The sequence below is a fragment of the Homalodisca vitripennis genome, chromosome 5, assembly GCF_021130785.1.
Source record: "Homalodisca vitripennis isolate AUS2020 chromosome 5, UT_GWSS_2.1, whole genome shotgun sequence".
In the NCBI taxonomy this organism is placed as follows: Eukaryota; Metazoa; Arthropoda; class Insecta; order Hemiptera; family Cicadellidae; genus Homalodisca; species Homalodisca vitripennis.
Window position 1 is genome coordinate 167,259,981 of NC_060211.1, and position 144,179 is coordinate 167,404,159.

General features: G+C 33.3%; 2 protein-coding genes and 2 pseudogenes across 7 annotated transcripts; 2 read left to right on the top strand and 2 right to left on the bottom strand.

The window, feature by feature from the left end:
- Positions 1 to 427: 427 nt before the first annotated feature.
- On the bottom strand, positions 428 to 22,906 carry LOC124363955. Its single transcript, XM_046819224.1, has 4 exons — positions 22,759 to 22,906; positions 3,325 to 3,388; positions 1,327 to 1,389; positions 428 to 756 (listed from the first exon to the last, which is right to left on the bottom strand). Exons 2-4 carry the CDS (start codon positions 3,385 to 3,387, stop codon positions 502 to 504), a joined length of 381 nt encoding a protein of 126 aa, XP_046675180.1. The 5' UTR covers position 3,388; positions 22,759 to 22,906; the 3' UTR covers positions 428 to 501.
- An 11,222-nt stretch (positions 22,907 to 34,128) lies between these two features.
- LOC124363115 (proton channel OtopLc-like) lies at positions 34,129 to 79,997 on the bottom strand. Of its 6 annotated transcripts, none has more exons than XM_046818244.1 (16): positions 79,909 to 79,997; positions 67,649 to 67,923; positions 65,966 to 66,080; positions 62,916 to 63,194; positions 61,818 to 61,928; positions 55,127 to 55,310; positions 52,999 to 53,159; positions 51,250 to 51,454; positions 48,911 to 49,213; positions 45,869 to 46,100; positions 45,212 to 45,286; positions 42,928 to 43,209; positions 41,718 to 41,898; positions 41,431 to 41,604; positions 40,190 to 40,335; positions 34,129 to 37,552 (listed from the first exon to the last, which is right to left on the bottom strand). In XM_046818244.1, exons 2-15 carry the CDS (start codon positions 67,834 to 67,836, stop codon positions 40,201 to 40,203), a joined length of 2,625 nt encoding a protein of 874 aa, XP_046674200.1. In that variant the 5' UTR covers positions 67,837 to 67,923; positions 79,909 to 79,997; the 3' UTR covers positions 34,129 to 37,552; positions 40,190 to 40,200. The 6 variants fall into 6 exon arrangements, with proteins under 6 accessions (XP_046674200.1, XP_046674199.1, XP_046674205.1 ...); XM_046818243.1 differs by having other exon boundaries at positions 79,839 to 79,953; XM_046818249.1 differs by lacking the exon at positions 48,911 to 49,213 and having other exon boundaries at positions 79,839 to 79,953.
- A 9,391-nt stretch (positions 79,998 to 89,388) lies between these two features.
- On the top strand, positions 89,389 to 120,791 carry LOC124363116 (annotated as a pseudogene).
- An 8,746-nt stretch (positions 120,792 to 129,537) lies between these two features.
- Positions 129,538 to 140,635, top strand: LOC124363117 (annotated as a pseudogene).
- The last annotated feature ends 3,544 nt before the right edge of the window (positions 140,636 to 144,179 follow it).

Genomic DNA, 144,179 nt, shown 5'->3' on the forward strand with positions numbered 1-144,179 from the left:
AAATTTATAGAAATAAATATAATTGCTTTTTTGAAATTTTGTGAAATACACTCCACATTCTAATTAGTTATAGTCATTATCCATCGTAGACTATCTTTATTTGTATAAATTTAAAGTTTAAGGAACTCATATGGAGATATGATTTTTTTATTAACACATTGTGTATTGTTATGTATAATATTTAAACTACACTTCTCATGGGCTAACACCTGAAATTAGACAACTTTTTTTACGGATTTTATTATTTACAATACATTTTGTGTGCATTGGTGTGGTCTCACCGGTCATCTCCTAATGTCATTTTACTGTCCCCAGAGAGCTTTGATTTAAGAGGGATTTACATTTTTATAAATCTAACTTCGGTTGGCAATACAAATAAACCTTGCTTTAAACCTTTTTCACATACGAAGTTTAAAAAATGACGTAGTTGTGTTTAATAAAAACATATTTTATTGATAACAAACAATAACTACATTAAAGAGAAAAATAATTTTCTGTATGTCAAACGATCTTGCCATTCCTGAAGAGCTTGTTGCTGGCAAGGTAGCGCTGTTGGTTGGGGAGGCGGTTGAAGTTGGCGGTGGAAACACGGTTGGTAGCTTGTGGTTGTGGCACTCTAGGTCGCTGAGGTGGGGAGAGAGAGAATCTTTGTGGCTGAAAGGACAAATTCTGCTGTATCCGCTGCCTCACTGACATGATGATAGGTCTGCTCGTTTTTACCAGCGTACCCACTGCTGACAGAGTCTGAATAGGCACCTGTAAAAACGAAAGTCAAGATCAGGATGGATGAGAGATCCATTGACAGAATGAAGTTCAGTGTGAGGGCTGAAGAAGCAGTAAACCAAGTGAATCCAGAAGAAAGAGCTTCATTGAACCAAATATTTCCTCATTAATGAGACGTTCGAGATCTGGTGCTTCAGGGATCTCATAATTATCTAAACTATGTGGTCCATTCTGGAAGCTCTTATAAAGCTATGTGGAACCTCTGAAAGCTATTATATGTTATCATATAATATAATATTATATGTTCAATAAGTTGATTTTAACAGCAAAATGAATTATAAAATAGTGTTACATTTCCTTATAGAAGAATAATAACTAGATTATGAAATGTCAGATAATGTTTTACAGGATTGCGTGTGTTTTTTTGCATCGAGATTGAGACGTATCGTTCAAAAATGTCGCTCTATAACATTTTCTACTCTCGGCTTCCTCCACGAACAAATGTAATCTCGTCCCGCAATAGGTAACTTTCGAGACTAGTATGAAATATACTATTACACAATTGTATTGTTTTCGTTTTGTATGGTTAAAGTGGTTAAATACCTGGAATACAGCATCAATCAGGGCATCTCCTGGGTTCTGCCTCTTCACTCTCGTTGTCCTCTCCTAAACATCAACCAAAACACGTCAGTATCAGCTTGGACTATCAAAAGTGCCAATAAAAACTATAATTTGCTTAGCAAAATTATATATTTTAACTTTAGCAGTAAACATTGTGTTTATTATTATTAATTTGAAGTTCTTGATTGGAACTGTACATTGAATTATTTCATTCTTTGACTCTCCAAAAAAAGACCTTACAACCATATTATGGAGATTGATATTTCGATGCGCAGACTTTGTTGGGTAGAGCTAGTTCTGTTCGGTGCTACACATATATGGCGCTACTGCACTTTTTGTTTACTAAACCTTTTGTTTAAACTTTTAATCCATTTTAATCCTACAATAATTAGGCTACTATATTAATTTGTGTAAAATACTTTTAAAATGTTGATTATTTTTTATTATTGTCTGAGTTAACATAATTCAACGTGTTTTTATAATTTTCGGTAATATGTTGATAACCGCTGTTTCCTTAGTTTGTCGCTAGATAGCGCGCAACCACAACGATTCAAGCGGCAACATATTTTAGTATTTGATGCAATATCTCCTCATAGACTGATACATAATCAACGCTTTGGGTTAGGCTCAACAGTATTTCGAATTCAGATTCGTGATCCGTCCCCTGGGGTGACTCTAACTACCCATGTAGCATTGAGTATTTCGGCAGTAACATAGAAGTAGAGGAAGTTGGAAACTAAACCTACGTGACAACCGCTAGAACGCGCGTGCTACATTGGATCACATTTTGTGTCGTAGTACCCATGTGCCTTGTAAGGAAATCAATCGTTAAAGACAAAATATGTACTGATCCGCATACAAAATGGCATAACAGGAACAGGAAGAACGTGATGTTCACGTTGTAGCTAATAGTTACGAAGTAGAAACACTAAACGTAACTCACAGTTACTCGCGAAGTAAAATAATCCCTTCCCCAGGAGGGTTCACTTCTTGCTGGTTTATACCTTCCAGATCGAATCCACGCTGACTGGGTACAGCAATAACCTATGTGGCCCTTAAATTTGGGCAACCTTATGGATGTCCACGAGTGGCACGTCCCTAGCCGCAAATGTTGAGATTCTGGGGCTCGAGGGTAATTCAATAGGCTAGTCTACTGCGGGAGATGACTGTTGGAGTAGGTTGGGTTCGTTCCCTAAGAGACAAAGGTTCTTGCCAAACTAAAAGTAAGACATAAGGGTGTGCCACCCCCTGCCTGCTTTGACTGAAGAAGCTGGTTCTGAACTGGCCTCCCCTTCTTCCAAGGGACAAGACTTGAGATTAGTGCCCTAAATATTTCCTCATGGATCTCGACTGAATGTGGCCCCTACCCCAAACCTTACCTATCCAGAATACCCTGTCACACCGGAAACAGAGTAAAGGTCCTTATAGGACTAGGTGCAATTTCCTAAGCTTCTAAGAGAACAACAAAAAAGAAAGTAATCCCTGCGTCTTGATAGGTACTCACAACATCATGTTTCCTTGCATCCTTTAAACGAAAAGTTGAGATAATATATTTAAAACTCTGATAAAATTGATTTCACATCCATCCAAACGTTAGAAATCTCGTTTCCGATTGGTCATTTTCATTTATGAACCAGATCTTTAATTACAGCTTCATCTATTAGAAAAAGCCGTCTAACCAATAGATCCTGCTCTGTAACGGTATTCCATCACTAACGTATCCTGTTTGGGAAAAAGCAAAGGGCCAATATCTGTTCCTTGGAGAACACCGTATCTCAGTTCTGCATTTCATATCAAAAATCTTGCTCTGTCAGCGTTAGTGACAACAATATAGGTCCACTATATTCTAAGTAAAATACAAATAAGTGTTTCACTGTAAATTAGTTGAAAACCGTTCAAAAACTACAATAATTTGATGTTTTGAGCCTATAAGATTAAATTTCACGGCACTTTTATTCTATAGAAGATGGTCTTACTTACGTTAGAAGCACTGCAATAGCAAGCGATCGACAGCATACAGAATGTCAGGATATACGACTTCATCCTGAAAACACATGAAAATATAAACTAGAATAATAGTTCTTATAGCTTAGAAACGTTGACATCATTGTGGTGAATTTCCTAACTTTACCCGCAGCTTTGTATTCATTTCTCGCAATATACCAGACCACACTTTTTAAATGCTACCCGCAGCAAACCACAGCGTGCAGCCAATGATGGCCTTTAGAAGATATTAACATTTTCAGAACCACTTCTTAAGCCGGAGAGTACGTGAATATTAGTTTAGTCGATGGAAGTTCAGTAGTTCGTATAACTTTGAACGCAAAGTGGTGTAATATTTAGTTCTGAGAGCATGAATGCGTTTGTGTTTAAGTGACCTTTGTTTGGTAACATGCAGAATTTAGTTTAGGTAACTAAGTTATGAGATTGCAATAACGAAGCAAAGTTACACAATATTGAAGGCACATATTATATTACACCTCGTAACGATAAGAACAATATACAAAAATATTAAATCTCCTCACTACAATGAATTTAAACACCTTAAATCACTGTAAGAATCTGAGCCGAAGATGTTACTCGGAGTATATCGCAAGTATAAACAGCAACATACCTCATAACATCAAATAGTTTTGGAGCTTTATGTTAATCATTTTGGTCTGAAGTGTTCTTTCAAATCCACCGACTCTTATCACCTCAACAACAAATCAAAATCATCTCACGAGGGGATTTGCAATCTATTCGCTGACAGTTTTCCTTCAGTCTTCACTGATAATGCCGGCCCCCCTCCTGATTATGAGTTTGACAGAACTTTTAACTTATCTGACTGAATGCTCCCGGAAGCTAATGTCAGGAAGAAACTTAAATCCCTTGACCCTTAAAAAACACTGGACCTAACAAAATTCCCCCACTTGTTCTTAAACACTCCAGCAACTTGCTTGCACCTGACTTAACTGTCCCGTTCAATGGTCTTTTAAGCATTGGTGTTTTCTCTCAAAGTCTCAAAGCCAGCTTTCTAGTTCCCAAAGTCTACGGCTTTGCCGACGTCAGTAACTATAGACCTATAGTTATCCAACCTGAGCCGGGCAAGGTATTTGAATCTTTAGTCCTCAACAGAATCAGCTTCAGCTGCAGGAGCCTTCTGAGAAACGAACAGCACAGAGTTTCACGTGGAAGATCGTCTACGACTAATCTTGTTATTTACGACAACTTCATTCGCTCTTCCGTTTGTGCTGGTTACTAGGTTGACAACATTTATTTAGAATTCGACAAAGCTTTCGATACTGTAAGTCATGCTCACCTAATCGCGAAACTGCAAGCCTTCGAGCAGTCTCCTGCAGTGGTTCCAGGTAAATCTTGTTGATCGTATGCTCATGGTGAAATGTTCCGGTGCTCTTTCTCGGCAGTTCCATGCTTCATCGAGAGTCCCTCAAGGATCTCATCTTGGTTCATTTCTGTTTTGCATCTTCTTAAATTACATCATTGACCGAATCATTCCTGTTAAATGTCTACTGTTTGCCGTTGATATTAAAATCTACACCTCTGTCACTTCCATCGAAGACTGTCGTGGACTTCAGACCTGCTTGGAGAGGATCAGTGAATGGCGTGCTCGTAACTGCGTGAAGCTGAATCCCAAGATATGCCAAATACTCACCTTCGCCGTTCCTCAGAATTTATTACCTACAACTACGTACTCAACGGATCTGCGCTAGAGAGGGTTGAGTCGGGGTGATCTGGGAGTGATCCTGACAAGAAAACTCAACTTTGATGATCACGTAAGTTCAATCGTGTCAAGGGCTTCTCGGATGCTGGGATTCATCATGAGAACTTCAAGGAGAGGGTTGAGCATCGAAACCATGAAAACTGTGTTCATGTCTTTAGTGGGATCTGTACTGGAGTTCGGAAGTGTCGTGTGGTCCCCCTACCAACTTGGCCAGATCCAAAGACTCCAGAAGATTCAAGACAGGTCCGTGCGTGTTATAGGAGCGAAGATGGGCTACGACTATCTGAATGTGCCGTTCCGACGTGTGGAGGAATCTCTTGGCCTGTGTCCCCTCATGGTGAGAAGGCAGCTGCACGACTTGACTTTTCTTCGGAAGATTCTCATTGGTGAACTGGGTTCTCTTGATCTGCTTGGGCTGTTCAACTTAGAGTTCCTGGCCGAACCCGGTCCACCGACCTCTTCTGCCGTCCCTTGTGCTCTACCAAGTACGGCATGAACAGCAACATCCCACGTCTTTACAGCTCGCCAACATGGTCTCAGAGGACTACGACTTCTTCCATGATAGCAGCCGTCGTCTGAAGTCTTTTACTTTCCTTGTAGCACCATTCCAAGTGTGATTAGGAACGATGGAGGACCTGTGTGAGAGTTGCATGAGTGTGTTTCAGATTACAGTTATGTTATATAATTATCAGTAAGTTATGTTCTATGTGTTCTTTTTTTGCTTTTTTTGTAATGTATATACAGATAATTTGTTATGTTGTATTTGTTATTTAATATTTAATAATTGTTCGTTTGTTTATTTCATTGATTGTTTTACTATATTGTTAATCCTTTTAATTTATCGCAATGTTATTATATTATATATTGTTATTATTGTAGTATATTATGATGTATATAAAAACTGCACGTGCAAAGTTACTGCTACTTTTAAGAATATCTTGTATATTATTATTGTTATTATATTGTTTATTGTTATTGTTAGCGTATAGTATCAACACTTATATATAAATACTGACATTATGTTAACTCATGTATTATTGGCGTATTGCCGCCTGTAATAATGAAATAGATGTTTTTTTAATTCGATGCTCATACTATCTATGGATTACCATGTTTATGTAATAACAAATGTCCACTGCACTACTATTAATCAATACAGTGTAAAAGTATTTAACAAGTAACCTTTGATAAAAACCTCGCAATAATATTGTTAGTTTGGTAGAGTTTGAGAATAACCTAAAACGATATTTAGAAAATAAAAGATTATAAAAATATTATAATACGATATTTAGTAAATAGCAAAATGATAAAAATATAATACAAATCAAACCACTCAAAAAATCTTGCAAACGTTTTAGAAAAAGGCAAGGAGTAAAGAGAAACATAGTTTTGAAAAAAAAAAAAATAAAATTACTAAAAACTGATACCACATTTTTTGCATTAAGCCACAGGTTCCAAGTTTTAAGAAACATATTATAGAAAATGAATCCTAAAGCAATCCGCTATATCGACATTATTACCTACTACCACTTTTTTCAAAATTGACTGCATGTTTCACAGAAAAATTAAATTGTCTTACAGTTTAGTACATTAGCTTATGTGATAAAATAGCCTATGAGATAAATAAATATTGATAATTGTACCATAGAGATAGTTATAGCGAACGTTTATTGCCTTATTAGTCTCTGACAAGGTACTGATTATCATTATATTACATGCTTATGTATGTAAGAAGTGGTACACTCCATAAAAGTATGTATCATAAATACGTTATTTAATCTGCTATGCTACCGATGTAATTAAATGGCAGCAAATAACACATAAATAAATTATATTATATTAAGCTTTTTATACCTAACGGTGATCTACCCGAAGGTTCTAAAATTGCATGCCATTTTTTATCACATCATTAATTTTTAGTTTAGTTCAATTTAGTGTGCTATGGGTTTTGAATAAATTTTATTTTCTGCAATTAATAATAATATTTCTTAGTTAGTTCCTTGTTTTCGTTAATAAAATGTTTATATTTTTTTGAAGTTTTCGTTTTCTTAGTATAAGAAGTTTAGAAGATTGCACCTAGTTCTATAAGGACGTTTGCACTGCTTCTGGAGTGCCAGGATATTCTGGATGAGTGCGGTTGGGAGTAGGGGCCGCCTCCTGTCGAGATTCATGAGGAAAAGTTTAGGGCACTAATCTCAAGTCATGTCCCCTAGGAAGACGGAGAAACCAGTTCTGAACCATCCTCTCCAGTCAAAGCAGCCAGGGGGTGGCACACCCTTGTCTAGGCTGGCAAGAACCTTTGACTCTTAGAGAACCCCACCAACTCCAACAGTCATCTCCCGCAGTAGACTAGACCTATCAAATTACCCTTGCATCCCAGAATCTCGACATTGCGGTTAGTGGTGTGCCGCTCCTGGACATCCAAAAATGTTGCCTAGATTTAAGTGATACACCGGTATAAACCAGCCAGAAATGACCCCTCCTTGAGGTTTTTGAAGTTGGTTTAATATTTTCAATCATGGACTGTCACCTGATGTTTAGTAACACAAGTTAGTAAATATTGTTACTTAAGGAAAACACGACAATTTTACGTGGATCATTCATTCAATCAGTCAATGAACCTTGATCTATTCTGTATTGTTGCTTACTCCATAGTAAACAATATCACTTGTAGACCGTCACCTAAAACCCTGACACAGCGTGTAAATCTTCCCGTGCTATATTCGAGGAATTGCAATCCCTGCACTATCATGTGCTGCTGTTACATAACATATTCCACATGTATTCAAAATTATGTAGCATTGTAAAAAGAAATCAAAGGCAGGTAAATTCCCCTTGACATTACTGTTTTATGTTATACTACTCCTATAGCTGTAGGAAGGTTGTCTGGAATGAAAGTCGTTTTAGGTTTGTAAATTATTATACAACGGTTGTTTTCTTAATAAAATAATAGTATTACTATCCTTTGTTTGAAGTTTGTTTTTGACGATGAAAGGATTGTGAAGGCAACAGGATTTTTTCTGTACATTTTCCATCGTTCAGTGATACAAACAATCAGTAACATTAAGATTCATACTTCGTACTTGTATGGAGACTACCACTTCTTACATACATAAAAACGTAAAATAATGATATTCACTATCTTGTCAGGGACTAATAAGGCAATAAACGTTCTTAGTAACTATCTTTTTATGAAATAATTATCAATATTTATTTATCGCATGCGCTATTTTTATGGTATGATGCACTGAACTGCGAGAAAATTTCATTTTTCTGTGGAAAATAACGCATTTAATTTTTAAGGACTGGCAATAGGTAATAATAACGATATAAAGCATTAACTTAGATTTCATTTTCCATAGTATGTTTCTTAAAACACTAAGATCAGGTGTTACTGATCTTTTGATCACTGGGCGAAGGCGAATGTGCGGAAACATCCTGTTTTCGTCTGTATTAATATAATTGTTGCATGCTATAAGCTATTATTTCAGATACACTAAAGAAAAAATATTATTATTTTTAAATTGGCAAGATAAACAAGAGTTTCAAAAACTTTTAACAAAGATTTAAATTGATGAACTAAGTTCAAGTATTAAACTTGAAGAATGCAGTTTTTAATCAATTAGTCTCTTAAAAGTAAAACCTTTTGGCTGAATAAATAACAATATAGAGCAGCCACCTTCGATTTGGCCACAGTAAAAACATTGTTCACAAAACTTGTAACACGTTAAAGATAAAATTTTTAAACAGTTTGAAACCAGTAAAAAATGCACAATAACTAAGAATTTGACCGTTTAATATGGTGAAGTAATTTAAGCATTAGAGAATCTCGTATCCATAACAGAAATTGTTGACTTTGGATCCTCATCGTGCAGATGTGGATGAAAATGATAAATAGAAATCCCAATGAAATAATACGAAAGATTATGCATTGACATATGGCTCTCTATACAATAGTGATTTTTCCAAACCTATTTGGCTACAATTAATGCCGCAACAAACGTTGGTAAACTAAAAGTGAAAACAAAACACTTAGAACAAATCCATTGATCTTACAGGTCGTATCGTTCATGAATGAGGCTGCGATAGTAATGACGATGGTCTACATTTGTAATACAAATACCTTAGACTGCATTATCGGTAACAATGACACACAGACTATCTGGCGCTTTGCGTTTATAGCAATCGAGTATCTAATAACCGAGAATAAACAGTCAGTGCGTGGAAAACGGATTCACTACAAGGTTGTTTTTCGTAAGAAATGTGTAGTAACTAAACTGTCCTTGCTGTGGTACTCTGGGCGTTGTTGTAACGACTTCGGCCAAGCAGGATAGTTCATAGGAACGTGTCAATGATATAAGAATATATATAGATTATAAGGGTTAACATTCTGAGTAAACCATTTATATATTAACCCATCGAAGGTTGTGATAATGATGTCCGAGTGAGAGTTAGAGAGCTAATATAACGTTGGAGTGTTATTATTGTATCAGGTAAAGAATTATCAAGAGCCCTCTGTCTTATCTTGAGGATTTCTTAGAAGGGACATCTGAACCACTATCAATAGCCAGCTGACTGCAATAATAGGATTTCTCAGTAATCTACATCCAAAGTGTAACCAAGCTCGTTGTTGCTTACTTCGGTTATCTGAATTTAACAAAACTGGCCATCAGATACAAAAATTGACAAAGGCAAAGACTACCAACAAAATGATACCAAACTACCATATAAAAATTTTCTGCAACCGGAAAATGTTCCTTATTTAAAGTTTTGAAATACGCTGAAAATGATATAAAAAGTAACAACACAATAAAACAACAACTAGGAAACAACACATCATTTGTAGGTCAGGGCTTAAAAAAAATACCAATACACTTGAAGATGTCGTGCAATTTTTACGGAAATCCTTCAATTCTTAGAGGATAAAATTAAAACTACAACAGAAAAGGGAATAGAGTTTTTCCTTTGTTGCTGAACATAAAGACTAGAATTCCACAGAAGTAATAGAACACTCAACACATGTTTGGCCCACGTACCAGAAATTGCTCTGCAGGAACCCCACAAATAGAAAAAAGGTCACAAAAAGAAGAAAAATCATCTGTAACTCCCTTTATAAAATCACTTCATTTGACTATAAATATCAATATAAGTTTTGTAAACAACAGTGCTGACAAATTAATGTCAATTCTAGGGAGTAGCTAGCTCTTGGTTAGATTATCTTGGCAAACGTCTGCTTAGATGCATCCACGACGGGATGGAACGGCTGGTCGAGGGTTAGCAGATTGCCCGTCGAGTTCGCAACAAATCGATGGGCCCATGCCCGTATCTTGGCTCTATCTAACTCTAGCCGACTATTGCTTCACATGGGGCATATCGCATTTTTGCAAATACTTTGACTACACTCTAGAAGATTTCTTAACAATAACATAAATAACCAACTAAAATATCCATAACGTTTTCAAAATGTAGTTTTTATGAAGCGATTTTGTTTTTATCAACCGTGTTTACTGTATTTTTGTGGCTGAGCGTTAGCAAAGCTTATCACTCAGTGGGCTGGTTAAATTTGTCTTGTCTGACTGTCTCTCCTCCGCAGGGTATCCCGAGAACGATTTAACTTGAAATTATCCATAAACCTTCACATATTTATAGGCTAATTTGAATTATTTTACTAGTACTCATATAGGATTTGGCTGAGCGTTAGCAAAGCTTATCACTCAGTGGGCTGGTTAAATTTGTCTTGTCTGACTGTCTCTCCTCCGCAGGGTATCCCGAGAACGATTTAACTTGAAATTATCCATAAACCTTCACATATTTATAGGCTAATTTGAATTATTTTACTAGTACTCGTATAGGATTTGGCTGAGCGTTAGCAAAGCTTATCACTCAGTGGGCTGGTTAAATTTGTCTTGTCTGACTGTCTCTCCTCAGCAGGGTATCCCGAGAACGATTTAACTTGAAATTATCCATAAACCTTCACATATTTATAGGCTAATTTGAATTATTTTACTAGTACTCATATAGGATTTGGCTGAGCGTTAGCGAAGCTTATCACTCAGTGGGCTGGTTAAATTTGTCTTGTCTGACTGTCTCTCCTCCGCAGGGTATCCCGAGAACGATTTAACTTGAAATTATCCATAAACCTTCACATATTTATAGGCTAATTTGAATTATTTTACTAGTACTCGTATAGGATTTGGCTGAGCGTTAGCAAAGCTTATCACTCAGTGGGCTGGTTAAATTTGTCTTGTCTGACTGTCTCTCCTCCACAGGGTATCCCGAGAACGATTTAACTTGAAATTATCCATAAACCTTCACATATTTATAGGCTAATTTGAATTATTTTACTAGTACTCGTATATTGTACCGTCGCTTATTTGGCTGAGCGTTACCATCAGTGGGCTGGTTTTCACTCAGTGGGCTGGTTAAATTTGTCTTGTCTGACTGTCTCTCCTCCGCAGGGTCTCCCGAGAACGATTTAACTTGAAATTATCCATAAACCTTCACATATTTATAGGCTAATTTGAATTATTTTACTAGTACTCATATAGGATTTGGCTGAATGTTAGCGAAGCCCCTCACCCAGGGACGTATCTCGAAAACAAATTAGCTATAGGCTAAATTCAGCACATTTTGCTATAATTCAGTGGGCTCACAAAATTCCTCTTTTTCCAAAGAGTACAATATATCGAGAAGTGATTGAGCTATAAAATTCAAATTTGACATTGAACTCCATTCCTTCATAAGCAAGATCAAGTGCCGATAAGGATGAATGTACGACAATGGGATTGTCCCTCATTCCGTCCTTAGTGAAGTCTATAATACGACACTTGTCTGGCAGTATTGTACGTTTATGACAGTATTGTTGTTTTAAGATTGATCAATAAATACATAAATGTTGATAGTAAATATCGTACCGACTAAACCGAGGCCATTGAGGTGAAAGTGTAGGTAGTTTGGTGCTCTTTGTAATACTCCAAGGTAATAATTCGCTAGAATCTGTGTAAAGAACATTTTTAAATGCCAATATAAGAGTGGGAACATTCAGTTTACGTGTTTTCTACCTTGAGGTCACTTCCTTTATTCGGTATGTTATTACGAGTATCCGAGTATAGGCAGTTACAGAGTAATTTATTCTTTACAACCAAATTCAAAGTGTTTTGTCCGTCAACTGGGTTATATAATACTGTCTTTAGAAAGTAATGCTCTCTGTGATCACTTTACTCAATGCTTTGCCTGACTTGATTATTGTAAAAAGTTAAGATGGTGCAATCTTGGTTTTTTTGTTTGTTTCTTTTGTGTAAACACTGTTAAATCACAGTTATACACAACTACCTACAGGATACAGGTAGTTCAGGTTTAATAACTAGTGTTGTGTTTAGCTTTTTATTAAGTGCATGTTTTAGAGTTAGTGGAAGTTGACACACAACATGGTGGTTGTGATTCCTGAATTAGGCGTGTCACAACGCTCTGGTATTATTTGTTTATTTTAACCTATTTTTAATTACGTTTTAGGTTAGTTATTTTCCTGAAGAAGAGGTCAGATTGCAGATCTCGAAATATAGTGTTACTGATTTTTTGTATCACTGAACGATGGCAAATGTCCGGAAAAAGCTTGTTTCCTTCACAATCCTTCCATCGTCAAAAACAAACTTCAAACGGAAGAGTAATTATTGGTATTTGGGAGCACTTTTTGAGCTGTTATTAGGCCCACAAGGAAATAGCTTAAGATGAGGATATGTTTAAAGTATGTGGACTATTATATGAAAGATGACCGAAAGTGACATGTGTTTCATTTATGACAATTCAATTTCTTTAAGTAATATTTTATTAAAACATGTAGCCTTCTTAAATGCCTTTTATTAAAAAGGTTTTAATCTCTAAAATCATAATTAATATACACACTGCATAGGAATCATATTATTATCTTCAGCCTTTTTTAAAGAGTTGTTACAAAATTACTAAAAAATCTCTTTTTCAAATGCCAAAAATCCTTGTAAAATATTTTAAACAATTTTACACTACCTTGTGGAACGCCTAACGATAATATGAATATCAACCTTTAAGGTACTAAAAACGTATTTTTAGACACTTGTGAACTGTTCATTGCATTCTTCAGGGGATAAAAATAAACATAAACCATAAACACTAGTTTCATTTATAAAATTTTGTAGTTTTGGCACAAGTAGACTGAGACTATCAATATAAAAATATGATCTCATTGTAAAAAAACTTTATGGCATAATTTTGTTTTGGTGCGTATTTTGTGAATTTAATTTTTTTGAAACAAAACGCATGGTCGTATAAAAATGGGCAAATTCGTGTTACAAAGCGCCTTTATAGGCGGCCATCTTCATTATAGTTGCATAAGAACACTTAAAACAATCTCGCCCTTTTATTGTTGGTCGTATGGTTATGAAGGATGACTCGCTTGTTTTAGACATACTTACTTCGCGTCTAAATCCTTTTTTAGAAAATTTTATATTGGTTAAAAAAAATACAATAATATTAAACAATTTTATATTTATTGCACGAGTATTCAACAAGTAGACACGAAAGGAAAGATGTTTGTGTGTTTACTGACTACCCAAATCTGAAAAAAGGGCACCCTATTTCAACGTCCAAAAATAAGGACTAAAAAGCGTTTGAGGTTTAATATTGTTCTTAAGGGAAGAGAGGGTTAAAAGTTAAGGTCGTTTCAAGGTTATTTGTTTACACTTAATTGGTTAATTTTCGCGTCGTCAATACTGACTGCTCCCGGAGTCCATTTAATGCGAAATTTTAAGCTGCGTAAAACGTGAAAAAACTCATATGGCCGAAGCATAAGGTTACCTAGGCTTTTCGGTTGGCGAGGCGTTACACAAATCTTCCTGGGGGTTTCCCGCCCAACGGCGTATAATTAAATAAGTAATCACCGTTATATTCGACTTTCTCCACGAGCCAACTTAACCGGGTGAACCAGTCAATGACGCAGATATCGCATGTAATGATGCCATTGATAGGTCAATAATGTGTTGTTTGCGAACTGACGTAGCCTACGCCACATACGCACTAGAAACCGCTGACATCAACAAGTGTGATTATAGACTGTCGGAATAATGACCGGCTGTGTCGAGTACATGGCAGTTTAACACTTTTTGTGCTTGGGTCAAAATTAACATAAATTACACTGTAAGCACGGGACTAGCACTACCAGAAGCATTGATTATGCATCAGTCTGTAACAGATATTGCATCTAGTGCTAAAATCCGTTGCCACTTGGAACGTTGCGGTTGTGCACGATCTAGCGGCAAATTAATGAAACAGCGATTATACATATATTACACACAAATATTAAACGCATGTTATATTGTACAAACTCTGACAGTCATAAAAATTATGTATTTTAAATTTTAGATTTAATTCATAAAAATGAGATGGTTAGTATAAAATTAAAATTGATTCAAAACTCTGTATTTACTATAGTCATCTACGCTGTAAATAACATAACTAGCTTTACTGAACAAAATGTCTGCTTCACAATCCTCGTATGAGTGCAAGGTCTATTACCTGAAAAGTTGAAGTTTGTTAATTGATTGCATGTTAGAGCTTTTTTACGAAAGCAGCTGATATTGTCGAAAGTATTCGTAACACATATTATGCTACTTACAAATCATAAACAATTATGGCAGGATTAGCTTCACATAACGTAGCTATGTTAGGAAGGGTTGATTCAATAATTGAAGTTTGAGTTTAGCTCCAGATCAGTGATGATGAGCCAGCTTATGGTAGCTGAACTGGAGCTAAACTCACAACTCATTTGAATGTAGCTCCTCCCTCCCTACTGTAGCTACGTTGTGTAGAAAACTCGGTTGCTCCACCGTGCTTAGAGATCGTGTCTATCACACACTCGATTATGTACCTGATGAGACAATGAGACTACCACTTCACCTGTTTATAGGTGTCTCTGATGTCAAAAAGATGTAAATGTTTCGTTTTGAGCTTCTTCGTCGTCGACTTTCTTTGGATCTCTTCAGACGAACATGACTCTAGATTCCAGGAGTCAAGTCTGAGACAACGTCAGATACCTGACGATGCAATAAAAGGAAAGTGAACTGGAGCTAAACTCAAAATTCAAAGGATTAGCTTGTTTATTGTTTGTGTTACGAAGTGATGGCTCTTTTAATTGATGTTTGATAACAACTTAACAACAAATTGTGCACCTGATGTGACAATGACCCCTTCATTCCTTCACTTCCTTTTGCAGTCTAGGTGTCTCTGATGTCGAAACGTTGCAAAGAATTCGTTTTGAGCTTCGTCTTTAATCTCTGAGTCGTCTGTGACAGGGACAGACTTCAGACGCTGCACGAGGCGGAAGATGAAATAGAACTAAACTCAACATTCGCATTGAATCTACCCTTCCCACCATAGCTGTGTTATGTGAAGAAAAGTGGGTTACTCCGCCGTGCTTTGAGAACGTGTCTAAGTGCATCAAATTGTGTACCCGATGAGACAATGAGAAAACCTCTTCATCTAGATTGCACATAATTTTGTAGTCTAGGTGTCTCTGATGTAGAATCGATGGAAAGAGTCCGTTTTGAGCTTCTTCGTCACCAATTCTTCTGGATGTCTTCATACTGACGTGGACTCCAGATTCGCTTTGTTTTATTAGTCTACTGGAGATTACCTGTGTTATCCATAATCTCTGGCATGATTGCGTGTTCTGTCTTGGGATCTAGTCTGTGCATGCTCTCGCATGCTGTCTTTATACAGGGTGATTCATGAAGTTCTCCCCCACATTCTACAGCACATTGTACTAGTAAAAATAATGAAAAAATGTTATATAAACATAGGTCCGAAAACGCTTCGTTAGCGAGTTACAGCTAGCGAAAGATTTTGCCTGAATTCCTGGGTAAATAGTAAAATAAAGCCATACTGAACTTTTGGAAAGGTTAATTAAGTAAGAAATATCGTGGATTCTTATGTATTTTTACCTGATAAAGCTAATAAAATAGGTTTCAGAAACTGTACCTGTAGTAGTTTTTGAGGGGTTCAGGTTAAATGCAAAAAATTGGGGCACGAAACAATGTTTTTTTAAGTTTGATGTACAATAACTTTGTTAAATTGGTAATAAATACATAAAATCAACAGACATTAATTGTAGAGAATTTAATTCTGAGAAAATTGATATAATCAAAGTCTAAAAATAAAACAGAAATAAGTAACAAAAAAATCGATTTTATTCAGTATAATACATTACTAGTTTTAAGCAAAATTAATCAGGTTGGGCCAACCGTACGCACCTTTTTATAATAGATGTTCGAAAATGAGGCCATCATTATCAATACATTTTGCAGCACGTTTGTGTATTACTTTTGTTGCGTTTTCTTAATTTTTCAGGACTTCCCTGTATCTGCACAGCCGAATCCATAATACGGGCAATTAATTCATCACGAGAATTCACTTTTGTCTTGTATACAATGTCTTTCATCCATCCCCAGATGCAATAATCCAATGGAGATAGATCTGGTGATCTTGGTGGCCAAGGGTGAGGCCCTCCACGACCCAAATCCAGTGTCCAGGAAATTGATGATTTAAGTAAGCAGAAACGGCACGTGAAAAGTGGGAGGTGCTCCGTCATGCTGGAAGTACAAATTTTGTCTGAGATGTAAAAGGAACATTCTCTAACAGCTGCGGCAACTCTTCTTGAAGGAAATGCAAATAGAACTCAGCATTTAGGCGTCCAGGTAATATGAAAGGTCCAATCAGCCGATTTGTGCAAAAGGCCACACCAGACATTGACGCTAAATCGGTGTTGAAAGTTCTGTTCCACTACCTCATGTGGATTTTCTTTCTTCTGCCCATGAGTGTTCATTGTGCAAGTTATTGACACCATCCCGAGTGAATTGTGCCTCATCTCGTAAACAAAATACGCTTGTAGAGTTGATTATTTAATATTCAAAAAGTTGCAAAACTCCAAGCGAAGCGGACCATCCCCTAGCTGTAGATGTTGAAACCGTTTGTTTATGAAACGGATAAAATTTTGTTTCGATTAAGTGACCTCCACACCGTTGACTGCGAAACTCCTATCCGCCTACAAATACGTCGTGTACTTACACCTGGACTGCGCGATGAACAGCATTAATAACAATATCATCATCAAGTTGGACAGCTCGTTCATAATTGGTTCTAGTACTTGGTAGTGATCCTGTTTCTCGAAGAGTACGAAAAGTTCCTGAAATTGTTTTGGTATCTGGAATCCTCCTATTAGGGTAACGTAGTTCATATTCTTCTACAGCAGCCTCTAGCATTACCATTACAGTAACCCAAAATAAAAAACCATATCAGCGTATTCCTGTGATGTAAATAAGTAAGGCATTTTTTCGCTGAATAAACAATCGAATTATAACTCACAGAAAAATTGCATTTAATAACACGATCCACAGAACCCGATCTCCTGCTGTAGCTTGCAAAACACCACTAATACACAGTTCTAACGTAACAGTACAGAATACCATTGTTGATCAGCTGTTATTCGTGCGTTACCAACTTAGAAATTAATAAAACAAAAAAACTGCATTTCGATGATTAGTAAACAGTAATGGGAAAAATGTTTGCTTCATTTATTTTCGAACATTTGATGTAATTTTTATAAAAAAAATACAACGTAATAAAACATGATATTTTTATTTACAAACAAATGTATTTAACAGTTAATCTTGTTTTCTCAATTTATCTCATCATTAAGGAACAAACATTTTGTTTTTGTTTTATTTTAACTAAATACTGTACGGTATTTCTTTACAGCTAGTAATGTATTATACTGAATAAAATCGATTTTTTTGGTACTTATTTCTGTTTTATTTAGACTTTGATTATATCAATTTTCTCAGAATTAAATTCTCTACAATTAATGTCTGTTGATTTTATGTATTTATTACCAATTTAACAAAGTTATTGTACATCAAACTTAAAAAAACATTGTTTCGTGCCCCAATTTTTTGCATTTAACCCTGAATCCCTCAAAAACTACTACAGGTACAGTTTCTGAAACCTATTTTATTAGCTTTATCAGGTAAAAATACATAAGAATCCACGATATTTCTTACTTAATTAACCTTTCCAAAAGTTTCAGTATGGCTTTATTTTACTATTTTACCCAGGAATTCAGGCAAAATCTTTCGCTAAGCTGTAACTCGCTAACGAAGCGTTTTCGGACCTAATGTTTATATAACATTTTTTCATTATTTTTTACTAGTACAATGTGCTGTAGAAGTGGGGGGAGAACTTCATGAATCACCCTGTATTTATAGTAAATGTTATATAGTAACGTTATCTTTTATAACTGCATTACAGTACTGACCACGCACTGCATACTTGATATTTTGCTGAAATGTACAGCTAAAAGTATATTTTTACTACATTTTTAATTTTTTTATATGGAAATTTTCTTACTCTATGCTCAACAGGGGTTGTAGAAAAGATTGAAATAAGAAGTATTTTTATTATCAAGTTAACTTTATGCTTTCAAGATTATAAATGTAAATAAAATGAAAATAGTGGTTAAATTTCATTAAACATATGGTTGTGGTGTTATAAAACAATGTTTACACAAACAGTTAACTATATTTAACATGCTCTTTCAATCTATACTATTTTATAAACATATTTCTATACTAACAGTTACTCGCAGCTTCGCTCGCAGTTTTGTAGGTTTTACACCTGTATGAGCAGTTCTGGTTCGAGTGAATTATATTTCCGACGCCCATGTTGAGTTTGCCTTCTTGCCACGACCAAGAAAATATGTTAACAAATGTAAATTATATTTATGGTCTTTGTAATTTACTCTGGTGTTAATATTTTTGTTCCATAGTTGATTTTGCCTTTTTACTGATCAACAACATATATATGTCCAAATCCAGCTCTGAGAAGGCTATTTCTGTCAAAAGACCATAAAGATAGTATTAATAATAGTCTTTAAATGTATATTACAGGTTAAACTAATTTGTCTTTTATATCTGCACTGCTAGCAGTTACCCGCTACTTTACACGCAATTTAATAAGCGTTGCACGTGTATTACCACTGCTGGTTCGAGTGAATTATATTTCCGACTCCATTGTTGAGTTTGCCTTGTTGCCACGATCAAGAAAATGCGCCAAATGTGTATATTTAAAGCCATTGTATAATTTACTTCGTTCTTAGTATTTTTTTTTTTTTTTTTTTTTTTTTTTGTTCTATAGTTGATTTTGAAGTGCTTCCCTATTAAGAAAATATCGATAAGAGAATCCTACTTCTGTCAAAATACAACTAAGATGGGTTTTATAACAGTCTTTAAATGTATATTAAAAGTCATATAAAACTTTCTCTGTTATATCTTATATCTAATATTTGAAAAAAAAAACGAAACTTAAAAGTACATTAGCAATGACACCATTTTCATGTTTATTTCTTTATAAACTTAAAAATATTTATAATATTGTAGAACATTTAGAGCTGGAATTGGTACATCAGTTTAAAAGCACAGTATTACGAATGTTAGTTAGCATAGATCTGGCCGACTACTTCAAAGGCAGTCTTCGTAGTCAACTCCTGACCATCTTATGTTTTAAAACATTTTATAAGGTAGATATTAGTACTTACCTAATCGCTGAAATCTAAAAACGGCGTGAAAACTAATGGTTACTCTTTACAGAATTTACACACTATAAAATAAATGTAAACAAATTGAGTATAAAGGTTAAATTAATTAATCATATGGTTGTTCTGTCACAAAACAATGCTTACACAGAACAGCTGATCACATTTACAGGCTCTTTCAACTAATATTACACAACACTTTAGAGACCAAGATGGAATTTTCGGTACTTTAAAGAGCAGTGGGGCGTAGCCCGGAGGAATTTTCGAAATAATAGGCCTATATTAAATTTATACCAAGGACCGTAAGAATGTCTATCAAAACTTTAAGTAAAATCAGTTGAATAGTGTACGCGTGAAAGAAAAAAAGAAAACAAAGACTCTTTCAAATCTTATAAATAAAAATGAATCGCCAAATGTGTTGGTAAGCGCTAATCTCGAGAACGGCTGGACCAGTTCGGTTAATTCTTTTTGTAAAATGTCCATTGAAATCCGAGGAAGGTTTTTATGAAGAAAAAGTTAAGAATAGTTTGGAATTCAGGAAAAATTGTAGTTTTTACGTTTCATAATTCAAATTACACTGGCACTAAACAGCTGTTGACAGCTATAGTTCGACAAACTTTCTGAAACATATGTTTACATTTAAATTGCATCAATAATAAGTAAACCGTGATTGATCGGTAGTGTAATGCAGATAGTAAATAAAACATTAATATATAAATTTTACTCCAGATTGCGCCAGTGACGAATTAAAATCACCTAATGCATTAAATACTGTTATAAAACAAGTTACTTAATGAACAAAGTTATGAATGTTTTCACATAAGTTACTTTAAACTGGTGGGATTTCTTGACATTATGATATTACATTTTAACAATGGCTTATGGAAAAACAGAGAAATGAATACTAACATGCCTCAACGATTAATTCTTTCCCTGGCTACAATCCAAAAAAACAAGTGTAACGCAAAACTTTAATAAGGATTATTTTGGAATGTTGCACAACCTTAATAAGGATTTTTCTCTTATACCGAAAGTACATAAGAAGTAAGTAGGACTTCCCTCTAGGTCGTAATAGGCTTTTCATTCCTACTTTCTTTTTCATCAGGACAAGGCAAACTCAACTATGTCAACACGATTTTGGCCAAAATAGATTTCCGAGAACTAGATAATCGACCGTATATAGTGTTTTGATCGAGGCAATGTGGCAAGCTAAACTGTGACATAGTAGGTAAGTGAATTTAAACGGTCTTAGGTAGGCACTTTTTAACCGAAGTAGGCATCTCGGTCCTACGTAAGTATGTATATTTTTTCTTCGTTAGAACAACAAGGCAAACTCTACCATTGTACTGGAAATATCGTAGACCTGAAATATATGACAAGGACTGGAAATATACGCTTTTTGACCGAAGTAAGTTTCCGAGACCGGTGTAATCCGAGATTTGTGTTTTCCTGATCGGGATGACATATTATTAATTAGAACCAGAAATGCTCCTACACGTGCCAAAAATGATATAATAATTAAGTTAAACTCTGATACTATTTACCATGAACTTAAATAATGTCTACCTGATGTATGCCTTCTTACGTTTTAAAATTTTTATAGGACTCCCTTCATATTACGTCATAATTGCTTTTACTAAGTAATATAAGGACTTCGGTTCTAAAGATTGCGTGCGTAGCCGCGGGTAACAGTTAGTGTATAATATTATTATGATTTATTTTATTTATTCGTTAATGTTTCAATATTTTAATAGTTATTCTCCTATTCAGAGCGGAGACGAATCCGACATATTAAAGAGAATTATAATCGGTACAGCCATTCTTGAGTTACAAATAGTGTAACTAACCCGTTTTGTTTTAGGTATACAGTCTTCATCCAAGATTTACAAAACGTGTTAAAGCAATTAGTACTCCAAGGAAGACTTTTGCATTTGGAATGTCTTATTATAAAATCAGGCTTTGTTGATCTGTTCGTTTTTATATTTAATTATGTTAGGTATAAAAAGAATCATTCAGATTTACATTTAATGTAAAAAAGTTTGAATAACTATTTATATTTCAATGTTCGAATATAAAGTTATTAGGAATGCCAGAAACTGTAACTGCAAACATGGCTCGATATTAAAATAAAAGCCTGCCTATGTATACGTTTCAAACTCGGAAATTTCAAATTTCCAACTAAACGTCCAGTGAATCGTTTATGGTCAAAATTGTATCACTGACATGCAGAATTTCAAATTGATATTTATTATCTTGATACACAGTTCATATTATAGTATGTAGAAAAGTATTAATGTAATTAATGTATTATATCTTTATTTAGATCAATTTAATAGTTTCAAAAAACAGTTAAAGCAAGGTAGGTAGTATACCACAAATATTTACACTAACGAATCTGTTGTAAGATCCATTTGAAAGTATTCCTTAAATTTTTAACAAGCTTACTAAAGAATGTTGTAAAACATGTGAACTAAATTGCGTTAGTTCCAATCCTTTTTAAATTTACAGTACAAAAATATTACATTTTCGACATTAATGAACTAGTAATTATATTCAAACATCAATAGTCTTGAAAAAAGAGCTTTGATTTAATCATTTAGATCGACACAAAATGCATTGATTCTAAATGTATCATTAATCTAAACAATGTTGTACTGAACAAACATGTTGAAAATTATTAATTTAATGAAAACTACCAGCACTGCAGACTATAGGTTTTATTCCTCATTCTATTCTCACCATCGGAATCGGAATAGTAGAGAGCTCCCTATAGCTCAGTATGTACAACACCCATAAACGATAATCTTATGCAATTTAAAATTACTGTTGTTATATTTGGAAAATATACACTTTTTCGAATTTCGTGTCTCAGATAAGAGAAGATATCTTATGTTATCTTTTGATATTGTTAAAAATAACCTTTTTTTACAATTAATACTTAAATCATTTTTAAAATAAACACACGATTGGCTTACAAATATGTCTCCATAACGTAATGTAACAGTAAATTCTTTGAGTTACAATATAAAACAGAATATAAGTAGTAGAGTAGTGTAACATCGGCAGCGGTACATACCTCGTTGTAGTAAGGCTGTTACGGCGGCGCTGCTCTCAGCTGATTTGCGTGGTAGAGAGTAAAAGCTGCGCTGTACCAGGTGTTTTGCAACACATATAACTACAGCAGGTGGGACCGAGGTGGGATATCCCAATAACCCCGGTGTGGGAGTCACCCAGGCGCCGGTCTACAGAGTTTGTGTTGTGTGCTATAGTTTGCATTTGTGGACTGAAATAACATTGTTTATATACGCCTTCATCATAAAGGCAAAGTTAGGACTTAAACATTGTTTTTTGCTGTGACGCTTGAATTATAATAACGCTGATGACACAGTTTTGGAACATCTGCGCATCACCTGAAGTTAACGTCTTCCCTACACGATAGGTCCAATTTACTATGGGATATAAGTGGCAGTTATCCAAAAGTTGCGTACTAAAAATTTACAGAAAATGTAGTTTCACAACATTGTGGACTGTAATTTAAATCTGGAAAATGACACTGCATAATATAAAAAAGTGCAAAATCCTAACGATTTCCTTTTGTCAGCCTTGTAGCAGAAGAGAATTCCTGGAAGACCTGCTGTTTTTGTCTCTTAACTTAAAAGAAAAATGTCATGTGGGTGAAGAATGATGTGCCCTAACTGTCCTGCGAGACCAGTGATGTAGCGAGAGGGGGCTACATGGGGTCTACAACCTCAACTCTATCAGATCTCATACGAGGGGAGGACCCCAAAGTACAATCTGGTATCTAGATTCCTGGCAATGCTCCTCGCCCACAGATTATTCCTATATTCTTGCTATATTTTAATATAGGTATACGATATTCCAAACTACTCTTTTATAGATTTTGAACAAAAAATTTCATCTCACTCAATCTCTTTGAAATTACTATTTCCATTCTAGCTTCTTTTTAGCATATGCTAAAAGTTTCATCTATACCAGACGAATAAGATAGAAACTGATAAAAATGAAAATTCAAGTTGCCTTTGCTGGGTCTTTCAACTGTTTGACAATTTCCCTCTCTTTAATTAATTCCAATTTTGTTCGCTCTGTCACTATGAAAGCCTATATCATCGTTGGTCAAATACAGATTTAAGCATTATTTAGGTATGTTATTTACATTTATAAAGGAAAGTGTGACGTTTCAGACAAAGTGACTCTTCTATGATCATTTTTATTTTAAGATTCATACCTCTTCATCACGTCACAAATTCTTTTTCTATCATTAGGCTACCTCATTGATGTGATCTATTTTCTTAACGCCTTGATAATACTTATACTAACAAGCATTCAACTGAAGCATACAATTACACTGTCCATATTCTTGATTTATGGCTGTATTATTCCTTCAAATCCAGATATCCTGCAAATGAAGAGATCCTTCAAATGTGCAGGTATTACAAAACCATTGTCCGCCCTCTTTAAGCCCCACATAATCGGTGTTGGACACCTTATAGATTAGTATATCACAATATTTTGATAAATCATATTCCAAATATGATATTAACTAATCCACACGAAGACCAGTCGGCCAACACGTTTGGCTGAACGATTTCGCGGGACAATAATACATGCGTATGAATAGTCTATTACATTATTGACCCATTGACCCAATGCTTAGTAATGCTGTTTCTGTTTAATTGCTACTACACTCTGGCGGTGAACTAAGGAACTATCACGAAAGCATACGTTGAAGTTTTACCTGGACAATAGAAACAAAATGTTATTGTTTTCTGGTTTTTGCTGATGCGTTTTTGAAGTTGCTACTGGAAAATTGATTTTTGTTCTCTGTTTTGATTGTGGTTTAGTGGATATGGCCGGAATTAATTGTATTAATTATAATAGACATTTTATCAACTTTAGGTGTGCGTTGTTAGGGGTTAGCATTCAACAGTCAAGAACGTAGCAGGAAAGATTGTGGGGGGGGGAGGTCCAGACAACTGATATTTTCCCGTAGTGGACAGAGAGTAAGGCCCCATTTTGTTCCTTAAAAAGTTCTTGACCCGTTTCTTTGTTGAGAACGATCTTTCAGCAGTACAGGTCAGTGATACTGGATTATTTAAATAATAATAATCGTTTACTAAAAAGTAATTGTAAGATTTAAAAATTGGGGGGGGGGGGGGTTCCGGACCCTGGATTCCCCTTGCTGGCTACGTCCTTGTCAACAGTGTACCTTTTCTGGCGATCAGGATGCGGGCTCAATTTATCAATCTTGACCTGACGTGACACATCAGAAAATTCTGGCTGCAGTTAGATAACGAAGGATGCCGCTTAAAGTTGATCATGGTGGGCGAGAAACACACAAAATTTGCGCTGACTGTGCAGCAGTTCTGTACAGTTTACGCGGCAAATAAACGCGCAGTAACCTATAACAACGCCATTGAAAACTCGGCACTTAAGGGATAAAATTGTTTTCCTTTGTTCGATCAAATATCTTGAACAGATTCCAAAAAGATAATTAAAAGACGCTTATCCTCCCTAATACAGTGGTGACGATGACGTGGTGTCATTAATGACATCGTCATTAGTGTGGGCGGTCCAAGTGTGGGCCAGCGAAAGTTAGGTTATGTTGACAGTAGATGATGGCAGGGCAGTGTTGCAAGGGTGTAGGCAGATCGCGGGGTCAACCAGATGCTGCAGGCCCTTATTATTGCCTTGTAGAGGATTCACTGTTGCCAACTGGGTCGACAACCTCTACAGAACCAGTTCTCGACGCACCGAACTGGACCTGAGTTACGTAATTTATCTCGGTTCCTTTCCTTTGATCGGATTCCTTAAATCAATAACAAGAGCTGCTGATTCCTCCTTAGTGACGTATATCTTTCATTTCACTGATTTCGTAGAAGTCTGGAAGTAAAGGACCGATTTGTATTCCATAAGCGTAGTTATAAGTATTGCACACAATAATTTTTCGTGGTACCAATATATGAATGGTAGAGTCGTCAGCCACACTAGTTTGGGAAGATATCAAGTGTTAATAATATTAAAATTATATATAATTTTTACATATCAAATTCACTTGATTTTATACACGTCAATTTCAGACACGTAAATGAAAATAAAAACAGCCAAGAACGTAGTCAGGAAAAAAGTTTTTTTCTTGGAGAGGGAGGGTCCAGACAACTGATATCCCGTATTGGACAGAGTGTAAGGCCTCATTTTGTTACTTCAAAACTTCTTGACCAGTTTCTTTGTTAAGACCGATCTTTCAGTAGTAATACTGAATTATTTAAATAATAATAATCATTTAATAAAAAGTAATTGAACATTTGGGGGAGCGGACCCCTGGACCCCCTCGATGGATGCGTCTTTGAAAACAGCGTCAGCTAAAGAAATAAGTGTGACTATTTGGCTAAAAATAGCTATTTTCAATCTCTTTATAATGTCAGTTAATGCTGATATATAAGCATCATTTAGGTATTTGATAGTTGTGTTCATTATAAATATGACAATTTTATCATTTCAAATCTCCTTTTCTGCACCCTCCATTTATATATTTGAAACTAAAGCGGAATCTATGCGTGACATAATTTTTATTCTTGACCGGGGGTTCAAAAAGATCCGGCATTGGTCACGTTATGGATCTCTTTGAATTTTAGTCGTGTAATTTTGTAAGTTATAATTAAAAATTTAATTTTTAATACCGGTTTAATTGAACGAGTTTTGTAAATTTACCGCGGCTGACTCCTGCTCGTTGAAACGCGTAAACTACAGAATGCAGAGGGCGGTGAAAGCGACATCGTGGGCAGCCCTTGACTGCAGGAGGAAGCTGTATTGATTGATGATTTTTTCTCCGTTGCTGGGCCAATAATTGGTCAAGATCAAAACTGTAGTAATTAATACACAAAGAAATTACGGTTCTTTACAAACAGTTTTAGTACTTAATAAATACACTCGTTTTAGTAGAACATGAAGGGTTGGTAGGTAATAAAAGATAGCAAAAAGGTGGGGAACACTTGCCAGTGTTTTGTCTACCCGGGGTCTTGGCGGCCCTGAGCAACGCCTAGCTCGAACCCGTGGGGGTTCACAGCACCTAATCTAATAGCACCTAATCTCACAGTACCTAAAATTTAACCGTCTAATAGCACCGATTCTCATAGCACCTAATATTATAGTACCTAATCTCACAGCACCTAAGGAAATGCCCGAAATAGCCTAACCATGGCTAGCGCATTTACACGAGCCACCCTTCACTGACCACTCTGCATGAGAGCAAGAAGTACAGTCCGCACCAAACGTAGAGACAAAAAGTTGCTTTTTCAAGTGAAGTGCATTGCTTTTTTTGTTCAGTGGCACTTCTATTGCGGAGAGTGACCCACGAATGGAGTAACCCATTTGTGAAAAGTGGAGGACAGTGTTGAAGACTGCCAACCTTCCCGCTCCAGAATTCTCGCTCCCTGGTTCGGTCTGTACAAGGAACACTGGGCGTGTGTGTCACGAAATAGGCAACAAACTCGCCGCCTAACATAACATTCTGATAAACTCAAGCCTGTAATCAATGCAATACATTTTCCCTTTTCTATGGCCGAACCCAATTTCTCACTATATCGCAGTCAACTAATTAATCGCTTGTTACAAGTAACGTCAGAAACTGAATAGCAAGAAGGCCTTTGTTTGCAAGGATTAAGCATTCAGCTTTTGACTCTCTACACAATCAAAGATTTAACCGATACCAATATTCAAGTGAAATACTTTAATAATTTGATAACATAAACCGTATACAGTGCACTCTGTTTAGTCGGATTTCCGGGTAACCCTGATCAGTTCAGGACAATTTTAAATTAGCTTTTTATCGCCAGCCCAGACTGCCGATCGTGGAAATGATGTCTGTTTATCAGTAGACTGTTCGTAGAACACAATGATTACACGTATTGAGACTTGTTGCGATAAAGATACCGATAATAGAGAGGATAAGCCGATAATACTGAAAATATCGCAGTTATAAACCACGCAGAGGAGGCAGCATCTCATTAGCGCGTTTATTTCGAGCAACAAGAAGAGACAGTCGCCCGAGTTTCCAATGTTGAAAAGGATGATTAAACGTACGGCACAGAATCGACATACAAAGCTAAAGCAACTCTAACTAACAAATATCTTCCAAAAAAATTAAACTTTATATACTGTATTTATACTTTATTGTGATGTGTATTTGAAGTGTTTTTCCGCAATAAACAAATATTGTATTGTTTGTACATGTTATTCTTTAAGTTTTCAACATTCTCCGATTAAACCGGATTTTCGTTGTCGGATCGGCCGCGGGTCCAGCTAGTCCGATTTAACGAGGTTGTATAAGAAATACTATTAGAAAAAAAATCCATTATCGCGTCTCTATTAACGAAGATTAATTTTTGCTGACTGGCCAAATGAAACCCTGTCGCGAACCAGGTTTAGTTCAGCTCACTATCCAGATGGATTCTCAGTCATTTCTTAGAATATTTTCTTTTTAAATAGATCATAACGTATCATTTACTAGGCGTGCATTCATTCTTCCCGTAACTGCCTTCGGCGAAGCTAAGCAATCTGCACCTGGCGCTTATTTCCGGGTTTGCACGCACACTTGTGGTTCGAATAAATGATATTCCTAGTGCCAGTGGGTACGTCTTGTTCCTATCAAGAAAATAAATACATACTTAGTTCTACTTCAATCTGAAACCGTCTACTACCGGGCGTTGCAACATACTTCCGGTCTGAGATGGAGTGGAATAATCGTAAATTCTGGCTATACCTTACTGATCAATGGACCAACTTGTTGCTATATATTGTATTATATTGTTATAGAAGTAACACATAAGAAGTCAGAGTTACGTGACAAGCGGAAGTGGGCTGCTAGAAATTGTTCCGTTTCACCCGTTCCTAGCTTCTATGGTTTAGCTATTTCATATCATGATTATGGCCTTTGGATATTATGTTATACATGTAAACTGTACTATATTAAATGTCACTTTAGTTTTCTGTATACAACACTTGTATGCTAAATTTATCTTCTGTACGTCACACTGTTCTCGAAACATACATGCCAACACATATGCGCGCACAAATAAAATCTTTTCAGACCGGCCCGATAATATACTTTCTTGCTTCAGCTCACTATGAAAGTTGATTTAGATGTGCTATCTTGTTGTTTGAAGCAATATCATGACATTTGACTCAGTATTATTGGCTTTAGAATTTACTTCTGACAAAAGTCGAATGAATTAACTAACTTGAAAGACATTAGACTCATTAATAATTGTTGATTTGATACAAACGAGCAGTGATATTAGCGTACCGGTACATAAACTTATGTTTGGGTCCTAAGTTCACACTTTTCACATAAAAAAGATACATTGTGGACCTAAGAATTTAAAATATTTTACTTTGATTGAACATGTAAGTTATTTCTAATATGCACATTTAATCAGTCAAGAGTCTAACTGTGCACATTTGATGTATTTGGCTTCCAGTGATATAGGTCAGTGATGGAATTTGCACAGCAGTGTCATCAATATGTTTCAATTCAGTGTAAGGCCTAGAAGGATGTTAGAGTTTTGTTGCATATAATATTCTGAGAAGTTAATACTTTTGAATATATTTAGAGTTATTGGTTTAACCCTTTAAGTGCCGAGTTTTAAATAGCGCTGTAATCCGGTATTGCCGGGTTTATTTGCAGCGCACAGAGCTACTCCACAGTCAGCATACATGCAGCGTGTTACTCGTCCACTATAATTAACATCAGCAACATCTTCATTTATAAAATTGCCGCCAGAATCTCCTGATTCGTCTGTCAGACACTGGTTATAATAATACCCACATCCCGATGGCTACCATTCTCAGAAATATTACACACAGCTGAGTGCCTAACCTATAACAACGCACCAGGGAAAATCTAAAATTGAACGTCCGTATTATTATTACAAATAATTCTCGTCATAACAGAAGCAAAATCGAAATAGAATAAAAAAGATTGCAGTAGCAGCTTCAAAAACGTAATTGAAAAAAAAACTACTAAACAACAACGTTCTGTTTCTAACGTCCAAATAAAACTTTACCTTGTGCTTTCGTAATGGTTCCTTAGTTGACCCTCAGAGTGTAGTAGCAATTAAACAGCACTACTGTAGACTTGAAGTAGTTCAGAATAACACTACTAGAGGCCAGAGTGTATTATCTATAGTGACACTAAAGAGGTTTTCATGTCTAAGAAGAAGTCTATACATATAATTTTTAAAACCAGTATTTAAAACTTTAATAAATATTTTTCGAAAATAGCAGCTTCCACATTGGATAACAATCGGGAACAATTTAAAAACACAATAATAACTCACCAAATTACCCTCCCACAAAGTGATACCCGATTACTATTTTTAAAACCTACTAACACAAAGGAAGTCATTGCAACAATATCCTCACTAAAATCTAAGTTATCTTGTGGAGTAGACGAGGTTCCATCAAAGGTCGTAAAACACTGTGCCAAACAACTAGCACCTCCATTAGTCAGCATAATAAACAAATCATTTAGTTCAGGACAATTCCCCTCTGCTTTAAAAACTGCTAAAATATATCCAAAACACAAGAAAGGATCCCTCATCAAACCAGAGAATTACCGCCCTATCTCGCTAATATCAACACTCTCAAAAATAATAGAAAAGATTGCTCTGTCAAGAATGCTAGACTACATGGAAAGAAATGAACTTATTACAAAAAATCAACATGGATTTCTCAAAGGTAGATCCACCACCACAGCTGTTACCAATTTACTTGAAAAAATCACAGACAACCTGGAAGATGGCAAACATGTCTCAGCTATTCTACTTGACTACAGCAAAGCCTTCGATTGCTTGGGTCATGACCTCATCCTGAGAAAACTCTTGGCTTTAGGTATTGACGGCCTAGCAAAAGATTGGGTGGCTAGCTACCTGAAAGATCGCACACAAATTACTGAAATTCAACAAAATCTGAATGGAAAAAAATGTGTATACAGATCAAAGCCACTGCCAGTGAGAAGAGGAGTGCCTCAAGGCTCAGTACTGGGCCCCTTTTTATTTATTCTTTTCACCAACGACTTTTCTGTTTTTATCAATGATGACAATGTAGAGACTATAATGTACGCAGACGATACAACTCTTCTATTTGCAAATGACACATCACATGAATTAGTAACTAGCATTTTATCATCTACAGACAAAGCACTCCAATACTGTCTTCAAAACGACTTAGCTATCAATCCATCCAAAACCACACATATCAATTTTAGCAGAAGACATGAACAAATACCAGATATTCCCAATATATCAACAGAACAAAACACAAAACTACTGGGGCTCACAATTGATGCTGACCTTTCCTGGGGAGATCATATTAATGCACTGACCAAGAAACTCTCATCTGGGATATTTGTAGTCAAAAGAATGATGTGGATGGGAGGCCCGGAATTAGCCAAAACAGCCTACTACGCGATGGTGGAATCTCACATTAGATATGGATTAATTTCTTGGGGCTCAACATCCGAGGCCAACCTTAACAAAATCCTGATCCTCCAAAAAAAAGCTATTAGAACACTTGCAGGCCTAGGCCCTACAGATAGCTGCAGAGAAGCGTTCAAGTCACTTAAGATCTTAACCGTCACATCACTCTACATACTTGCAGTTGTCATCTACACCAATCAGCTGGACCTTCCAAGAAATGAAGACATACATTCTTACAACACTAGGAGAGCAGCCGACTACAGTCTTCCTATTCACCACACAACAACATTTAGCAAAAAACCTTCATACATTGGCCGCAAAATCATCAACTCATTGCCACAAAACCTTAAGGACAAGAGAGGAAACCAGTTAAAAAATGAACTTCAGAACTGGCTAGTGGAGCGACCCTTATACTCGACCAAGGAGTTTTTTGACCTTTTATAAGATGACAAAACATTACAAAAAATTAATAAACAAATAGATACATAAAATTGTAAAGCAAGATTATCACATGTTGACGCCATTGTATTTCTTAAAGAAACTGCAAATAAAGAATATTGTCTATTGTCTAAAGCAGTTTTTAGAAAAGATGCTATGTTAAATTTATTAAATAACTGCAATATCTTGAAACATCCTTTTTTCGGTGACATTTTTACTTTGGTTGATTAAAAATTCACAAAAGAGAAATATAAAATTAGTAGGAGTCTGTTGGACCTTTACAAAGAATTTAGTGCTTCATAGGGACCAGTTGGCAAGTTGTGTTTCTGAGTGTTAAGATGGAGTTGGTAGCTTCCACTTTATTGCAATTGTACTCTTTTGTGATTATCTCTCAAAGGGCAGATTATATTTACGTCTAGAACTACGCGTCCTTTGGAGCTTTGTAAGCATATGTTGAAAGTAAATAAAAAGTACATATAAGGTTTTAAGTGTACCATGTTATAATAGTTTTCTTCAGCAAAAGCTTACAGAATACGAAAACAATAATTACTATTACTTACTGTTCCATGTTAAAAACTTGTAATTGATAACAAAAATTGTTACTTTTTTCACATATTTTAGTACAGCATAGCACTTTACTAAACACACTCAAATAACAATAAAGCAATCAAAATGAAGACAAATTTATTACAAATAAAAATTTTTAATAACTTGCACATGTACTTGTTAGAAAAGAGCAGAGGAACGAAATGTAATGTTTTTGCTCACTGAAAAACTCTAAAATTCAAAACAATTACTTCAACAAATGAGTTTTAAGAAAGAAAAAATAAAGACAACTTGTGGATAAATTGTGCCGGTTTTCTTCTTTATTACAATATAAAACATATAGAGAAATATTATCAATTATGGATATTATGTCGTTTGCGGTAAACGCCAACCTAACCTCGTGTAGTGTGATGTCAGCACTTTTATGGTTAAAAAATCTCATAATCAACATGAAACTTCTAAGAAGTATTCTTCATTGACCGTTTGATTTATCATGAAAAATAAAAAATAAATTTTATTGCTTACACCTTGGAGTGAGCTTATTGGTTTTCAGGTGAGACTTCTCAGGAGGTAAGATACGTAGTTTTCTTCATGAACGTAGTATGACTCATGTATTCATCACCAACAACTTTTATTAACTTTCCATGATGTTCATCCTCGTTTAATATTCTTTCTTTGATAAAACTGTTTATAAATATACAGATTCAATATATTTAAAAAATTTAAATAGGATAAAGAGTTAAATGAATGGAAGGAATATTCTATTGTCAAGGAAAATATCAATAACGTTCATCCATTATTGAAGTACCTCAAGCCAAGAAAAATTAAAATTCACTGTTTCATTTAATTTTGATGCTTCTATCAGTGAGGCATCTAACACGTTAATGACAACAAAAACCCCATCAGGTACACTCAATCTTTCACAACTTCCGTCTTGTACCAAATCGGGTACACATCGGACTCTCATAAAGCGTGTTGTGTGCCTGATGGGGTACATGTTGCTATGCATTTCATTACTGCGTTTTTATTTTTTACCTGTCTTGGTGGTTAGTTAAATGTGATTCAGCGCTTACATAAATACCTTAGACTATCATGTACTCTGTTGGATGCACGATTGCTTAATTTGTAAGGTAAATTCATTTTTAGCACCATTTGGGGTATACTGCAAAGTATTAAAAAACATATTGAAATTAATTTTTTGTGTGCAAATATCAGCAGCCTACATACATTTCCGTTATACTTAAAGGCGTTTAACGTAAAATAACAATTATGGTTTTCTGCCATTATTATTGAAAAATTCATCGGCAACTAAAACTCCGGAAATGAGCCGTTGTCGTGAACGTGTTAACTGTATCTGGACAAAATTTGTTCAGCAGTTTAACCCTACACCTGGCATGGAATCCAGTTAACTTGAGCAGCAACAGCAGGTATCTTAAGTGAGCTATACGCAAATTCGAGACACCAAGTCAGGATGGTTGTGTGGTCTAAGATGCGGGAAATAGCCTTGGAGTTGCAGGTTCAATTTCCGTGGATGATGTTGAAGATTTTTGCGTTCTGGTACACACTTTTATGAGAATCACTGGTCTGTGGTAAAGCTGGGAGGAGGGTCCACCTTAAATAAACGGTGGTTGGCTTGGATGGAAGTTGACGGGTTCAGTGATTTTCTTATAAGTTTACCCGATCAAAACATCCGTTTTGCATTTTTGTCTTTACTATTAAAAAAATTATCTGTTTGTGTTATTTTATGCTCTACAAAGCATTTATTATTGAATCATGATCATAATAATAGATATTAAGAGTTATAAAACCATTTATACCACAATAACAGACATATCGTAATATGCAAAAGTACGTACCCGCGGTGAGATAAAATGTGTTGTAAAACACCAGTTCCAGGTTGAATTAAAATTTGTAAATAATTATAAATAATACACCAGCAGAGGTTATAACTGAATGGACTCACTGTGTTTTAACAAAAACTAATTTATTTTCACTGCAAACATATTTACACTGAAATGCAAAGCACAGACAAGGAAGGTTTACAATGTGTTCATGATATAAGTTGACTTTAGCTCGGTCGTTGATCACACACACAGTTGATCGTAGCCTTGCCCCTCCCGCCTACGTTCAGCCAACGGCTACCAAGTCCAAATGAACAGGAACGGATTAAGTTAAAAACACTTATTATTAATACTTTTTAATAACAATTACTATATACTTAAGTTAATCAAATTAATAAAAGTATCAAAGATATATTAAAGCTAATTCAATATGTATCTACACAGTTCAGTATGTACATAAAGTTTACGTTACTGTTACTGGACTATCATAAAATATTTTGTAAATGACACGAATGTAAGATTTGTACAATATGCTGTGAAACATATGTTGGCAGTGGCAGTTTTTCAAGTAAATGCCTATCAGCTTCTTAGTTTTAGCAGTTAAATCAATTTAGATTGCTTACTGGTTATTAATCAGTGGAAACCAAGTACTTAATAACAACTTTTTTATAAACGAATGAGCAGATAAAATAAATATTTTTTTTAAACATTTTAAAATACATATTTTTGCCATCATATAAATGATGGTACAAAATTATTACAAAAATGTATAGTAATAAATAAATAACAACTAATTTATAAATATTGTACATTTCATAAACCTTTTATGAAGATAGCTGTCTTAGGTTAGTTACTGTTAAGGGGTAATATTGATATAAATGCCTTTTTACCAGTGTCTGTAATGTTATATAGCTATTAAGTAAACTTTAAAAAAGTTTATCCGGAAAGTATCTGACCCCCAGCTATATTTTTTTGAGCATTTAAGGCCCCAGACAGGTATTCATGGTACAAGAGGAATATTTTGTATTACCTCCTCCACGTGGTCAGACCTCCGCTGTTAGCTCTGTTTCCTCATTATTTCGCTTAGTGAACCTGCATATAAGTGTACATACCGCTGTGATAGAATATGTTAATCCAAGAATTGGTTTTAGCCTCTACAAAAAATTGTTTATTGTTCATCCAAAGAATCTCAATATGATATAGTAAGCCTTTATTTAAAAAAACTAAATAAAAGGATGGCTTAGGTGATTTTAAACCGGATTTTAGTGAAGAAGTTAATTTACATTACAGGAATTATAAATAGAACATTTAAAACCTTTTTTGTGGAATTGTTGAGCATGAAGATTTACTAATTAGTCCAGACAGAGCATAACAAAGTAAGTATGTGGTGAAATCATGAATAAATCCTCCACCACCATCATGATGATACACCATACAAGTTATTCTCATCCAATATTTCTGAATGGAAATGGATACAAAACAGATCAAGTTTTTCTACAGTATATTTTCTTATGACTTGGCTCTTCCTAACCTCAAAACTCCCACAAGAAAATAATTGACAATGTAGATGGAATGGTTTTAGAAGGTGTGGAATCCTGATGAAGATTGGTGCTTGTGAAGATGAGTGATATAAAGTTAACACTGCGAAGTAACTCATCTTCAGACCGCACTACGAGGTCGGATATTTTCCGGACAAACCTTGTAATATTTCAAACACAATTGGGAATGAGCTTGAACGATGAAATACATGCAGTGATACCAATATTATGCTATTACAATGTTTGATGTTCATTGTGAAACATAATTTATTTATAATGGAGGTAAATAACTTACAGAAAGTGGCATGTCGATTTATTTTATTTGTCTATAATAAAATATGTTTCTCAGTCTTTGTCTTAATGTAAAGAATTTCTCAAAATGTCCTGTTAAACAGATAAAAAGTTGGTTTTTTTTTATCAAGTATGAACTACAAAAATATTACCTCCGGGTAGGCCTAGTGGATCATCGTGAAAGTGTTGTGTGCTTTATGTTTTTCTTCCTTCATCAATTGTATAAACCCGTGTTATTGGACACTGACTACAAAACTATAACGTATATCTACATAATAAAACTAAGTGAATTTATTTTATAAATTAAAAGTATAACATAGAGTAGTAATAAATTATTTTATAATAAACAGACTTTTATTGACAGTCCTTTTCAGTGAAGTTTAAAAAATAATTGCAACACTTGGACCCCAAAGTTGTCTCCAATTACATACGAGACTAGGAGTGATCTACTGAACAAAAAGAGTCAAAACAAAAATAAATAACTATTTCGTAACTTCAAATTACCTCAATAAACGTACAGGATACTACTATCTTTGGTTGTAACTTGCATTCCAGCAAATCCAGTGAAATGTCTGGGAAACTCATTTGGTGTTCTATAGATATGGATAACATTACAAAACTCATACTGAAATAACTAATTATAACGATAAATAAAGTCAACAACAAAACTTAACTCTATAGAATCAAAGAAAACCAATCATTTGGCACCGTACGGAAACAAAAGCAAGAGTATTAAAACCGCAATATGGAATAAATAATAAAATAAATCTGGGACTGAGATGCTTAGTTTCTCAAGACACACAATGAAGTTCATTCGCACAGAGGAACCATTCACACAAGCATTGCACATATCTCACTCGACGTAACAGTCAGCGGTGTCTTGTACGTCATAAATTAACAATTATATTAAATGTATAAACTTTCTTACTGCATCAGAATGTTAAAACACGGTAATTTACAAGCTATACATAATGAACACAGAATCAATCTATATCAAAAATTAGTAACACTTGAGTTGAAGAAAAAGAAAGTGTACGGTTCTTTAACACATGAATGTTGAGCACTTTGTTGTCGGCCTACTAGACCTTGTGCAGAAATACTGTAATATCAGTAAGTTACGTCACAATACACACAAGACACAACCTTTCAGTGGCATGTTTGATATATCGGGGATCTAAGGAGCAACGACTACGTAATATTGTATTCTTTCTTTTTCTTCGGACGATATATATATATATATAAAAGAATCACTTATCTTATTTTTTAATATTATCTGCTGAAAATAAATAAATTCTATTACAATGCACATATAATTTATTATTATCTATTTACATTAAAGACCACACATCTCTTACAATAATCAGCCTATTAAGTAATGTTTATAAATACAACCAAGAATGTAGACATCTAATGTATAGTTTAAGTACACAGAGAGTAGTATTTGCTTACACTTACGAGAAATTTCACACCACAAACGTTTGAGTGGCCCCTAAACACATCGTCAAACAAAGATCCATTTTGAAAAATGCAAGGGTGCGACATATCGAGTAACGTAAATATAAAAGTTATTTATGACAAGTGTCGCTCAAAAATTGAGCCTGATATTAACGGTAAATGGGGAATATTTATCATCGAAATGTACAAAAACTAAAACACTAAGTTTGTCTTGAAGTATGTCGATAGGTAACTACCTCGTCCTATTCCTGCGCTGATCAGAACCTCTGCAACATCAATGACATTGTTATTGCGATCGTCACAAACACATATATAGAGAAAAACAATAAATTCCCATTCCGAGAACTTGAGAACTCTCTAGAATTTTGATATTTTAATCTTGCCAGTTACTATCTAGAGAGATGTGTTTCTTTTGTTGCCATCAGCACCAAAGGTGCTGCTGCAGACTTGTGCTGATGGTTGTAGGCCTTACCATCAACCAGTTTAATTAGTGGTTCTTTTTTTTTAAAGAAAAATGTTTAGAAAGAAGATAGGTCAAGAAAAAACCAAATTTTGGAAATGCCAAAATTTTGTTAAAATACTGTAAAAGGAACCTAATTGTTCTACCTAATTTAACATTAAACATGTTTAACGACAAACATATCTCAATATGAAAACATCATGAGTGAAAATTAATTGTATACAATTACAGTTTTACATAACACAGTTTTACACAAATGTTTGAATAAGAACGTGTTTTTTATTTAGTGTTGTTCATTCCAATCTAACTACTCATCGTATGTCACCATTCAGCAAAATCATATTTTTAAAATTTAATGTATATTTCCAGAGGTTGTTATTTTAACTAAAAGAGCCAATGTGAGTGTTGAGTTTAACTTCAGTTCACTTTCCTCCTAGTAGAATCTGACGCTGTTACAGATGTAGGGTTAATTTTGAGCTTATTCTTTCACAATACTTCAGATTTCAGGAGTCGACTGTGACAACGTCAGAGTCTAGACGCCGCACTAAGAGGAAAGTGAATTGGACCTAAACTCAACATTCACATTGAATCAACCTTTCCCACCATAGCTACGTTTTGTGTAAAAGAGCCAACTTCACTATTATAAAATATAAGGTAGATATGTTGCATGAATACGTGACATATTTATTTTAATCTGTAAAAAGCAATATTAAATCTCTAACACTTTTTTAAGTTAACACAATTTTAGAAAATGTCTTATTTCAAAGATATTATTAATACGCATCCTACTGGTTTTAAGTTACCCATCTTACACCCATCATCTTAAGTTAAACATCTTCCATAACTATAAAACAAAAATAATATAAAGGTTTTACATTATTCTTATGGGGTAAAAGCAAGATATTCAACAATATACTGTAGATGGCTCTTAAATCATAGTGGGCAGAAAGACTTTTGTTGTTTTCTTTAATAACATATTATGTGTACATACATATGTGCATGCATTTGTGTGATTGTATATGATATAAGACAAAATTATTAATGTATTATATTGAAGGAAACAGGATTTTTCTGGACATTTGCCATCGTTCAGTGAAACAATAAATCAGGAATACTACGTTTCGAGATTTGCAATCTGATCTCTTCTTCAGGTAAAATAACTAACATAATACATTAGGTTTTGGCCAATCGTCAAATCACCATTACCTGAACATATCGAATAGCTCGTACCATTTGATTTTTACCAAAGATTTGAGCTTGAGATTTTGACCGAAAAATTTGTACCAAAATTTATCAATTTCAACCAAAAACAGCAGAGCATTGCATACCATTGCTTATGAACTGTTGGACTCTGTCCGCAAAAGGGTCAGAACCAGAGATGAATCATGGGTTTATGGTTATGATGTAGAAACCAAATCTCAATCATCCCAAAGCTGCTGTACAAGCCAAGATCCAAGTTCGTCGAATGTGAAAGTTTAGCTTACAGTTTCTTTTTCGATTGCAGGGGTGTGGTGCATCATGAGTTCTTGCCACAGGGTAGAACTGTCAATAAGGAATGTTATCTGCAATTTGTGAAAAACAATCTGCCAGAAACACCCGAATTTATGGAGGAAAAAATTTGGCTTTTGCACCACGATAATGAACCTGCCCACAATTCGCTAATTGATTTTTGGCCAAACACACTAATGATGCAGCAGCCACTGTATACCCTAGGTTTGACCCCTGTGACTTTTTCTTATTCCCGAAACTGAGGAGGACCATGAAAGAACGACGCTATGCTACGGATGACTAGCTAAAGACATCATCGAAGGAGGCGCTGAAGAGGATCGCAAAAAAATGACTTTTTTGAAGTGCTGCGAAAATTGGAAGAAACGTTGGTGTAAGTGTACGATATCTAATAGGATTACTTTGAAGGGGACAAAATTGAGATTGAGAAATAAATGAATATTTTTTGTTTTATTACCAGAAGAGCACAAACAATTTTGTAAGTAACTGTTTTCTTACAATATATTTAATTATTTTATATATTTTATTCTCCCCTTCAAAGATGAAATAATTATTTATATTACCTTACAAACTTTCGGTTAACATTATTTGAGATATTTGTAAACATTGTTAATGGTTTACTCTATTTATAAACTTTAACTAAAGTGTTATGTCAAAATGTAACTAGGCCCGGCACTTGGATGTTGCCGAGAATCCAGGAACACAGCGGTTAAAGGGACAACCACTTGGGGTGCAACATTGGTATTGTCAACATCATCAGCTCTTTAAAGATGTAAAACCAAAACATTTTTCTAAAAAACTGAGTGATCACAAGTACTAAAACAGCAAGTGCACTATTCTGCCTTTCGCAGTTATTCTTAATACAAAATTTCTAAAGGTTATGCATTATAAAACTTATACGAGCAATGGTCTAGTTAACAACGATAACCAAACCTACCTTGGTTGGCCTTAGTCGAGTCGAGGCTTGTAGCTGGTCTTCCATATCTCTGCTAGTGTGACAGCCGAGTGGAAGCGATAGAAGATGCAGAGCGGCAATGTCACCCGCTGCACCATGGACCAGGCAAGGAACCCGTAGAAGTCCAACTGGAAACATCACAATAGACGGATAAAATATGGACACTTTCACTGCTTACATCCTTTCCTCATGTGCTGTATAGTATATTAAAACAAATGTATGTAAATGTCTTCCATTTTGTATGTACGCTGATGACTTAGTAGGCAAATTTTCCTTTCCATTTATTTATATGTTTAAAGAAACACTTGCAGCAATTTGCTCAAGTGAGATGTCCACACAGTGTAAATGTTACGTCAGAATGTAAAAGTATTTATAATGTTTTTACAAACAGAGTTTTATATGCAGATTGTTTAAATTAGTTTATTCTGAGAGAGTATAGTAGAATAAGTATCACAAGCCTTTTGGAGAAGATTTTCCTTTGGAAGAAAAATCACAAATAATAACATAATAATTTACTAACAAGAAAATGAGTGACCTTTCACGTGTTAAGAATATATTTTGAAAGATGGTCATGTGCCATCATCAAAAAATTTCATTTAAAATTATAGTCCAAAATGTATGATGGCATCAGTAATGATGGTAGAGCCTTATCTACATTGTCTATGTTTCTATGTTTATAGCAATAATATTTAAACAGCTCATAATGTATACGTATTTTTACCAAAATGTTGTTTTTAACGAGTTTTGAAATAATATACAACACGATCTACACTTAAATTTGACAAGTTTAATATTTGAACAGTGATTCTCAATAAATTTCTCCTACATTTTGAATTTCCTAATGTTTTACTACATTCGTTATATTATACGATTTTGATCCAGAACAAGTTTATTTCAACTTTTTCCTACTGATCTTTATGTAATTTCTTCACTGGAACACTTCTGAAGAAGTTTTCCTAATGATAAAATATTAAGTCAATAATGTGCTTTTCACTATTTTTACTAACCAAATGCTGAAAGTGTAAAATATAGACACTAATAGTAGCATTGTATTCAATAACCAGGTGGAAGCCTAAGAAAATGGTGAAAACTAAAAGTACACTAAAAGTAACAAATCACAGATATCAAAACTAATCAGTTGTACTCATTTATAGAAAATTGTATATATAATCACCATTGTGCGTGCTAACATGAATCGTGATCAAGGCATAACGAGCACTCACTTGCACAGGGTTTGCGATGACCTTTTGTGTCTCAAATGTGTAGATGATCCACATGGTGACATTACAGATGAGCAAGAAAGTGACAATCTGGCGCCCGGGCTTGCTGCGGTCGTGTTCCGGCAGGTGTACGCGGCGCCGGGCAATGTCTGCGATGAACAATAGCTGGAGAACCACCTGCCACACACATTCTCACTTGATATACACCAACACGTTCTTTCCAATATTATGTGAGTGTAGTAAAGGGTTCACGAGTTTTGTTACCATAGATTGTTACAAGTGTGGGTTACCTGTACTACTGAGAGGTTGCCGGTGATCATGACTAGCAAGTTGGGTTCGCTGGTGAGTGCAGTGAGCGCACCCGCTATGACACTAAACACTGCATACACAAACAGGCCGAATGCTGAAACTCGCTGCAAGATATCGTTCAAGTCACTTTGCTCCTCGCCTTGGAACTTGAGTCCTTGAACTCTGTAACAGGTAAACTGTTATTAGACATACAATATCTCAGCTGGAGACTAATCTAAACTGCTTTAGTTTTAACATCAGACTAAAGTCAATAATTACTGGGAAAGAGATACAACCAAATCATAGAATAGCACTTTTGGTTATAAATAAAATGTCTATAGAATAAACTGTGTAATGATATTTATAAGCAAAATTATTGTAATTCACTTGTTTTTGTTGTCCGCTAATTAATTCCATTACAGTGTTCCATTTAATCTTCAAAGTCAGCTATTTGAATTGATGCAATCAAGAAAGTATGATGTAATACATAACATATAAATGATTTTTCAAAGTTGACAGTAATCTGGGTGATTACTAATTATTTAGTTTGTTTTACTATTGTTAGCTAGAGTATAAGTGATCAGAAACATTTCATGCACAAAAATGAAAAGATAAGTCCAATTTTTCAATGGTATATAGTTTGTTTTGTTTTATCAAAACAACAAATCAAAACATCAAATCTTGAACTAAAATAATGCATTACATCAAACAATAATGTTCACCAGTTACCACCTCAAAAGCATATTTCAACCAACAGTTTTTGTCACTTGTCATTTTTAGTGTTTTTTTGTTGTTCTCTTAGGACAAGAAGCTTATAAATTGCACTTAGTCCTACCCTTAGCGCTGCTTTCGGAATTACAGGATATTCAGGGTGAGTAAGGTTAAGGGGTAGGGGCCACCTCCTATTGAATTACCCTTGAACTCCAGAATCTCAACATTTGCGGTTGGTGATGTGCCGGTCCTGGACATCCATAAGGTTGCCCAGATTTAAGTGACACATCGGTTTTTGCTGCGCCAGTGGTAGGTTCAACTGGAAGGTATAAACCAGCCAGAAGTGATCTCTTCCTTGACTTCCCAAAAATTTCTGATGTTACAACGAAACAATAAAATATAATATTTATTGCGATACTAATTGAAATATGTGTTACCGTATTTTGTAATTTTAAGGAATTTTGTAAGAAGACAACTAATTATCATCGAGTGCTCTATTACCTGATGAATCCGATGATGATGGCTATGATGCTCAGGCCCATGAGAGCACAGTGAGAGACGTCCGCCAAGTAGATGGCCAGCAGCCCCAGCTGGGGGTGGTGGACCAACACAAAGAACAGGATGAGGCAAATGAGTGAACCAACGAGCAGTAGCAAGCCGAAGAAAAGCCCCTTGCTGGCTCCCACACAGTCCACACGGCCAGCGTTAGCGTGCGCCAACGCGACAGCCCGGCGTGACAAGATCACCTCCAGCCTCTGCTCCAAGTCCTCCTCTCCCTGGTACCTGTGTCAGCAGCAAAGTATAGGATCATATCTACATCAGTAGCGTTAGTATAGGATCATATCTACATCAGCAGCATAAGTATAGGATCACATCTACATCAGATTATGTCAACAAGTGTAAAACTAAAATAAACTGTAACTAAAACGTAACTTTACCATACTTGCGATTTTGTAAACTGTGAGCAATAAAACAAATTTTTAACAGAATTCTCTTTATTATATAGCCACTGTAGTAATTGAAAATTAAATACACATTTCACTCAACCAATTTTTATTTCTACATGGAAACATTTTTTCTAGCAATTTTTCCCTACACCATAAATGGCTACAAGAGCTCTAGGTTTTAATTTTACTACCAGGATTTTAAAGGGTTTATTTATATCTCCAACATTCAACAAAGATGGAGATGAGGTATGTTTGTAAAAAAGTATGGGCCGTTTCTCTCTATAGCCCTGTAGTAGTGATTGTTGTAATGAGTATGCACACCATCTAACATTCCTTATAAACACAAAACATATTTAAGACTATTGAATCACTCCCACCTGTGAAATGCTGTCAGTGAAACGTTTTTTGACCGTAAGAAAAGTCATGCCAACTGCTAGCATTCACCTTCAGCTGTGTGAAGTGTACAGAGATATCGTAATGAGTGAAGGTAGAGTTCAGTAATTGGTAAGAGATTTTAAAGTTGGCTGTGTAAACACGAGCACAGAAGATTCACAGTAACCATGGGTTTCCTAACGAATTCTCGCCGATCGAATGGTGATACATATCCTCTCCTGTCAATGTCAAGGCCAATGAAAACACTGTCATACTGACAGATCATAGCACTTGTTTTTGTCTTTTGGGATAGGCATGGTGTTTTGCTAGTGGAATTAATGTTACAGTGAACAACAATCAATGCAGAAGCCTATAACGCAACATAAGCAAGCTCTTCTGAGCGATACAAATAAAAAAAACATGGTGTCACTGACCGAATTTGTAGATAGCAGGCGATTAAATAATCTTAAACATGTTAACCCTTAGAAAGATGGATATAAAAGCCTATACTTCCTCCTAGCACACAATTAGCGTAAAAAAATTAATGTTAATTACCTTAAGTTTTATTTGAATTAAGATATCTGAGGTTATCATCGAAAGTAAGAAAATAAAAACAGATTTTTATAAAGAATGTAGTACAAACAAACATGTATAACATGAAATTTTCAATTTACTAAAAACAGAAAAAAGTATCATAATAAAACAAATTTAACCCCAATTAAAGTCATCCTACAGTTGCTATATACAATGTTCAAATGTAACGTATAACATGCAAATTGACATAGGAATAGAGCAAGTGTGTATATCTAAAAAATTGTACTGTCATCCTAAGGACATTTGGTTGCCATGACAACAAGTTTCAGATGCATAACAGGCCATCGAGATTTACAAATAAAGTGCATATATTGCCTGACGTTCTCTTAATATCCAAACCTCTTTTGTCATCACATGCATATGGGACCATCATTACAACACAGGATTCTCCTGAAAAGGGTAAATAACAAATAGTGACACTTTTATGTTAGCTACAGGATGAATATGTTTGAAGAATTGCTGGAAAACGGCGAGCATGCTCATTGTGGTAATTACACAAACTACGGGCTATAGAGAGAAAAATCTCTTACTTTGAAAATGACCCTCGTAGATCTCTTTGTAAAACACACACCTATGTAATTAAACTTTTAAATCACGAAAATCATATGGAATCAGATGATGATTTTACCCTACTACAATAAGTGTACATATTACATTGTACATTTGTGGATATAGCCTTATTTCACTGGATTTGTATTAAGAACCAATACATCATTTTTATGTCGTCATCCAATCCATAAGAAATTACCTGATTAATGAAATTTAAAATAATGCAAACCAAACTTAAGAACATAAAAATACCTAAAAACTAACATTTTAAATAAAGACCTAACTAAACAGAATAGAAAATAAAATAACGGAAAATTACGCACCGTTGAATAACTTTTTGGCAAGTTACATTAGCATCTATGAGGAGTTCATTTTCTTCTTCACGAGGACCATAGTAACTGTAACCATGGTGAAATTGTTAGTATTATTCTAAAGCAATAATTTTTATATGGACAGTAATCATCCTCAGATTCTGTCCCACTAAAGTACAATATTGTTCACTTAAGTATGTTTTGTATAATTTATCAAAAGGAATCTGGTGTCTTGATAGTTTTTTGAGAGCTACCAATCAATATTAGTTATAGTTGGTGAAAAAAGTTTAAATATGTTGTAAATGAAAAACATATATAGTAAAGAAAGGAGTATTCTCCAAAATAAAGCACAGCGTTTATAATACATTTTAAAGTACTATTAAAAAAATCTGTTAAAGTTGTTAATTACATGTGGTGGCTGCTTTTATTATTAATATTGAACCTTTATCCAGTGTAAATAGGTTAGTTACATAACAGTATATGCATACATACAGATTAGTGAGTAATTATTAATACATACAGCATTAATACAGTACAATAACCAATAAATATAGACCGTTGAGTGACCAAATTCACTCACATTATTAATTAAGCTCATGGTATAGTACGGATAATCACAAGAGTGATGGCAACTAGTGTAGGCAGAGAGATATACAATATATATTGTACCTGGCGTGACGGCCGATGTGACGCCACATCACGTAGATGACGGCAGCTCCGATGAGGCTGTATTCAATGATGAAGGGGAAGAGGTAGGGGGCAGAGTCCTGAACGATGCTACCCATGATGTTGACCCGTCCGCAGGTCTGGGGGTCAATGGGGGTGCGATTGGCACTCACCAGGGCAGCGGGTGCGAGCGGAGACTCGGCAAACTCGTCCCAGAACACTGGCGGCTCTGTGGCTACATGAAACACATCGATTGTAAGACAGGCAAGCAATAGTGTCACATTTCCTGACATTATTATTTTTACAATAATCTACAACAGGGGTTCTCAACCTAGGGTCCGCAAAAGAAAGCCATGTCAGGGTCACGGAAGAAAAAAAAGCAACGTTTTTGTCAAGAAAACTTACCGATTATTCTTGTGTTCATGATGTTTGGTTTTAGATGACGAAACATTTTTTGATGTTTTCATTGATTCAGCGTATAGTACTTCACCACACATAATACACTTCAGCTCATTTTCAAGGGACGTGAACCCAAACTTCAATTAAGACTCTTTGTATTTTGATCTGCCTCGTTACTCTCAAAAGCACTAATTTAAAAAAAGTATCCATAACGTTGATAACTTAAACATCAAAATAAACACATGGAGAGTAAGAAACTTACACGTAGTATCTGCCAGACAGAATTCATCACTCACTGTAGTTACTGTCAACTAGTTACTATAGTTCATAAAATTGCCTACCTGCTGCAGCACAGACTGTCATGCTCATCTGCAGGCTTTATAATAAGATAAAAAATATTATATTTTGATTTCGTTGTTACGTTACGTATTATCAGGTTTTCTGTCTTACTTCTGTTAGTAGAAGAATAAATTTAGTTTTTATCAAATATTTAATGAGGGAATGCGATAAAATAAAACCTTAGCATTTTACAGAATAGAAATCCTTTTATTTAATAGTGTTGAACGCCTCACCCCTCTCTACAAATTGCAATTTATGGTCAGGGATTTTGCAAATTTCAGACGCAAAAAAGTTGAGAACCACTGATCTATATAACACAGAAAGAGATTTGTTAAAACTTCAATAGTGAAACAAATTCAATGCATTTTTATGTTATAGTACCCACAAAATCTATCCTACATCAAGATTTAAACCCGTTATAGATAGAACTATTAGCCCCACGTTATTTAACACCAAGTCCTCCCATTCACTATGCAAGTCCAAAAAACACTCTTAAGGTTTCACCATTCCACCACACTCAGGTAAAGCAAGTTTTTCCCGCAGCCATGTTTTCTATTGCTAGCCATGAAGCATTATTAGGGCACCTACTTCTTAAAATTATCGGAGCGTTTCAGCATTGAAAGGATGTCTAACAAACACAGGAAGGACTTGAGGGTTCTCTCCATGAAAACTTTGAAAAATATGGTTTATAAAACAACATTGTTACGAATAAGTACTACTGCACTAAGATCACTGATTTTGTTTAAAGTGCATGATATTTGTCATATGCATGCAATATTATTTTATTACTAATGTTATACAACTGTAATGAATAAAAATTTATTTTTGTTAAAACTTAGCCTAAAATCATACGTCACATGACATTTATATCTGAAATTAATAAATGAATACTGACACAATGGATTGCCAACAAATACAAATGTGTCAAAATAAAGTATTTAGAGTCCAGTAATGCTTGGAGGTGGTAAAAGGGAAAGTGGGGAAAGGGGAATTCATCCAACTGCAAAAATTACACTGTATGAATAATATAATTATGTATTTTATATAGTTACGTTGACGCATGCTATGCAATATTGTAATTGTTTCATGCAATAACGAATATTATAATAATAATATTATTATTTATAATAATAATATTATTATTATTATTATACACGAGATGTGCAGTAAACTATTACAATTGTACTGTTCTTATATTGTGCCACTCAGACAAAAAAAATTGAGACTAATGTAAACATTTGAAATGAAATAAATATTTCATATTGGAACAGCTATGGAACACTGACTGATATGAAATAGAGAAGACAATAAGAGTAGAAATATAGCAACCTCTTTACACTTTACAAGTAGAAGTATAGCAACCTCTTTAAACGATAAGAGTAGAATAAATTATAACAACCTCTTTACACGATAAGAGTAGAATTATAACAATCTCTTTACACGATAAGAGTAGAATTATAACAACCTCTTTACACAATAGGAGTACAACTTTAGCATCCTCTTTACACTACGCCATGGCCAACTGAATGCAATCATGAAATTTCTTGGACAAATAATTATGATTGTTTCTAGGTTACAATAAATAAGTCATGATGGTTTCCTTTGGACAAATAAGGTTATCCTTTTGTATAATCATTGCATTAACAATGTGAGCATTTTTTTATGAGGCCGTTTGTTTGAATCACCCAACGAAATTAGCTAACCGATACTGTAAGCGATTCTTTCTTTTTGACAGTATAACTCGTACTGTAATAAAGCGCTAGATGTACCGAAGTGCATGTGTCACTTGAACACTCTTTTGATAACTCAGATCGGTCACTCTTTTGAATTCTATTTTATTGGTCCAATAAGAGTTCTCCATAGACAACACAACATGCAGCTTGCTTTGCAATGTTTTTTATGATAACATGGTTTAAACAATTGCTGGCCAACTGAATTTCCAAGAGGGAAAATAACAATAATAATAAGGCAAAACTAATAATTTTTCAATAAACATAATTATTGTTATATCGAAGCCAAAAGTGTTGTTATATAACACCATCACATTTTAAGTCTGAATTGTTAGATATGCACACACCACAACTTGTACTTTTTTCAAAAATGTAATTAATATAATTTAAATAGTATATTTACAGACACGTTTTTATTCTGCCAATGTTGCTAGAATAATGCTTGTAACAAGACCTTTTGAACGAGTTACTGAACTAGTACTAAGAGATGCGAAGAAAGAGGTAGAGAAATCTATATCATTACAGAAATTTTCCTTGAACATTCACTATCTCAAATGCAGCCTCCAACCAAACTCACCGAAAGCCGTTAAATTTTTCTTGATGATGTCGAAGAACGGCATTTCAGTGGTGGTTGTCGTTGTGGTGGTGGGATCAGTGAATGGGGGAAGGGTTGTGGTGGTGGTGGTTGTCGTCGTTGGGGTGGTGGTTGGCAGCATTGTGGTGGTCGAAGTGGTGGGCAAGAACGTGGTGGCAGCAGCAGTAGTCGTCTGATGGAGCAGGTTCTTGGCCGTATAAGCTATCACTTGAGCGGTGGACTTAATAGCGGAGGCGGTCGCTGTCGTTATAGGTGTCGGGTGAACGGTTGGCACTCGAAGACTCTCTGTAATAGTAGTAAGTTCCAACAATAAGCTTTTATTAGGACACTTCTGAGAAGACATTGGAGTACCAATAAACAACTTTGTGTTTGAGAATTGGCACATGTGTTTCTTCACAACTCACGGAGTGACCAGTGTCTGCTAAATTCACACTTCCTTTCCTACTTTCCAACAAAATTAAATATCCAATGTTCTCGTACTCTACTCTATATCATCAGACTGAATTCAGTTATTCAAAGTGATAATCTGAATCCTTTTGCAATTCATAAAACTTTTTGGTCCATGAACAATCAACTTCCTAATAAATCATTGGCTATGTTAAAAATGTTTATTCAGCACTGTATCAGCAGTATTTTAAAACAATTTTTTTCAACTACACTCATTTCTTATTAAAATATCAACAATTTATAGTTAGAAATTGTCTTTTTATACAACCTTCTCGAGAAAACTGACTAAGACGAAACTGAGTAGGTATCTAACTGGAGACTGATACATTAACAGTGTTTGCTATAGGTACCTACTTTGCTTGGTACCTGCCGTGGACGTACTTTGCTTAACCTAACAAAAGTGAGAAGTTTGAATGCTGCTTGTAAAAGCCTTTTCTATCCATCCATATTTGTCGGATGAAATGAGACTACACTGTGGCTGCGTAAAATACAAGGTGGAATGCAATAGTGTACAGTTATGAATGAATCATATTGTCTGAATATGATGTAAAATTAATCGATCATACAAAAACCACAGACCATTAATTGCATAGTAATTCTGGATATTTTTAGTAGCAATAAAACAATCATTATTATTGTTGGTGGATACATCCACTAATATTCCAGCTAGGGATGGCTGATGGATATATAACAATAATTTTTTGTTAAAAGAGTTAATAAATGTTAGTTTTATATCATATCTTAAACAACATGTTTTAATAATTTAAGATCTATCTATGTAGGCAAAACGTAAGTTCTTTGTACACTGAATTATTTTTTCAGCTTGCTATACAATTATATTCAACTGAATTTTTAAAAAGACACTTGCCCAAATTTGATTCACAAATTTGAAAGCAACAGCTTTTATTGTAAAATTTCAATTCTTCTTGATACTAATGAATTTTGAACTATAACCATGCGTAGGTCAAATATTGTCACTCTATCATGTAAATTTAAAATTTTCAATATTTGGTGAAATGGTTCATTCTGTCATGGAATGCTTAACTTGAAAGAACGATCCCATATCTCACTGATCGACGAGCTTCGCTCATGGAACATCAAGGTTCTATTTTATGGTTCAATCTAGATCACAACAAAATTCAAACTTGCATTCAATCTGAAATAGTTGCAGCACATGAAAGTGCTAGGAAAACGAAATATACAAAAACTCTGCAATTGATGATTAGATGTTAGATGATGATCAAAACAAAGTATCTGTTCTTTACCTAATCTGCCAGAAAATCCGTCATCCTGAATTAGTTGTTTTGTAAGCCATGCAATTATATATCCCTAGCACAAAATTCACAGTGGCAACCTGTTTTATATGTTAAATGAATGAAATACAAACCAAAGCGAAATGAGATTAATTTAAGCATAGAAAACTTGACCTTTATTGCCATCCCACTGCATTTCAAATAGGATAGATTACAGCATACAAGATTATAGAGTCCTTAATAAACCAATTTTTCAAAAATACTATTGTAATATGACAATGTGAATGTTGAGTTCAGCTCCTTTTCACCTTCCACTTAGTGCAGCGTCTGAAATCTGCCGCTGTTACAAATTTTACTACTGGAATCTGGAGTATGGATCTGGTTTGAAACTATCCAAAACAAGTTGCTGACAAAGAACCTCAAAACGAACTTTTGGCACTGTTTTGACATCAGAGGCACCTAGACTACAAAATCAGGTGTAATGTAGATGAAGGGATGTTCTTATCATCTCCTCAGATGCATAATTGTGGATCATTAAGAGGAAGATGAAAAGGAGCTGTACTAACACCTGCATTGAATCAACCCTTCCCACGGAACATGACAGTGTTGTGTAACTGTTACCTAAAATGGCAAAGTCATTGTTGAGATTGCGCACAACAGAAGAGGTCGGAGTTGTAAGGGCAACGGTGGAGTTGCGCTTCTGCAGATATCCAGTGATCTCCTTAAGACTCTCCAGTACCAGCGTGCGTATCCACACACAGAGGTTTGTGGCCACGATGTGCATCAGACCGAACCTCGCTATCACCTTGAAGCGATGGATGTTCAGCTGTAAACATTCAATCAATAATTTCAGAGAAATGTGAAAAGATTTAATGGTGAATAATTCCCTTAATTTTAAAGGAATACTGAAAGTTTAAACCTGATTGATACATACATACAATGGTTGTTGGTTTTGTGCAAATGTTGTTAGGAATATTAATTTTGTATGGGATGGTTAATTCTATGTCACAAATAAACAGAGAATTATTAAAATAGATTAAGATATAATAAAGTAATAGAGAGGAAACTATTATATACAGTTTCTACAGTCACTTAAATTGAACATATACTGACATTTCTCACCAAGCATTAGAACCATACTAATTTCATTCTTTTCTTCAGTTCTTCTCTTATGTGTACTCATGAGAAGTCACTTCAGAGAATAAATTCTGTCCAGGAATGAAAAATAGTCAACTCAATATGCTTTCAACATAATTTTCACCTACATTTAAGCAATAATTTCAATACCCAAAAAACAACATTTTACTGAACGTGAAATTTACATTTCGACAGTTAACATAATCTTCCAATTCTCTTAATCTTTTCTTGGTCACAACTTCATACAGGGTAGTTTGAAAAATCAAATGGATACACTTAAAGATTTATGTGATAGTATATTTCCAATTCTATCTAATTATTTCATTGATTATTTTCAGCGAGACGTTAATGACCCTGTAGAGTTCTACCCATACTAAAACACAATTCACAATGGATATCTTAAAGTTTCCTTTTTAGGCACAAATACCTAATCCTTTGTTTAAAGTTTGTTATTGACGATTTAAGGTTTTGAAGGATGATAGGATTTAAAACATTTGCGATTGTTAAATGTAAAAAATGTTTAACAGAATGTTTTGAGGGTTGAAATCTATCCTCTTCGTCAGGTGAGAAGATAATTAGTACATACAAGTAGGAACATGCGGAAATAGACAGCCAATGAAAAAAGAAAGAAAAGAGAGGAAAAGAAAGAATCCTATTAGTCGGAAAGACTTGATGAAAAGGATAGATTGCAATCCTTGAAACGTTGTGTTATACATTGTGTTAATGGGCAAATGTCCGAAATCCTATATCCATTCAAATACCTAATGATACTTTAGTCAGCGCTGTTGCTAATTGATGCTGTGATACTTGTGGCAGCTGTTTTGAACAACATACTGACAGATGCCTAGTGAGCTAGATCACATTCCTTCATGAATTAGTTAACATTTAAACTTACGTTTTAAATGATTTGAGTATACTTAAAGCAAAATTCTTTTAATTACATTTTCTACTCAAGAAATGGAACAACTTAAATTTTTCGCTCTCCTCTATGAGTTCATGAAGAGTATAGCAAAGTAATAAAAAATAAAAGTTATTACATTTATTTTATGCAGTAAATTGGAGAAACTTTTCAAACCTTACAACCTAACCTTACTTTTTTAACTTAAGATTTTTAAAATTTTTAATTAACACTACAATTGATCACTATTATCATACACTCCTCAGCAACAGGAAAAGACATAATGGAACTTGATGTTGCATCATTAAAACGATAACTACCAAAATCATACTTACTCTCGAGTTCATGAAGATGAAGTACATCTGCATGAATGTGAACATCATCTGCAGCAGAGGGTTGACTCCTCTCAGTACCTGGTAGCAGGGGGATGTGAAAGGAATCTCGAAGAATTCACCAAATTCCAGCCCATTGTAGATCATTGTGGCAAGCCCAAAGGCTACAAATAAATTGTTTGATCAGTACGACAATTTTTGTGTTTATCAGTTTCAAGGAAACTTATAATTTTGGTTTTTTATATTTCTTGAGAAAATGATTAATTATTTATGTTTTTGTAATCTTAGTTGTTGATCTATTGTTAGCATAATTTAGACCTAATTTGTTTTACTTAATAAACCATTGCGGGTGACAAAAATCCTAAGATAAACAATACTGAACTAATAAAGAGGAAACCAAAATATTTTACTCACATTTATTTGAAACTCTAAAATGAACAAAACACAAAACCAACCACCATTTATAAACGAAACAAATGTAACAGAACATCTAAGCTCATTCTAAGAAGTCTTTACTGTATTACTGTGATAACAACAAAAAACAAAATCTAGCTGAGAGCATCCAAACTCATTCTAGTGGAAATGTCAATAAATACAATTAATACAATGGTTATTGCTAAACACAGAACAGAGAACACAACATGTGAGCCTTTCAGCCTCCAGTCCGCTCAATGGTAGGATACACACGTTGTGCATTTTGCCCGCAATGGGTTATATTAATTGAAAATTATGTTTATTGTTACACAGATGTACCTCTTTCATAATAATAGAAGCCAATTTTCTTTTTCCCCCTACTCTGCCCATTCCCCAAAGACTATAAATATATATACAGAGAACTTAAAAGGCAGAGTAAAGTGCTTCAGTTTTGTACTTATAAAGAGTGCTCTGGGATTTGTATTGGAATTGAATCCTCTCTATTGATAATTCAGATCTAAAATAAATGTTTTAAACTATGTGGCCATTGGGTCTCTTATTATTGTTCTTATTTTTTGAATAATATTTATATCAAAACAAAATGTAATAAACTGAAATCTAAATCAACTGAACAACTGGAGAACTTGTGGATAAAACACACAACTTTTTGGCAGAATATAGTAATGTAAAAATGGAAGTGCCAAACACTATAATTATTGTTTCTGCTAAGTGTAGTGTGGTTAATTACAAATTCCAATCTGTATTTTGTTCTACAGTGTAATTCTGCTGGCAGCGCTTCTGTAGTGTGTACTGTGATAAGTTGAATAAACACTATTGATTGGTTAATAACTATGACATCACTCAAAATATCCTTCTTTTTGTCACGAATATTTATTTTTCCATTGGCCTCATTCAACTCTACCACCCAAAATGTAATTCACCAGTTATTCAAAAAATGTTTTACTTTTACGTCCTGATAATTTGAATTCGTCATTTCTTATGGCAATAATACATATAGGTGATGTACCGAAATGCACACTCTAGTGTGAAGCAATTGAATGTGAACATTGATTTCAATATAGGCTTTGTTCCTTTAATCTATGACCATGGTTCTGAATTTACTCAGAGCCTATCTCTCAACCTGTTGCTGCTCAAATCTACTCAGAAGACAATCTATTGTAAAGTAAATGGTACTGAGATGATGCTTCTGTAGACTAAAGGGATTTACAAATTCATGATAATGGCTTATTTCAAGACTTTTTCGATATGCCATTAAATCTTTCAATAATAATGACGAAAAAAATCATCGTTTTATTACATTAAACGTCTAAGTATAACGAGAAAAATATGTAGACTTCACAATTTTGCACAAAAAATATATTTTTTTTATGTTTCTCTGTGTGCTCTAAGGAGTACTGTATCTAAAAAAGTTATCTACATTAAAAATTAAGCAACTGTGCACCCAATGGGGTAAACAATAGTCTTGAGATATTTATTTAAGCGTATGATCAAATTTAACAAACTACCAAGACAGGCTAACAATAAAAACGCAATAACGAAATTCATAACAACGTGTACCCCATCAGGCGCACAAAGACGCACGATGGCAGTTGTGAAAGATCGCGTTTATCCAATGGGGATACAAGTTGTTGTATACGTGTTAAAACAATAAAAATTGTTATTTGTGGATGACTAACTGTAACTTTTAACAACTTACCTATGGCACCGACCCGAAGGAAGAAGCTACCATGGCTGTGGGTGTTCTGGGAGGTCTTGCGCTTGCGACCAGGGTGCGGCATGGGTACAGGACAGCTCTCGACGTCAGCAGAGTCTGTCAGCTTCTCCTGGGTGGGACTGTCAGCCCCTGACTTGCCCTTGCGCAGCGTTCCCATCATTCCTCCCTGTCATCATACACCCACATTCTCTTGTCAACAGGTACATCTCCTTGACAATTCAAAGGATTTACATTTCACTAAAAGACGTAAAACCACATTCAAGTAAGACTAATTTCAAACTTGAATAGGCATATAAACAGTTGTTTGCACAGATGTGGCTCGCTTAAAGAATTAAGTAACCATAGGAATCCATTAACAAATTCACTGCTGCCTACACTTTTTTAACTCATACACAGTGTAAATTGCAAAAATTAAAAGAATTTTGACACACTCTATGACTTTATACATACATACATACTGCTTAAGATTCTTACTCAATATTGATAAATAATATTGTAATCAGCACACAGCACAAGATTTTTGTACTGTGTACAGGTGACGCCTATATTTGTTTTATTTCTATTTTGGTACAGAATAATAATAACGATCTTGTATTTTATACATACATACAGTGTTGCCAGAAAGTTTAGGGACACCCAACATAAAGTGATATACTACTTGTGTCCCTATACTAACAGCAGATTGGCTAACTCTATATATTTCCCCATTAATGCAGTGAAAACGAAGTATTTTGGTATAACTTTCATTACTTTAAGCATAAAATCTTTCAAAATATGAACTTTTTTGTGATTTTAAAATTTTGGAGCAAATACCTGTTTTTTGAAACATTAAAATTTATAACTTCTAAAATAAATGTCAAATCATCTTAATAATAATTGGGACGTTGTTTTAACATAAGATATGGAGTAAATAAATGCTATTGTGGCAACTAGAAAAAAATCACTTACAGTTTGGTGATCGCTCAAACTTCCTTTATTTTTCTTTTTACAAACACGGAAATGGCGATGTTTGTAGCTGACGGCAACAAAGCAAATGATGAAAAAGGAGTGCGTGCGCATCAATATCCCTTCCTCTGTTTTGTAAGGAACAAGCTAGTGTGCGTGGATTGCCTACCACTCTCATAGTTCGGGCGCTACAACGCACCAAAGTTATCAGTTTTTCATTTCCGTAAAATAAAATAAAGGAACTTTGAGCGATCACCAAACTCTGAGTGATTTTTTTCTAGTTGCCACAATAGCATTTATTTACTCCATATCTTATGTTAAAACATCGTCCCAATTATTAAGATGATTGGACATTTATTTTAGAAGTTATAAATTTTAATGTTTCAAAAAACAGGTGTTTGCTCCAAAATTTTAAAATCACAAAAAAGTTCATATTTTGAAAGATTTTATACATAAAGTAATGAAAGTTATACCAAAATACTTCGTTTTCACTGCGTTAATGGGGAAATATATAGAGATAGCCAATCTGCTGTTAGTATAGGGACACAAGTAGTATATCACTTTATGTGGGGTGTCCCTAAACTTTCTGGCAACACTGTATGTCAATCAACGACCTAGCACGGGTCTAAGGGGTCCGGATTCCCCCCAAATTTAAAATTTGTTTAATTACATTTTTAGTAAACGATTATTATTATTTAAATAATTCAGTATTACTGACATGTACTGCTGAAAGATCATTCTAAACAAACAATAGGTCAAGAACTTTTTAAGGTATAAAATGGGAGCCTTACTCTCTGTCTACTACAGAAAAGTATCAGTTGTCTGGACTCCCTAAACTTTTTCCTGGCAATGCTCTTGAATAAAATACACCACTACTGCTTATTTTCAAGACAAAATTTACAGTTTATAGTCTTTTCTCGGTACTTATGTATTATATTAACCACGGTAGTGAGTCTAAACATAACTGTCTCATACACATATCTTAATTATTTGTCACACACATGTTAAACCAATCCTACTCAGGACAAATATACTGGTCTTGAAAAAAAAGAACTAAAGCTGACCTAACCTAATTCCTTCCTCATACTCATGCTCCATCCTACCCTAATTGAATGCTAACCACTCAGCATGAGATTGTATTGCTCTTCTCGAGTCTACTGCCCTATCCCAGGGCCAACTGTACAGTACTTTACACGATGCAGCAACATGATTGGGGTATGATCATATAATTCAACAGAACGGCAAACTGACTTCTGCCAGTTCAGATAAGATAAACAGAAACAACAATATAACAACATAGAAATCACAATTCTTGTTCAATGTGTATTTCTTTAATTTTCCGACTAAGTAAGTGTAAAAAGGTATAAAAAGTAAGTGTGATTGATATAATGCAACCCTTTTCTCTCATGTTTACAGTAATATTATTACATGAGCTGAGATTTGAAGCAGTACCCAAGATGTAAAGAAAAAGTTCCCCGGCATTCTCCACAATGATATATTGTGTCGTTTCACCTATATTGACAAGAGCAGACTGTACCACATCTTCTCTTAATTCTACCACAACCACCCACAGATGCTTTGTCCTTATTTCCCTAACTAAAGCTACGTCATTGCAGATGCAGAAGGCTTGCATGATGTTCAGTCTGGCATTTCATCTTGGTCGGGATGTTATATTTATATATTAGAGATGAGCATTGTGCAGGGCTATTTGAAAAATTTGGATGACGTTTTTTTCATATCACCGACGGTATTTCTCTTGTATTGTTTAAAATTCATAACTTTATCCTGCCTATCAACACCACTTATTTATTTATTGCATTTAATGATAGACAGGATTTTCAACCTTCTGAATTGTGAAAATGTCAAATTCTTCCACTGCTAAATTCAAGATATTTTTGCTATGATTAAAAAAGTATTTCTTTTTTCAGGCAAAGGTAGGCTGGAAAACTGAGAAAATGTTCAAAACAGGGATATCAGACCGAAGTGATCTTGTTTGGGACTTTTCACAATGATTAGGCTTGTTATTTGGTAGTGGATTTGCTTGTGGCACTGGTTGATTACATCAAGATCATCTGGAGATCACTGGTGATTTGGGGTTGAAATTGATTTGATGTGAGCAAAAGTGTAGCAGACTGGATCAGAGTACTACAGCATTTCGATTGTTGAGTGTTGCTTCCATTATTGTCGCCGTCTTCTTACCCTATTTCGTTGTTAGAATTACTTTTCACCCTCAAAATATTACCAGTACTATAACAATCTTCTGACTGCAAATTGAAAATCAAAATCACAACCGACTTTTTAAGTTTTAGATTATTGGGATCTCGAAAATAATCTTTATTTTCGTCTTTCGTCACACATTTGTACAGACTATAAAACAAGAACAAGGTTCAGATACAAGTGGACACCTAAAGATCTTGTCAGCTATGAATGTGTTAACACAATTCAAAACAGATAAGTTTTTTACTTTTACAGAAAAGGGAATTTGTTATGCAACAATAGCCTGTTAATGTTTCAGATAAAGAAAACTATATAAAAAGCTATATATTTATATATTGGCTTCTAGCACATTAACGTAAACGAGCATACAGATGGAGTTAAAGCTAATAACTTTGTTTCATAAAATAACTGTACATTTACCTACATTGTGAGTTATTAAAAAAATGTAAATAATAGTCTTACTTTTTCTAGACATATATTTATAAATTAAAATCTAAAACAGCATTTTGTCATGCTTGCAGAGAAATCGGTTGGGTGAAAATTTGTATAATTAATTATTAATGGAAGCAAATCAAAGCATATTTTGCAGGCAGTTAATAGAGACTTAGTTTATGAGGCACACTCAAATAGTAAGTCCCATTCTAAATAAAAACAAAACACTTTTTTTATTTTTAAATGAAAGATCGTTGATTTTAATGTTTTTAAATTAAGTTTCTACCATTATTTAGGCACTTGTTAATGTGGTTTACAAGCTTAACTAAACATTCTGGAAAAAGTTCTATTAGTGAAAGCAGCTTATCCCTACTCCTTCGTTATTAAATTCAAAGCTCTTACCACTACGCTCATATTTGAAGTACAGGGAAACAAGGGTGCCAGGTCTGGGTGAACTATGCTCAACAGAATTGTTCAACTTGTTTTTGAACATTTCTGGTACCTAGCAAGGACACAACTTGTGATAGCCTAAGTGATTCGTTACAGTCTTAAAGAAAAGTCATTGAAAATTGTGGATATTCTTCTGTAGGCACCTTTATTGTTAATCACCCGTTCTCTCTAATTTTTGTGTTTTGTGCTTCGTCATTTATACATTTTTACAGCCTTTATCCTTTTGTCAATGGATTTCGCCAGTCTTAACATACCTTGCATTCAAAAACAGGATAACAAATTAACCTCATAGTAGATAATCAATTCGTTAAACATTTTAAACGGACAAGGTGAACACAAAACACAAGACTAATCAACTATAATGGTGTCAGTGTAAAGATGATGAACTAAAGAAACAATTACGCATACACTGAATGCCAAAAATAATGCTGAAGCATCATTACGGCGGAATGGAACTTACTTTCTGAACACATTGTGGGGACTTCAATAAGTATTCTTCAGGTTTGGAATTATTTATTTTTAAAATCTGAAGAATATTAATTTATTCATTAATAATTATACTTATTAATATATAGATATTAAAAAAAAAACTTACAATTTTGAAATAAACATATAACAAAAATAACTGTTATTAACATTTAAATAGTTTATTAGATTATGCAAATGTAGAAGTATATTTTTCCTGGTGTTAATTAAAAACTCGCCATAGCAAGAATTTACAATGAATACAGAAGGGTGGTTGGGTTGAAAAAAGTTAGTTGCAGCTATTTCTACATTAGTTAAACAGAGTGAGACAGAGAAAATGTAAAACATAGTACACATTTCTAGTAAAATGTGCTTAATGAATTACAGTATTATTAATATATTTCTTAGAAGTAGAGAAGTAGCGTACTGAGCACCTCATGAAATTTATATCAAGCTTTTCTTAGAATTTTCTACATATGTAACATACAGATACGTCTTTAAAAAATTATAAATAAAATTTGACATCTGAAACTAATCAAAAAATGTACTCCACTTACAATACTTTCTACAAAAAAGTAAGAATATAACATTCTTAAGTGATTAACAAAAAAATATTACAATACATGTTTGGTTTCATAATGTGATGCAACACATTTTGATTTTGAGGCAGATTTTCAATCATGTACATAACTAATTCGTTACTATTTAAATTTCATTAATGTTACTTTTTAAACCATCTGAAAACTCCAAACATGCTATTAATCACACAGAGTGGTGAAAATATCTTGAAACAACGTGATAGAACAAGAGAAGATAAAGTAAAATTTACCAAATAATAAGAAAATAAATGAAAACAAATAAAAACAAAATTACGTTCCGTAACAAAAAAAGAGAACAAGAAATAATGCTATTCTTTATATTATAAAAATACTGAGTTTTTCTTTTTGAAATATACAGAATTACAAAATTTTACAATCTACCTCTCATTGATGCTGAAAACCATTTCACACTTAACTAAACAATTACAAATTTGATAAATAAACCCAAGACAACAGAGATTCAAAGAACCTGAAAGAACATTAACAAATGTCACAAAAACCATTCCAACAAAGTAACTTTACCACATATTATGTTGGTGACATAGTGAATAATGTCATTTGATTGTACTCAGTTTGTTTATTCTGTGATTTTCTTGTTGGGAGCATGGTTACCCATAAGAACAATTTTGTTCTTTTTTCGACACTAACAAAGTGTAATCTTCTTACATTATTACAAATACAGAGCTTTCATCTTTAATCGTGATCTCAGAAAATGGTTTTATTTTATATAAGTCCATGTAGAAGTAAGAAGGATAAAAATAGATTATAGTATGGTGTATTGCATGTATGAAGGTAACAGCTTTGACGCAAGTTGGAGTATCATATTTAAATCTTACATGGATGACAAACTGGATGAGTTCATTATTTTTGTAGCCCATGAGAAAGCACAAACAAAGCCTAAACAAATGTAAATTTAAATTTCAAATTTGTTTGTTTGAATATTTTATATGATGCTGTGAAAACTAAATGTTTTCTTATCACGGCAAAAATCAAAAGTTTTGTTTTTTTTACAATGGGAGAAGATTCTAACTTCTAAAATCCTCCTCTTTATACCTATGCTTATCAAGACGCTACTTTCCATGTTTTCATCTTGGTAAGGATGGAATTTTCATCCCATCCTTAAACTTCAATATGACAATATGTTAGTCCCCAAATCATGCAGTTGATCTAGTGAATATTTAATTTAATTCCAAATTGTGTGTCTACTGATACAATTAATAATGTAATCAGGGTATAACCTGTAATGCAAAGGGCCAGTGTACCAAATAACAAAAAGATGATAAGACTTTGTTTACCTCCTTCCCACATCCCCCATAACATATTTCTCCGGAGCAGCTATTCAATATTTTCAGTACTCCAATTACAGAAACAAAAGTTGAACTTATACTTCCCAACCCTGGTACAGACCCTAGTAGTGATTGTATGTAATGAAATAGAAAGTAAAAGATACAAGAGAAGGAAGTGAATTTATGTTGAAAACCTCACTTACATGCCAGTAAATAGCAAACTCAATGCTGTGTTAGTCAAACCAGGATAGAGTATTACATCACCCTTCCACCACTCACCACCAGCTCAGATTTGCTTCCAGAATTCGAATTTGGGTTAGACTCTATGTCATCGACAAGTGCATTTTTGCTACGCATCAAGTCCTTCATTTTACGTGGGTACACCTCGTTCTGACGATGTCGAGGAAAAAATAAACAAGACAACAAATCAACCATAAAATACAGTTAAAAACAATAACACAATGATTCGACTGAAAAGTCAAAGAAAATAATTATTTATTACTACAGATTAAGTTAAATAAAACATATAAAACTGAGTATTTAGAAAATAAAGGCCAAATCTGTATTGTAAAATATGTAAAATAAAGACCTTAATATTGGTCAAATCTGTAATGGCTGATGAAAATTCAAACAAGGTATACAAAAATAAAATTCCGTTTTTTCAGGTATGTCATAGAATGATTCTACTTCATGGCCTCATAGTGAGAGTACACACTTAGGAGCTTTTGTAATGAATGTTCCAAAAGTCCCTCTCCCCACCCCACCTTAACTATTCAATGGTTGAAAATTGAGGATGTCATTACACATTCCAAAATGAAATTTTTAAATTCTCCAACACTCAAAAGTAAGGATGGGGAACAGAACTTTGAGCTTGAGCTAGTCTCTCACATCAACAACATTTTGGGCATATCATTATTTACAATAATTATAATGGTGGTTACTTCTGAATAACAAAGTTTGGTCCTTGTTTCGGTTAGAAAATATTTTTAACTGTTATTATACCTTTCTATCAGGAGTACATACATTACCTCTGTAATTATGAGTAGATGACAACTGATATCCACCTCGGTTTAAAGAAGGAGCTTTTGTTTATTACGTAAGCCGCACAAAAATTTAAATCAGAGATTTGAAATTTTCACCCATAATTGTAAAATTTTGTTCTTAAAAACAGCATTTCTTAAAAGTGTATACTTCTTAAAATCCAACAACTCATCAGTTTTGCAGCTGTTAAACTACAGAGAGAAAATGTAGAAAAAATTGGACCAAAATATATACTTTTAAGTTAAATTAGTATGGTATGTCAATATTAATTACAATTTGTTTAAAATTAATTATCAGTTTAATTAATTAAAATTAAATCTCTATATTTAATATTACCTGGAAAATATTTGATCTACTGTTTCGCTTCCCTTGCTGAGCCGGCGGAGGTTGCGGTTCTCCTCCTCCTCCTCCTTTTGCACTTTCCTCCTTCTCTTTCTTCTTATCAGCAGCTTCCTTCTTTTTGTTCTTTTTGTTTTCTTTTTCCTTTTCTTTCTCCTTCTTGGGTTTCTTGGGCTTGGGTTCCGTTGCCTGACAGCATGTGCTCTCTTGTAGCAGAAAGCAGAACACATACAGCAGGAAGAGGATGCTGACGCCGTAAAGATACGTGAAGAAACCCTGTGACAATGTCAGTGGATGTTTAAGCGGAATTGCAAACTGTCATAATATTTATTATTGGAAACACTGACTTATAACAAGGGTAGAGTGGCCAAAATGACCAACTCCAAAGTGAATCAACTTAGTAATTGGTAGGATTAGGAATTAATTGATGTGATTTCTATAATGTAATAATCATTACAAAAGTTAGGGTGGTGAAACACAAACAATTCAAACCTTGCAAATGTTGCCATTAGTTTGGGATAGCTACTGAATTTGTCCCCCATGAAAGTGTGAAATCAATCCCGACCAGGAATTTGAACATTCAGAGATCAGAATTGATCAAATCATCAGATTCCAACTAGGTTTATCCAGGAGTGATGCAAACTGATCAGGTCTTGGTTTAGATTACATCATACATGATCAACAACCAAATCATGTCAGGAACTGAATCTGGTCTGATTAAAAATTATCAGATCAGGACTGCTGGATCAGGATGATCAAGGTTTTAATCAGACCTAACCCAGCAGCCTTAGTCAGGTATCACATCAGACCTGTTTAGTCTAGTGTGATAATGTTCCAATACCTGATTGGATTAGAAGAATTGAATAAATCAGATGTCATAGGTCTTTAAGTTTCTCTCTTTAAGATGTTCTACTCAAATTTAATAATCAAGCTTCATAATAATTTTTGGAGTTGAGAATTAAACCCTTGTAAGTATATTTTGATTACTTTTGTTTGCCACCATATTTTTGAATAACTGCTTGTAATTATAATCTTTTTCATATATTATACCATATTTACATTAACTTACTTTAATATATGGACAGCTACTATCTTAGAATTTCTAGCTCAGGAGTAAATCTTATTACGGAAATTTTAATTTTTTGCTTACTGTTATTCATTTGTTTTGTTGCTTTAGGACAGCACATATCGAATTCTTTTCATAGCTTTTATAAAAATATGAAATTTTTTGCTTGTATCTGATTAAAAACTATATATACCAGTTAATAGATGTGTGATGTGATCATTGCAAATTAAATTTGATTGCAAACAGCATTTGATCTGGCTAAGAAGGTCATGTCCGTCCCCACAACAGACCTAACCCGCTTAATAATGTGGGCCTTTGTTGCTTTATCAAAGCCAATAGCAGCATTGTACTCATAACTAGTGCATTAACTATCTTTTGTCATCCACTTTTGGTCATTTATCCGATCAGCTGTCCTCACCAATCAAATAAGCCGGACAAGAAACTGTTCGGCTTTAGTAGTGCTTTGGTGAAAACAAAACACTCAGATTCTAATTCAGAAGAATTTATCCATAGATGTTGAGTACAGAAAAAATGTTAAGTTGAAAAACATGTAATTTTACATATTATATGTATGTTACAATATTTTACCATTCATATAGTACATAAATCAACACTACCATCACTATTTATATATCATTTCAAACAGAAAGAATTCATCATTTCACAGGAGAAATTGGTTTCCCTGTTTTGGCAACAATGATGTCACAGTCGTGTCATAAAACTTGCCTGAAAGATTGTTTTCATCTAGCCATTTTGAAAATTAGTATCATGGGGTATGGTTTATTATGTTGGTTTATAACTTGCTATAGCTTTTTAGGCTATACTAGGCTAAATTTAGTATATTTTAGAAATATTTAGTATATATTAAATAGCATGTAATAAATATGAATATAATATAAATAAATATTTTATAAAATATAAATAAATATTTTATATAATATTTATAAATAGGTATTTTTGGTTTACTGAAAAGAATTGTAACCATAGCAACAAGTTTAGGTAAGTCCCACCACTTTTCAAAAATAAAAATAATTTAGAAATTGGTTATTAATTTATTTTTTTGTAGTGCATATAATTTATTCTCTAAATTTGATTAGTATTTTGGAAATATTTAGCGCAAGAATTATATTTTGTTTAAATTTTAAAATATAATTGTTTCCATGGTAGCAAATTTATCCTTTAATGCACTATTTATGGTTTTTACAGTGTATTAATATTCAATTCAATTCAATTCGAAATTCTTTATTCATTTTTATGCACATGTGATACAATGAATAGTGTCAAAGTTCTAGATACTATCTAAATAATATTTACAATGTTAAGTACAGCTAGTACTTAATTGCAAGCATCTTGGAAACTATAAAGAGAGGTGGATAGTTCCTCAATGGAATAGAGGGCTTTGTTGATCAGGTACTCTTTTAGATTTTTTTTTAATTTAGGGCCACTTTCAGTTTTTATGTTTTGTGGGATGAATTTTAAAAATTTGTTCCCCATGTATGTAAATTGACTATCTCAGATTCTAATATTTATAATATTATCATACTTTACCTGGGGTAGTCCCACCACTTAAAAAAGGTATTAGTTTATTATGTTTATGGTTTATGCATAATTTTTTAATACAATAATTATCTCCATATTTTCCTTAAAAATAAAAAACAAAAAACAATGTATTACACATATAGATCTACAATAAATGTATTTTTCTACAAAATGTTTAAAGTATGGGTATAAAACACTCAAAAATGGCCTGCCATCTGAGGAAAAAAGACTGTCAGTTCGAGGGTTAATAGCAAAATTGCCTGTAGTCATTTAAAAAAAAGTGATTATAATTAAAAGTTTCAGACTTAACATTTTCCTGACAGTAATAAATTATAATCATCCCAACACAAGTATCCTTTGTAGACTTAGAGCAAGTAAAAGTTATGTGCACAAAGGTTACATGCATAAAATAATGTACTGTCCACAAAGAAGAACGTGTTACCTCATAGTACGGTATGGGAAGACTATGAGTGACAACCTCGGAGACGACAAAGGCGATGCAGACGACAACCAGCAATTTTGCATAGATGAAGCTCAAGACGATGAACAAGGACGTTCTGTAACAAAATAGTTAAAATCACGTGGAGGCTAATGTAATAAAATAACCAAGCGAAAAAAATTGTACGGACGTGGCGAATGTTCCATGTACCAGAAAGAGTGGTAGTCTTTAGTCCTGTACTCACCGGTGGTAGTCTACGAGGGGGAAATAATAGTTAAGAGTCTCTTCAACACCCCCTAGCTCCTTAGGTGCTTCTCAGTACCCTAGAGGGGGTGGCACATTGACAATTTTTGACAAGCCAATTCAAACCTACATGGTGCAGCCTTGAAGAATCAAGTTGTGCTTGTTAAATATATATTCTCCCTATTATATATTTTTTTTCATTAGACCCTTTATTTAAATAACACAATTAAAAGAATTTATTAGTTATGTTTTATATTTATTTTTTACATATTTACATATATAAAATAAGTAATAAATGATTTTAAATGTAAAATATAAACAGATTGCTTACTAAACCTGTTTTTAAGGAAATACGAGTTAAGAATGAGTATTAGTCTAAAAGGAGAAAACGATTAAGAATAGAAAATATGCAATCGATAATGAGAAAATGTTCATATATAATTAACATGAAATGCGGAGAAAGAAAATTACGAAATAAATATTGAAATGAAGCAATTCCAAATGATGTTTAGAGTATAAATGTAGTTGTTTAGAGAACAACAAGTAACATTGTTTAAATATTTTTTTTATTTTTTAACAAGTGATCAATTATTTTACAAGAAATCTAATTTTACAGTGCATAATAAAAATATGTTGTTTTTAATGCATATAAATTCAGGTGAAACATAATGGAATGTCTCCAAAAGTTTTTGCTTATTAATGTGTCAAGAATAATGTGGTTGTGAAAGTGAACATCAGTCCAGTAATGTGGTCTTCTCGTTACACCCAGCAAATGTGTACTTAACTTGTACATCAGCCTACAGCCAATGCGTAGATGGGAGAATAATTTCACACTTCTATGTCACTCCAATCCACTTTTGAGCCTTATTCTGCCCGTCCTCATGGGCCTCTGGGAGGAGAGTGGATACAATACAAGATTTATGGTACTGACAAAAAGTGCAAAGGTCACAGAAAGGATTTGAACCTGCACTAACTCTAACTCAGTCCCAAAGTCCGACATCTTAGACCGCCCGCTAGGTCATTGGAACTCCTTACTCCCACTTATCCAGTATAATAGGCATACAAGCAACCAGCTACATACTACCACACCATTGCACAAGCGTCTTTGAAAAGAAGCCATCAAACATTGGTCAGAAGTTGAGGAACCCAACATCTTAAGGCTCTGAAAGGATATGAATTCAAGAAGAGTCTTCAGAGCTTCTTGGTCAGCCACCCGATCTACACCCTGGAAGAAGAATTCATTCATGCAATACCTGGTGTATTCTATAAAGATAAAACTACTAAAGTATCCCAAGATCGTCAAATATGGAAGACCATTACAGTAAATACAAAGAGTAATTTCTATGACTATTTATATTTCAAAACTATTTTACACTAATACTGTTCATTCATTTATGGATTCTCTCCGTCTTAACCTCCACAGCCTTCTAGACAGTTCAGTACCTTTTCGGCTGCATTGGAACAGCACCCACTGGTCGTTTCTTGGCCTCCATCTCCTTGTTGGTGAAGTTGTTCTTCTCGGGCGTGATGTCACTGCCTCCGTGAGCGCGGGAGACAGGAAGTGTTGCCATATTGTCCACCGACTCCACCGCCTCCACAGTCGCCACCTTCACTTCTCCCCCACCCAACATGTCTCGACTCGACTCACACTACTATATGCACAGCACTCATTTTCGTTGTCAGTTGATGTTAGTTCGTACGGAATGAGACTACCACTCCTACAATGCCCCGACAGACGTGCCACAAGTTAGGTAGGTGAAGGAGGAAATACGTTGGAGAAATAAAATCGTTTTATCATCACGAGACGTAAGTTGGGGACGAAATTAATTATTATGACAACAAACATCACATTTTGGAAAGTTTATGTTTAGTCAAAAACAGTAATTTTACATGCAACCGTAGTAAGATCAAAGATGAATATTGATTAAATATTAAGAACCAAAAAACAGACAAGAGTATGGATTTTATATTTCAAGTTATATGCAAATGTACATTTTATATCTTTAGTACATACTTGATACTAAGTTGCGAGTATAATATAAATAGACAATTTATAGAGTATAGTAACTTTCTGAAAAATTAGATAGGCATTACAACCTATAAAAAGAACTAAATTTGGTAAAATCTAAGTGACATTATTTTTGTTATTCAATTTTTAAAACTTCTTTTCTTGATAAACTTTGGTATGAAGGAAAACAAACTGTTTTTTTAACAAAAAGTAACAAGACTTTGAAAACCCACTGCTGAGAGAGGTAGAACATAGGACATTATTAAATGATTGTGGCTGATAGATCTGATTTAAATTTTGCCTTAACTTGATCATAAACAATCAATACCCTTCATACCATGTTGTTCTGTCTCTCTAATTTTGATTGATGAGATCTCTCACAATTCTGTGGGCGACAACATCATGAGATCAAGACGTTCGAGTTGTTTCATAAACAATTACGAAAATTAACTTCCCTATAGCGGTTTATAAGTAAAAAAACTCACAATCCCTGTAATTGTGTTAAAAATGTTCAGGGCCCTTGTGTTTGAAATGAGGTTAACTAAAACCTCTCTGCTAATTGTTGGCATTCTAAATTCGTCCTCCACTCCTGACACAAGAGATCCTTGTCTCTACTTGTCCCACATGGAGCAGTCCTGTTTTGAATTGTAAATTACGTCACCTTGTTGCTACTGCTACTGCACTATACTTAATAAGTTTTTCCTGTAGGTCAGCTATATTTTGTGGTCTTCTTACAGCAGTTCACACATAATAGAAAAGTAAGAAAAACCTTACTATTATCGTTTCCCTGATTAGTCCATTCAATCTGTGTTCAATCTTCAACAAGCACGTGTTACCGTCACGTTTTACTACGTAGGTGTTTTCAAACTCTTCATATTTTAATATGTTTTAAAATATGCTAGTTATTCAAAATTCAAATTATTTATTGCACATTGGGATTTGAATAATTACATAAGTAATACGAACATGTGCATGGTCAAGTTTTTTAAAAGTATAACTAAAATACAAGCGTTGCAGAATGTACTGCATGTATTGTTAACATTGTATTATGTCTATGAAGAATATTAAATCATCCTTATTTTATACATTCTTTTTCAAATAAAGAAGTTTTATGAATTGGAAAGGCAAGAAGAGAAGTGTCTAGTATCATTATTATGCTGATTTTTTTATTGATTAAGGTTTTTGGATTTGTATGGACTAAGTTCAATAATTCAAAAATATATAAACCTGGTAGTGTGAGTATTTTACATTTTTTTAAATAGCGGTCGGCAGCTCTCTCTAGTTTGCACCAACCATTGCTCTCAGAACGTCTTTTTGGGGCATGAATACTTTTTCAAAATCAGGAGATGAACCCCAGAGTACAATACCATATTTCAGGATCGATTGTACATAGGCATAGTATACCAGTAGAAATGCATCGTACTGCAATGATTATTGATTTAGGATTTTATGTATGGCACACTATGCTCCAAAAATGTTGGGTTATATACTGTGCAGGATCAACACAGCGTAGAATAGTTTTGGAAATTTGAGCAACCCTATGTAAGGGTGCACTTAGATAAAAAGTGCATAGAGCCAGACTCAAGAAAGAAGCTATCTCGTCTAAAGTGTTGCTATAAAGTCAGTGTGGCAGGGCCGAGATAGGAACTACGGCGTGAGATTACCAACATCAGCTCCGATCTAATATTAATGGATCCTCTCCGCCTCAACACACCTCCACCTTGGCTCGTCAGTCCTGAACTTGGGCCGATTTTCATTTTTTTTCAATTTAGCATTGCTTTCTCGTTGACTTTTACTCATTAATTTGACAACAGTCTGGTTCGGAGCCCTCCATTAAACTTCAATCTCATTACTGATTCGCTTTTAACTTTCTATCATCATAATTGGGGTGTGAAATAATGTCTGCTTTTCCTAATAAAAGCCCTGAAAACATTAACTTCCTGGGAAGTCACTTACTTATCCACTCAACATTCCTATAAATGCTTCCCTAATGGATAATATTGAGTTTAGACTTTATCATGAATTGGCATAGATCATTGTAGGTGCAATTGAGGTTATTTTCTAACATAATCTAACATAACCTAAGGGTAACATAATCTAAGGGTTTCATAATGTAACCTATCCGATAACCTAAGGGATATGTTACAAGATATATCTGTGTTATATATTTTGTAACATATAATGATGGCAAAATGTTCCAAATCCTATTATCCTTTCTGAAGAGAGAATTAATATTCTCATTTCTCATGACTACTAGAGTATGTAGGACTGGGAGGTGGATGAGTTTCTTTCTTATTCAACATAAGATGTTGAAACAACAATACAATTCATCACCATTAAAAGATACCAGCTCTTAATATAATCCTTTACAGTATTTATTCTGTAACTTTATATTATGTTACAGCGAATGATCTATTGTCTCCCACTGTAAAGTAGGATTTTTTACTTATTTTGGTGCTAATTATTTTTATTTTTTATTAATTATAATTGAATATACATTTATTTTAAATTATAAATAATTTTACAGCTTATTAAATTGAAACTCATATCATTGATATGGAACCAGAAACATAACTTTAGCATTTAACGAGACGACCAAAACATGTAAAAAAATGAAATTTTGACCCATTTCAACAACTGCGGTTATATACGTTTTTGAATACTAATAAGAAGTATAATCAGTTTGCAGAAATAGCTTAGAACACAAATCAGTGCACCATATTTAATGTCATTCAGAAGGACCAAATCTGAGTCCAACCCTCCTTAATCTCAAACACCACCCTTTTTTATCACCCCACATCTGCATTAACAAGAGCCTCCTCCTCGTTTAAAGATAACTCAATTTTGGATGCTAATTTAAAAGGCAGCTGCAAACATTCTGACAATTTGACGTGCTAATTAAAAATAATCAGACTATTCCTGATTGGATTTTTGAAGAGTTCTGTGCAATTCCAGAAAATTTAGTCTATTGAAAGGACATTTTGAGAAACCACTAGTGTTAAAGATATAATAACTTTTTAATGCAACCAGATGATCCTATGACAAGGCCTCTTCAACGTCCAAACTATTCACAGTGCAGCTAAATTATCTTATAAATAAAAATGAACCTCTAAATGTTTTGCAAAACGCTGATCTCAGGAAGGCTGGACCAGATCAACTAATTAATTTTAACCCTACAACTGGCAATCAACATTATAATGTCAATATGGATAGATTTATACGTGGCAATCAACATTATAATATCAATATGAATAGATTTATATGTGGCAATCAACATTATAATGTCAATATGAATAAATTTATATGTGGCAATCGACATTATAATGTCGATCTGAATCACACATGTTTTGACAGTTCATTTAGTACATAAATCAACACTTCCACCACTATTTATAAACCATTTCAAACAGAAAGAATTGCTAGTTTCAATGGTGAAATTTTTTTTGCTGTCTTTGCAATAGTGATGTTACAGTGACATCATAAAACTTGTCAGAAAAATCATTTTCATCTAGCCATTTTGAAAATTAGTGATATACCATGGATATGGTGTATAGCTTTTTACAGCTTTGTTTTAGGTTATACTATGCTAAATTTTGGTATATTTAAGAATTATTTAGTGTACAAATTGTATTTATTTTTGTAAATAATCGGACCCATAGTTACAAATTTAGATACGCCCCATTTTTTCAAAAATAACAAATTTAGAAATTGGTTATTAATTTTTTATTGTTTTTTAGTGCATGTAATTCTCTAAATTTAGGCATATTTTCAAAATATTCGTATCCAGAGTAAAAAATTTAGCTTTTCGTGCACTATTTGTAGTTTTACATTAGTGTATATAATTTTCCTACAAAAGAACTTGGATAGTATTATATATTCTCTGAAATTAGATAAAATGAAGAATAAATTGGCTATTTCAGATTCTAATATTTATAATATTATCGTTATTTACCAGAGGCAGCCCCACCACTTAAAATAGTGTAGTCATTTTATTTTTTATGGCATAATGTTTTTATACCATAATTATTTCCAAATTTTTCAGAAAAAATAATGTATTACACATATAGGTTTATAGTAAAAATGTGATTTTTACAACATGTTTAAAATACGGGTACAAAACACTAAGAAATTCCCTGCCATCTGAGGAAAAAACGACTGCCAGTTCGAGGGTTAAAAGATATTTTTTGAAGTCTGAGAAAGGTTTTCATGGATTAAAAAATTTAAAAACTTTTCTGTAATATTTTAGAATTTGGAAAATTTAATGATAATATTAATGAAACATAATCAAACTTTAACTGACTTAACTCCCGTTGCCATTTTCAGCTGAAATTAGCCAAAGAGGCAGATACATTTATTTACATTTCAATACACAGTTTTTTTTAATGGATTGAGATACTGAGCAATAGGTTTGTAGCATTGAACTTAACATTTCAAAAATATCAAATTATGTCGTGCCTACCTATTTAAATTATTACACCTAATTACAATATGGCGGATTCAAAATGGCCACAAAAAATAGCCAACCTGAGGAGTAACCTTTATTTTCAAATAATATCAGTTTTATTACAGAGACAAGAGCCCTTTGTATAGCAACCATCATGGAATTGCTAAAATTTCTTACATTCATATCACAACATTTTCATTCACACAATTTTACAATTACGCCAATTTTACAATTCTTCACCAATATAACCCACTTTAAACAGCAAAATCAGTCGTCCAATTGGAAAGTCGTCCAGTTAATATGCCAAAAACTCCCCTGCTTTATAAAATGCTCATGGCGCCAAAAGGCGTTTAAGGCGTATTTTGAACGCTTTGTGCGTTTTTTTTTTTATTTTAATATTTTGTATTGAATTTGGCAGTCTGTTAATAAAATTAACACCTGCCTGAGAGGGTTAATTTTCAAAACAAAAACCACGTTCTGTGTCTTGCAGTTTGTAGTAGTTCTCTACCTCGTGTCTATGCATATTTTTTTTGTATGTCACGGCCTCTGGTTAAGGCACACTTATACACACAAAAAAGTGGTTTCCAAAATGTATAGACACGGTAGAGTCAACAGCTGCAATTCCTTGAAAGCTTTTAAAATGTACATATTTTAAGCCACTCTAAGATTTATCATGCATTCCATAATTTATTTAAAAACTGTATAATATTGGAAAAACTGATACGCATTTTATGACGTAATGGTTTGTTGTTACAGTGACCAACTGTGGCTATCAAGCTCTGAGCCGGGCGTTCAAACTACCGTAATAGCTTCACGCAAATATCTCGCCACATCATCTGGTGTTGACGGCCTGGACTGGGGACATTCCGGTGATATGTGACCTGTTTTTTGCTACCCACCCAAGAGCAACACGATCTGCCTTTCTTGTTTTGATGCGATCTGGTCGATTCCCTCGCCCATTCACGTGCAGTCGATTAGAAACAGGAAATGCGGAATCTATTCGCGCTCTGTTATTGTTTAAAATATAAATAAATACAAGTCATCCCGATTTACCTATATAATTCATAAGAAATTAAATTTTGCACATTGGCATGTACAGTGAAAAGTTTATGAAATTTATTTGTTTGATTTTTTCAACGAGATTAATTTTTCTAGTAAAAACACGTCACTTCCAAAAGTATGACTCAAGTAAATACTGTAAAAATTAACATTTTTATCTTCAGCCGTTTTAATTTGGGCCTGATTACAAAATTACCTAAATGTCCTACTTTAAATACAAGCATACTTTTACGTGGATTAATAAAAAGAATTCTACTTGTGTTATATTTAGGGAAGCTATCTTAAAGCTATGACTTTATCATTAAAATGTCCAAACTTATCATTCCTTGCCAAGGATGAGTGTGAAGATGAAAGACTGACATGGCTCTTGGATCTCCATAAGAGGCGGCCCCTACTCCCTAACCTTACCCTTCCTGAATATCCTGTCACTCCGGAAGCAGCGCTAAGGTCCTTAGGACTAAGTGTAATTTATAAGCTTCTTGTCCTAAGATAACAAAAAAAACTTTATCATTTCCCTATTTCTGATGCCAGTGGACGAACATATATTATAGACAACATTCTGTGTATTGGTTTTTATCATCCACCACAAGACCCACAGGAATCTTATTTATTTTTCGATACTGTCTAAATAATTGCGGGTTACTACATGTTCGTCAACATTTTGCGGTGTGGTCATCTCAATCGAGAGTGCGGAGCTACGCAGAATCGGACAGGGGCGACCTGTCGCGGTTTGTCGACCAGTGAGTAATCCAAAACACGTTTCTATCCGATACTAGTAGACAAGGCGCTCCTGTTACACCGTACTACCGCCAGGGCCAAGGTCTGGTCATGCATGGGCTTCTCTCCCACAGTGATGGTGGAGGACCCCAACCTGGATAGGCTTAGTATACATAAGCCTACACAGTCACGCCTGTCTGTACCAGAGGACTATTGACGGAGCAAACCGCGATAAGTGCAAAAACATCTGTGATCTGACCTTCAAAACTTCAGATTATTTAAAAAAAAACCTGTCTTAAATCTATGTTTAAACTGATCTTTCATTGATATCAAAGCAATGTCCTTGAATCTCTGTTACTAATTCAAGAGCCATAGTAGATATTTAGTTTAGACATTTAGACGTCTGAAGGGTGGGCGTTATTCGTAGCATACATTCTTCCGATAGCAAACATTACAATAAACATTTTAGGGTCAGGTTCCGTTATTTCACCCCAATGTTTTTAAATCGCTACTATAGCCACGGAATTGATTGTTTTAACTATTTATGATCATAGATGAGTACGGAGGTACTAAACTAGATAGACACTGTTTGTTTTCCTTGACGACGTCTTATCTTATCAGCATCAGGCATGCCCAGACTGTTCTTGTTATCGAAATGAGACGAGTGCCTCCGGCCATCAGCGCGGGCTTCGGCAGCACCTGCCGAAGCCCGCGCTGATGTCAATAAAAGAAAAACATCCCTCGAGATAGTACCTATCAGTAAAATATAAAATTCTAGAGGGGCTGATCAGAAATATAAGTTGAAATGATTAGTTCACCTCAAACAATCAATTCCGTGGCTATAGTAGCGATTTAAAAACATGGGGTGAAATAACGGAACTTGACCCATTTTAGAGATATATATCAACATTGCAGATTAATATACATTGGTACAGTGTATAATTAGTATAGTGGTTGATAACTTCAATGTATATTTGGTGGAGATTTCATTATTACATTTATAGATGGTGGAAATTTTATTTCAATAAATGTATAACTCATTATATTTATGAATACTCTAATGGATATACAGTAAATATTTAGTGGACTTAAAAGGATTTATAAATATCCATTGAATGGATATCTGGTGGATATTATAATTATTGATACAAAATTCAGTGGATACACAATGGATATATTGCGGACATTTTAAATAGCCAAGGATGATCTAAAGTATAGAAAGTGCACATTGGTGGATTTATCAAATGTACATAGAATATCTACAGAAAAGCCACAGGATATACGTGGTAGATGTACAAATACAGAATCCGGACATTTGGATATTCCACGTATATCTTGTGGATACCACTGTATTACCCATGTATATCGTGAATATCCAAGGTGGACATATACTGTATATACAACGGATTCCCTCCCTTTAGGGGACTATTTGATATGACTCAAGTAATCTATTGATTATTAATTGATAATTATAGGTTTGTGCTGTATGGGTAAGTTGTATCATCAATGTTCAACACGCAAAAATGTTAAACAAGACGTGTTTTCTACTAATATTTTAATATTAAAAAATAAATATAAGTGAATATAACTTTGAAGATATCTTAATACTTTAAGATAAAAATATTTAAAATTTATAAAATGTTAATCAACATTTTGTTATTTATACAGGGTGAATATAAAGTCAGGACCCCCCCCTCTACTTTTTTCTATAGGTAATATAAGGAGATATCCTTTGGGTAGTGGTACAATATGGAAAGGAAATTTCATTTTATGATATTGAAATTTTTTGCCCTCCAAAATTTCATATTTTGGGGGCAACCCAAAAATTTCAAATGTAAACCCCTATCAAGTGACCCCTCATTTTAAAGAGTATGAAAAATCATGAGGGGTCACTTGAAAGGGGTTTTACATTTGAAATTTTTGAAAAATTTCGCATTTTTAGGGGACAAAAAAATTTTCAATATCATAAAATGACTTCCTTTCCATATTGCACCACTACCCAAAGGATATCTCCTTATATTACATATAGAAAAAAGTAGAGAGGGGGTCCTGACTTTATATTCACCCTGTATAATATTATGCTCCATACATTTTATCTACTATGTAGAACGCCCTGGACAACAAAGAGTTTTTCACGCTTCTTTTAAATAATTTGTCATTGGTTTCTAATTGAATACACTTTGACAGATTGTTGTCAGATTTGACTCATGCTTAAGACGGACGGTTTCTAAATAAATTTAGCCTGTTTTGCTGAGTTCTGGAGATTTGATTGTATCGTGTGTTGTGATCGTGGAAATCCCTTCCCTCAAATCAATTATATTTAAAGTTTGAATGCAATATTGTTTCTAAAATATATAAACAAGGTAAGACCAGAAGTTCGAATTCTTTAAAAACAGATTTAGATGACTCTCTGAACTATAGTTACTTAATGATTCATATGGACTTTTTTGTAAGTAATTCATTTACATTATAACATCCCCACATAACAATAAATTATGACAAGTGATGATATATAAGGCCATAATCGCCCAAATGTTAATACAGTTGTTGAGCAATATTCACTTACATTTCTCAATACATGCATCCTAAAAGAAACTTTTGAAAAACATTATTGACGTGTTTCTACTCGAGTCGTAAAGCCTTGGCAGCAGACGATGTAGCCCTCTCACAATTGGTCAAATTGAATACGAAATACATAAATTAACCCTTTCACTTCCAGCGTCCGGTTCGTTGAACGGAGGGATAATCGGTTATCACGTATCAACTGCCGGGTGCAGCAGTGAAAGGATGAAGATAATTAACAATAAGAACAGCTCAAAGCTATAAACTATAGTGATTTTACTGTACCACCATTAATATTAGAAATATTATCTTAACGCGAGCCTTACAATTAACAGAAATATCTTAATTTTAAAATAAAATCGTTTTTTAGTAATGTAATCTAACGACTGCCCATCCTACAAAACATTTATCGGCCTGTAGAAAACTAACAATGGAGTGTTTTTAGCTAAGTGCAGAACAAGATCGGAATAAAACACTAGAGTCTGTATAGCACTTCGTCATTGTGGAGTAACGAAACTGCTTCTACGTGTGAATCATGTGATATTTTCCTATTATAATGATGCTGTTTTAGGGAAATTCGAGCAAAATTTCTCTGTAAAATACTTTTACACATTGTAAAACAAAATTATAATACATTATCGTGTAGTAAAGCACAATGCTGCCCTTTAAATCATGGCATAGGGAGGAAAGCATTTCAAGAACAGGAGTAGTAGCATCTGGAATTTCAAGAGAATAGTGAAGGTGCGACCTTGAAAACGTAATTAAATTCATAATGCCAAATACAGTGTCTGTAACTAATGAAAGTGGTACATAAAGTGAATGCCACTAAGGTTTTTTTACAAACAGTTCTTAAATGTGTTACCAACAGCAACTAATCCGGTTTTGTTGCGAAGCTAAGAACTTAGTGTAACACGCAAGATGACGCTGTGCGTTGTTTAGAAACACTAATGTTTGTATACAGTACATTATAAAATGAACCCTTTGAAAGTTCTTTGGCAGTTCAGGTGAAGGAAAAATTGTAACTATTGTGGAGTGCAAGTTGTGTGTGTGAGTGACTTAAGCCAATGACGAAAATAATGTAGGAGGCGAAGAAGTTCCATAAATTTTCGAGGAGTCAAAAGCTCAAAGTAAAAAAAACAGAGTTTCGGGTTCAGCTACATTGGTTAGATTCCACAATTCCGTTTCCAACGCCGTTCTAACACCAGACATGCAGGAAACTTCTCACTTCCCCAACACCACCTGAGTCTGTCGGAACAAAAACCCACCTACAAAGGTGCCCTCTTTTTCAATAACCTGCCAGAGCACCTAAGGAGGGAACATCCAAAGCGCCTCAAGAAACAGCTGACAGCATGGCTTCTGGATCGACCGTTCTACTCGGAGGGAGAATTCCTGAATACCTCATTCAACATATAAATTGATACTGAACCTTATCTAATATTGACGCATGGCTGTTCTCTATGAATATGTCAAATAAAGAGTTGTCTATCTATTGTTGTCTATTGAATTCCACGCCTTCATCACGCGACGATGACCTAGGCCACATCGCGTCAAGGATCAGTGATGACGTCATATGATACTGGAAGATTTATACCAAACACAAATACCTTGATATCAGCTCACTAAAGTAGCAATATTACAGAATCATGCTTCAAATTATTCTACAACTTGGGGAGGGAATCATCATCACACATCCCACTTCCTCCTGAAGTCGCCACTGTCAACTTCAGGGCTATGACATGCATTCTTCTTCGGTGAATTCAATTTCTAAAATTTGATGTAACCTCCCCACGCCCAAATCGTGGAGGGGTCACGGACCGTTTTAATCAACATCACGTTTTTAATAAACAACGACCCGAACACTTTTCAACGCCCGTGAAAGCGCCCCACTAGTCGAGGCGGGCCGAGGGGAGGAGAGGGTAGCTGTAGATTTTCCGTCTCGATGCGCTTTCAATATTCCGACCTAGAACAATGGAGTCACCGGGTCGCGCTGATTGCAAACAATGGAAACCACCACAATTGGACAACGTAGTAATTCGATAAATATGGAACCACGCTGTGAGAACTGATGGGCTGAGAGAACTTGGGCGAACTGCGGAGAGCATAATTTGCTGATGGAGTCGCCAAACAAAGAGCGCAAGAGGTTTGTGTGCCTACACAATCGCGGCGACGGGTCGGGGTCACGTCGTGCAATCAAGTAGGCAGTGGCAGTGGCTGTGGACCAGTTCACGCACAAAGCTTGGCCCCGTCAAATATTCAGCACTAATAAGGCGTACTGTACATTGTTCTCTCACGGTGAATGTTTTAGCGCGAAACACCAATCCTTTACTCTCTCACCCATTGTCACGTTAATGTTTAGGACCGTAACAGGCGGTATCAAACGCCAGGCCATAATTTATGCGACATTATATTTTCCTTGTTCCCAGTTTAAAGGATACGAAACATTGTACTTTAATTCATTATTTACAACTTTATTAATACATTAGTTTCGAATTTGTAGGCTTTAATTATTGATTGTGTTTGGTGTAAAGTAGTTCCAGTGCATAATCACGAATCATGTTCAACATATAATACATTTTTACTGCTCACAACGAAAACAAACAACAACTTGAAACCAACAATCTATTTTTTATGTAAGGTTCTATACAGGAAATCGTGTTTGAAAAAGTAAGGGTGTGAAATTTTTAGCAGCAAACCGCTGAAAATTTTATATGGCACGGCTGTCAGTGCAAAATAAAAATTCTTCCTCCCCCACTTCGCACTCGGGCCGAGTCCGCCGCGATTCCGGCTACAGATCGGTGGATCACCGCTAAAACTACGCAACAACGTAAGAAACAACAATGAACCATGTTACGGCAGGTGTCACCGCGACGGGTCACTTCACCAACAATAGTTTATCTCACATTAACAGCTCACCAGTACAGATACGGGTACGGTCGGGCCACGGGCAGCACGAATACTGGGGTGGTGTTCGGGTACGATCACGTGATTCCGGCGAGCCTTCCCATTGGCTCACAGCTCGGTCCAGGGATGCTGTGCGGAGGCTCTAGCCAGATATCGACTCGACCCACAGCCACCCTACGTACAGCCCGCCCCGCGCACCTTTTACTATCCAGCTCCGCTTTATCTTAAACATATAAATTTCCTTTACATATATAAGGAGACTCCGCATATAATACCTCCCTTTACCGTCCATCCCCGCCCCGCCCTGGCACTAACAAATAAAAACATTTACAGCTGCTAAATCCTTTGACTTAAAAACTCTTCGCTCGGAATGTAATCAACCCAGGGTAGAACACGTCGACGTTAACTGTGACGACGTTAATAAGGAAATATAATCAGGGCATTTAAGAATCGATACAATTTACAATGGGTACATTAGGACAAATTCAAAAACTCAACGGAAAAATTGCATCCTTTACGAGGGGGAAATAGAAGGTTTCAAAATGTGCTACATCACTGAAGTTTGATTCAGGACATACAATACGTTTTCCATGTGAAACCGAACTCAACATGTGCGGTACAAAACGAGTTTTTTTATTTTAAATTCTCACATATTTACGTTACAAACGTACACTTCATAGGTTGATAAGTACAGTAAGAGTTGGGAGACCTATGATACAGAGTATCATAATTATGTGTGTTATTAATGAGTGGTACGTCAGGCTTAGGCCTGTCGCTGGACATTGGATAGACCACTCTGCACGAATTGGGTTCATGTTCTTACGGTAGCCTATTCGTTGCGGTCATCGCCCAGTTCAGCTTACATTAATGGCCGCCATCACGGAAATAGACTTCTCTTGAAAAAAAAATACAACAGTGTTTCGAGTACTTCGTATTTGCCTCCTATATACATAAACCGACACAGCGGACTATCGAAGGATCCAACAGACGGAGTAACGAAAGCCTTCACCGAACTGGCTGACCTTTTCCAGGAAGACAATTGATTATCAATAACTGGAAATGTTTATTTTTCATGTTTATTATTAATTGTGGAAAGTTTCAGGTTGTAGTCATGAAAGGAGAATGACTGGCAATAGCACGTCCTGACCAACCTAACTTCTGATCAAACCGACTGTGACCGTTGGACCCAAAAATTTATAATGGTTCTTCCTTGGACCTAGAGGAACTTTAGTACCAAGTTTCAAAGTCTCTAGGACTTTCCTCTCAAGAGTTATCTCGCACAGACGGACAGACGGACATATAAACAACACGGTTTTAAGAATATCCTGTCGGTTGTTTGCATCAATGAGGTTACAGTAATGTTCTCCTTCTTATTCCTTTTAGAAGATGGTCGATTACGAAAACTTGCACAAGGAACAGTTTTAGAGATCAGTCATATTACTCGACCTCAGTGTACGTACTTATATTGGTGATGAAGACAATAGCACAAAACTTCGCTGGGACTTTGGTCGTTTGAACTTGAGCCAATAGTACAATGCGCTTCCAACACTACTGTATTATTAATTTCACTCCCCTTCTATCCACCGATCCTTCCACTGGCTAACGATATCTAATGCTAGAACTTCCGGAGAATTAAATATTTAATACAACCCTAAGGCCTAACCCCCCCCCCCCCCCACCCCCCCCCCCCCCCACCCCCCCCCCCCCCCACCCCCCCCCCCCCCCACCCCCCCCCCCCCCCACCCCCCCCCCCCCCCACCCATTTTATTCGTTTATTTTTTTAGTTTTAGAATTTTTTTCCTATTTTGAGTGTTGTCAGGGAGCCAATTCTTTTAGTATTAAGTGGTTTCCAGTCGATACTTTTAAATTTGATTTCATTAACTATATTTGAACTACTTCTAAGGGTGACTTGTTTAAATGTAGATTAGAATAAAGTATTGAAACAATAAAATTGTATCTATAGCTATATTGCAGTTAAATAATATTGGTAGGTAATATGGTCTACAGACAGCAGAAATTTAAATGTAAATTTATACGTAAATGGAATACACCTAAGTTGATTTTAGAAAATACAAAACAAATATTTCATAAATGAAATAATACACAGTTTATACAAATTAAACATCATAAAATTTAGACTAAAGGTGCATTAAAACATGTACTTGAGTGAAATATTTAGACACTAATTAAAATAAAAAGGAAAGCCTTAGTCATGTTTTAGGAGTTCATAAGTTGCTATCGGAATTTCATCAAACATATTTTTTTTTCTTTTGAGACCATTTGGAGTTGAAATCATATTATAAACCCAATTATTGTTGTTTGTGTTATAATAGGAGTATACTACATACAGAAAATGAACTATTCATTTATAGACCCAAAAACATTTATTAATATTGATAAAGTTTAAATTTTTTCTTAGAAGTATTACATCATTTTGAGATGTTCTTGTATCTTGAGTAATTCATTTGATTCCTTGAGGAACACATATAAGACTTGGTCATATATATGCTACTCCTTCCCTTCAAGGATAGAAAGGACTCACAATTTAAAATTGTTGTCATACATAGGATCATAAGAGTTCTTATGATGTGTAAAATATATGTATAGGAAATTAATATTTGGTTATGCTTGCCTGAATGAATATTAGTGACAATGACACTCTCTGACTTCCCAATGTCTTATGAACATTCTAAATATTTTGTCCCAAGTAGAAATTTTTATCTACATAAGAAATTATGATTTTTCCATTCCTCCAAGCACCATGGATGGTGCTACAATTTTAAACTCTTCATCACTCATAACTTTTTAAGAATTTTGATTTTGAGATATTTTTGGAAAATGTATAATTTGTTTATGATATCCAAAATAAAAAGTCAAATTTCTGGAAATATGCTCTGCTTTTTCCTATTAAAACACCTAGAGTTTCCACATTTTTCAACATATCTCTATGGACTATTTTTATTTTTTTTTTTTTTTTTTTTTAGATATTTTTGAATTATTCTATTACATGTTAAATGTGGCTCTGTAAAACCCCAGTTAATGTCATTCATTATTACCTATTTTTATCTCTATTGTAATTCATGTTAATTATTTTTTGAGTCTTAAAATTTGTAACATTTTTACTTTTATATCAAATACTTTCATTTTTTAATTACAGGCAAGAGTTTCTTACCCACACAGTAACAAAACATTTTAAGAAGCAATCTACATATATTTGTATATTGTATGAGGTTTTACAAAGTTTATTGATCATTTTTTTGCCTCTTTACACTATGGAAGGAATCAACCAATATTTATTCCATTTACTTGAAGTTAGCTGATACAGTATATTGGTGACAGATAAGATAATCACTGGGCTGAGATAGGTTTATGTTTGCTTTGACTCAGCAGATTTTTGTGTTGTGATAGTACTAAAAATGGTTGTTCTTAAATTCTAGCATTCACAATAGAAAATATAGCAATTTAAAGATATTCACTTAAAAATAAGTTGATCTCTTTCTAAAGTTGATGGGTTACATAGCTATGTTATTTATAAAGTCACATAATGTGCAAATGTAAAGTAAATCTCCTCCAACCATTATTAATAATGGAAATAAAATAAGAAGCTTTATTTTAAAAAGCTCATTAGAATGCTTGAAGTTTTTTCAAAACTATATTTTATTTGTCCTGTTTTCCCAAAATGTGAAGTACTACTTAAAGCGTTCAATTGAAAAACCCCTATGTAGTGACATGCTAAATAAAAATTTGTCAACGAATATCTGTGTGATAACTTTTAACTCTCAAATTGCTGACTATATTCACTTTATTACTATACGTTTTAAGGAGTTTTGCAAGCATATGTTAATAATAAGTACATACAAATTTACAAAGTGTAACAGTTTTTTCATCAAAAGTTACAGAGTAAAAAAGTATTTATTATGATTACTTAGCGTTCCATGTTGAAAAATTTACTGTATTTTTAAACCAAAATCTTTTTGTGTTTACTTTTTACGTTTAGCATAGCGTAACACTTTACTAAATACAATCAAATAACAATCCAAAATAAAGACAGATCTATTAAAAATAAATTAAAAAATATATATCTATATTAATACTTGTACATTTATTTTTTAGAAAAAAGTAACAAAGAGGAACATGAAGTGTGTTGTTTTTGCCCACTGAAAAACCCTAAAGATTTAGTAGTTAAACAATTACTTAAATACAGAAGTTTCAAGACATAAAAAATAAAGAGAGCATGTAGATAAATTAATATTGCCGTTTTCTAGTTTATTACTATATAATATACGTAGAACAATATGATTAAACAAATTTTTTTCAGAAATTTTTCATTTAATAGCTAACAATGTTGTGGTTAAAATTTATAAGGTTTGAGCTACCCTTTACTCCATTTCTGGGAAAAGGGGGGGGGGAATGATTAAATTAAATTAAAGTTAAATAACAAAAGCACTTAAAATTGTTGTATATATTGAGGAAATATTCAAAGAACAACGGTAATATTTTTATTTTAAAAGTACATTAACTCCAGTTTTATATATCTGTAATTTTTTATAAATATATTTTATTTAACACACTTTTTAAACTTTCTTGTATTTTGTTTCCCATATTCTTTTACAACATGGAGGTTGCCAATTTAAAATGTTGAGTTGCCCCATTTCACCTCCATTAAGAAAAAAGGCCAAATAACAAATTGGAGAAAACAAACTTTAAGAAGTCTATTTAATTGCCTTTAAAACCTTGGATTTTTGTTTTTTTAACATTTAATTATTAAATTGTTTATTAAAAAAAAAACTCAGTTTATTTGGTTTTAATTAGTCTTAATTTCGTCATATGTAAATTACTGTAATTCGTCATATGTTCAGTGGTTGGTTAAAATTACATACTGTGCTAATTTTTTATGTTCTCTTTCTATCGAATTCATCTATTTTGTAACTGCAAAAGAGAATCTTGATCCTTTATATTAAAGTATTTGTGTTTACGCTAGTTTTAGCTAATGCTGCTTTTATGGAAGTATTGGTAAGTTATTGTGTCATAGATTTTAGTGATATTGTTACTTTTGACTGGGATTACTATAAAAATGAGCTCATCCATTATACTTGCACTCAATAAATCGTTAATAAACAATTATTAAATTTCTTAGGTTTTATGTGGTTGTATTTATTATTTGTCAATTTTATTAATCCAAATTGGTGTAAATCATTTACTAAATTGCATACGACGTACTTTAATTCTAATTTATAAAGATTTTTTTTGTCTTAAAGGTGGAATCTAACCACTCAAAAATAAATTATTTACAGAATTTGTGTTGTGTTTTTATTAATATGATTTTTTTAAACATTCTGAAGTAACTTTTAAAATTTTCTCCTTGCATAGCTGTAGTTTAGGTTTTGATATTCTTTGGTGCAAAATCTTTTAGTTTAAAGTAGTGTGATGCATTTAAATCAAATCAAAGAATTCTTTATTGTTAATTTCTTCAAGAAATACAAGGCGTCAAGTTTAAAATGCAATACATTACAGAAGTAAAATTGTATATTACGAAATACAATGATCATGAGTGTCTAGTGGATATGTATATGTATAGTGGATAAAGTATATTTCATGTTTAATTGATATTAGAAACTAAAACCAGCCAAAAAAATTTGCTGGCGGTGCTCAAGATCCAATAAAATCAGTGTTAACTAACTGTTCGTAGCAACGCTGTAGCATCGTAAAATATGTTGCGGTGAGTCTACGACTTACATCTCTAATGATATTGCACCATTAATATTTAGTAACAAAAGCTATATAGTACACTTTTATCAGTAGTAATTACAAATAGCAAAATACCAACTGTCACAAAACTTTATTACTAAATGTAACGAAACAAAAATAATAATTCTATACCCTGAAATTTAAAATAGTGATCTTGTTTAGTAAGAAATACATTTTACAGTTATTATTACACATATTTGAAATTGGTTGCACTGGAGAACTAAATAAATATCAATTATCTATTGAGTAGAATTGATAGTGGTTGATAAGCTGATTATCTGAGGCAATTTCATTGGAAATTTAGATTTCCCTATCTGTAGTTATTGTTCTGTAGTTATTGTTTTAACCATATTTGCCTTATTATTGTGATTAGAGTTTATAGTGGTTACTACATTGCAGCACTAGCCTTTCATGTAATGATATTGTGCAATCAAGAAACTATTCAACAAAGTAGGCCTAATTAAAACAATATAAAAGTGTTAAAAAAGTCATTTTGTGATAAAGGCCTACTTTATGGTTGAAAATTAAACATTACTCAAAAAGAAACTAAGTAGTCAATTTTAATTGTATCTAGTCTTTTTTATTTATTCCTCGTTAGGCATTCCCAACATCATATTAACACCTGTATAAAATAATTAAAGATGGAACCAGTAATATATTTTGTATTCTTGAAAAATTATGTAAGATTTTAAAACCAATAACAACTTTCCAACTTTAATGCTGTGTAAAAACCTTCAAAGTATACTAATTACTTATTTTAAGTAATAGAGTTTTCTAAAATTATTTCAAAAATATACAAATGAGCATTTACATGAAGATAAGTTGTGATTTTTTTTGTTGGTCTGATTAGTTGTTTTCAGCGGTTTGTAGAAGGGCGCAAAAGGCCCTTGAGACTTAAGTGCATGGCAATAGGCCGCCCCTTAGAAGAAAAGTGTCTTAACCCTTTGAGGATTAAGTAATTGCTAAGTATTCCACCTTTTTGTGCAATAAAGATGACTTTTTATGGTCACCACTCACCAGTATATCATTCATACAAAAGTTACGATCCAACTATTTAAAAGCCACCACAGACATTGTGAGTAAGATTTCACAGTAGGTTTTATAGTATCATACAGTTTATATTTTTTATGTAGCAAAGGATCAAGAATCAATACGAACCAATGTTTTAAACTTTAATCATCTTGTAATATTTTATAAACTTTCTAAGTATTGATTACAAATTATTGTATAATATTTTATATATAAATATAACAGTAACTAAATTTAGAAAAAGTGTTTAACTGATTAGTTAGGGAAGGTCGAGGTTTTGCGTAGAAAAGGAAGAAGTGCCTACATGATTTTCACTATTTTATTGCTAAATATACTTAAAAAGGAGTTCATAAAATAATATTTAGTCCAGTTTGTTGTTAAAATCAAAATTGGTGGTATCAAAAATTGTAATCCAAGTTTTGAATTTCTCAGATGAGTATCCTCAACATGCAGTACAATCAGAGTTTTGGAGCAATTTTCTTTTTGGGCTACAGTAAAGTTTTCATTGACTTTTGTCAAAGGTTTCAAGCAGGAGGAGCTGGTAAAAACGGCTCATCTGTAGCTGTAAGTGGAACTGTGTTTAATCTGTTAAACAGTCTGTTTCTGTTCTTAATTAGTGTCGTTATCGTCTGCAAACTGTATGACAGTGCATGCCGCCAGTTCTAGCCACCTAGCTATTGTAACAGATTATATTTATTTTTGTAAAGTTTCCTTCGCTGTAACTTTATGTTGTATGCTGAAACTGCTACACTGTGCTGTGAGTAATATTAGTGTTTTAAAACACAGAAAAAAGTGTTCATCAATTTGTTTTTTTCTATTAAACTACTTGTTACAAGAAAGTTTACTGAATTGGTTAACCAAATAAAGTGATAAAGGAAGTAACAACATCTGTTCTGTATTTAAAGATAATATGATTAAAACTAACGTAATTTATTAACTGGAGAGCGTAACAGGATTGTCAAAATCATTTGCCGATATTATATGTTTTACGGAACTAAACCGCGTAATGTATAATGTAACAGTATCAAGAATCATTCATTGTTGTCCTCTTTATATAAGTATTAATAATGCCATTATAGGCTAGCTAGACTAATTTACGTTCAATGGTTAGGCTACATTACTTTGATACATTTCTTTGTATTTAGTTTTAAATTTCTTTAAGACTAATCTGTGTTTACAAGCCCTTTTAAAGTACTTTGGAAAAGTTATGACATGTTAATTCTGAATCGTAATTTTATCTCTGTTTAATTCACATGTTTGTTTATTACTCTGTAGAAGTATTATTTTTGTTTAAAATTAGTTACTTTTCAGACGTCAGTTTTTAATGTGAGTACTGGCTGGCAACCGATTGTATTCATTTACTTTTCCCTTTTGATAGTGTATTCTTTATTCTAACCCAAATAACTCAGACGTGTAAAAGCTAAATCACTTTGTTTACCGATGAGTGTGTTAAATCAGTGAAGTGATGACGGTTTATACTTGATGATTTACGTAGATAAGGTGAGTTTGATGATTTGGACTGGTAGCATTGTCTCATAGTGATATGAGGATAGCATGTATTACTTCTGACCCCTCTGACTGCTGGACGTGCCCCATTGCCTTCTCTTAGTCACTGAAAAATAGGAATTCGGCATTAGACCTGAATTTCAGCTGAACACCAATTGAGCCAACACTAAAACACCTATAGTTTGATCGTTACCTAAAACCGAAGGCTCTCTTATATACCATTGGCTATCAGGCTATTTTTTAACGACATGCTAAGAACCAGTCGATCTCAGGTAGCATTAATATTACTCACTTCATTCATTCACTACACACGATTTCAAATCACGTTCAACTTAAGAACATAAGATCATTGCATAAATTTAGAGTAACAAAGAATTAAGATTTTTTCACTTTACAATGGCAATTGTAATATAATTAAAACCAGATGAAATGTAATATTAGGTAAAATTATAGAATATAATTCATTATTTTTTTCAATAATTTACAAAAAATACTAAATAAAAAGATACTTTGTAGACTTAAAGTTTATATGCTGAAAGTGATATATTTTGCAGACACTGGATTGAAATTAATATAGAGGGGATGATTTAATGGGATATTTAAAAAATGAAAAATGAATTGTTTTGTCTGAATATCAAAGGAACCTCCTAAATGTTTCATTAAGAAGCATTACTGTAGAAAATAAATTCTCAACTAGCTGCTGTTATTAATAAACTCTGATGGAACTTACATTTACTTTATAAATATTTTCACGAATGTAGTGTGTTTGTGAGAATATTTAAAAAGTAAATGTAAGTTCCTGGGTAGCAAACTGACCAAAGTAATGGTAAATTTCAATTCTTAACTATGTTGTAATAAATCTTTAAATAAAGATAATTAAATTCATAAAATTTAACGTTTCACGTTCTAATCATAATTCGTTCTAAGCATAAACGTTCAAAATGTTTTTAGTGCATATAACTATTTAAATGTTATAGGAAAAGATTTAGTTACTCAAGAGTTTATGTAAATTAGTGTATTATTAAGAAAATTGCTTTAGGTCAACTGACATAAGCTCCATCCAAATAGGTCCACAATAATGTATACAAACTTTATTGTTCATTTTTATTAGAGAATAGTTTATTTTCATTAAATTTTTATTTAGGCATAAGTAGTCTTATTGTAAAGTTCAAACTGTTTCCTTGTGATTAAATTTTTAATTATAACTACGAGTATAACTTATATAGTTATTGTATGGAACAGATAATTTATTTTTTTCTATTTTTTTGCTACCAGAAATTTTTTTATCAGGAAAATAAACACAATCAAATACCTTGATTTCATCTATCCCCACTCATATTTTCCTTTTTCCGAGCACCACTACTAAAACTGTGTTCTAGCATAAATATGTGTTCTGTAACATTACGTTGGTTGTTGTTTATGTTGTACTAATACCCCGCTACCGAGGGAACCTGTGTACATGAACACTGTGGTTTGCTGATTGTACTGATTGTAATGTTCAGCTGCCTTGGTGCGACTGGCAGTGGAAAGTGATGCCTGGTGTGGTTGGGACCTGTGTGGCCGCTTACCTTTTTCATTCCAACATGGCAGTGATTTTCACAGGTGGAGTCGGAAAAAAACGGTTCATCCGTGGCCGTGAGTGTCACTTGTTTGGTAACATTGCTTGCAATCGCTTCCAACGCTACTCTTTAGGCCACACCCACAGAACTATCTCGCTTTAGACATTTGATAATCAGAGTTTAGTTATGTAGCAGTGCTAAAATTGTCTAGATCACTGTAGGAAATAAATAAAACAATGTAAGTAGTTTCAAAATCTTATAAGATCTTTTATTAAATATGTACAGATGAAATTTGGATATTGAAAAAAAAATGCTGTGTGCAAATGTCTGCTTGAAAACAGAGGCAAACTAAGGTTTCTGTTAAAATACCGTGTAATGTATGTGGCAGTGTTACATCCTATTTATTATGGCAACAGTTTGCGTATATTTGCATATGTCAGCTGTTGCCTGTCTTGTTTGTTGGACAGTATTTTAAACACCTCATCAGTTAGAATAGAGTTTGAATAAAATAACATTGCAGAAAGTGACGTGCTCAAGTCATCGTTTTGTAGGATACTCATATAACATAATGTAGTATACTAATGCAGGTTGTGGACCAAATGTAGATTTGATTTATAATGAACATTTTGTTCATGTATAAAGTAATTTGTTCTTTATCATTTATATCATCGACTTTTATTGTTTTTCTTTTGCACAATGAGAATATTTACGTATATGCAACATTATTTAATAAATCCAAACTAGAACATTAAAGTTACTTTGTTTTAGACGATGGAAAGATTGTGACAAATTAGAAAATAATTTCCAAATGCTAAATTTTAAAATGTTTGTTTGGCAGCCATTTTCATCTTAAACTGTGTAGCACGCAATACAAATTTATATTAAATTAATATTAAACTTTCACATATTTAATATTAACATAAATTTAAATTTAACTTTAAACTACCTTTTATTGCTGAAATAAAATACAAATATAAAGTCTTGCTTTTTATGTAATATAATGTTCAAAGAAAATTTTCTTTGTGCTTTTGTGTAGTATAAATCTTTTTAGTAAAATTGGAGAATTATATAAAATTACATGTAGCATGGGCAAAAATTGCATAGTAATTCAATCAATTACTTTTTATTCAGTTTATAACAATTGTCTATTAAAATGATTTATGTATAGTTTTAAAAATGCAGCTTTGTTGAATATTTGTACTTAATGGCTAAAAAAATGTATCATTGGAAAATAAAGTGAAAATTAGCTTGTTTACTCTTTATTGTAAATATTATATTAAATCTATTCAACATTTTTTCTTCTCAAAAATTAACCCCAAATATCTAAGTGCAAAACTAAATTCAACCTATGATATGTAATTAAAAAGTCAATTTAAGGATCTTGTATTTTGTACACTAATACATAAATAAAGTCCTTTTCTCTTCCTATCTTAGTTCATAAACAACAACAATAAAATGGTAAAATCAGTGAAATATAAAAAAATTAAACACAAGGTCACTACAATAACTTACTACTACACAGCAATACTAAACTACTGCTAATAGGTCATTACACACTGATTATGTTCAACAGATGATACAAACACTATAAAAACAGCTGGTTAGAATTCTGATTTTCAAACACGTCTCTACACTAACTTAATTAACTAAGCTACTGCCACTAAGTCACTAAACAGTGGCTATAAGTTCGTCAGAGAATACAAACACCATAACAATTAGATGGTTATTATTCTGAACTACAAACACAAGATCTCTACACTAACTGCATTAACTAAGCTACTGCCACTAGGTCACTAAACAGTGGTTACTAAGTTCGTCAGAGAATACAAACACCATAACAATTAGATGGTTATTATTCTGAACTACAAACACAAGATCTCTACACTAACTGCATTAACTAAGCTACTGCCACTAGGTCACTAAACAGTGACTAAGTTCGTCAGAGAATACAAACACCATAACAATTAGATGGTTATTATTCTGAACTACAAACACAAGATCTCTACACTAACTGCATTAACTAAGCTACTGCCACTAGGTCACTAAACAGTGACTAAGTTCGTCAGAGAATACAAACACCATAACAATTAGATGGTTAAAGATTTAAATATTAACTCCTTCAAAAATGATTGTAGTTTTCAAACCAATCAAAGCACTAAAAAAATAAACCAATATAATGTATTAAACATTGCTATTCACACATACTAGAAGCTCTCATGATCTCTGAAAACAAATTAGGAGAATTTCATATTAAGATTTAATGACGTTTGATAATCAAATATACTGTTTACAGAATTACAGTTAAATTGACCAGATATTATTGTATTGAAAGGGTTCATAAATATTTTAATTATACTATAACCTCCTAATTGTTAAAAGTCCTGGGTGTAGAATCCTTATGATGATGAAAATATGACTAAGACTCAGACACTATAATTGTTAATTGGTATTTGAACATACTGCTGATTAATATAATATCAAGTGAGAGTTCAGTTAAATCTTTCATTGGACACTTTCACACTTATTACATTGGTTGAAAGATCTGAGTTTACCATTTTTATTTTACTTCAATTATAAAATAGGCCCATAAATATATTTTACGTATATGAAACAAAATACTTTAATTGTATGTATATTTAAAATCAGTTTGATATGTTGTGTACTGTGTGGTAATTGATCTGAAGATCTTCAGCATCACTTGTTTGTTTGCATTGCATTACATGTGATGACAATCTACAGTTTCATTGTCTCATGATAATCAACAGTTTCATTGTCACATGACAAATCATAAAACTCACCTGCCAAAACAAATTGTTGAGTCATACTGACTCATGTAGCAATGAGGTATCTAGTAGGCAGTCTCTGGTCCGAAGAGGTATGCATGTGGAGTAAAAGTGTCTTGATTCATATTTTTACTTATGGTGTACTTGTGAATGGTGCTAGTAAAATGGTAGTTAAAACTGATAATTTAGAAAAGAATGTCACAAACATTTGTTGTTTCACTGAACGATGGCAAATGTCCGGAAAAATCCTGTTTCCTTCACAATCCTTCCATCGTCAAAAAAATAACCTTCAAACAAAGGACAAACATTTACTCGTTGTACTGAAGTAGTTTATTTGTCCATACCGGGTTCAGCAAGAAATTATGGATAACAGAATTCTGCGATAGGGTGTGCTAGAATTGCAGTAGCCAGTATGATGATATCTTGGGTGCATTGGAAAACCCAAAGCAAGCTTAGTTAACCATGTTAGAGTGCCTTAGAGCACATAGCTGTGCAGGATGCCCCAGGGCACCCATGGTCAACACACATAGCTGTGTAGGATGCCCCAGAGCACCCATGGTCAACACACATAGCTGTGTAGGATGCCCCAGAGCACCCATGGCCAGCACTCATTGCTGTGCAGAATAACCCAGAACACCATGGCCGGCACCAATAGCTGTGCAGGATACCCCAGTGCACCCATGGCCAGCACACATAGTTGTGCAGGATGCCCCAGAGCACCCATGGCCTGCACACATAGCTGTGCAGGATGCCCCAGAGCACCCATGGCCAGCACACATAGCTATGCAGAATAACCCAGAACACCATGGCCGGCACCAATAGCTGTGCAGGATACCCCAGTGCATCCATGGCCAGCACACATAGTTGTGCAGGATGCCCCAGAGCACCCATGGCCAGCACTCATTGCTGTGCAGAATAACCCAGAACACCATGGCCGGCACCAATAGCTGTGCAGGATACCCCAGTGCATCCATGGCCAGCACACATAGTTGTGCAGGATGCCCCAGAGCACCCATGGCCAGCACACATAGCTATGCAGAATAACCCAGAACACCATGGCCGGCACCAATAGCTGTGCAGGATGCCCCAGAGCACCCATGGCCAACACACATTGCTATGCAGAATGCCCCAGAGCTTCATGGCCAGCACACATAACCATGAGAAATTAAAAATATCACTTGAGGCTAAGTCAAGTGAGTAGAGTGGATGGTCTAAGGCGCAGATGTTGTCTTTGGCTAAAAATGTCTTGACCAACAAAGTATTGTGAGCGGAGGCTTTGTCCTGGTGGAGGATCCATGACTTGTTTTTCCATAAATTATTCTGTTTTCTCCATACACGCTCATGTTGGTTAGTCAAGAGTCTAATGTAGTATTGTTCATTCACTGTTTACTCCTCTGATACCCAATCAATGTGCACCATCTCTTTGATATAAAAAGAGCAATCATCATTGCCTTGAATTTCGATTTTGTCATTTGTGTATTGTTTGCTGCTGAGAACCAGGTGTTTTCCAACGCATCAATTGACTTTAGTTTCGGATCGTAACTAAAAAACTACATTTAATCGCAGGTAAAAATGTTTTATAAAAAGGTAGGATCTTTTTCTAGGATGTCAGAACAAATCATTCTTCGGCATTACTTCTGTTCAGGTGTGAGACACTTTGGAACCAACTTTGAATTAACTTTGTTCATATTCAAATTTTCATGAAGAATCTGCCTAAACACTTTCCTTGTCAATTTCTGTTAACTGAGACATTTTTTACCCTATTGAGGTATTGAGGAAAGCTCAATGGACTACGATCTGAGGTCTTTTGAACTCCCCTAACTAGTAATTTCTATCAAGCTGTAAGCTATAAAAGAACTGCTAGTTTTCTGGGGTCCGCCTCTGCCTCTTTCATATGACTCGGACATTGCTTAATAGTTAATCTATGATCTTGTCGAACAAGCTTACCTGTTTGTTTTTTTTTTTTTTTTTTTTTTTTTTTTTTCAATGTTAGAATCACTTTTTACTGACGATGGCCTGCCAATACTTGTGTTGATGATAAGCAATCATAACTGTACACTTGTTGTAACATTTAAAATGTTACAATTGTAGATTTTCCAAGTTTGAAAAGAAATTTGATGTTCACTCTTTCTGGACACTCAAAATTTTCCGATGCAGAGGCAAAACATTAACTGATTATAATTGGCGATACAGGCAGAATGAGTGTGAAAGACAGACAACTCTCAGCATGTGGAGGGGGAATTACGTGACTAACCATATGATGTTCAGGTCATTACATTTGTTCTGTGGCTACAACAATACTAATCCAGTTTCTTTCTAGCCATACCATGAACATCTGCTTATTTTACCATCTGCATTTGATTTTCTTAACCATTTCCCAACAAATCGACAAATTTCATTTTCTAAGAATTTCTTAAGATTTTGTAGAGACAATATTGATCATTATTTTACCATGCTTTGTAATGAATCCTACACCTTTATAACAACTAACAAGACTTACAAGGGTTATTAGATAAGTCCTTGCAAAGAGAGGAAAATTCCATCACTGGTATGAATCAATGTTATTTTCAGTTAATTAATAATATCCCTTCTAAGAACTGAGAGAAATTTTCAGCCATATTGATTAGTTGTGTTTACTTGTCTATAGACTTTATTTGATTTCATTATTTAAAAGGAATGAACACTGAATGGAATTTCAGAATTTTTTTATCATACATATATATTACATTGATGCTGCAGAGTAGGTTGGTAACAGGTCAAAAGTCACATTAAGTTAAAAATAATCTTTATATAAAAGTAAAATAATTGTATTATCTTAGTTACTAACATTATTGTCAGTATCAAAACATAACTAATAGAATAAAATAAAATAAAGATGTAAAAACTTATTTTTACTATAATAATAGGCTTTTTGATATTTAATTGTTGTTTTAAACAAGGATATTGTGCCTTGCTCTCCAAAGTGAACACTATTACCTTGTGTAGCAGAGTTGCTTTTGCAACTCCTCAGCTACTTATCAGAAAAATCAAGTTTAAATTTATATACATTTGAGGTTTAAGTTCAGTCTCATTAAATTTTGAAAAAGGGCACTCCAGAAAGAAGGAGTATGTAAAAGCGAGTCGAACGCTCGTACCGCCCAGTGAATTGTGATTATCATCAATGACATGAACAACTTTCTTTTCACTATAATGTTGTCTTGTAGTGGTCTTCGGACCTATTACGACTGAAGAGACTAAACAAAGTCGAAACAACAGAAGCACACCTCCATCCTGAAAGACGGAATGGTTGTAAATTTATTGACGCAGGCTCAATCAATTTAGAAACAGCCAGCCGTTAGCCAGATTCAATTCAATTCGGAGAGGATTTTTGGTTTTGAATTCTAAATATAATTAAAACAATTGGCAAAGGGTTTATCCCTTCCAACCTTATAAAATGATAACCTAATGGCGTCAATAACCCTCTAGCATTACGCTAATCGAGGGAGAAGTTAATAGATCAAAAGCACAATTTATATTAGTTTACAATAATAATAGGCTTTTTAATAATAGTTGTTTAGTTTTTTCTCAAAGTGAACACTATTTTTGTAATTTTTTGATAATTATAAATTTAAAGCCTAAGTAAATTGGACTATTTCAGAGATGGTGAGGATATTGAAATGTCTCTCTTTTAGAACTATAGTTATGTAAAAATTAACAACTTTTATAAATCTGTTTATTATTGAATTATATTAGTGTTTCATAAATAAACAAAAATGATCAGGTTAGTAAATAAATTTAAACTTTGAAACAGAGGTTAGCCAGATGCTCGGAGATTAGCAAGATTTTAATATTAGTTTTTTACATCTCTTTTGTAATTAAAAAACCTGATTCTACCCCACATAATTAGTTTGTACTCTAGAATTGACTAAATATTACATAATATATTGGTCTACAAACCTTCATTAAAGTATACTGTGATAAAACTGAGAGAACAAAACAGGTTAAGGATAGCATTTTACAAACATAATTTATATGAAATTTCCAACTTGTTTTTATCAATGTAGATTCCAAGAAATGGTAGACTCAGAAAAGTATTTTATTGCCACTGTACACAATATTAGCTGACCTTTTTTTGGATTGCTTTGTTCATAAACATGTTTCGGAGTAATTCAATACTATTTAGTAACAACCATTTTTCTAAATCAGGCAAAGTGTTCAACACAGCAGACATTTCACTCAATTCAATTGTTGTGGCTAAAGCAGTAGTGTCATCTTCAAAAAGAGTTCATTTTGAATAGTGATGGCTTGGTATGTCATTTATATAAATAATAAAAAGAATAAGACCCAAAATTGAACCCTGTGGAACACCAAATTTTACTTTGCTCCAGGAAGAAAAGTATTGAATAGTGATGGCTTGGTATGTCATTTATGTATTTTAAAAAATAGGACCCACAGCTAAACTTTGCGGAATACCAAATTTTACTTTGCTCCAATTGTGGGAGTAATCTAAAAACTCGTCAATAACAACACAAGAGCCAGCTGACGTGAGATGACCTTGAGTTTAAACCTATAAGAACGCTATTAAACACTTTTACGAGTCTTTATTTTTGGCCATACATCTATGGGAGATGACTCATTTTGACTAAGTGATAAATTATTTTTAGATACGATTAAAATATGCATCCAAATGCTTTTAAGTTTTTCTTGTAAAGTGGTATACTTTTTTCACTATTTTGGACAATAAAGTACAAACAAAACAGTCTGAGATTTTTTTTCTGGCAAACCAATTAAACTATCTAACAACCTATAAAGCATGTGTATTAATTATATTAAAAATGAGACATCTCTCATAAATCCCACAACTAAAACCCTACACAATTTTGTATCACTATACATTACTTTCTATCACTAGTCACCAATTACAAGTCACAATATCTATCAGAGCTATCTCAGAAATTTACAGAGCTGATAGATTATTTATGATATTTTTCAAACAGACAATTCCTGGACTAATGAAACATTACATCAATTTCAGTTACACAATAAAGTATATTAAAGATTGTCTTATTTTACCAGGCGAAGTTAGAGAAGCTCTCTATAACACTTTACCAAGGAGAGTAGAAAAATACTACAGTACACGATAACTTTATTAAAAGTAGTATATCTGTACTGTAGTAAACCAATATGTGATCACTAGCCAATGGTTAATTCCTATGCTTCCTAATTAAATAAAATTATTTGATTAATTTTGTGCCCAAAATAATGTTAATAGTTAAGTGCACAGTTCACATAATTAGTCATCGTACTATTCTGTACATAACCTGCAATTTTAAAATTATATAAACCAATTTCAGTATTTTGGGAAGCCTTTAGTTTGCATTATAATTGTTATTAATTTCATGCATGATATCGCTTGAGAAAATATGCTTGTCAATGGTGCTTGTCTATTGTAGCCAGCTTATTGCTTTGATTTACATGTGTAGGCATGTTGTGTTGTCATTGTTGTTTAGTTATTGTTGTGTAACTTGTGTTCTTAAGAGTCGGCTGTATTGGATCGTCTTGAGTTTGGTTATGTAAGAAGAATATTCTTGTGTAAACCAATTTCCCCTTATTTTTGGATGGAAGGTTATGCAAGAAATCTTCTTTTAAAGGTGCAGTGTATACACGCATCCAACTGATTTTTTGTGGTTTGTAAGTGTAGTGTTTAGTTTTCAAAAATGGTGTATTGCAATGAAATAATCGAGATTTGTACAATGTACTCTGGAACGCATTTTTTGGGTATGTGTAAAGTCAAAATTTTAAAATGACACATACAGAAAAACTGTACAAATTATAATAAGGGAGTAAATTAGTTGAACGTATAACGTTATTCTCATGTAACAAACTCAAGATGTATGTCAAAACAGTCGACTCTTAAATTAGTTCACTTTAACTTAACAATGTTGTAACAAACATTCTTTGTGTTAGTTTGAAGACAATTTCTGGTCTTAGTTGTTTTGAAGTGTATTAAATTGTACCCAATAAAATAATAGTATGAGGTATATTTAAAATGTGATTTTTTTGGAAATCTGAAAACCTGTTTTAAATTTCATACCAAATACATGAAATTTCATATATAAGTGCATGTACTTTACAAAATTGCACTGCCTCATCAGCAATTATTAATGAAGAAGTATCATGTTAATCAAGCAGGCACAGGAAAATTAATTTTTACAACTATTAAAATTTTAATATATTCTTTAATAGATTCAACATTAGAATATATTTGAAAAGTAAAAAGAAAACCAAATATTATGTTGATATTTTCTTTTTTTGTTAGTTGGATTTATATAAACAAATATGCTCCTAAGGAATAGTCATATACTATGTTAGCTCAACTGTTATTTAGCTAATTTATTCCTCATCTGTATGAGTTGCTGAAATTTTATTACTGTAATTTGAATTTACCATTACTTTTACAAGTATACGTAGACAGGATTAGTATGTTCATTTTATTCTATTCATACGTCACTAAAAAATTTTTAGTTTGAAAACTTTGGTATAATTTTTAAGCTTTAGTATTTTGTAATTTTTATGTTCTGTTTAGAGTTTTAAATTTTTACAACTTTCAAGATTTTGAAATTTTAAAATAGGTGCAAATAATAGTGTTACAAAAATTTTTGATTTTGTTGCTATTATAAATAAAGAGTATGTACAAGCATTCAATTTATATTTATTGGTGTAAAAATATCATTCAAAAGTTAGGACAATTTAATTCTAGAAATTGAATGCCTAAAACAAGTTTGGATCCTTTAGAATGTTTTAAAAAACTATTAAGAAAGCTTTTGAGATGGAATAAACAATAAATTTACTAGCATTAATTAGAAAATAATTTGTAAAATAATATTTACAAATAATGTCTTTAAAATATTATTTAAATAATTAAAACTGTACACTGTTGAGAGCAACCTTTTAAGTGCATTATTTTAATATAAATTTGTATTTATTATATTTTTAAATATTAAGATTACAGGTTTTACTCTATTTTTGAACATAATTTCCACTATGATGCATCTGTTATTGCACACCATTAGTTTTTAAATTAATTTTTGTAAAAATGCCAGCCTGTGCCTTCGATCAGCTAGTTTTAGTATATAATGGCATTAAAGACCTTAAATCCTCTTTTTCATGTTCATAAAGAGTCAAAAATCACTGGGAGATAAATCTGGATTTGTTCATGGATGCTCTAAGATATCATATTTGAAATGAACACAAAGTGTTTTGCAAAAAGCTTAAAACATTGCCGTGCAAAATATTACACCAGAAGTCAGAATTTCAAGGTGCTCGTTTTGTATAGCCTTCCTTCGGTTTTTAATATCTCGTGGTAAACTTCTGAAATGTTTGTACTAAATTTCATTAGTTCCATTAGCAATACCCTTTTTGTACCTTATAACATCATTATCATGACCTTTGTAGAAAGTCTTACTGAGATTTCTTTGTTTGCGGGATAACATTTTGATGACTTGTACTTTTTTTTATTTTTCTTTAGGCTCAAAATTTCAATTCAAAAAGAGTTAAATTATTTAAGAGACAGTTAAGTTTATGGTGAGTCTGTGGCCTCATGGTCTATGATGTCGGACATAGGATCTGATTTAGAGGTAGTGCAGATTCAAACCTTGTCTGTGACCGTATTACTTTTTATCAGTACCATTGACCTTGTGCTGTATTCACTCTTCCCTTATTCTTTTTGATAAGATCCTCTTACAAGCCAGTGGCCCATTAAGATAGGCAGAGTAAGGATTTAAAGTGCATGAGCCTCCAAAAAAAATTCATCATTGGTTACAATTCTGTTAAGGATCCACTGCCCTCTATTATTGTATAAATAACCAAGGCCACAGTAAAGGCAATTCATTATGCTTTTTCATCCTCAGTAAATCAAGCGATCCATTTTTTGCCACTCTATGTACTAGGCAGTTCTGGAAAAAAGTTAAAAATAAACTTTTACAAACTTTCCCTTCGTGTTTTGTAAAATATCACTGACCACAGATGGTCACCAATCCTGTCTTCATCATGGCTTATCCACTTTTAAATCTATTTGCGCTTAATTTCTTCTCATAAACTTGTTCAATATGCCATAAACTTAATGAATAGCCGTCTTTTCATGTTTTTTTTTTTTATATGAGAATTGTAGCACACAGTGTACAGTTAAAAAAAAATTCTCGGTTACTTTTATGAGTAAATAGCAAATTTCCAACCAATGAATTATTCAAGAAACAGGAAAAACAGAATGGCATCAGTGGTTCATTCAGTTCTGAGATAATAAGTATTATAAAATTCTATTCCAAAGAGTTAATGAGGCATTCATAATTGTAACCGTATTTTAATTGTCAAAATGCTATGCCAAAAAGGTTTATAATTTAAAATTGCAAAACTAAACTACTAACAATTTTAAAAGTCAAGATAAACCAATTTTCTGGGTCCAAGCTGGTTTTAGAGCGATAATATAGCCATATTATAAAATGTAGGTTTCATAATAACGTGTATTTATCTGGAGTTATGTTACGGTAGGGTACATCAGTGTTGTCACCGGTCATTCCACTTTCTCTGGTCGTCGTCCCTGCATTTATTATCTGGAGGAAGAGTGAACAGAACCTGTACGAGAACCACCCGTGTCTGTACGTGCTGGCTTTCGGTCTTGTCGCGGCCAAAGTCACCAATAGACTAGTGGTAAGTGAACATTTATTATCTGGAGGAAGAGTGAACAGAACCTGTACGAGAACCACCCATGTCTGTACGTGCTGGCTTTCGGTCTTGTCGCGGCCAAAGTCACCAATAGACTAGTGGTAAGTGAACATTTATTATCTGGAGGAAGAGTGAACAGAACCTGTACGAGAACCACCCGTGTCTGTACGTGCTGGCTTTCGGTCTTGTCGCGGCCAAAGTCACCAATAGACTAGTGGTAAGTGAACATTTATTATCTGGAGGAAGAGTGAACAGAACCTGTACGAGAACCACCCGTGTCTGTACGTGCTGGCTTTCGGTCTTGTCGCGGCCAAAGTCACCAATAGACTAGTGGTAAGTGAACATTATTATCAACTTTTCATGTCTAAGTTTCAACTTATCTGTTTAATGGAAAGTAAATAATAAGTTGAATAGTTTCTAAACTCAGACTTGATTGCACTACCTTAAATTTTGAGTTTTGAAAAACATATTCTGTTTTTACTGTAAAATGGTTCATGACAAAGAAGACTGTATGATTTGATTTATTCAAAGGCCTCCTGTTTTATTCTCTGTTTCAGGTTGCACACATGAGTAAGAATGAAATGGAGTATTTTGATTCTTCCCTGTTTGGTCCAGCAATGCTGTTCTTGAATCAGTATTTCAACTGTTTCATCCCAGAATACTACGTTTTGTGGTTATGTGTTGTAAGTACACTTCTTAATAAATAGATTTTGGTAATTCAATATTTTTGATGAATATATATATATGTATCAATACAGACCTATTTAACTTTTGGATTTATTTAAATGTTGCCATATAACACATAAAATATAAATAATGTATCTAATATAATTTGTAATAAATAACATATATGTTTAATTGTTTATATATATATATATATATATATATATATATATATATATATATATACACACACATTAAACTTTATAAATGGCAATAGCCTTATTTAATTTCAATGATGAACATTGAATTACAAAAAGTACTTGCTCCGCCGGGACCCGGATCTCTCACTTGCCGGGTGAATGTGCTACCATTACACCACAGAGCGCTTACTTTTTCCGATTCAATTATTTTGTATTTGGCCGTATCTGTCACATATGCGTTTAAATAAGCAAACTAACATTTTTGAAATATATATATATATAGGTAAAGAAATAGAGAAATTATTTACATTAAATATTATATATAATGATTAACAAATCATTCTATTCAGTTAAAAAATTCATTCATACTATTCAAAAAACTCTCAAGCAGATAGGCTTTAAGATAACTTTGTATGTGGTAGAAATACATTTAACTGTGGTTTCTTAATTATAAATTCTATCTACATATCAAATGATTGAATAGTAAAAAGGTTAAATCTGGACTTGCAAGATATTTGTAAATCGTTTGAGCCGCATAGTAATGTATTCATGCATCTATTCGTTTTTTACACTTGACGTTTTTGTTTTGTTTTGAATTATGAAAGTATTTTTATATCTTTTAAAAATCAATATTATACATATTTATTACAATTTGCATTGCATTATTCACCTGTTTGAATGTAGTAGACATTATTTTACATTTTTTTAGTCCGCTTAAAAAACGCGTTTTAACAACTTTTTATTGTTGTTGAGTCCTAAGGCTGTTCATAAAATATTTATTTGGAACTATTTAATAACCATTGTGTGCAGCTTGGCATTACCTTGAAGAAATACAATGCAGTATTCGTGTGAATTTCCTAAAACTAACGAAAGCCTTCTCTTTCAGCTCTATCACTAGTAAAGTTTTTTTTCTTTAAACTGGAAGAAACCCATAGTAAATTTCTACAGATTTATGTTTTGATTTGTTCAAAATTTTCTATAGCTGCTGTTTTGATTAAGCAGTAAATATCTCCTCTACATACACTCCTTTACGTAGCTTAAAAAATAAACCATCAGATGGTTCATATCCTATTTCTAGTCAAAACCATTGTGTGATCGGTACTAGTGAATCTGCGGAATGACTTGTCACTGGAGGCTTATCCCATGCTCAGGGTTGTGTGCTTTTATGCTCTTAGTCCAATGAAAAACCAATAGGTTAAGAGTTAAAAGAACAGACTGAATGCCAGTCTATGTAATATCTCATGATAGAAAGTTCCTAGATACTTAAAACTTGGTACATAGATTCCTCTCAGGACAAGGAAGGACCCTACTGAATTTGGGCCGTCCCACAAAGATCGTCCATCTGTAATGAGCGTGCCTTCTGCCGGCATTCCTAGCGAACAACTTCATGATATAAATGTTAGGGGCAGCTCTGTAGCTAACCTGGTATGCATTACTGTGGATCTCTTAAAATACAAGATTATCGAATCACCCGCCACGTGTGACTGAATTCAGTCAGTGATATGATTTTGTCAAAGTCATCTATGTGTCGGCTGCTGACATTCACCGTCACTTTGTGAGGTGTATGGCATTAACTCTTGAAAGGTAGAGTGGGAGTTGAAATGGGTCAGTAGATCTAAAGATGGCCGCGAAAATGGCCTCTACTGAATTTTGGGTCAAAAGATCGTCATCTGTTTGCCTTCTGCCCATCTATGCCTTAACTCTTGATATAAATGTTAGGGGAGTTGAAACTTGGTACATAGATTCCTCTTAGTACAAGGAAGGCCCCTTCTGAATTGGGGGTCAAAGTCATCTATGTGTCGGCCTTCTGCCCATCGCCCTGTCTATGCCTTAACTCTTGATAGAAATGTCACAGGGAGTTGAAACATGGTACATAGATTCACTCCTTAGCACAAGGAAGGGCCCCTACTGAATTGGGGGTCACAAAGATCGTCCATCTGTTTGCCTGTCTGCCCATCTATGCCTTAACTCTTGATATAAATGTTAGGGGAGTTGAAACTTGGTACATAGATTCCTCTTAGTACGGAAGGAAGGCCTCTACTGAATTGGGGGTCAAAGTCATCTATGTGTCGGCCTTCTGCCCATCGCCCGATATGCATTAACTCTTGAAAGGTCAGACGCGGAGTTGAAAGGTAATTCTGTTCCTCTCACGACAATGCAAGGACCCTACTGAATTTGGGGTCAAAATGATCGTCCATCTGGGAAGTTTTGAATCATCCGCCTTCTGCCCCGACCTTGCTCCGATGCGATTTAACTCTTGATATAAAAAATCATCTTGGCGGAGTACAATGAAACTTGGTACATAGATTCCTCTTGTACAAGGAAGGCGGCAAATTTCTTTGAAGAGGGATTTCAAAACTTAGTCATCTATGATAAGTCGGCCTTCTGCAAGGCAAGTATCGCCCTAGTAGGTATGCATTAATTCTAAAAATAAAGGTCAGAAAAAAATAATTGTTGTTTATTTGAAACTTGGCCCTTACTTTAAAAAACAACCCTCATACAAGGAAGGCCTCTACTGAATTTGGGGTCAAAAGATCGTCCATCTGTTTGCCTTCTCTGCCCATCTATGCATTAACTCTTGATATAAATGTTAGGGGAATTGAAACTTGGTACATTGATTCCTCTTAGTACAAGGAAGGCCCCTACTGAATTGGGGGTCAAAGTCATCTATGTGTCGGCCTTCTGCCCATCGCCCTGTATATGTATTGACTCTTGATAGAAATGTTAGGGGAGTTGAAACTTGGTACATAGATTCCTCTTAGTACAAGGAAGGCCCCTACTGAATTGGGGGTCAAAGTCATCTATGTGTCGGCCTTCTGCCCATCGCCCTGTCTATGCATTAACTCTTAACCCTTAGCACGCCGTAGACGGAATAATCCGCGATGTTGTTAGGTCTTATAACGCCGAAGACGAAATAATCCGCCCGCCGATCGATAAAAATATATTTTATTACTGTTTTTTGTAATTTATAAGCTCAATATATAAACCACAATACTAAGTAATGTACTGGCTTGACCAAATAATCCAGTTGCAGCTGTTAGCTGGCCGCAGTAGGTTAACAATAAATTGTTTAGTTGCCGGCAGCTGTTCTCCCACTCCCGTCTGTACGCCGTTGACGATACTATCCGCCATTACTGACTGTCAGTGGAGCACGCATTGTGCCTTTGGGAAGTGTTCTTGCGTTGTCATTCCTTATACAAACAGTTGTAAAAAGTTAATTATTACCATGTTTTAGGTGTTATAATCAAGTTTTTATTGTTTCTTTTCTGTTGTGTAATTTAGGCTCATCACCCAGACGATTCTGATTATGACGATTTTGTTGCTAAAGTTTTGAATGCTACGTTTTCTAGTGCTTATTATGAACTTATAAACTAATCAAGATCAGCATATTACACTTTATTTGTTTTCTTATCCTTGTACATAGTTTTAATATTTTTAATCACATGTAGGCCTATTTGATTACTCTGTAACCTGAATTTGATTTTTATTGAAATATTCCATTATTATGAAAAAAATGTGATTATTTTAATGCAAGTATTACATTATTGTAAAATTTATTTTTTGTTGTGTGTTATTAGTCATTAGGAATGAATAAAAAAAATAGCTTTGAGGAATTTTCATTTTCATTTTTTCACCTTAAAATGAGCGTAATCTAAAAAAATACTAAATTTATATCGGCGTTCAAAGGGTTAATAGAAATGTTAGGGAAGTTGAAACTTGGTACATTGATTCCTCTTAGTACAAAGAATAACCTTACTGATATGGGGGTCAAAAGGTTGTCCATCTGTTTGCCTTCTGTCCATCTACCTGTCTATGGAATAACTCTTGATGGAAATTTTAGAAGGAATTGAAACTTGCTACATAGGTTCTTGAAAGGATAATAGGATTTCGGAAATTTGCCATCGTTATAGGTTATATAAGGTATAACACACACCGTATTGTGTTATACATTTTATAACCTGTAACGATGGCAAATGTCAGAAATCTTGTTATCCTTTCAAACCATCCATTGTCAATAACAAACTTCAAATAAAGGACATACTTTCTTGTTGGTCCAAGGGAGAACCTTAATAATTTGAGGTCAAAGGGCAGTCCGTCCCTCTGTGCGATAAACTCAAAACTCATTCTTCCTTTGCATAAATTCTGTTAGGTTCCTTGTTGCTCTGTTATATCGGTTTATTATTCTAGCTTTTGTGTATGTTACGTTGATGGTGTGTTAAAGTAAATAAACCAAGTAAACCAAATTAATCCAACATTACAGAAATTACTATGGTTTTTATTTTTAGTTTTTGTTTCACAAAGATTTAATTGTAAACTGTTAGTAGAAGTATAATTTATTGATTTGGTCGCACACAATGTGTGATTCTATAAGCTTCAAAATGTTTACATTAATTTTTTAAGGTTGTTACTTAGCACTAATCTTGTTTTATGTAGCTGACATTCAGAATCCTCTTCCACCTCAATATCAATGCAAATAAGTTAAATAAATGCCTGATACCGGTGGAGTGTAGCTTGTATTATTAATTTTATTGTTGTTAATTTTGTACAAATTATTCGACCTACATTGAAATTACAATTTAAGAGAGCAATTTGATTTGTGAGTACTTGGTTAAACGCATAAAAGTTCCTCATACAGGAAGTAACGGTATCTTTTATTGTTGTTCCTTTATTGTTGTTCCGTCAAATATTTTACTATCTGTTTTTGTTCAAATGTTTATTGTTGTCAGTTGTTTTATCTGATCTGTTTCTGATTATTTTGATGAGACAGCAGCTGTTGTTGACTGTTTATAACTGTGTCTTGATAGGCAACCTACTCAGACATTCCAAAGCGGTTAATACTCACATATCATTAAACTCACAACATTATTAAACACAGAACACAAACAAACACAAAACTATGGTTTACACAATAAACACAAAATAGTTAGCAGTTAGCACTCCTTGGTTGTTAGTAGCTCCTAAGAGATGGAGAAGCTTATTAAATTAAATTAAAAAATTAAACACTCAACACAATACAAATATTGGGAAGGATGTAAATTTAAGCAAGGGTCACATTGGTGGTGTTGTCTCATCAATGATAATATATTTTATTATACTCGTTGATGAACAAACATGTGCATCCAGACCATCTAGGGTATCTTCTGATTGCTTTGCCAATCGCCATTTTTAACCTGATTCCAGTGGTCTTCTGTTCCACAATTCATAATTCACAGTCCACATTTCCTCCCTTTTGCTTGTTGTTCTGTGCTGTCCACTTTCCAATGATCCCTTGCCCAAAATGTTATTTTGTCACCAATACCATAAATATTATATTTGTTACAATGCCTCTGTTATAATAGGTATACTGTAAGTAATGAATTATCCCACCCAGCCACACAAAGTTTAGATTTATTTGATAAAATGATGTAAATGCATGGTATGTATATTATTGTAATGTAAACATTAACTGTCAAGTTTTTGGAAAATATGGGTTTTGCTGACAAGTCCACTGGACTTGGAAAACTCTAAATTTGAAATGAAATGAAATATGCCTTTATTTAAGAGGCGGAGTTAGGGCTATTTAGCTCTCTCTACCACTCAACCTATGTGAGGTTATATTATATATATATATATATATATATATATATATATATATATATATATATATATATATATATGCGTATATTATATATACACAAATTATATTAAATTTTAAAAAAAATTAATTAATTAATTATTTATTATTAATTTAATTATTTTTATTTAATTAAATTTGCAAGGAAATGTAATTAAATAAATGTATTAAAAAATAAATAAAATAGTAGCTTTACTCAGAAAAACACAATTAATGTGTTGTGTTAATTTTTATAAGAGGGGGATATTCAAGCAAAGTCTTCCAAGATTGTGTGTCATAAACTACATTAAAACCTATTATGATAAACACCTGGTTAAGAGATGCTATCTTATTTAGTACAATAAAGCTGATATGAACCGCAAGATTTACCGCTGATGTGATGTGTACACTAATTTTGACCCCTTTTCGTTTCAGATCTGGGTGACACTAGACCTGCTTCTTTACTGTGCTCAAATATGCAAAGAAATCTGTGACTATTTACACATAGAACTGTTCAGGATCACGCCAAAGGAAGGTATTAGTCACCACACGTCCAAAAACGGTACGCCAGTGAATACAGTCAGTACTAATATGGATAAGGGTAGAACGACGAGATCCAAGCGGCATCATCACTGAGTTAACCGTTACAGACCAACTGTTACAGAAAGCACTGTGGTATTTTTCAATAAATTGTGTTCGCCACCGAACCGTCAATATTGTCAAAAATTTGTTGTTGTAACTTTTACGTTTTCAATGTTTCGAAGAACATTTTTACAAACACTTTTTTGGAAAAAACTGGAAAAAAAGTGTTTATACGATAAAGTGCTTTCAGTACTACAATTGGTCGTTGCTCTCTTGAATGTGGTATCTGTTCTTGGGACCTGTCCACTAACCCCGTGTAGTCATCTGTTTGCTGTTGATTACAGTGTCCGTAGTCTGTCACTAGTGTAATCTCGGTGCTACCTGTACAACTCGACTACCCACACACCAGCTGTATTATTGTTTGTTCTGTAACACTTCAATTCTTCCTTCTTGCCAATATTGTGTAATGAAATATTTATTTTTGTAGTTAATTGTAATAGCCTGTTGCAATGTAATCGCAATAAAATTGTGAAATAAAGAGATATGTGGATGAATTGTCTTATTAAGGTAACGTTAAGGTCGTAAGTTAGGGATTTAATTTTGTAAGAGTTAGTGGTAATTAGATAAATTGCTGGTTTGACTGTTAAAAACAGAATTCAGAGTTACATGGATGGAACAGTATAAAACATCAGGGGCGGGTGAGGGTAAATGATTAAAAGCAAATATATCGTTTGATTATAAATCTGTAAGTTATTAAAATAGTATTGAGAAACAAATTTAAGTTTTTATGTACATTTAAAAAATGTCTATACATTGGTAGGATACTCTGAATAAATGACAGCAAAGAATCTTTTTTTTAACCTACAGTGATTTTTAAAACACTTATTTAATAATTATTCTCACCCACTCATTTGCTATCACACTTCCAACCTTCGCTCAAGTCTCTCTGAGCACGTTGAGCTCTAGTCTGAACTTAACGATTTTGCAGATTTGTAAACATACTTTACTATAAATAACATTTTTTCCAATTAGCTTAAAAAGTTTTAGAGGGAGAGCACAGCGTAAAAAGTTTCCAGATTAGCACAGTGCTGGTCAAAGCTATAGGAAATTGCCACGCACCTCATTCCTAGTGGTGCAACCAGTCTCTACTGTAGTCTGCCAAGATTTTATATGGTCATGCCAAACCATTTAATAAAAATATTGTTTTTTAGTATGATTGATTTTTCAATATGGATTTATAATTTTTTTTATCTACTTCAAATAATCAAACCCAGATATGTTTATTTTTGGAAAAAGAAAGATAGTGCAAAAACAAAGTGAGCACGAACCATATTGTTTCTTTTGAAAAACCACAGACCAAAATTGTATGAGCATCTTTATTTACATCACCACTGTGGAGAATTTGAGGCATAAATTTGTCATCAATATTCAATCTCGATATTTACTGAAATGAGATCAATGAATTTCAGATAACGTACTAATCTTCTTAATTAATTCTTTTGTACAAATGTTCAAACTTTTCTGTAAATTTGGGTACTTGATGGGCTTCCAGATTGAGGTGTGTCATCTGTCGGTATTGCCATTTTCAGAAAACTACTTGAATACTTAAGTATTTCCCAAAGCATTTCCCATGTACGCTGATTTTATCATCACAAAGTTTCAGTGGTTTTGTCAAGCAAAAAAGCGAAGTTTCACAACAGCGAGCTGATTGCTAGGATCTATGAGGCGCGTTTATTTAGAAAGTACCGTTTTGAAATTCCGCAGCAGCAGTGCTGCCGCTGGTATCTTGTTCTTGCACATCATGTGTGTTCATCTGTAGGCAAGCCACAGGCGCAATTATGGCAAAAATGGATCGTTTTTATTTCTGTTAATGCATACTTCAAATACCACCGTCAATTTAGAATCCCGCCGACTGTGAAGTACGTGCTGTTATTTGTTTTCTAGGTGCTAAAGGTGTGAAAGTAGTTGAAATTCACTTTCAGAACTGTGAAGTGTATAGAACACATCAGTAATGGAATGGTATTAAAATGGATAAGACCTTTCAAAGATAGGTGAATAATGTTCATGACAAGGAATAGAGTGGATGAGCCTCAACTACAATCACCAACACCAACAATCTGGCAGAAAGTGAATGATAAAGTGAAAATGAACAGACATTTCAACATTTTTTTGTTATCAGATGAGTTTTCTCAAGTTTCAAGAAGTTCTTTCTATGACATTTTTTCTAGAAACATGTTTTGCTGTATGACAATGTTCGTCTACATGCGGCAAAACGAACTTAAAATCTCATCACAGTATTTGCTAGGAACAATTTGATAATCTCCAAACAACCCCCAATTTCAGCGCCCAGTGACTAATATTAGTTCTTTCATTAGAAGATGCATCTTGAAGGTCAGCATTAACGATGACAATGGCGTCAAACCGCAATCCTTCTTATATCAAATATATATACATCAAAACAGTACTTCCTTAAAAAAAACATGCCAAGGCAAAAAATGAGCATGTGAAATTGCTCTCATCTTTCCAGATAAATCCAATTGTAACAAGTTGCTTATAGTAAAAATTAGTACTATAGAAACTCCAAACAGTAGATAATATTAGGTCCTGCACATTGTAGATGATGCACAAAAAAATTATATTGCCAAGAATAAGTGATAAAAAGCTTTTGTTTTTTAGTTGTTGGATATGTTTGAGATATGTTCAATCTCAACAACTTTCTAGATTGAGTACTACCAACGATCTCAATTCTTAGAAAGTACTAACTTTGATTTGTAGTTTACAGTTACCATACTGCAAGGAGTGAGGTACCACTTTTCTCTATGCGTGGCACTTGGCATTCCTATAGCTTCATCTCAATTTCTTGAATTTTCTTTTTTCTCTGTACTATTTATTTGCTTGTGGAAACAATTCTGCCTTTTGTGTTTCTACTTCTGGCTGGATAGGCAACTGGCCTTTTGTTTACACCATGCCTTTTAATGCCCTTGATGTTTGTAAATAAATGCTGTATGCTTTCAAAAAGTTTTCTTGTGATTTGCTTTTGACGTAAAATCTTTGAAGTCAACCGATCTTCACTTATTTTTGCAGTGACATAAAAGAAGATTGATATAAAAGCGATAATTTTACTGAAAAACAATCACGTAGACACATTAATTGTTATGCACAAAATACATTCCTTTAATAAGTCTACCAAAAACTTTACCTTTTTGAAACGTACAAAGTTATTGGGTTTATATACACAAGATTTACGTAAATTCATAGTTTTACAAAACGCAATACCAGAAATACTGAATTATTTCTAAAATATAAGTCAATTGTTAAGTAGAATATTGGTATTAAATTTGTAAGTTGGTTTTTTATGGGAGAATTGTGAATAAAATTACGTGCATGATCATCAAAATACTTAGGACGTTATAAACGAATTATATATGGAATTAAATTCATTTTAAATATAATAAATTAATAAACTTTTAGTTGATTATATTTTTAAGTATGTTTCCTACCATTTAAGAGATTAATATCATTTAGGAACTCTACTTAAAGTGATTGTCTTAGATGTTATACGTTACCCCCTGTATCTTGCTCCCTGTTAACAGTTGAGCTATACATTGTATTATCTTGTGTGTACAGAGTAATGTTGGATTGTGTATATGAATTGTTACTGATGTTCTAGCCAAAGGCTTCTAAGTTATCAGCTTTATTAAGTGTAATGTGTTATTCTTGCCTTCTAGGATAGTTGTATTTATTTTATTCAAATGATTGTGATTATTGATTTTAAATATTTTGCTAATGTCAGAATAATTCTTCCTTGTGTAAGCGATTATTTCTATTGTTTAACAATATTATTAAAAATGAAGGCCATGTTGAACGTTGTCAGAAAATAACCTATTAACAATAACATGTATACAACATTTTCTTAAACCAAATTAAAATAAAATACACATGGAAATTGGTTGTTCTTTACTTCCACGGCTAATCTCTCTATGGGAAGGTCATTTTATTGTTTTTTTGTACTAAAATAAAACAGTAAGTTGTTGGTAATGGTAGTTTTGTAATTAGTTGTGAACTTCAAATTTTGTCGATTGTAAGTTTTGTCTTTGAGACCAGTATATTGTATGACTTGCACATTTTAAGCACACTGTTGCAGATTGATGTTGACGTACCATTTTACCTGCAAGATATCCCGTCATTTTGACACCATTTTATACAGAAAACATGAAAGAACATCCAGGTATCATCCTCGTATTGGAAATGTATGATTTTCTCGTCTAAGCGGAGAAGGAAAATTGTTTGTCTGGAATTAAAATGAATTATCTAAATGGAAATGGATAAATTAACGAATAAAATACATCTTTATGAACAAGTTCTCTTTTAATTCTTATATCTCTGCAAATAATATCCAACTAACAGCATGTTGGGATGTGGATAATTTTAAAATTTGATATTTTGAACAATAATGAGTGTTTTAAAATGTATTTTTTTTGTTTTTAATAAAGTATATAATATATATATATAAGTCCCATTCCACATCTTGATTTTTGAATTAATGATGTACAAATTTCCTTTGCAATAACACTGATAATTTTATTATTTCATGTATGAGTAAAGAATTAGACTCATTTTGAAATCAGAGGGTGTTTGGGGATTGGAAAGAAATATTATAATTAAAATATCTTGATGAAATATCACTCTCTTTATTTGTTTATAAAATTCACAAAGCTAAACCCAAAACCATATATCTGACTACCACATCCAATATGACTGTATTAATTTTATTTTGTTTTTAAAATGTAAATGTTTTTAAAATTCTTCTTTGGTTAAAGAAAATACTGTTTATTTTCCAAAAACTAGGGCTATTGAAATGCTTGATTCCTCATTACTGTATCGGTTTTGTAGTAAAACCAAATCTTGTTCAATACAGAAATGAAAAATATGTTGATACAAGCAAATACTTGTCAAATAACATTGTACTAACCATAAACTTGATGAAGTACGAGACGAAAAGTGCACATGACACAAATTTTGCATACACAGCAATCAGTTGACATGGTGCAAAGTGCAGTGGGTCTGCAGCAGTGAATATGTTAAAAGGAAGTAAAAGCTAGTATATAAAAAGTAGTAAATTTAAGCAAGTTCCCCAACTTTTTGAACACTAGTCCTTTATCATGAGCTTTGTAAATATTTAAAGTAATTTTGCAATAGCGCTTGATTTTTATATCTTTATGCTCAAGGTGTTGCTAAATATTGTCCGAAAATGTATAGACTAAACATGCTAGTTTTCTATGGTATAATTTAATCCTGATAAATTATGAATAACACTGACTCCATTTGTTCACTTGAGAAACTCCATATTTAACAGTCTCCTTTTTTCTTCACTTACTGTATTCAAAGCTTTAACTACAAACTTTCTATTTCTTGGCTCTCAAACCGCACCATGAAATTCTTCATACACTTAAGAAATGTTTTGAACTACATAAGTATTGTAGAAATGCAGACTAATTTCTTTAATATGTTAATTAATGAATCCATTGTTGACTTTTCAATATCCCTACAACCACTGGGTCTCTTGATTAAACCTTAAGCCCTAATTCTCATATTTACAAGAGTTTTGAAGTATTGTATATAATTCAGTGAAGTACAAAAAGTAACATTATATAAAAATAAAACATACCAAAATTCAATGTGTTTTCTTTAGTAAAAATTTAAGAAAAACTGTTTCACTTTCAAAGACTATTAGGTTTTTATTCTTGAATCCAATGCCAGTTTCCAAACACTCACAATGCTTCAAATTTTTACTAGATTCATAATATACGCAATTATAATTTAAAAAACACTTATAATAAAAAATCAATAAAAATGTGTCTTGTATCAAATTTATTTTATTTTATTTTTTTATATGTATGGAAAATGTTTCCAACTTAAATTTCTTTGGATATAAATTACTGTACGTAAATATACATATAATACCATGATTCTTACTCAACATAACAATATATAAAACAATATGTACAATTTATTTTATGTAGTTGTAACAATGTAATAATGAATATGTGACATAATGCGTCATGATCATGACGTATGCGGTTGAGGGTGTAATTGAGTCACAATTATGACACAGCGATTGTAGGGTTACATACTTTACATTTTAGGAATAATATTTTTTCGAGTGAGACTATTACAGTCATAAAGTAATATTTATAATTCCATAACAATCAATAAGTATTTGCTGTTAAGGGAATTAAACTCTTCTATAATGCAAAAAACCAGCCCACTGGTACAACTAACTGCAGAGATATGAAAGAATTCAGGAGGAAGAACGTGAATTCAACTGAGATACTTTTGAAAACAAACCAGAAACATGTTTAAATTAGGAAATTCTGTTTTATAAAATTTCAAACAAAATAATGATATTGCATGTTTAGACCCGTTTGATATGGAAACACCATTGTAGAATTTGGAAGTTACAATTATAAGAAAAATTTGCAGAAGTGAAGAACAAATAGACAGTAGAGAATAGAATAAAGGGAATAGAAGAGGGAATCAGTTATTGGGTTACACCAGTTGTCATGGTTGCCATCGCTGTCTCATTGGTTTTCTGCACTTACATCACGTATGCCTGAATCACTGGTTTTAAATTCTCAGCTTCCAATTTCCAGCATATTCAAGATATCCTTTTTTTATTTTTTTCATGCGTACTCTAAACTAAAAAATATATTTCATCAGTGATGTAACTAATTAGGGTGGGGTGAGAAGGGTAAAACCCCCTCCAAATCCCTTAAAATTTAAAAATATATATCTATAACATCAATTGAGCTAGTTTAACTACAGCAAAAAAGTTTTACTTTGAATTAGGTCTTGCTATTTTATTTAAATATTTATCCCATATTCCCGTGTGATGTGGTATTCAATCAGATTCATCTCCAAAGCCAAGTCCTAGTTGTGCCGCTGTACTTTGTATTACATAAGATTAGTTTTACAGTGACAAATGTTTTAGTATGAAATGGAAGTATTTTGTGGTTACTAATTGTTCAAATATACTTCCTTCACTCTGCTTACTTCAATGTGGGCATATATTGATTGAAAATGTCACTTAAAGAATTGAAGCCATCTTTGAGTTTGTTATCTCTATAAGTATGCTTTAAGTAAACAGTAAAAAATACTATAACATTATTTTAACAATTATTCAACTCAATTTTTATTTTCAAAGATAAAAATAAAAATATTTTTACAAAAATTTGTATTTTCAAAGACAAAAATAAAAATATTTTGACAAAAAATACTAAGAATATATTATAGTGTTAAAAAGGCTTAGACACATTATTAAGAAAATCAGAAATAAATAAAAATGATCTACTTTGTCCTTTTGCTTTGAAGTCCATCTTTTGTCTTTTGCCACTGTGGATTCTCTTCATTCTGCCTTATTTCTTCAGGATCTTTCTGACCAATAAATTTAATGGTGATTTTTAAGATAGCCAATTTAATTTTTTCAATCTATCCAATTTAAATGTTATTTTAAAAATATTTGATAAGCATGTTTTGGTGGTCTCCAGCCAGTATGAGGAATCACTTGTAACGATTCATCTTGATGCTTGTTATTTAAGAGAGATATGAACAATAGAAGATGTCTTACTTCTTTAAATTGTATTTCTATCATTGGATTTACAGAGTAAAGCACAACAAATGTATTTAGCTTGGTAGCTTTTGTATCACCAGTCTACTCTAAGAATATAGTTCAACCTATATTCAGCAGTTAATCAGACCAATACTGAATAACAACTATACAATACAACATCTAAATAATGGTTGGGAGAAACAGCTATACAATGCAACATTAAGACAGTGGTTGGGTAGAGAAACAGCTATACAATGCAACAGCAAGACAGTGGTTGGGTAGAGAAACAGCTATACAATGCAACAGCAAGACAGTGGTTGAGTAGAGAAACAGCTATACAATGCAACAGTAAGACAGTGGTTGGTTAGAGAAACAGCTATACAATGCAACAGCAAGACAGTGGTTAGCTGGAGAAACAGCTGTATAATAGAACACCTAGATATTGGTTGGCTAAAGAAAGTGGTATAGAATGCAACAGTAAGACAGTTGTTGTCTGGATCGGGCGTTCATGTTTTGCTGGCGGGAACCTTGTACTAAAGGTGACCAAGCCCAGGATTACTCTCTGAATAAATAACATCAAATGGTGATGTGCCTCTATTGTAAACTCTGTGACCACTGCATTTACTTCAAGTACAGTTTGAACAAGGAAAGACCTTGTTTACAACCGTAAACAAGGTCCTTCCTTTTTCAAAATTCATAGCTCACAATCACTGGAATATTCAAAGTTTAAATTAATTCATTTGTTCAAGAATATTAAATTCAAGCAACACATTTTCTTTTGTATATTTTTTAAGGAGAGACCTAATCTCTCGAAGCCTCATTCTGCCCATCCTCATGGGCCAATGGCCTCTGCGAGGGTGTTATCAAACAGAATAATGGGGAAAAGTCGATACAGTACAAGGTTGATGATACTGATAAAAAGAACTACGGTCACAGACAGGACTTGCCACCTGCATTATCTTCAACTCAGATCTAAAGTCTGACATCTTAGACCATTCAGCTATCGGCACTCCCATAGTCCTATACTGTGATCAACATTTGAGTTCAGAGTGAACAACATTCTATGGTACAACATTTGAAACATATTACTTAAGTACGAGTATGTATACTTTGAATGAAGATTCTTGGAGCAATGGAAAAGTATTAATTTATTTTCACTAGTCAATTATTACACATTTTCCAATATAAATTTTATTTTCTGCGAGGCCTTTCAGAATCGAAGAAATTGCACTTTTGTGAAGTTACGTGATGATGGAATCTTCAATTCTGAAAGGCCTCGCAGAAATAAAATTTATATTGGAAAATGTGTAATAATTTACTAGTGAAAATAAATTAATATATACTTTGTAAACAGTTCCTGAAAAATCAAGGAAATAAAAATTCAAGCAGTATTTGAGCAAGTTATGCAAAAGTATGAACAAAGGTGATACCTAGAATACGTCTATAACTGATCAAACTTTTTTATTGTTAAAGTAAATTTTGAGTATTTGGAGGACAAACAAGAGATTATGACTGGATAATCAGTCACTCTTAAGTGGTCTCACACTTTTTGAGTGGTACGTATCTGCTCCAAGTATTAAACATTATTGTAAAGAATTTATGTGCCCTTTTTCATTTATAGTAACGTGATGCCTGGAAATATGGCTCAGTTTTTCTTGAGCATCTAAAAATTTGTCATATATTTTTAATTTTCCTCAGAGCTAAACATGTCAGCTAATGGAACACCATACAGACGAATGAGTTTCCCAATGTTACGTATTACTTAGTTAAATAGAGACATTCGAACATAGTCATGGAAAATGTATTTTATGTAAAGTTCAGTCTCTCCACACTTAGCAAGTTGACGCTCACAGTTGTAAAAGTAGTCGGAGTGCAGAAGCTTGTAACCATGGGATTGACACAGGCAAGTAAACTTGGTTGGGCTTTGCTTGTAGTATAACGTAGAGTTGTAAATCCTTGCTTTGTAGATTCTAATCTGTATTGCTTTACTACCAACTAATCTGTTACTTCTCTTTACTTACATATGAAAAAACTTTAATTCAATTAACATTTTATAAACCATCATATATTAAATAAACAACTAACAATTTAGCTTGATAAAAATTCAAATCTACTATAGTTTTAATATAATGTCATTAAGAACATTTCAGTTTACTTTTATAGTCATGGGCTTTTATAGTACATAAATAACAATTCTTTTAGTTTTCAATGGTTTAATAGTATTAGAAGTCCTATGTTGAATTGATTTCTCCAAAATTTTAATATAACCTGTTTTACAGATTATGAATAACAGTTTTTTCTGGAAGTAAATGTGTGCCATTTTTCATTTATTTCAATAATAAAAATGCTGGAAAATGTATTTTATTAGTGGTTTTAAAGAAATGTGAAGTTTTTGACAAAAAAAAATTAATTTGTATCAATTACACTACAGTATACCTTGTCAAAGTTGATAAAAATATGTGTGTATATGCATTTGTCTCATACCAACAAGTGTATTCAAACCATGATATTTCCTTTAGGTACAAAAAAACTAATGAACAAAAACTTGTACCAAGCTTTGTTTTATTTTTTTACTTGTAGTATTGCTGGTAATTATGATAAATTTCAATCTTACATAAGGTATTAAACCTACATTTTACCAAGAAAACGTAATTTATATTTTGGGAAATTTTATGAAATTCAGAGGAGAAAACATGTTTTGATTGCGTTATAAATTGATAAAAAATGTTTTTAAATGGAATATGATGAAATAAATAAAATCGGCCTACAGACAATAATATTTTTTTAGTACGTAAATTATTAAGTGGACAATCAGTGTGTTTAATAAACAAGGTGCAAATAATGAAGCTACCATAGCATCTGACAGCTTAGGGTCACATGACCAAATAGGACAGCCCTGATTGGCTTGTGTTCGGAAACCACGGTTTGACTGAACGAACCCTTTAAAGAAAACACATATTGATTTAATCATCAATCTTTAACATTGCTTTATAATAGTAGAACACATTGTTTACTTGAAAATGATATTTCCATTACGTATAGTTCAGCATAGAGTTTATATCTCAATTTTTATCGTTGAGAAAACCCGGTTTTTCTTTTCATAGTACACACCTTCTCTTTCTGTACTAGATATTGTATTTTACTCTTCCCTTGCAGACCAGAGTGTTCTGAAGATTCTATGTAGAGGCATCATTTGAATCATCATGGTTTCATTTGTATTTTTATACAAAGTTCACATTAAAGTCGCCTAAGAGAATTTGTATTCTGATACAGTGTGTACTACTAATTATTTTAAAATGGTGAAAATGTAATAAAAACCACCAAAGTCCTCAACAAGGCATGATATAGTAGATCAAAATTATAATTAATTGGAATTAACAATATGATCTCAAAAATAAATCACACTTGCATGCAAATATTCATCAAATTTTGACTACATTTGTGGTATTTATTATGGTTTTAACTGGATGTGTCCAAAATGAAATGTGGTTGTTTGTTACTTTTGAAAAGGAATTTTTAAAGATATGGAGGCAATTTGCGTACTATTTTAAATTATTACAAATAATTTATTTAAGTAATTGATAGCATTGTTTTAACAAATAATATAACACCTCAACATACGTCAAATTATAAAAAAATATGATTTTAAAATATGTGTTACAACTGTATTTGAACCTGGCGTTGTGCTGCAATATTGACTAATACTTGTAAAGATCTTATAACAATAAAAATAAAATACAATTATTATTATTGATTGGCCTGGACTAATAGAACCATTCCAATAGGTCCCCATATAGCCCCATTTGGAAAAGATATAAAAAAACAGCATTAGTTTTTAAGTGAACCATGTGTACAAAATGATACGGCTTATTTATGTTTCTTTTTTTTTGTTATCTCTATTCTTATTTCACCTGATTTAAAAAAATGTTTCATCAACTTCGCCAATTCAAAAGCGTTGTAACACAACTAAACGTAATATGAATCCAGCTCATTACAGTTGGTTTACTGAGGCTTCCAGAATAAAAATTTTAAATAAGTTCAAAATTCACCAAAACCCATGTTTTGAGTTTAATAAAAGGAGACTAAATAGGCCAATGCCAGACTTGGAAGTTGAAGACGTAATGTTTATAGCCACTAAACCTCAACTGTTTTCGTTCTTTCGCAGTATTGCTGTTTATATTCTTTAAATATGTAGCATATGATGTGGCATGTAATTTAATTATTTCAACCGAACATCAAAATACTGCTTGTCTTAAAATGTGAGGAAAATAGATTTAATATGTTGGAAACTTTACTCATATTTACATAGAAGTTTGTTTTGTACTTTTTAGTAAAGGAACAGTAGATCGATCGTTGTTTGGGATGATTGCAGTGGTCGAAGTCGATGCAGACACAATCGTTGTCATCACCGATGATAAATTACCTCTTCTGGACTCTGAAGACAGTGAAGATATGTGACCAGCTGATATTGTGCTTCGAACAATTGTTGACAGTTCTGTGTATTGAACAAAACTTTTGCCTCCGAAAACTGGCTTTAGCCTGTTTATAAAAAACTTTTGAAAGTGTAGGGCAATAATAATTTTATTTTGTTATTTATTCTTATATATTAGTGTTTAATTTCTACTTATTTTGTACAAAAGACATGTTTAAATATTTTTTTCTCATGTTGTGTGTAAGTACCAAGCAAAAATAGTTTTAAGTTGTGTTTTCCTTTATTATCATCTCAGGTACTGGTACTGGTATTTAATTTAAATTTTGGGAATTACCTTTGTTCATTCTATTCTAGGGTCTGTTTCATAAACACTGTCTAGCATGGACTTAGTAAGGGTCAATTGCCTTTACATACAAATTAATTTAATGACAAAGGTAAACTCTGGAAGGTAATTCCTTACACAAAAATTACAAGTGGTTTCTGTAAAAACAGGTTCCAATTTTTTCATTTTCTTGTGATTTTATTTCTTCACCTTATGATATTTTAGTTCTGAGAAATCCTAATTTAAATTTAGTTTTTATTATGAACTAGCTGTTTCATGCGACTTTGCATGCTTTTCGTAAGCTTTGCCCTTATATGAGCACATCTGTTTCAAGTGAATTATATTTTCAACACCCATCGGTTGAAAATATTAGAGTTTGCCTTTTTGCTATAATCCGAAAATCTTTCAAAAGTGTATTTTTATAGCCATTGTACACGTACATGTATTTATTATAAAGTGGTCTAACACTTGTTCAACCAGAGATTTATTTTAAAAACAAATATACATTATAACTTAGCACCTTCAAATAGTGTTTAGCTATTTAATACACCTAACTGTCTCATAATTGCAGTTTATAATGTGTAGGTGCCTTGGTAACTTTTATATTTTGCAGCACCGCCTGGTGGCGAGTTACATCAATGGGCATAGCTTATAAACTTTCTTCGTTATGAAAAATACATACAAATTTTTACAATGATCGGTCAAATAGTTTACGATTCTATAAATGACATACAGACAAACATTAATTTACATACATATACTATATATATTGGATATAGTTTTAATTTATTTTTGTACTTTTTACTATGTTATTTGAGTATTATGATTACACTTTGAAAATAATTATGTTCAAATACATTTATTAGAATTAATTGTAAGACAACCTAACCTCAAATAACTTGAACCACAAACATATGACTTGTTTAATTTATTAAAGCTGGCACTTGATGAATGATAAGCCTGCTTTACTTTTTTTGTTGCAAAATTATGGGGAGAGTAGGGCACTTAACACCGGAAAAGTTTATGAAACAGGCACCTAATGTCACAGTTAGTTGTTGAACAAATGGAGTCCCCAAGACCATTATCAGTCGTAAAGGTATATAATTATTATATAAATGATTATTTTGTTTTTGCAATATGCACTGCAGGTTTCAGTTATAGTTCTTATTATACACACATTGTTTTTATTTTTAAGAAGCAGAGTTGTTTGTTTTGCTATTTTAATGCAATCAAATACTTTATCCTCAAGAGGATGTATCGGGTATTCTTAACTGTCAGATCATACAGTGTGTAAAGATCACCTTCACCTTGTAATGTGCACGTTTTAAAATTTGTATGTACCAAATACGTTTGATATAGAAGGTTACAGTGGAACTGTTTTGTCATAATCCTAATAAGCCGTTCAGTCATTGAAGTGTGAAAAGCAATCATTCCTTTTAACATTCCAATTTAGTTTGAGATATCCACATTGCACGGAATGAAATAATGTTTAATATTTATAATTATTTTACTTAGGTTAGGATAATACTAGTATTTATACCACAATCAAGCTTTGAAAAAGAATATAAAGTGTATAATTTTATATATATTTGTATATACAGTGTGAGTTAAAAGTATGGATACACTCTGTTTAGTTTTTGATGGATAAAGATGGAGGGATGGAACTCGGTCTTTTGTAACAGTAACTAAAGAGTTCACTTCTATTTCCTAGAAAGGTGTCCCGAGTTCCACCCTTCCATCTTTATCAATTAAAAACAACAGAGTGTGTCCATATTTTTAACTCACAGTGTATATATACGTTTTAAGGATAGAGGGGTGAAACTGGGCAAGGTGCCTCAATTTTAGGCCAAGAGGAGGCACTCTAGTCTGAGACTGAAGCAAGAAACGTAATAAGATACAAAGTGATAATACCACAGCCTCAGTCGATGCTTACTTGTCTTTTAATTTGGAATTGTAATAAAACTATGCTCCCTAATTAATATTGTTTTGTTATAATGTGACTAAATGTAGAAATGATAATATTATTATTGTATTTATGTTGGGGAGGGGGCACTGAGGCTACATTTAGGGTGCCACCGACCCTAAGAACGGCCCTGTTGTATAGGGCTGTTTTTGTACAAGTTTAGTTCAAAAAAGTTTTAATGTGTACTTTTTTTTAATTTTAAGTCTTAATTATTTATTACGGGATACAGAAAGAACAGCATGAAATTGTTGGTGGTGAATGCATGGAGTACATATGATCGAAATAAGTAGAAAAAATTAAAACTTACTTATAAGAATAGCTGCAAACTGAAATGAGTAGAAAGAATGTGGTAGATAGATGTACTTGTAGATGTACAGAATATCGGATGGGAGATTTTCATTTTATTTCAAATTCAAACTGTCTTGTGGACTTTGTTAGACAAATTAAGTGCCTTGTAAAGAGTTTAAAATACAGAAACTATATTTTAAACACTACATTAAAAGTTTACAAATCGATCGTAACCCATAAATTGCAAGTTAATTTACCCACTAATTGTAGGAATTCTCTGGTATATTTTATAAACACACATTCTATGAATAAAAGTATATTGTGTACTAAACATATTGTATGGTGCAAAATAAAAGTGGTCTATGAACTATATTGCAAAAACTCACCTTTGTATTCTAACAAAAATAATTTGGCTATGTTTTGTTTTGGACAGTATCTAAATTGGGATTTCTAATAATTATTTTCGTCTTAATTGAAGTTGTAACACAGCAACATTAACCAAAAGGAGTGCAGAAAGATCGCTTCGGACTATTGCTATGTCCAACATTTTGTATGTATTGTTCAATTGTTAGCTAAGTATCAAAATAAGTTGTCTAGTTGTGGTTATGAAGACTCAGTGATACAGTGGATAACAACTTAATGTGAATGTTGAGTTTAGCTCCAGTTCACCTTCCTGTTAGTGCAGCATATGAATCTGACGCTGTCATAGATTTGACTCGTGAAATCTGGAGTCATGTTCATCTGAAGAGATCCAAGAAAGAATCAAGTACTGATTGTGCACCTGATGAGACAATGAGAACAACTTTTCCCTTAGATTACAGTATTTTTTGTAGTCTAGGTGTCTCTGATGTCAAAACAATGTAGAGAGTTTATTTTGATCTTCTTCATCGCCTACTTTTTTTAAATTTCTTCAGATCATCTAGATTCCAGGAGTCAAGTCTGTGACGGCATCAGATTCCAGACGCTGCACTAAGAGGAAGGTGAATTCGAGTTATACTCCACATTCACATTGAATCAACCTTTCCCACCATAGCAACGTCATAATATTGCACTGAAATTTCTGAACGAACACACTACCATCACAATATTATAAACAAGATGGCAGCTAAAGAGTTAGGCATTGTATATGGTTTCAGAATCATCAGGGGTGGGATGAGAAAGCAATACAAAATCAAACGCAGATACTTCTTTGTGATACACAGAATACAAACTGAATTCATTGATTAAAAAAGGATTAAATTAAAGTACACAGGGTGCTATGGAATAAATCTGAATACATTTAATAGACACTATTCGAAGTTAAACATTTAACTTCTGTATTTCAAACAAGTTGGATTACTTTTATACACCTTTTTTTATTTTTAGGGCTTGTGGGAGGTTTACCCCCTCATCTCCCCTCCCGCAGTTATGTCACTGGATGGGATTATTGGCAACATGAGAGTTTAATCTTTTTATTTAATAATCAAACTCGCTACAGTGCCAAACCCACGTTAGGTAAATTATTAGTTTATTGTTTTAGTAAGAACATGCTTTTTGTAACATTTTAAAGTCCCAAACACACTACATCTACATTGTGCCCCTACAAAACTTTATATTTTAAGATTTTATCTCTTGAAAGAACGTGTTACTGTTTTAGGCACTGTTCTGAAGTATGAAATGAAACCATTTAGCAGAACAAGATTAAAAATTAACGTAAATAATTTTGTTTAGTTACAAACAACTTTATTGTGTTCAAAAAGTGCCAACTTTTGTTTTATGGGTGTTGCAGTAAGTGTGTATACCTTTTGGTGGTTTTATACGTCAAAACATTTGTAAAATAGTTGAAAAGTATGCTTAAGAATATTCCATGTTTTCTTATTTGTCGTCCAATGTTTTAATATCAAAATATCAGCAGTGCTTTTGTTTAATTTTTCCAATGTTAATCAAATATCTTGAATTATAAACTAAATACTGTATCAATGTTAAGATTTCGATAAAAAAACACTTATATAAAAATAAAATGAGAGTAAGAATCAAACCAATGTAAATTTTTTGTAGGATCTTAAACAGTTTTGTAAATGTATATGCACTAGTCACTGTGAAACATTTTTAATTTTTTGTTAAGAAGAACTAGTGTTATGAAAGGGGAAAACCTTTTAAAGTTAAGTACAATCTGTTTTATGATTCCTAGTTTTAATAAAAGTTGTTTTTGTTAATCAGTTGTATTTCTTTACATACCTATCTAACCTTGTAAAAATGTATATTAGGTGAATTAGAGAAAAGTTATTCTAGACTTAAAACTCTTTATGGAGTGAAGGAAAGAAGATTACAGAGACTTGGAAATGTTGACACCAAGGAGGCAGTTCTGAGAGGAATTAACCCCTTCTTTTAATCTGTTTAATCGTTCAATTGATCATTATATCATATTTACAAAGGCTGCAAAGAAAGTAACATCTGTTTTTGAGTAGAGTGAGATATGCCAGGTAGAAAGCAAAGTAGCCGTTGTACTCAACTTCAAAATAACCATTCATTATCTGTACAATCTTGGTACATAAAATAGTGTGAGTAATTAAAATATCTTTATAAAAATAATGTATTGATAAATAACAGATGGAAAATAAATGGTTAAAAAAAAACTGTAATGTATATTAAAATTAACTATTGTTATCACTTTAAAACAGTAATTAAAATCTAACAAGTCTGTAACAGAAATGTAAAAGTTAACCTGTATTGCAAAACTTGTCTACAGTAGGGACCACCAGAGGGTGTAGTTGAGGACCCCCCTCTCAACATGTGACCTGTATTTACATGTACATGTGTGTGTATTTAGCATGTGGCCTTGGAACAGTCAACTAGGTCTGAGTTAACTAATTAACTAAGTCAGTTTGAGGTTTGTACAGTACAACACCGTGACAACGGTCTGTGTTGGCCACAAAGCGCCATGCCAGGTGGCAGTTAATGTGTAGTGTAACTGCATTTTTTTGTGGCCTCTACTGTAGTGAGTAAATGTTTTTTTAATTATATTTATTATATGATGAATTTATTATATTTTACCCATATTTTGTAGAGTTTTGTATATATCTGAGAAATTTCATACTAATGTGTGTTGCTTTTTTGTATAATTTCAAAATTTCATTGGTACGGGTACGATTTCATTTCTACCTACAGTACTATAAGAGTGAATTTGATTATTTGACCTAGATTGAAGGTTCTACAATACATTGTTACTCAGAAATTTACTACACACAAACTGAATAAAAGGTTCTGTGCAGATCATGTTATTATCTGTCCATCAGTACAGTAAATCTTGATAGAAAGGTCCTGGAGGCTTGGTACATAAGTTCTTCTTGGTCCATGAACCCTATTTATGTTGGATAAAAAAATCAAATTAAAGGTAGTAATATATTTTTACATTGGTCTGAGTAACCATAGTGGCAACGATAAAAACCACAGAATAAACCAATTTTAACACCTTCTCAGCGTCGCTATACTGAGCAAAACCAGCTACTTTTCTTAATGTTGCGCAATTGTTAAATCATTGTTGAACTATTCATTTTACCGCATTATATTATCTTGTAGCCTTGATGATAAAATTTTTCTAGTCCTGACTAAGATAAGAAACCTATTACCTGACGATTAAAAACAAAGTTCAGAAAATCCCCTTTGTTATAAAACTATTAATGCCATAATGTACTGAAGGCATGATTGTTTGTGATGTATAAAAAATCATATTATGCCATAATTAGTAAATGGAAATTTACTACTGGACTTTCTAAAAACTATGGTAGAGTTTAAAAAAATTATACTTTTATTTAGTTTTCAAAACGTTTATTAATTTAAATTAATGTATAAAATATTTTTTATTCAGTCTTAACAAACAAGAATAAAGAAATCCAAATCATTCATCGTATTATTCTCCTCCCGTTTTTTTCCTTGTTGTGGTGTTGTTACCCGGCAGCAGTGGTGGTAGTAGAGCAGACAACGTTGGGACTTAGAGTACACTTGCCGGTGCTAGCATTGAACCTGGAGGCTCCAGGGCAGGTGACGGTGGAGAGAACGTAGGCGGCCACACTGGGGCGGTAGCGGCACACATAGTACTGCTGACAGTTGGTGGTGGAGGGGAACACAGCGTAATGGTCACACACAACATTGTTACAAGTGTTGGCAGCTGAGCAAATGGAGGTGGTGGGGGCCGCAGTGGTGTTGGACGCAGAAGCATTTGAGGCAGCGGCAGTGGGTATACCACACACGGTACCGACAGGACACGACATGGTGATGTTAACCGTGCCCAAACTTACGCTGTAGGTAGTACAGGTGAGGCAGTTGAGGGTGACATTCAGCTGTGCCTGGCAGCACACCAGTCCACCCACCTGTAATCCACCAAGGCACATTAACGATATAAGAACTATCGTCTTTAAAAGTACACCAGTTTATAAAAAAATCAGTCTAGGTTTGTTCAAAATTTGCATTGTAAATAGAAAATTGTAACTGTGTCACCTGTAAACAAGTTAATGGGTTTGATGGAAAAATAACCACCTATTGATACCCAAAATATGTTATTTAGGTATAATATTTTATACCTATATTGCTTTGGGGCGGAGGTCAGGGCCTCGATACTGGGGGCTCAAGGGGTATAGCGGTTGGCCGCCCCCACCCCCCCCCCCCCCCACCCCCCCCCCCCCCCACCCCCCCCCCCCCCCACCCCCCCCCCCCCCCACCCCCCCCCCCCCCCACCCCCCCCCCCCCCAAAATAAATTTCTGGGTTTTAGAACTTTAAAGTTATGAGTATTTAGACCTACCTTTAGAATAAAATACAATGGCCGTTAAGACGAACTTTTGACAAATTTTTCTTGATCAAAGCGGCTCAACAAGGTAGCCTTATAACTCTACATTCGTCGTTTCGAAATATAAATTCACTTGAACCAGTAAGTTGCTCCATGCACGGGAAAGCTTACGAAAAATGTTCGTGAAGGCCGCGGGGAAACAGCGTAGTATTTTGTATATATTCCAAAAAGTGAAGACATGTTCTAAAAACTGTATTTGAAAATGAAAAAACAGTTTATTTCCAAAACCTTTGGGGGGATATACGAGATGAGTGTGGGGCAAAAATAAACACATTGGTTATAAACCTTAGTTGTTTTCTCGTTACAAATAATGATATGCACTGCCAGTCATTAAGAACTTCATGAAAACACTCATTGCTTCCCATAAGTAGTATTTAAAATTATTGCACAATGTTTGAACCAATAGCGTTTTAATCCATTATAACATTTCTTAGAGGAATAAAAATATAACGATCCATGGATCTAAGTTCATTTGAAATTGTGTTGACCTCAGGAATCAAAACTCGTTACTTAGTTTAGTTTAGAAAGCCCACAGCCTTAGTCCTAGGACACACTGAAGATCAAGTATAGATAAGTATCTTAAGCGTGTATATGATTCATGATGCAATAAATTGCGCATTAACTCTACGAGGAAGTAAAAACTTTCCCTTGTCTTTTCGATCTAAATTAAACACGCAATTAGTCCTTAAGTGGTTCTTCTTTAAGGTCTATGAAGGTAACAATTCCTGCATAATGTTTAAGAATAGCCCATAAATTAAGTCGGCCAAGAAGACGACCTTCTTTGAGTACATTTTTAAAACGCAACGATTCAAGTACAAAAGTAAGAGTAAAAAGCAAACTATTGGTTGTGTTTCTTCTTCGTTAGGCTATTTCCTAGGACAACAAGGATGTAAAGTTGAACTGCTGGCTTTTAAGAGTTAATTCCTTCCTTTCCGTTCACTGCCGTGTATTATTGCAAAGACCATTCTTGTCACGGCACTGTAGGGGTCACCAGCCTGATGATCATTGGCCTAGAGAGCGTGCAAACGTCACAAGAGAGTATAACCTAACTTTCCCGCACGGCATATTCCATTGAGCATGACAATTGAGAGAGGTTTTGCCACTGAAATACCATCTTTCACGTAGCAAACAATTTGGGGATTCCGTTTGTATAAATTGGACTTCTGGATTTCCAAGGTCAGATGAGGTCAACAGACTTAACCGGCTGGACTTATCAGATGCTGCGTTTTTTAGTTGAATTTGTAACCGCAGTTACCCACGGCTTCACATGCAATTTTTCAAAACCTTTATTTATGTAATATGATATGTTATATTTAATATTTAGATAATTGCATGGGAAATCATATTACATAAATCAAGCAAATACAGAAGATTTATTAAAACCAATACCCAAATTCAAATATTACTTTCACGAAGCTTACAAAAATGACATTCAAAATGTTCATAGTATAATATTACAGTAATGATTAAATTGTATTTTTTACTCACTACTCCACACAGGACAAATTAATATTAAAATAACATATGTCTTCATTATTATTACAAATTTACTTTTTTGTATTTACTCTTGTAATGTGTCTGACGAAGATAGCCTTGCTATCGAAAGGCCTCACAAAAATAAAAGTATTGGTTTGTGTTCTAAAAGTAGTGATTAAGTAAATAGTAGCCAAGCTCTATCTTCAACATGAATGGTATAATTTTATAATCACAATTTTTAGCTATAAAATTATACAGTTATTAGCGATGTAAAAATATTGTTGAAAATTAGTATACTCGCAGAAGTGTTTTAAGGGTGTAGATTTTGAATGCATAAGTGACCAACACGTGCCTCTGATTTGTAGATGAAGCCGATAGAGTTCACGCCGATGACAGATGACCTCTCCGAGGAGCTGAGGGTGTCCTGTAAGCCAGGTCTGATGCCGATGGCCGGAGTCACCGTCTCCCCCTCCGGCTGTGCAATGCCTGAGGAGTACGAAACTGTACGCCGAGCGACTGCATAACTTTGAAGTCTACGAAGATGACGTCTGGGTCATTTCCTATCCTAAATGTGGTACGTGAAATTTTAAATATTTAGGATTCTTTAGAAGGTGATCTATACAGTGACGTAGCCAGGGCGTACTCAGCTTTTGGAGGGCCCCGGAATTGGGATATTCGGCCAGGCCCGCCACTCTGCCCCCCCCCCCCTCCGCCCCGTTAACTCAATTGACATCTTATTATTTTTTTAATGGATTAAGATTCGATATATGTTGCTAAAAATTGTCCGTAACACACTTGCCATCATTCAGTGAAACAAAAAGATCAGTAACACTACATTTCGAGATCTGCAATCTGATCATCTCTTCTTCAGGTAAATACCTAACCCAACACATAATTACAAACTAGGTTAAAAATAAACAAATCATACCAGAGCGTTGTGACACGCGCCTATGTCAGGAATCACACAACCACCATGTTTGTGTGTCAACTTCACCAACTCTAACAACATCCACTTAGTAAAAAACACTAAACACATCACTAATTATTAAAACTGAACTACAGAATACAGGTCACAATATGTCTGTTTCGTCGACCAACCACCTATCTAAGGTACTTTTGTAAACTCTAAAAATGTATAATAATTAGTCTATTAGTTACCCAACTAACATTATTTCTAGATATTTATGATTGTTAGGAAAATTTTTAAAAGACGTGCTTATTTAAATTATTATTTTTATTCTCAATTGATAATTTGTCTTTTGTATAAACGTTTGAGGGAGTGCCGGTATTCGAGTGGTCTTAAGACGTTGGACTTTGAGTCTGAAATGCGCAGGGTTCGAATTCCTGTCTGTGACCCATTGCACTTCTTATCAGTTACCATCGACCTTGTATTGTATCGACTCTCCCCCTTATTCTGTTTGATAAGATCCTCGCACAGACCAGTGGCGCCCATGAGGACGGGCAGAATAAGGTTTAAAAGGGGGTGGAATTTGTTGTTTGATCGCAGGGAACTATTAATAACTTTTCCGTTTAAATTCACGATATAAATAAACACGATCAATATTGTTAAATCAAAAGTAAGATTATTATTTTAAAATTGATAGTTACAGTTTTTTCAAAATTGTAATGAACTATACTACGAATTTAGTCTATAGTAGCCTTAAAATTATTAGATTGAGCTATCTCGTCCGTCGATAGGATCCCTTCAAAAACATGTGTAGCGGGGCCGGTCCGGGCCCCCTGAGAGCCGGTATGTAGTGCGGGCCTGGGCGTAGTCATAGAAGAGAGTTATTGGGTATACCTCCCGTGGCGAATCCAGAAGAGGACCATGGCCCCCGTCTAGATTAAAAAAAAGTAATCATTACTGTCTGTTAACCATAAGAAATAAAAATTAACTTATCTTAATGAAGAAATCTTGGAGAGTATGAGTGTAAATTACTTTCTAAACATTTAATATTTGTTGCATCTAAATGCATAATCACCGGTTACAGTAAAATATACAGTAGGTAAAGTAAAACCAAGATGGTCCCTCCGAAATTCTGTACTGAATCCGCTCTTGCAACTTCCTCCATGTTGTTACGTACTGAAACACAAAGTATAATCAAAGAAAAAAAAGGTATTGAAATATTAAATCAATGGCGTTAAAAATAAAACATCTCTCTAACTAGATCATTTATACCTGAAAACATTGGGTTTTGCTGGTGCTGACAAAATTGTCTATATGAACGAACTCTCCCCCCTGTCAAAATTCTGACTACGTTACTGGGTCCACATGGAAAGTACAACAGCATTTTGTGATTTGATGTTCATATATTATGCAACGGTAATTTCTTTACTCAGCCCTTCCAAAGATTGGTACAGTAACTGTTTGATGATAGAATAACGTTAATTACCATATATGTTGTGGCAATATTATTTTATTGTCAAGTAATACATTTCCTAAGATTGTTAATAGAGGTGCTTTTCCTCGTTGTAACTTGACAAGTAAATAACAATTGAATAATAATAATTATAATAAAACTGTTAACTAGTACACTGAGGTATATCTTTATTTTAGAGTGCAATTTATGTGGACACTGTTTATTAAAAACCATCACTCAATATCACTGGCGAATTGAGCTCGCTTTATTAACTAAAAAGCATCGATAATGTTCTCATTGACATTTCACACCTTGTGATTCACCGCCACCAAATGAACACAATAAAATTACAGTTTCAATTACCAGGTACAATAAACTAGCATTTTTTCTCAAAACATGAAACGTTTTACGTGCATAAATTGATAATTATGAAGTTTCTAAGCTCTCTATTAAAGTAAACATAATTGTATCCCTGCGATGTATTCAAGGGGATCCAGAGATGTCTTTAATAGTTTTTTTTTAATAAATTATAGTGAGGGTTCATGAAGTTTATCACTATTGTACTATCAATCCTTATTATTGACAGAAGTACAAATTTAACCTTAGCTTAATTTAAAAATTTGTTTATGAATATATCTTTATACCCCCTCACTATTCACATCCTCTAACTTCCACGAATAATGGTTTATCATATTCCAGGAACCACCATGGACGCAGGAGATGGTCTGGCTTATCGGAAACAACTGTGACTTTGATGCTGCCTCTGATAGACTCCTACTGCAACGCTTCCCCTTCCTCGAGTGAGATATATTTAATATTTATTTACTTCATCTGGGTATTAAATAAAATATTTATCCACGAATACAAAGTGTCTCGAGAAAGACTAAATACTAATCATAAAGACAAAAATATGATATGTTAATGCAATATTTCGTTCTAAAATACTCAGTTTTCCGTCTGTAGGTCTGAATCTGTTTGTGAATTCGAAACCCATTAGTAACAAAAGTTTTGAATTACAACGTTATTGCATATAACGGTAGTTAATTTACGAGGGAGGTACTTTTCTGTTTTAAATAATTGTTTTTAATGAAGCAAAACTTTAAAAATAAACTCTTCTATTTGGTTCAATGACAACATTTTATTATTTTAACACACCCAATCATAAATTTGGTCTGATAGATCACGATTTCTACGTTGCACAAATAATAATTCTTCTAAAACAACATCCTACATCCACGTTTTACATATGTTTGGTTTACAAATACCCAACATATGACTAAAATTATAAATATATGTAAACATACAGTAAATATTGCTCTGTAAAATGTGTTGCACTTTAGGTATGTGCTGGAGTGATTCCTAAAACATTTATCCTATACAAAATGGCGGTCGTTTAAGATTCAAAATTGATCTTTTTAAACAGCCACCATTAGTAATTTTGTAAGCTTTATGCATTTGAAGTGTGATTTGCGGTATTGTGTTCTAATAATAAATATCTTAATATTTTAACGACACTCCCCTCAAAGTAATAATAGGAAGTGATGGTTATTAGAATAAAAAAGTAGTTGAGATAGTCGTATAACATCGTGCATGGTTTGTAAATTCTATCTGCTAAGGTTTAAAAAATATTAATGTGCTCCAGACATTTTATAGACACTAACCACAGTATTCGTATGATAATAAATTATATCACAGTGCATTAACAATTACGACATTTCTTAAAGTGTTAGTTACATTTTCCAAAACTCTTGTATTATATATACATAACATTGAAAAACATAACCCTTCAATTCCAAATCCTTGGTGCACTACAGAATGCATTTGACTGTGAACTAAATCCATAATTACTACAGATTACTTCCGCGAGTATAACTGCCTATGAGTATAGTATAGGCCTACACATGAGGAAAACCGCTACTTTTAAATTACATTGATTCGACTTGTTAATTTCTATTCAAGGGCGACTTGACTGCTTCATTACGGCCATTGCTAATCGAGGTTATAGTATTTGTTACGGTACCTAACTTATTGTGTTGTTATGTTATGAGTTTATATGTGTGATTTTGAAGAAAACTAACTACACCGAAAAAATAATTGTGACGACAATTAAGTTGGATTCGCATTCATATAAAAATTTCACTCTCCCTGAACCACTTCTTTTCAAACCATCGATCTCGGGCCAATGTTGGAATCAAATTACTCTGGTGGGAATTATAGGTGTTAACACTTAAGTTACAGTTCTCCGTAAAAATAAGTTCTCAACAACATGAGGCTACTGTGAAGAATAATGTATTATATATTTATACTGTGAATATAGATATTTTACGTAACAACAACAGACCTAAACACATGTTTTAATAATCAAATTTGAATAGTATTAAAAGATAACTAATTGTACCCCTGCAAAGATTGCGGGCAAAGGGTTTTCGGAGAGAATTAAGACAGAAAGAATTTCAGAGATTTCCGATCGGTACTTTCCAGATCTCAGATCACGTTCCAGATCGTCCAACTTTTCCCACGTCAGATTCCCTGGCTATCGGTGTGGGGTACCATGGTGCCTTCGGCACCACCCCCTCCTCCCCTTCACCCCAAAAAAAAATATTCCTCGAGATAGTACCAAAATTCAAGCTCAGATCACGTGAGCGCTCGTATAGATTAGCTTTTACTTTGGTACTACTAGTAACATATTTTTGATAACCTAACCTAAACTTACTTATATCGCATGATAACAAGTAGTAGATAGGGACAGAATGGCCTCCGTACAATATTAGGACACATTAAATATCAATTATTACACTTCAACATTTTTACAGTTATTTAAAATGAATCCGGGTTTAAATTAAAATGGACATTTATTAATTAGAAATACACTTCTGGACAAAACTATTGGACACCCCCTTATTTCTTAAGATTTGGATAGTAAATCACTGTCAATATTCAAAGCTTATGTTAATAATTTGAGTTAGATATGTGAAATATGAATAAGTGGTTTAAAAAAATATAGATCATAGGAAATAACGTATATTATTCTGTCATGGAGTAAGAGAGGTTAGAAAATCAAAATTAAGCACACATCTTAAAAAAAAACTAAAAAGTAGTAAAGCTCGCATTAGAACAAGGATAATTGAAGGGCTGTTTTCTCAGTATCTTGTATTTACCCTCTCGCACTTATGATGGACTGCATACGTCTTCCCATTCCTTCGATGAGATGTTGAAGCGATGTTTAGGGACGTTGTTCCATTCTTCTGTTACGGCGGCTTCCAGTTGAGCCATGGTGCTAGGTGTTGGCTGTCGGGTGCGAACACGCCTTTTCAGCTCGTCCCAAACACGTTCTAGTGGCCAAGGACATTTCTGGCTAATGCCTGTAGATCAGAACTTAAGTAACGGCCAGATTTCTCAAAGTACTAGTCTCAAAAACTGATCATCCCTTCGGTTTGTGGCTCTGGGACGGCCTTTCCCACGCCACCTATAAGCAGAATCAGTGTCACATTTGAGAGACTGCCCTACAAAAGGTGGTGTGATGTACGTACACCTACCCGCCTGGCGACTGCACTATAAGAAAGTCTAGCTTCCACCAAAGCCCTCACTCTGATCGACTCGGATGCGGTTAAAAACCGAAGAATACTAGAAACCATAATAACAGAAAAACTAATCACTCCACACGACAGTTGAATACAAATTATTGAGAAAGCTTCCTTTCCGAGGTCGAAAATAGAGATTAGATAAGCTGGACAAAGGTGTAATTTGATAAGGGTAACATTCCCCAATGACTTGGTTTTGGTTTTATCTGGGTTGAATGTTATTTCCTTATCTCTTATATGTCTTATCTGTTGTTCTTGGAAGCTAAAAATAAACAACTAAAAGTAAACCAATACTAAATTTTCGTTTATATTGTTTTATTTGCTAAAATATAAAGGCTTGCGTTAATTTTGACCAGGAATTTATAGCTATTTTGTGGTTTTAATAAGTGATCGTTTTTGCAGGGCTGTCAGTATAATACCACAACCACAGATGGACGAGAGAGCACAGTTCCTCGACGAACATGTCCTCTTCGCTGATACAATAGACTTCGTAGAGGAACAGACTTCGCCGAGATTTATCAAAAGTCACTTACCAGTAGCTCTCCTGCCAAAACAGATTTGGACAAAAAAAGCCAAAAGTAAGTCCAAACCTCCTCAGATGAATTACTGCTAGATATGATGCTTCTTTACTTAATGTTCTGTGTGATATAAATTCTCAATAATGTGTAAATGCATTCTGAGTTCATTCAGTTTATTTCTTTAAATACTAGTAGCTAGGGATTAACGAGCTTTGAAGATTGAATGTGCATTCTTTTTTTATGACCAAACAAAACATTATGTTTTATTCGTTTTGGCAGTGGAGGTGTTAAAGGAAAAATAACTCTAGAAGAAGAGTATGGATGTCTTTTTTTTAACAATTATAATCATCTAAAAAAAAACTTTCTTGTTCCTGTTTTGGGTTGATTTTACTTTCTCTACCGACACTGCAAAGTATATAAGGAAGTAAGAATTGTTTCAAAAGGAAAAAAAACAAAAACAAACAATTTTTAAGTGGTGTGAATACATTTTAGGGTCTACTCTACCAAAAATTTTAAAAATATTTGGTGTTTCTGTGTATGTAAAATAAACCTGTAAGCTAACCATTAAACCAATGTTGGTAAAATTTGTATATTTATAATCTTCTAATATAGTAGACTAGATATTTTTCATATAACATATTTTTAAGTTTCTTTAATAAGTTACTATGACTCTCGTGAAACAATCAATGCTTTTTTAAAAAATTTCCACACAACTTTTAACTGAAATGCTATAAACTGAATCACATTAAAACTATTGTTAAATAAATTTGTTATGATAAATTCATTTTATTTTGAATAAAAATAACATTGGAATTGTAATTAGAGTTTACACACTTATTTTAATTTTATAGTATTAAATAATTAAGTTATAATTTATCAATACACCAAGGAATTTTTATATATTTTCTATTTTTAAGATTTTTAAACCCAGTAAATTATTACTTCTGCTCTCAAAAAAATTATAGATTTATTTTAAAAATTAGGGTTTAAAAATCCTATAATCGATTTTATTTGATCTAGATGTTTAATAGATGACATAAACTACTTTCTTAATAATAATTTATTATAATTTGGAAACATTTCAATTTTTGAAATTTATATAAGAGTAATTGAGACCATGTGGGGAAACTAATCATACAACCAGCTTACATTTACAGTCCAAAATGTTAATCACTTTATAATACTCAACAACCTATCAATAAAATACTCAAAATGATCATAATTAACTAATAACATATATTACATATCAATTTGTAGATCATATACGTGACCAGAAATCCCATGGATGCTGCCATTTCATACTACCATCACCATCGACTCTGGAATGGATACGTTGGTTCCTATGAAACATTCATGGAGGGATTCTTGCAAGACAAACGTTAGTACACTTAAAACGTAATATGTTTAAACATAGTATAAAAATGCCAATTTTTCTAAACCTAAACAGACAATTAGCTTTAATTAACAGACTAAAAAAATGATAAAGTAGCCTTGTGAATACATATACCTATTCAATCTATTTACAAAATTATGACTATTTTCAATATAATTATTGAGATTAATTTATTAATACCAATAAGAGGAAAATTTCTTTTTGTTTGTATTCGTCACCTTTCCTCAAAACCTTAGACTTGTTGCTGATTTTACATTTTATATATTTCTTTAAATTTCAAACATTTGTTTGTATTATTTGATATGCTTAAAGTAAAGAAATTATTAATTAATTGTTATTTGTAGAATAAGTATTTTTGATAAGTAACAAAACTTTTTAAGTAGTGCTTATACTTCTTGCTACTAAATAAGTAGTAAGAAAAGTACAAATTATACTAATATTTCTTTTTTAATTAATAATTTAAACTAAAAATTAGAATGATACACAGATTTATTAAATTTAAGATTGCTTAAGTCCAATATATAATTGTATACTCAAAATTAAAGAAAATACTTAAATTAATAAATAACATTACATTAATAAATGAGATTTCTTTACAATTAATTAATTCTTGTCAAATGTTTTAGTTGTATTATACTTGTTACATGTTTTGTATTGTTTGATCTACTTTACAATTTTTAGTTGATTTACGACTAAAAAAAACAATTAATTCATCTTTGATGAAGTCTTGATAAAGAAGTTAGTAACAAAACACTTTAAAAAAAGTTTGTACAAATAAATATTATTAGTTATGATAAAATAGATGTTTAAATATTCTTTTCTGCTGTACAATTTTCAGTGCAAGTAATAAAAGAAAAAAATACTTGCTTTGTAATACAAAAAAAACAGGGTCTGAAATCCATTGCAAATAATAATAATTCTTCATTTTCTCATAATATATACACATTATATAATTATAGAAAATACATAATTAATATATTCAAAATACAGTGCCTATGGAAACTTTAAATTTCTGTTTACATTATTACTGCTGGTTTTGATAAAATTTATGAATACACACAAAGTTATCAGTTAGGGAGGCTGCCTTGTTTTCTCAGTAAATACATTTTAACACAAAATTTTTATTTTTGGTTTCAGTGGTGTACAGCCCTTTCTGGGAGCATGTGTTGGAATACAAAAATATGGAGAATCAAGAACACGTAATGATAACCTCATTTGAGGAGATGAAAGCGGTAAGTACCATAGAGAATTTCAAGCTCATAGGAATACACAGAGAAAAAATAAAGTAAAAGAACATGTAAGTATATATGGTTGTAGGGAATATACAGAATCTACTTTATTTTTAATTTGTGTTGTATGTTTAAGCTTACATGAATGTACTTTGTTTACTTAATAAAGTTTTTATAAAAAAAATAACGTTAATTTGTGCCATTAGCAGCATACAGCAACAATGCGATTGCATTATGCATATTTGTGGGAATTCTGTAATAAAAATGAAAATAATCTGAATGTATTACAATTAAATAATATAATACTTGCAGTATATTAGCAAGGGGCATACATTTGATCTTTTAAACTTCATGAAATCAAGTTTGCCTGATTTAAAAATTCAAAGCATCTTTCAATATTTAATCTAAAAAACGTACTTGAATTTTTTTATTATGTCAAGAAGATTTTTTTATCAGTGAATTTTTTTCAAAAATTGTTGAAACCATTTATGATTAAATTGTATGTAATATGAATATGATGACGATCTGTACAGTATTTTTATTGAGAACTGAAATAAGTTTACTTATTAATATTACACGTTCTTGTTATGTGTTTTAACCCTCTGGGCCAGGGGTTCTTCAGTTAAGCACCATATTCAGCTGCACCAACAACTGGGCATCCAAAAGGTTAAAAAAATAATAAATAAATAATTATATGAGAAGTTTATATTAATACACCTCCAAGTAACTTCATTCAAAACATCACAAAATTACGCTTTGAAGATTAAAATCTCCTCTTTGTCAGGTCAGAAGACATTTAGTACATACACATGTACTTAATACCATGTGCAGCACTGGACTCCACTAAAAAAGAGAGAAAAAGAGAAAAAAAAGAAAATAAACATACCCGAAAATTGCTTGAAGTCGAAACAGGAGAGATATGAACCCAGGCGTTGTCACTGCACAAAATGCAAGTCACCAGCACAAGAAGTCAAGAGCACAAAACACGTACACGTCACACTAGCGCAGACGAAAGTGTCTTTTTTTTTAAATGAAAGAATGTATCAAAATTAGTGGTCTAGAGCAGTGTAAATTACATTCTGTTTATGAGTAATATCATGAATACATATTTTAGATTGGAGAAACAAGAATCTGCATTGTCTTTTTGAAAATGGCATAGTTTATTTATGTAATCTAATAGGGTACATAATCATAACACTTTACATAGATACTCTATTCAGTCATACTTTATTTATTGCTTTATTTTTTTTCTTCATAATAACTAAAGGAAGGTAGGAGTATGTCAGATTAAGTGTTGCGTAACACACTTCACGCTAAGATTAGAATGTGGAAGATCTCATGGAGAAGCATGCAACTATCATCAAAATTGATCTCGACAATGTAGAAGTGAGGTTTCATGCAAAATCTTGAGCCTATAAGCTTTATTTGTTCTTGAGATATTCTGTAGAAAGTTAGACAGAAGAGACATTTTGCCAGCCCCAAGTGACAGGCTTCTCTAATGCTCAGCTAATAATAAAAATTGATTAAATTAATTTATTTTACAGTGATTAATAGATAAGGCTGGAATATAACAGACTCACACACCATTGCATGCAATAGAGTTCATGTTGCTCCTAATATGACAAATTAATAATCATTGCATCACTTTGTGTACCACTTTGGTGTTCACACAATAGCAGTTTGAAAATAGGAAAATCCATTTTGTATTCTTGCAAAATTAACGGAGGTAATTAATTTTTGTCGCCATACTAAAATATTTTATATTATGCAAAAGTTCGGCTTTGAACATTGTTGTTTTTAATATGACCAAATAAAAAGTATAGAAATCCGTGGTCATTATGAAAAATGTGAACTCAAGCAGTTGAGCCATAAATAACAGCAATTAACTTATATATTGTTTTTTGGGCCTTCCAATTTCCTAAATCCTAATAAAAAATACCTCTAGTGGATAGTATAAATAAATTTACATCACCAGATATACAAATCTGAATTTGATTGCAGGATCTGAAAGGAGTCATCCTGCGAACGGCAGATTTCATGGGGAAGAAGCTCAGCGATGAACAGGTAGAGGAACTGGTCTTCCACCTGAGCTTCGCCAACATGAAGAACAACCCAGCCATCAACGGAGAGGACTTCATCAAGGAAGTGAAGGAGAAACATGACATGCCGGAAGATGATCCGGAGTTGTCTTTCATTCGCAAAGGTCAAGTTGGAGGATGGAAGAAGGAAATGCCACACCACTTCGTGGAGAAGTTCAAGCTTTGGACGAAAGAGAAGCTCAGGGGCAGCACTTTCACCGAGGATGATTTTTACTAATCATAAAACAAGAATGACGTTCATTAAAAATCAAATGTCCACTTATTATAAGCAATATTCCTACTACATTTATTTGTCTTATTATTTTATTCTATGAACTGTTTACATAATGTTTCGTACATTTATCTTATTTATTATTATATAATGACTTCACTTTTAGTTATAGTTATGTAGAGAATGGTTTATTCAGTTTTTACACAGAACTTTTATAAATACATTTTTGTGTCGTATTATGGTCATACAGGGTAGTGGCAATAGATATAACATTATAAGAACAAAGAAACTGTGTAATGAAAGATGTAAATGTTTGTACTTATAGAACTGTAAATGTTAGTACAATAAGTGATAAAAAAGGCTTCACCTCCAGAGCCTGTGTTTACTATTTAAGTATTGTAATGTAATTCGAGTACTGAGCTTTATTTGAAGAAATATTCTGCCAATACAGCAGCAATTGTGTGAACATTAAGATTTAATGTTTAAAACAGCACCAAATTATATTAATTTAAAAAGTATAAATTACTGTGAGATATAACATTAATCAACTTTAATTGTTCACAATTGCATTTAGCCTGAAATTAAAAATTGAGAAAATATTTTTACTTGCAACAAAAACGTAGCTGCTGCACAAAATTAAAGACATGAAATTAAACCTATACTGGCTAATAAGTGCAATATTCTAAAATTTCACACTTATGATTTATGATATAAAGACTACGTTTAAAAACAATAATTAAAGCTGAATACTGTTTGTTTGTACCACAAAATACTCATAATATTCAATGAAAATTATTAAAATAAGTTGATAAATCAACAAAAAGTATTTTTAAACTTATGTATTTGAAGGTTATTTAGGCAATTTGATCAAGTCTGTATATAAATTAGCAAGAAAAAACAATTTTCTGCAAAATTAAATCCTTAAATTCTATAAAATCGTTACAGATAGGTAAACATTTTAAAATTTCTCTGTTGGTTCACTTAACTTTTGGTTTTATTAGAACAAAGCTAGTACAATTGATAAAAATAAATAATCTTGTTTTTAAAAAAGTCTATGAAAGTTTGTTTGTTATCTATTTATATACTTTCACAACAGATCATAAGCCATAACGCTTTGCCCATCTGAAAAGGTTGAAACATATATCTCATATCTGTGTAATAACCTGAATCACATTCCCACCAAGTCTGAATCTGTCCCTTGAATGATATGCTCCAAAAATTTGTTAAAGCTCACAGTTCAAAGGTTCATGATGGAGAGTTTCATGGTTTTGATCAACTGTCTCTTCTGAAGGACTGGTATTGAATTTAAAACATAAATGCAGGAAAATTGGTGAGATAGTTTTAAAATCCTAGCACTTTAATTGCCAACTTTGTCAAGTACTTCTCCTTTATTAAAAGTTATTATAGGAAATTCAAATTTCATGTTCATAATGGGGTTTTAAAAAACCCTGGTTTGTGTCTACAAAAAGGAACTGGTTAATTCTGGTTGAACACCAACCTACATAACAATTTAGATGTGTAAAAGTAACAAGTAAACACTAGTTCACTGACAATTAAAGAGTCAATTTCACACCAGAATCTAAACACAGTTAATGGCCATCATTTTAGGCATACGTAAACAAATTGTTATCAGATTAGAAGAATGATTATGTCACGTAGCTATGGTTGGAAGGGTTGATTCAGAATGAATGTTGACTTTAGCTCCAGTTCACCTTCCTCTTAGTGCAGTGTCTGGAATCTGACGCTGTCACAGACTTGACTCCTGGAATCTGGAGTTTTGTTCGTCTGAAGAGATCCAAAAATGTAGGCGATGCAGATGCTCAAAATGAACTCTTTATATAGTTTTTACATCAGAGGCACCTAGACTAGAAAATATAGTGTAATCTGAGTGAAGAGGTATTCTCAAAATCCTCATCAGGTGCAAAATCAGTACTCAATTCTTTTTTGGATCTCTTCAGACGAACACAACTCCAGATTCCAGGAGCCAAGTCTGTGACAGCGTCAGATCCCAGACGCTGCACTGACAGGAAGTTGAACTTGAGCTGAAGTCAACATTTACAATGATCATGTGTACGAGTGTTTTAGGACATTGATCATGAATAACATTCTGGTGAATTAACACTGTTTTCATTTTGTAGAACTAAAATTTTATTAGATAAGGAAATCAAAATCAAAAGCAAGACACTTTCAGCTGGACTGATGGCATTCAAACTTCTTTGCGTTAGGTCATGCTGTGTGTAGAGCAACCATGTGTAATCCTCCATTCAATAATGCTGCTGTGTCTGTTAATGTTATATATAAAATGATAATATCTAACTTTTACGTAGACTAAAAATTTGCACTTGTGTAAAAATAATGTTTTGTTTACAAAAATAGTATTCACTTTGCACGTACACCTTGCACTGCTTTATCAAATATCCACAATTTTGTGATTCCTAAACAACAAAACAAAACATATAATTGCAAATAAATGAATTTATTTGAAATCTTCTAGCAAATGAAATAAATATGTATGAGAAAATCGGTAGTGATAATGATCTCTAAAATAGACGAAACAACCTTCATTGCTTGAAATATTTTATTATTTCACTTTAATGTTTGACATGCATTTTAAGTATACAATAAATGATAAATCATTTATGTACATTTTTTTGCAAACCAAAGTAAGAAATTATTATTAGATGGGATAGGCCTAAGTCATTTTGAAATTCATTATATTCTTTACTTTCAATTAGAAATAGTGAATTGCTTTTATCACTGTGTTTCTTTACAGGGTTGAGGTAATACTACCTTAGTCTCTTAGTTTTATGGTACTTTATCATATTTTATTAGGTAAATTATAATATAGTATATTTTATTAATACTGTCTTATTTTATTTCTATCCTTCACAATGAACCATACAACCAATCACTCAACAATTTTAAGCCGTAAATACATTTAGTAACAACATATTTTAAAACCTTAAAACAGTTCGACATTTTAAAATGTTGACCATGGGTAATATAACACTGATGTTGAAATACTCTATGAAGCAAAATTGTAAAAATGTTTTTGTTTGATTAAAACCATTCAACTGTTTCATGACTCTACCATGGTTAGTGAATAATTTAACCCCTTAATATAGTAAACAATGCACATCATACGACTCTAAAAAGACATACGAGGTAAGGTCTGTCATAATTATGGTGTCATTTACAGAGTTTACAGTATGACCTGACCTCGCTATCTCGGCAACAAAGCCTTGCTTAGAGGAGAATACTTAAGTAATTATGTAACAATACTGAGAATTCATACGAAAAGAAGCTCGTAAAATTATATGAGTTTCACCAAATTTCATTCAAAAAATCTATAGCAATTAATTGTTTAAACTGTAAGAATTTGTAGTGTGGAATTATAGTTGATCTATAATTGGGTAATTTATATTGTTTAGTCTTAAGAATCACATTAAATCAAAATATTAAGACAGGTGATTTGTCATTGTAAACAATGTAGATTAAAATAAAATAACAGTTATAATAAAAATGTGATACATTATAAAATTATATTACATAATTTTGTTTGTTTGTTTAAACAATACAACAGAATGATAAATTAAAATGTATAAAATACACATAA

Bases quoted from the DNA above. Each gene is read 5' to 3' on its own strand.
- LOC124363955 (XM_046819224.1), bottom strand. From the start codon at position 3,387: ATGAAGTCGTATATCCTGACATTCTGTATGCTGTCGATCGCTTGCTAT. The intron at 1,390-3,324 runs GTAAGTAAGACC...GTTGATGTTTAG, and splicing joins GCTATTGCAGTGCTTCTAAC to GAGAGGACAACGAGAGTGAA. The intron at 757-1,326 runs GTATTTAACCAC...TCGTTTTTACAG, and splicing joins TGATTGATGCTGTATTCCAG to GTGCCTATTCAGACTCTGTC.
- LOC124363115 (XM_046818244.1), bottom strand. From the start codon at position 67,836: ATGTTGGGTGGGGGAGAAGTGAAGGTGGCGACTGTGGAGGCGGTGGAG. The intron at 53,160-55,126 runs GTAAGTTGTTAA...ATTTATTTGTAG, and splicing joins CCTTCGGGTCGGTGCCATAG to CCTTTGGGCTTGCCACAATG. The intron at 45,287-45,868 runs GTACAATATATA...CCATGGTTACAG, and splicing joins CACATCGGCCGTCACGCCAG to TTACTATGGTCCTCGTGAAG.